The sequence below is a fragment of the Drosophila sechellia genome, chromosome 3R (genome assembly GCF_004382195.2).
Source record: "Drosophila sechellia strain sech25 chromosome 3R, ASM438219v1, whole genome shotgun sequence".
In the NCBI taxonomy this organism is placed as follows: domain Eukaryota; kingdom Metazoa; phylum Arthropoda; class Insecta; order Diptera; family Drosophilidae; genus Drosophila; species Drosophila sechellia.
The window spans coordinates 27,134,376-27,272,937 of NC_045952.1; the positions used below are offsets into that span (position 1 = coordinate 27,134,376).

The 138,562-nt window shown below is 45.0% G+C and overlaps 16 protein-coding genes across 33 annotated transcripts in view; 9 read left to right on the top strand and 7 right to left on the bottom strand.

Annotated features, from left to right (window-relative positions):
* Nucleotides 1-214: 214 nt before the first annotated feature.
* Nucleotides 215-1,592, top strand: LOC6612599. Its single transcript, XM_002037068.2, has 3 exons — nt 215-285; nt 344-739; nt 806-1,592. The coding sequence occupies exons 1-3, from the start codon at nt 234-236 to the stop codon at nt 1,429-1,431; spliced, it is 1,074 nt and encodes a 357-aa protein (XP_002037104.1). The 5' UTR covers nt 215-233; the 3' UTR covers nt 1,432-1,592.
* Nucleotides 1,593-1,620: 28 nt separating this feature from the next.
* LOC6612600 lies at nt 1,621-3,006 on the top strand. Its single transcript, XM_002037069.2, has 3 exons — nt 1,621-1,712; nt 1,780-2,178; nt 2,229-3,006. Exons 1-3 carry the CDS (start codon nt 1,667-1,669, stop codon nt 2,894-2,896), a joined length of 1,113 nt encoding a protein of 370 aa, XP_002037105.1. The 5' UTR covers nt 1,621-1,666; the 3' UTR covers nt 2,897-3,006.
* Nucleotides 3,007-6,417: 3,411 nt separating this feature from the next.
* Nucleotides 6,418-26,383, top strand: LOC6612601 (ABC transporter G family member 20). 8 transcript variants are annotated; one of them, XM_032721149.1, is made up of 11 exons: nt 12,919-13,427; nt 17,069-17,278; nt 20,871-21,077; nt 22,830-23,346; nt 23,408-23,556; nt 23,723-23,864; nt 23,927-24,214; nt 24,577-25,025; nt 25,090-25,150; nt 25,217-25,548; nt 25,609-26,383. In XM_032721149.1, exons 2-11 carry the CDS (start codon nt 17,265-17,267, stop codon nt 25,781-25,783), a joined length of 2,334 nt encoding a protein of 777 aa, XP_032577040.1. In that variant the 5' UTR covers nt 12,919-13,427; nt 17,069-17,264; the 3' UTR covers nt 25,784-26,383. The 8 variants fall into 8 exon arrangements, with proteins under 8 accessions (XP_002037106.1, XP_032577036.1, XP_032577038.1 ...); XM_032721150.1 differs by having other exon boundaries at nt 23,927-24,208; XM_032721152.1 differs by having other exon boundaries at nt 23,759-23,864; nt 23,927-24,208.
* Nucleotides 26,384-26,853: 470 nt separating this feature from the next.
* Nucleotides 26,854-64,747, top strand: LOC6612602. Of its 2 annotated transcripts, XM_032720277.1 has the most exons (29): nt 26,942-27,015; nt 27,281-27,538; nt 27,602-27,818; nt 27,880-28,009; nt 30,916-31,578; nt 31,990-32,580; nt 36,039-36,362; nt 36,419-37,341; nt 38,983-39,750; nt 40,717-41,304; nt 41,394-41,577; nt 44,392-44,669; nt 45,117-45,665; nt 46,052-46,209; nt 46,304-46,925; nt 48,856-49,533; nt 50,139-50,306; nt 50,395-50,684; nt 51,051-51,132; nt 51,259-52,143; nt 52,224-52,414; nt 54,216-54,464; nt 55,389-55,758; nt 55,999-56,136; nt 56,302-56,564; nt 57,882-58,056; nt 59,184-59,430; nt 62,610-62,878; nt 63,589-64,747. In XM_032720277.1, the coding sequence occupies exons 1-29, from the start codon at nt 26,942-26,944 to the stop codon at nt 64,000-64,002; spliced, it is 10,746 nt and encodes a 3,581-aa protein (XP_032576168.1). In that variant the 3' UTR covers nt 64,003-64,747. The 2 variants fall into 2 exon arrangements, with proteins under 2 accessions (XP_032576169.1, XP_032576168.1); XM_032720278.1 differs by lacking the exon at nt 54,216-54,464 and having other exon boundaries at nt 26,854-27,015.
* A 2,741-nt stretch (nt 64,748-67,488) lies between these two features.
* On the bottom strand, nt 67,489-75,187 carry LOC6612603 (allatostatin-A receptor). Of its 3 annotated transcripts, XM_032722095.1 has the most exons (5): nt 73,886-75,187; nt 71,144-71,422; nt 70,910-71,068; nt 68,991-69,073; nt 67,942-68,029 (listed from the first exon to the last, which is right to left on the bottom strand). In XM_032722095.1, the coding sequence occupies exons 1-4, from the start codon at nt 74,423-74,425 to the stop codon at nt 68,999-69,001; spliced, it is 1,053 nt and encodes a 350-aa protein (XP_032577986.1). In that variant the 5' UTR covers nt 74,426-75,187; the 3' UTR covers nt 67,942-68,029; nt 68,991-68,998. The 3 variants fall into 3 exon arrangements, with proteins under 3 accessions (XP_002037108.1, XP_032577986.1, XP_032577985.1); XM_002037072.2 differs by lacking the exon at nt 68,991-69,073 and having other exon boundaries at nt 67,489-68,029; nt 73,886-75,185; XM_032722094.1 differs by lacking the exons at nt 67,942-68,029; nt 68,991-69,073 and having other exon boundaries at nt 70,703-71,068.
* A 3,857-nt stretch (nt 75,188-79,044) lies between these two features.
* On the bottom strand, nt 79,045-82,333 carry LOC6612604 (putative polypeptide N-acetylgalactosaminyltransferase 13). 2 transcript variants are annotated; one of them, XM_002037073.2, is made up of 7 exons: nt 82,084-82,333; nt 81,872-82,029; nt 81,632-81,810; nt 81,113-81,576; nt 80,818-80,987; nt 80,499-80,678; nt 79,045-80,268 (listed from the first exon to the last, which is right to left on the bottom strand). In XM_002037073.2, exons 1-7 carry the CDS (start codon nt 82,327-82,329, stop codon nt 79,872-79,874), a joined length of 1,794 nt encoding a protein of 597 aa, XP_002037109.2. In that variant the 5' UTR covers nt 82,330-82,333; the 3' UTR covers nt 79,045-79,871. The 2 variants fall into 2 exon arrangements, with proteins under 2 accessions (XP_002037109.2, XP_032578558.1); XM_032722667.1 differs by lacking the exon at nt 79,045-80,268 and having other exon boundaries at nt 80,641-80,747.
* Nucleotides 82,334-86,668: 4,335 nt separating this feature from the next.
* On the bottom strand, nt 86,669-87,703 carry LOC6612605 (seminase). The gene has a single exon (XM_002037074.2). The coding sequence runs from the start codon at nt 87,690-87,692 to the stop codon at nt 86,700-86,702; it is 993 nt and encodes a 330-aa protein (XP_002037110.1). The 5' UTR covers nt 87,693-87,703; the 3' UTR covers nt 86,669-86,699.
* Nucleotides 87,704-87,750: 47 nt separating this feature from the next.
* LOC6612606 lies at nt 87,751-88,949 on the bottom strand. The gene has a single exon (XM_002037075.2). It carries the CDS (start codon nt 88,944-88,946, stop codon nt 87,846-87,848), a length of 1,101 nt encoding a protein of 366 aa, XP_002037111.1. The 5' UTR covers nt 88,947-88,949; the 3' UTR covers nt 87,751-87,845.
* An 18,041-nt stretch (nt 88,950-106,990) lies between these two features.
* LOC116801717 lies at nt 106,991-107,818 on the top strand. Its single transcript, XM_032722865.1, has one exon. The coding sequence runs from the start codon at nt 106,991-106,993 to the stop codon at nt 107,816-107,818; it is 828 nt and encodes a 275-aa protein (XP_032578756.1).
* Nucleotides 107,819-107,895: 77 nt separating this feature from the next.
* LOC6612607 (seminase) lies at nt 107,896-108,793 on the top strand. The gene has a single exon (XM_002037076.2). It carries the CDS (start codon nt 107,896-107,898, stop codon nt 108,790-108,792), a length of 897 nt encoding a protein of 298 aa, XP_002037112.1. The 3' UTR covers nt 108,793.
* A 10,149-nt stretch (nt 108,794-118,942) lies between these two features.
* Nucleotides 118,943-119,685, top strand: LOC6612608. The gene is given in 5 exon segments (XM_032722335.1): nt 118,943-119,188; nt 119,245-119,322; nt 119,324-119,416; nt 119,469-119,536; nt 119,538-119,685. Coding segments are annotated over 5 exon segments (582 nt in total). The 3' UTR covers nt 119,635-119,685.
* A 580-nt stretch (nt 119,686-120,265) lies between these two features.
* On the bottom strand, nt 120,266-123,622 carry LOC6612609 (serendipity locus protein H-1). The gene is made up of 3 exons (XM_002037078.2): nt 122,357-123,622; nt 121,092-122,296; nt 120,266-120,981 (listed from the first exon to the last, which is right to left on the bottom strand). Exons 1-3 carry the CDS (start codon nt 123,370-123,372, stop codon nt 120,593-120,595), a joined length of 2,610 nt encoding a protein of 869 aa, XP_002037114.1. The 5' UTR covers nt 123,373-123,622; the 3' UTR covers nt 120,266-120,592.
* Nucleotides 123,623-124,315: 693 nt separating this feature from the next.
* Nucleotides 124,316-129,630, top strand: LOC6612610 (pre-mRNA-processing factor 39). 3 transcript variants are annotated; one of them, XM_032723546.1, is made up of 8 exons: nt 124,316-124,422; nt 124,664-124,755; nt 124,974-125,820; nt 125,887-126,083; nt 126,150-126,275; nt 127,416-127,690; nt 127,750-128,367; nt 128,427-128,568. In XM_032723546.1, the coding sequence occupies exons 1-8, from the start codon at nt 124,383-124,385 to the stop codon at nt 128,467-128,469; spliced, it is 2,238 nt and encodes a 745-aa protein (XP_032579437.1). In that variant the 5' UTR covers nt 124,316-124,382; the 3' UTR covers nt 128,470-128,568. The 3 variants fall into 3 exon arrangements, with proteins under 3 accessions (XP_032579437.1, XP_032579438.1, XP_032579436.1); XM_032723547.1 differs by lacking the exon at nt 128,427-128,568 and having other exon boundaries at nt 127,750-128,000; nt 128,074-128,240; XM_032723545.1 differs by adding an exon at nt 129,131-129,630 and having other exon boundaries at nt 124,317-124,422; nt 127,750-129,072.
* On the bottom strand, nt 129,611-131,925 carry LOC6612612 (DDB1- and CUL4-associated factor 10 homolog). Its single transcript, XM_002037080.2, has 3 exons — nt 131,496-131,925; nt 131,075-131,444; nt 129,611-130,946 (listed from the first exon to the last, which is right to left on the bottom strand). The coding sequence occupies exons 1-3, from the start codon at nt 131,786-131,788 to the stop codon at nt 129,744-129,746; spliced, it is 1,866 nt and encodes a 621-aa protein (XP_002037116.1). The 5' UTR covers nt 131,789-131,925; the 3' UTR covers nt 129,611-129,743.
* Nucleotides 131,926-132,501: 576 nt separating this feature from the next.
* LOC6612613 lies at nt 132,502-136,888 on the top strand. Its single transcript, XM_032720865.1, has 4 exons — nt 132,502-132,791; nt 132,846-132,992; nt 133,062-133,270; nt 133,333-136,888. Exons 1-4 carry the CDS (start codon nt 132,612-132,614, stop codon nt 136,475-136,477), a joined length of 3,681 nt encoding a protein of 1,226 aa, XP_032576756.1. The 5' UTR covers nt 132,502-132,611; the 3' UTR covers nt 136,478-136,888.
* LOC6612614 (neural Wiskott-Aldrich syndrome protein) overlaps nt 136,775-138,562 on the bottom strand; it is a 7,456-nt gene continuing 5,668 nt past the window's right edge. For all 5 annotated transcript variants that reach the window (XM_032720866.1, XM_032720867.1, XM_032720868.1 and 2 more), the window contains 4 exons: nt 138,516-138,562; nt 138,284-138,448; nt 138,039-138,227; nt 136,775-137,975 (listed from right to left, as the gene is read on the bottom strand). The exon at nt 138,516-138,562 is cut by the window's right edge and continues 586 nt beyond it. In XM_032720866.1, coding sequence (XP_032576757.1) covers nt 137,724-137,975; nt 138,039-138,227; nt 138,284-138,448; nt 138,516-138,562 — 653 coding nt within the window. In that variant the 3' untranslated portion in view covers nt 136,775-137,723. The remainder of the gene's footprint in view (nt 137,976-138,038; nt 138,228-138,283; nt 138,449-138,515) is intronic.

Genomic DNA, 138,562 nt, shown 5'->3' on the forward strand with positions numbered 1-138,562 from the left:
TAAGATGGCAATTCTTGGAAACTTGGTGTGGCATTGAGCTGATAAGCTCTTGATATATATACATTTAATTAAATACTTAGCTGTAAAATGTACACTCTAAAGATAAGATACAAACACATTCAATTGCGTTGTTTGTGCATCCGATTGTAATATAGCTACTTATCTTATCATTCAGAATTTTCTATTTAAGCTTATTTTTTCAATATCTTCAGTTCTACTTTCAAGCTCGTACCATGAAGATGCACGAGCTACGATATCTAATTATTACTTTGAGCTTGTTCCTAAGTGAGCTTAAGGACAATAAGACTCTTTGGCCAACTAATGTGACAATCATTTCTTGCAGCTGTGGGAAATGCCAAGTCCTTTTGCCAGATCACACAGGCTGAAACATGGACCGATCGCCTTTTTGTCCACATTGTTAACAATCGCTATGAGCTCTTGCTCACGGATCAATTGCAACCAAATCAGCAAATAAGTTTGCTGTGCGATGAAAATGCGCAGGTGTTCACCTCCACCTGCGGGAATAATGGTCACTTCTCTCCACCGTTGCCCAGGACAAACTGCTCAAAGGCCATTCCGCCTTCTGTGGTTCCAACTGCGAGTAATATCTGCCCACACACCATGTATTTGGTTGGTTTCAGGTATGGAAATACGTTCATGGAGCTCTATCGCAGCTGCTACGACGCGAGAACCATGAAGGCGTATTTTTCCATCAACACGGTCTACCCCAACAATTTAAGTTAGTTCTTATAATACCCTAAGCTTATTTACTCACTAATTGCCACTTATTTATTACAAAATCCAGGGTCAGATCGACCGCCAACGGTGTTCGATAAGGATGGGATCATAACTCCTGCAGATGAGGCTACCTTTCAGCTGAATAGTATCTACAATCGGTTTGAGCATCTTTTTGGATCTGGACAAACATATGTGCCTTCTTCCAGAAGTCTTTCCTTCGATCGAGGTCACCTTACACCGGTTGCCGACTACAGCTTTCCAAAAATTCTGAGACAAACGAACAAGTACTTGAATGTCGTTCCCCAGTACTACAGTATTAATCGCAGCAATTGGAAGATAGTTGAGAATTGGGTTCGAGGACAAAACGATGTGCTAAATGTCTGCACAGGGGCATTGGGTGTTCTTCAGTTGTTGAACAGAAACCAACAATCAGTTTCGATTTACCTAGCACCGAACAAGAATCCCGTTCCCAGATGGACATACAAAATCATTAGCAGCCTAACCACCGGCATCAAGTACGTGATATTGACCTCCAATAATGGGTGGGAAACCCAACAACCAAACCCATCATCAGTCTGTAAAGCTACTGCCTGCCCCAGAACTTTGAATCCAACTGGGAGTGGATACACCTTCTGCTGTGATCCGAATGACTTTATTAGAAGAAACGTTCCTAATTTGACAGGTGTTTGCTAGGATGATACCGAAAGTTTCTAGAGGTTATTAATTAATAGGTTATTAATCAGTGATGGCTTATCATGGGACCAGTGTTATCGCTTATAGCTGGGCCGCGTTGAGAAATCTTGGGGTTTTCTGAATTACAGAGATAATAATAAAGACGAATACGATGCTGATAAGAAATACTTTTGGTTTGGCCGCGCTCTCAACGTTTCAGAATTCTTAGTTCGTAATTCAACCTTAAGCTGTGAAGATGCCGGACTTGAAGTATCTGTTGTCTAGTCTAAGCCTGTATTTCTGTGAGTATATATAGAAGAAGCTTTACTATTATCAGATCAATCAACCGAACTATCAACCGATCTTAAGTTGTAGAAAGTGTTCAAGCGAATTGCTTAATCGATTTGGCTCATTTGAACGCCAATTATGTGTACTTAAGCAAAAATAACGGAGTCTATAATATTCAGCGCAGTGATATTGTGCAAGTCCACCAGACGTTGTATCTGCTGTGCAATGGAGGACTTCATCACACCACATTCCTGTGTCGATATGACAATGCTTTCAGTCCAGCGCTAAGCTCAGCAGCATGTGCACCACCCGATCCTGTCGTGGTAAAGGTACCAGATACTTCTTGTTCCATTCCGAGTGCTACGTTTGCCGTAGGATTTTTCTACAATGAACGCTTCATGGAACTGTATCGCAATTGTTTTGATGGCTACAGCTTGGCGTTCCAACATTCCATCTATAAGGCTTATCGCTACATAAACAGTAAGTGGAAAATATTGGTGCAAACACAGTACTTAACCTGTTACTATTAGCCGTTCCCCGTCCCAATCCCACTTGGCAGTCGGATCAATTAAGTGGCGGATTTGACAATGCCTACGAAGGAAGAGCAACACAAGCTTGTTTGCTCACTAACCTGGGTGCAGTACAGCCGCAGTGTAAATTTGATCGTGGCCACATGACACCGGCTTCTGCATTCATATCCACAGAGCTCAAGAAGTCAACGTTCAGGTATCTAAATGCTATCCCCCAATATCGAGGAGTCAATCGCGGCAAATGGAAGGCCGTTGAGACCTGGGTAAACAATATGGTTAGGGGACTGTATGATAATCCAGTTATCAATAACGTACAAATACCGCGTACTTACGATGTCCTCAAGGTTTGCATTGGGGTATTGGGAGTCCATAGACTAAGACATAATACCAATAACAACATGATACCAATTTACCTGTTGGATAATAACAAAATTCCCGTGCCAGAGTGGATGTACAAGATAGTTAGCCATCTCTCCGGAGATAAATGGGTGATGCTGACCTACAACGACGTAAGTCTTCCCAATCAGCAGGCATTAGGCCAGATCTGCCATGTGATACCCTGCCATCCTGGTCTTAACATAAATACAAGAGACGTTGGACACACTGTCTGCTGCGATCCGTACCGTTTTATTACAATAAACGCTCCACACTTAACTGGTGTTTGCTAAAGTCATCTAGCTACTTTCATAATTTTCTAAATAACCTTAGTACTTGAAAATGTGCATATTAAAATAAATATTAAATGGCGTCTTATCAGTAACATGCACCAAACCGCAAAGATAATTGGAATTCTCAGAATTGGTGAGATAAGAAAACTGTATGCAATTAATTTAATTTAGCAGAGCAATGACCATAATGCTTGGAATGTAGAAGGAACAGAGGGGCTTATAAAGAACCTACCCCAACCCGGAAAGATAGCTCTGCCACAGTAATTTATACCTTTTATACCTTATTATAACTTTTTATGGTGCTTAACTTAATGCTTTATTTAATGCATTCAAAGGCAGAATTCACCACCCTTTGTTACGCTATAATATCTTCGGTACACGTTGTAGTTTTGTTATTTTCCGTTTAGATGTCGCACGCGTGCGGTTTCGAATTCTCAATAGTGGGCGCCAGACATCATCGACTGGCGCCATCTATTATCAAAAGTACTTATAGAAAGAGAAAGGAATAGTGCGAATGAATACGCAGCAAACGGAAAGTGAGACAAATATATGCGTCAAGTGCGCAAAATTCAAACCGGGGAATTTATTTTTAATTTAAAAATATAAGTTATTTTCGTTGACTTAGACTAGAAAATTTGTATGATTACAAAAATATTTTTAGGTATTTAGAACAAAGATGATCAAAGAAGATCTATAATTCTAAACTATATTTATAAACGAAATTCCAGAAACTAAAGAAAATAAATGTAATTGTTAATCGTAAGTATTTTCCAATTTAACTATTGTTTCCTAGCACTTCATTTACACCTTAAGCCATTTGTGGTTGCTCACAAATAAGAGCATTAAATACACTTTTAAGTGACCATAAACTATGGTGTCGTTTGGACGGAATTCCACTTCCGATGCATACAACCAACTACCACAGATAATTGCTGCTTTTGGCCAATTTACTTATTGGCTTACTCTACATACTTCGCTGGTGGACGTTGGCCATGTTTGAAATTTATACGCACTTTACCCGTCTGTGGCAACATTTTTCATCTAATTTCATGCACTTGGAAAACCGATTTTACTCCTGGAACTGTGTTTTTCCCGACTTCCGTCAAGGCGACTCTGCCAAGCCGGTCGGCCGCCCAGTCGTCGAGTTGGGGCTTATGTAATGTTTGCAAATTGCAGTTTTACTTCTTCGGCGGTTGCGGTATTTGTTCGCTATGGCCACAGCCAACTCGTTGCTCATACGCCGTGTGTACGGCGGTAGTCTGGTGTCGGCGCTTTGGGCATTGTGCAACTTGTGACACAAATTCTTTGGCGCAGTCGGTGGTAGAGTGGTTTTGTAATTTTGGTTATTTACCCGGCATCGACGGGAACGGCTAGCCGATGGAGCTAGTGGTCGCCGCCTTTATTGAATCACCCGAGCCCGAGGTACTCGCGTAATTATCAAATGCAGTTTTACCCATTCACAGACACGGCGGCACACAAACAAAATTCGAATTCAAAACCGCCAACGAAACGATATCAAAGAGCAGGCGGCAAACAAAGTGTGCTTTAAACTTTCTTTTCATGCGCCACTTTTAGCATTCATTTCTTTGGGCAAACATTCGTAGATGTCTCGATTCGTTTCTTCGTTTGTTAGCCGCTTCATTGATTTTCATTTACACCGACAACTCGCCGCCATCGTAATTTTTGCAATTTAACGACGCCCGCCGATGAGGTAACCCATCCGACCATCCTCCGATTTTTGCGGCGAGTGAAAGAGCACTTTTGGTGGCCAAGAGAGCAGCCAATTTGCATTTTGGGAAATGCGACGACATACTGTCGCCCGCCATTTGCATACCAATTCGGTCTATTGAAAACGACAAAGATATTTAGATAAGGTTTTATTTTAAGTCCCGGCTATTTAGTTTCTGCTGCAATTTGCGCAACACTTACCACCGCTTTCACTGACCCCTTCGATTGAGCCGGAAACTCGAAAACTTGAAAACTGACCTCTGATCGGGAAAATGGCTTTGTTTTGACTTTGTTGTGATGCATTTGATTGGTTGTAATGCCTGAATAATGCAGCGTGAAATTCCCTCTGTATTTTAAATTAAGATGTCGAAAAATATGCGGTTTTCTAATTTGATCTCTGTCACGTTGACGTGAAATGTGTGAATTATGCAAGTCGTATGCAGAGAAGTTTTCACCGAATGGCTTTAGCTTCGCTTTTTATTAGCTCTACTAATTAAGTTTCGTTTATGTAGTACATATCTTTCTATTTTACTGCCATAAAGAAACCATTCCGTTGATGGGTAAACGACCACCGCCTGATAATCGTCTTAAAAGTTTATCACTCTGCTGTGTAGTTCATAATTTATAGTGGCGCGTAACGCGACAGTAAGAGGTTGGTATTTAGGACCCATAAGATGCTTTGGGGGACTCTTAACGGTATCGTGTAATGTCTTAATTAAGGCGCAACAAATGCCGTGAAAAATGGTTAAATGAAGCCCAATGGGCGTAGCCGAAGCTAGTCGAAAATATAATTTTCAAACGGTCATAATTAAGCTCATTTTCTAAGATTTGTTGATTAATGTGCTGTAAGTGCTTCAAGGAGGAAGTGGGATAGGTAATAGAAATAGCATTGATACTCTGGAAATAATAATTATATTATTTATATTATTTACACTCCTACTGAACCAAAAAAATATAAAATGTTAAAAGTATATTACTGTTTATACTGTACACCTGTTATTTAATTACCTTTGCTATAATTTAACAAATTTACATTCCCTCAACAAGTTCGTTGGCTCGTATGTTCGATTTTTGATATTTCACTGCTCCATGTGCATGACTAAAGCCATGCATGTTTATCTATGTGAAAAAACTATATCAACATCGAATAAAATACAATCTCTCTCTTCCTTTCTCTCTCCCTCTCTGGCCCACGATCGCAGGTCTCTTTTTTTAACAAAAACTCTCGGCAACTCTCTCGTTTTTCAGCTTTTGCCGCATTTCGGCAGGTCTTGCGCCTGATGCGCGCGTCTTGGGGTTTCAGTTTCGTTCACGACTCCGGCGCGTTTGGCAGCAGCAGTACAAATCGGCAGCAAAGCTATAGCTACAGCCATAAAGCCAAAGAAAACGATATCACTTTGTGCTCTTTTATTACGTGTACCCTATAAGAAAGAAGCATTAGTTATAAATCAAATTACGTGTTTTACCTGCGCTCTATTTTTAAAGCACGCTGTTGTCGCCGCGCCCTCGCGATTGTCGTTCGAGTCCACGTTTTGAGTTTGAAAACCAGAAAACAGCTGTTACAAGACAAAGCAAACCGCTAAAGGCAAAAAACGCTCGCTCACTCGCGCCTAATATGAAGTCTTAGTTCGCTGCCTAAGTCTTTTGTTTTGTGCGGAGGCGCACGCGAATTTCAGTGTGAGAAACAGATCGGTGTGTGTGCAGAAACGAATCGAAATAAACAAGACTATTTACTGGCAGCTGCGTCAGGCAAACCAGTTGCGCAACTGCTATTCGCATCATCCATTGAACCACATTGCCCAGTGCCCAGTGCATCCCTTTCGGAAACGGCAAAATGGCGCCGAAGAAAGAGGCAACCTTGAGCCAGCAGCAGACGCAGCAGCCCATCATGGACCTGGAAAGGATAAAGCGTCACTTCAGCTGGTCGGACCCCAGTGCCATGTGAGTCACAGCCATTACAGATGTCTTAACAGGTCCCTTAATGGTCCATAAACTAGTCGTTAAGTCGAGAGACGTCGTCGAAACGGAACTGAACCATCTACCGATCTTCATCTGAAGTTCGTTGCCGAAGTCATTCGATTTTACCACAAGCGATAACAAGAAATAGTGGTTTGCTTCGAGGTCGCCGCTGAAGAACTTCGTGTCTTCTTTACGTTTCGATCGAATAGATTTGTGTTTTATTGCAAAAGCTAAAGTTTAAACGTACACATTGAATAACAGCCGGGCACGTGTTTTAAGTCATTTATTTTTGTAACGCCGAATTGAATGAATATTCAAATGAGCTGAGTGAAAGAAATCGCATATGATCACATTCATTACTGGGCGAGCTGTGAAGTATTTATTTCGGATCCAAACGTGAATGACACCTCGATAGCCACCCTCGACACCTGGAGTTCGATGCATTGCACAAGGCTTACATGACGGTGGTTTGGTGAAATGGAAATTTAGACAACTCACTGGTAGCTGATCATTATCGGAGTCGGAGTCAGGAATCAGTGAGCCCAGCTTGTCGCCGCCGCGCGAATTCCCAATTTTGCAATTCGTAATAGTCTGCGCAAATTCCACGTCATGCCTATTAAGCGTTGGGCTTTAATTGCATTTATTCACATGCTAAGCAACTTTAGCCACTTCAGCCACTTTACAGAGTGACGAGTGAAATTCGCAATTATATAAATACGTAGTAAGGTAACAAATTCGTAGCAAGTTATGGCACACTCTGCGATGAGCCACTGAACGCTAAACTGAAGGCTTAAAAATAGAACCCAGGGTCGCTAAAGCTATAGGGCGATGGTTTCTATTGAAGAGACTGCTTAGCCTCGCTCGGCAACGGCTGGCTGGCTTTCAGCACTTAGCATTTAATTTAACTAATTGCTAATTCCAATAATTTCCCTAACAAATCCGCACAATTAATGGCAAACAAATGAGTTTTCGTACAAATTAACGTCCATCATCGCCGCAATCGGCGTCAGCCTGGTGATTTTTGCATCTGAGCGGATTGTGGCACATCCGGCAATCGGTCGATTTCGCACAATGTGTGAAAAATTATTTGGCCATAATTTCGCACAACTTCAGGTACAGGGGAGTCGTGTTTCGCTGCGAAAGTATCGGCTTTATGCAAATAAAATTGGTCATTCATGTATGCTGGGTTTCTTCTTTCGCCTTTTGAATGACATAATATTGGCAGCACATGCGATCGCATACAAGGGCGTAGCAACTGAAATACAGCAATTAGGGGTGCAACATTCTGATATAAACTAATATGTGCCCTACTAAGAACTTTGTTTTGATAATAACTTTATATAATTGTGGACTTTATATACTAGCCCCCCTTTTTCGTGCCAACGCCCATGTATGTACCATGTGCCACATTATATGTCAAACATAATCATATCATTAGCATCCGAATGCGGCTTTAGGTCGGGTCTATAACCGCCGTATCGATGGTTGAAATGAGATTGTTTGTTGCCTTTAGCGGTGTTTCTCTTGTGCTGGCCTTCATTATACAACATCCACCTTACAATCAGCTACGTCACTTCCGCATGAACTAGTTCAGTTGTGAGTGGCATCGAAGTATTGGGAAATTACTCCGATTTCTGTCTGCCTTTTTTGTCAGTCAACATGTTTTACTTATACCTGTCGCTCCTGGCGTGCCGTTAATTGTTGTTATGGACGATTATGGGTGATGATTTGCAACCCAAGCACGCCCTTGTACAGACGAAGCCGTTCAAAACAGTTTTAGCACGCGCTAAAATTAAAATTTAATGGCTGAAATGTGCAATTGGAATTCTGAAAACCATAAGCAATAAATGAGAGCTACCTGCTTATCTGCGCAGAAATTTTATGGTTCAATTAAAACTTATTTTTATCGCCTACTTAAGTTATTCGTTACACCAAATTTAGAATACTCTATGAAGAATGTAAAATCTATATTAAGTACTCTATACATTTGTAAAAATCTACGCGGAACATTTTATGACAGTTTTTTATACGCAAAGGCCGAAATGTGTTACACAGTGTAAAAAGCTTTAATGTGAGCTTTGATGAATCTTATAGCTACCGCATTTTTTCGTCTTACTTTGAAATTGGCTTAGCTCCCAAAAGCTTATACTCCCACTTATACATAAGCTTTTTATTGAATTCACTGTCGTAGCAAAATGATATAAAACTCAAGCTCAAACCAAAAGCTTAAAAGTAATTTAACATTGTCAGCGTTGTCTCATTTATTAGATTAGCCGAGACAAAAAACCTAAGCTCAATAACCATTTGATTGCTCAGCCAGACGATTATAAATACTGAATCTGAGAATGTACAGGCTCGTTGATCTCCAGTAATAGGCCTCAAAGGTCGTTGAGCAAATATATTTTAAACTATCTTTTGTAGAACATTAGTAACTATTTTCTAACATAGTAACTATGTTCTGTACGTACATTTTCAGAGAAAACGTTGACAATGTATGTTGAACTTTGTTTTGTAGCCATTAAGGTATATTATGCTTAATTTCTATCCCACTCAGTGTGGAGACAGTCGTTTGGCCTGTAAGGCCACAGATCTTAAAGGAAATCACCAAGTAATCTTAATAAAAAAATAAAAAGAGATCTGAAAAAGCACACGCCTGTCATTAGAACTTTAGCAATTGAAGATTTATTTCCGCGATGTGCAAGTGTCACTGGCTTTAGCTTTTCTGACTAACCTACCACCTTTTGATAAGCTAAAGAACACAGTTCGGAGTTATACGGTGTGAGCAAAATTTTAATGAATATCAGACATATCACGTAGGCCCGATATAATTGTCCTGAATAAAGACTGTCACATAAATTTCCGCCAGTTCTTAGGGCTTTTGTGCGGCGGTCTTTTCCACGCAACAAAGACGTTGTTGTGGTCGTGTTTTTTAGGAAATTTTGTCAATATATTTTGAAGGTACTTTCACTGCAAGAAGCCAAATGCATTGTCTTAGACCAACTATTTCAGCGTATTTGCTTATGGTATTAACAACAATTTGGCCAGCCTGCTAATTGCCACAAAATGTGGTCAAATAGACAAAAAAGTTGCACAACGCGGCCAATCAACTTGGCAAAAATCTGACTCAAATGCCGTGCATTGTGTGCCAAAAAGTTTTCCCCGATAATTATGGATATATATCCGAAAAATAGAGCTCGGTCCCAAATCGCTCGACCAGCTTTCGGTTTCCATTTGATTTGATTTTATGAGCCTTGTTTCTTTTGCTCATTTGCTAGTTTACAAAAGACCTTGACACATTTGGGGCGTGTATTATTTTTTCTTTTTTGGTAGCTTTGATAGCTTTGGCCAAAATCTTCACAAATTATTCCAGCCATAAACGAGTCGAGCCAGATTCACTCTGCTATTCAGCTTCTTCTCTGTGAACCAAGTAATTACAGCAAAACCAATGGGCCGTTTGCGTTTGCCATTTCGTAGATCTTTGTTTATGGACCGGCTACAGCCCCTAATTGTAATTAATTTATTTGTTACATTAGCAGCTCCTTTGCATGTGGCCACTCGAAAATAAGCCAAACTAGTCGAGTCTCAGCTCCGAGCTGTTGAAATTGCATAATATTTGGCAAGCCGCGAATGAAACTACTTTGAGTGCTGAAAAGCTTGGCAGCAGCTGGAGCTTTCCACTCCATTGCTCTGAGTTGCAGTGAGCAAAATTGAAGAAATATCTTGAATATCTTGAAATGATTTGAACACAACAACCTTATAAAGGTTAACGAAACTTAATTGATCTGATGGCTTATACGGTTGCAATTTACTTGAGGTCAATTGTTATGTGAAACAGAAACAGGAAGATACAGATTAATTACTCAGCTCGGTCAAAGAGGTTCTTTAAGTTAAGTGGCAAAGCCTTCTTTTCAGAGGTCTTTATTAATTCCTCTTTCTTGTATTAAGTCTCCTGTGACTCACAGCAGATTAGGACACAGTCTGAACGAGCGAACAAAAACGAGTTTCGAGCGAAAGGGAAATTTTATCGTTCAGTGCAATCCGTTTTATGGACTTTAGTTTACCGACACAGTCGTCTCGTGGCTGGATGCAATTAATTTAAAGCCAGGCTGGAGCTTCTGCAGTCCGTCTGGAATTTGGTCCCTTTGCGCCGCCAGCTTCCCAGCAAACTTCCTCCTCTTAAAACCGACGACCTTGTGCCCATTTTCAGAGCAGCATAAAAACACAGAGATAAACCGAAAAACGGAGGGAAAGAAGAAACTAAACCGAAATGAATGGGGACTAAGACTGGGAATGGAGGGCTATAAATGTGGATTTCAAATGTGCACATCGCAAGACAAAAGGCCGAAATTGTAAGTGAAGCTGTCGAGTGTAGTATTGATGCAATGGCAAAACCCAAAAACGTTTGTCAACCAATTTCTTTAATAACTTTATTGCTATTTTCGCAGTTACCATTTGTTGTTGTTCTCATTTTTCCAAGCCGAAGTCAACAAACTTGTTCAAGGTGTTGTTGTTGCTTGCACAGCATGACTGGCCAAAAAAAGAAACTTCCATAAGACAAAGAAAGACAAAAAGCCAAGTTAGAAAATTGCAAGCTTAGTTTTGGATTTCGTCTTGATGGCAAACCGTGTTGTCTGAATTATATTTGTGTGGGGGCGTTACCCATTAGTTGAAACTAAAACAACAGTTACGAAATTTGCGACTTGTAAGAGCGAAAATATTGAAGGCTTCACATGACTTCCACTGCACAAATAGGTATACCATGACCTGGCTTTTTACTTATTGTAAATTACCTGGAAATGGAAACTAGATTTGGATGAGCAGACTGAATCATAACGACTATAAGACTATTTCGAAATATCCCAATTTAATGATGAATGAGGAGCTGAGGAACACAGTTTTCAGGGCTCATTAGCACGTTGCTCATCGTATATTCCAAAAACCATGTCAAGTGCGACAGCGACTCACTTCGTTTATTTATTTCTTGATATCGCCTGAAACAAGTCTGAATTGCTTGTTTTTTACACTACAGTAATATCCATTGCAGCCACTACGAGGATGTTTACAGGCCCATCAGTCAGCCGCGAAATCGGTTTTATGCGATTCATTAAATCCAACTGCCCGTTCCACATGGCGTATGAGTAATCTGTAAGGAAAAAATATCACACCGCCTATTAAATACCGATTTGTTAGCTAGATAAGTCAATGTTTTAGATCCCGGGAATGCATGACGGGCAGATATTATAGTGTATAGCAGGAGACCTTGCCAGTTAATTGCCGTTTAATAGCAAATGAAAAAAATGTAAAGCTCCCAAATATTGAAACCCGACTTGCTGTCCATTGCTATTGTATTGCTGTCCATTGACCATTGACCACCTGCTTAAGATGTTCGAACGCGATTTGTTACAACACTCGATTCGATGGCACTCTTTTGGCCAGAAACACCCACATCGCCAAGTTGGCTGTGCATTTTCAATGTCAGCATTGCGCAAAACTGGACAGTTTAGTCTGTTTGGATATTTTCTTGTTTCTTTCTTGTGCCTTCGTTTTTCCCTAACACACATCAAACGCCCTTAGTCACGCCCTTAACGCCGGCTTGTTAATTTTTTCTTTTTTTTTTTTTTCTTGGATGACATTGAAATTGTGCAATAGACAAACAACAAAATTTTAATATAGACATGTTTATTGATTTTGCGGCTTGGGTGCCTGTCTGTCCATCACTCAGCCAGCAAAAGCATTCTTTGGCATAGCAATTATAGTAATTAAGGCATTTAATAATAAGGCCTTGGGCAGCTGCAAAAATGTATATCTCTCCCTGGCCCATTTGATCTATTAGTGGTGAACTTTGCTCCAGTTGGATTGCTAGTTACTTGTGCAAAGAAAAGCCATATCAGCCCTAATTAAAAAAGACTTGGGAATTTTAATGAGATTGCGATTGCAATTACGGCCAAATGAAGCCATTAAATGATCTAAAAAAAAAGAGAGCTGCAGTGAATGGGTGAGCGGCCCATTGGGCTTTTGCAATTCTGGCCGAAGAAGAAGATAGCCAAGGTCGTTCGTGGATTGCATAAGTGGCATGTACATGTAACGTCACTACAACGACGTAAAAAACCCAAAAACCGGGGCCCTTTTTCAGAGAAGGTGAACCGCCGCCAGGAGCGAAGCCAACAAACTTGCCACTCGTTCACTTGTTTTGCTGGACGCGACGAGCTCATTCGCCGCCAAGTTGCCACCAAACCGCTCAAAAGTGAGTGACTTTTCGAGTGCTTTTGAGGCGCAGGTGTTTTGCGGTCTGCTTTGACTTAAGCTTAAGCTTTGCAGTCGAGTTCCAGGCACTCAGACAGTCAGTCACTCGCAGGTCCAACAACTAGAAGCGTTTATAGTCGCGCTTGAAACGCACGTGCAAAAGTGCAATCGCCGTCCGCTCGCTCGTCACCTCTCTGTCGCACTCGCTCTTGCGCTGCCTCCGTCTCTGTCGCTTCCATTGACAAAGTGTAAAGTGCAAAGCTAGCAGCGCCAACGTCGACGCAGCGCCAGCGTCTCAGCATCAGCTTAAGTCAACTCAGCTCGGCTCAGTCCGCCTTTTGGCCATCGACTCAAAGTCAGTCTTGGCCGAACCTTTCAGCGCAACGCAAGTGCTCCGGTTATACGCTCCCTCGGTCCGCTCGTCGTTTTTTGTGTGAACCCCCGTGGAACGTCGACAGATCCCATCCATCGAGATTACCAGCGATCGCGTTCGTGTCCTAAGTCTTTCGTTTGCCGAGAAGTGGATTATAAAACGAAATCAGCGAAACGACTGAAATTGTGTGCAAACATATTTGCTCCCAGGCCAACTAGAACGCGCATTGTAAGTGTAAATTTGCTCATCAAACAAAATGGGACTTTTTGGAATTTGCCGAGCTTGAATGGCCAACAGTGCCGACATCGCCACACGTTTCAGGAAATCGCCCAAAAGGCATTCAGTTTGATATTTAAGCGAACAACAGCTTATTCTTTACAAAAACAAATGGAAGCTCTGCTGCTTTGTCGTCAATTACTTTGTTTGCGAACTTCCACCATCATCATAATCATCATCATCGAGATCCACATCATCAATAACAAAGTGGATGTCTCCGCCCGCGTTACCTTCCCCCCTCAAAATGTTCCAACGCGTGTGCTCCGCGTTTGGCATACAAATAATGGGCGGAGTGGTCGTCATCGTCTCCCTCCCCGAAACGTTGTTAGAATATGACCACTCTGATATTACCAATCCGTCGACGGCAACTCCATCGCGATATTGCTACACATTTTGCCTGTGATGTATGTGAATTGCATAAAAAAATGTGAAAAATTTGGTCATAATTTCGGTCATTAACTGCATTTCACATCGCTCCGATGTGTCATTCATGCAGCCATTGTACATGGATATTATCGCCATGGCACTTTGCGTAATTTTGTTTTTATTGATCAGCCTTATGGCAGAGTGCAGAAGCCTGGCTTTTTGTCGCAGTGGAATTTTTCTGATTCTAGTCCCGGACCTCCAGCACTTTCCTCGGGCAGTAAAAAACACGTTTCTGACCTACGACTGCCATAAGTATTTTGCTAATAGCCCTTTGATTCTCAGTATTTGCCTGAGATCAGCGCATTCCAACTGATCCGCCCCGTGGGGCCAAATAAAAAAATTAGCAGCTTTAGGTGACGCCCACCACCAAAATGGGAAGAGGTCATCTACAAACAGAGAGCAGTTAGCCACTTTTTTCACTGGACATTGCAAATTGCAATTCGAGCAAAGTTCAGCGCAATTAAGTTCTGTGACTTTTTGCATTTTCATTGCACACTTTGCAAAGCGTCATAATAATAACAATTATATCTTACAATAAACTGCATTCATCGTCGTATTTTGTGCACCCAGAGACCTTCGTCAAAGGCCCTGAAATTAGTTGTCAAGGTTTAGCCCCTCTCTCTCCACATGTGCATTTCCGAGCTGTGCAGCATTTTAAGTTTAAACTTGAACTGGTATTTTCGACTTGGGGTTTTTTTTATTTTCCAGTATCTGTCTTTCTTTCTTTCGGTCGGTGAGCATTTTGGGGGCCTCTTATTCTCTGTTTATCACGTCGCGGCTATGCCTCGAGCAGAGTTCAAGGTGCCTTCGATCCATTCCACTCGGCAACAGAGTGAAGTTGACTGAGGCTGTGTCTAGATATCCAGAGGTATAGGCATCATTATTAAGCCGTAAAACGCTGCAACACTTAATTAATACCAAGGCAGCGGCGCCGAGCTATTAAATATATAAATATTAATTATATAAATAGCCGGCAGAACTCGAGAAAATTCGCTTAGCAATCGGATCCGTTCCGATATGATTATGGGGATTGTTAGACTAATTGCAAACAATTTGCATTGCTCTAACCGATTTTAAGCGAACGGCTAATACTTCCCCCTGAATGATTACCCTGAGCTGCATAACAATTCAGAATCAAATTGGTCTTAAACTGGACTTAATGCTGTGCTGTGTCCCTTGACGTCGGTCACTTAATAACCGATCAACAGGCCCTAATTGGTCAATAAAGTCAAGTAAGATATTAAACGAGCTGCTTGAGATTAAATCGGGACGACAGTTCGTCATATTGATTTCTCAATTGGCCTTACAGCTGTAGACCTTTGGGGTACATCTGTAATTCATACTTGTGGACATTATAAATTCAGAAGGGGTGAAAATTATTCCATGACAAGCCCAACATTTGTTGGGGTTCACGTGACCCCTGCTGAACTCCAGGTTGCCTGGATGTGATTGTGCAACTGTGAGACATACACAACAATTGAGAAAATTAAATATTAATTGAGGCAATCGGACATTCTCTTTCGAGTTTTCGCAGGAATCGGACTTCAGACTGGTTTAAGTAGAGCAACAACTGCCGATCGATACACGCCACGAATTGATTAGGTTCGACTCAAGTTGGCTTTACAGACTACCATCTGGATTATCTAACACCTTGGTTTTAGTCAGTGGGTGAGTGAGGGTGACTGCTCGGCTATTTATTTTTGGGCACGGGCCGCCGAAAAGTCTAAAGACCTGTTGCAGAACCAGTTGCTAACTGGTTTGGCTCGCCATTTGCAGAAATGGCCAAAAGCCCGCCCGTTGAAGAAGTTGCAGTCACGAAAGTGTGTCGCATACAGTTGTACTTCTGCTGAAAAGCCAACTCACAGACATACGTGCCTGAAATTATGTCATCGGAAAAGCCAGTCGAAGAAAATGAAAACTGGCCACTAGAAATCGAAAGTGTTGGGTGTTGAGTGCTCATTCGGGAGATCATTTTTCGTTTGATATTCTTAAAATTTTTTTTCGAGGCCGAATTAACGTCTTTTTGTAGCCCACACACGTAGGCCCATTAAGCCTTAAGTTTTAATTATGGTTTTTCCTGTCTGCAGCTGCTGAAAAGTCGTTCAACGCTTGCATTAAGATTGCCCCATTGAAATTTAAATTGTGTTGAATGAATTCATCCAAGCATTGTCTGCAGCTGGTTAAACGGCTAAATTGTTAAATGGCTGAATGCTTTTATGCTCAACTGGCCACCTGATTGAGCAACTTTTAAATGCATTGCGAGTCCATGGGTTTTTCAGATGACTAACTCGTAACTGATGCTTGCCCCCTACTTTTTTGGGTTCTCACTTAGCACATTCGATGACGCACTTGTTAGCGCTTAGATAAAACTTTCCGCTGCACCGGAAACTCACGGAGCTTCACCATTGCATGCCAGCTACTTTTGACCTTGGCAATAGAAAAACGGCAACGCACTCGGCATGCAAACTAGGCATCAGCGAATAGCAGATGATTGCTAAGAACTCGCCTGTTGTTTTCAAAGCTGAAAGCTGAAACTTCGGTGCTTAACACATCTCCAAGTGGCTCCGAAAACAACAGAGCCCAATGTCAAATGCGTACATTGCTATCGGGCTCTCAATTATTATTGTTATAACTACTTAAATTGTTATTGTTGCGCTGAACTAAGCGGCTTTTGGTCCGTTCGCATATCGAATTGCCGCTTTTAGTCCAAGAAACAATCACAGTTGTATGAATGTTGACCGTATAACGCTGCAGTCATCAGAAATGACTCAGCAATTTGGCATTATACTATTATCGCAACTACAGAAGTAAACACCGCAAGGTGTTGATTGTATAATGTTTGAAACGGGGAATTTGATCAACCGGTTATTGTTACTTTTGGAGTGATCCAGAAGCAGGCTTCTCCCCCAAATTCTAAGCTACTTATGGCGTGAAATCATTGATGGTTTCTCATTCATCACCAGCAATGACTTGGCCAAAAGCCTGCCAGATCATATACAACGTGACGCATGCGCAATATTGAAAGCCCAGGTGAAAGACACAAAAGCCGGCAAAGAAAAGTAGATAGATACACATACATACAAGCTCTGCAAACTCCAGGTCTCCAGCCAGTGCATAAATCAAACTACAATTTACGCTCAAACATGACTATTATTTATACATTTCAGCAATGTGTGCCTGAAACACATAAAAAGCACAGCCTCACAGCCACTTGGGCATTGCAAAAGATTGGCCCGGCAGCCAAGTAAAAGTAAACGCTTAACAAAGTAACTAGCATTTAGACAAAGGCAAATAAAAACAAGCAATAGGCGAAGCAAAGCCAACAAAACAACACCCACCATCGCCGAAAAAGAAACAAATAAAATGCTGATATCAACGTAAGTAAATTCGTAGATTCGTGGGTAAACGTGTAGAGATTACGACTATAAATTGCAATCAAGGCGCGAAACAAACGCAATCATTTCGGTTTATTTTCGTTTTTTCTTTCTCCATTTTGACCCACTGATGTTGACCCACTTGGTGGCAAGTCAATCGGCCATCAGTCATTGGTTTGGGATTTGGGGAATCGGCATTATCTACACTTGTCGAGCCATCAGCATTGCATAATCCAGCGATTTGACTTTTCCAGCGCTTCACCCTTTTGCCAGTCTTTTTCCCACTTGTGAACACATATATGTTTTTTTGTGTCTTTTGCTGATTTTTTAATCGCTTTTGCATATTTGCCAGCTAGGCCGAAAAATGCGACCGCATTTCTCAGCGGGGCGAACGAGTTTGTAATTATGTCAAATACCAAAAGGCTCATTGCATAATGCCCCGCCATTGCGAATTTGTCTTCTTTTGGTTTTAAATTCACTTCAGCGGAATCATACCATTCATGTGAAGATGAAACACTGGCCGGGTATCGCCCAGCCTTCATTTTCAGTCTGTAAATCATGGGAGTTTGCTGATTTATTTGGCAAATGACATGTCTGTCAGTTCAATGGCTTCCTCGTTGGCCCAAGAATAGAAGCTCTTAATCATATGCGCGCGCAAAAAGAGTACAACAAAAGGCAATTACACGACATTTGCATCTTCCGCGTGTGGCAGAGACTTGTATGGAAATGGCTAAGAGGTGTTTTGCCTACCAATAATAAGTACCCGGTCTGGCCTGGAATTCCCCTGAGGTCTGGAGACCCAAGATCCCGCCGGGGATCGGCGTGCTTAGCATTCAGCATTCGTTTGCTGGCATCGATGCGTGACAGACTCCAGCTCATCGGAGCCAGGAACAATTTGAGCCCCCGATAATACCTCTCCCTTCAATGATTATAGACGATTAGGAGGCTCGATCATCAATGAAATCGCAGCACGAAGTGCAGCCTCTCAGGCTATTATGTAAAAAAGCACTTAAAAGATCGAAGTCAATTTAGATAAATTGATTACAATCAACTTTAAACTCGTACTGTACAATCAATGTGTGTACACCAGATTTGACTTTGCCATTTTTCTCGCTGTGTACTTCCTAGTCTATATCTTTATATGACCTCACTGTCGTCTCGGTGGGAGTCACTCTGCACTTTGCCTCTCGCCGCACGCGTTTATTTCAAACTATTCGCCACGACAACTACATATTCTAAAGTTCGCATTTAGCACGGTGAGCAAAGGGCGGAAAGGAAAATGTGTCAGTTATGGCAGAGCAGTGCAGTTAATATTATTGATGGTTTCTGGTTAAGGGAAATGACGAGTCCCATAACTCAGTATGTTGACAAACCTTAACCAATTCTCACGCTTCACCATTCAGCTGGGTGCGTCTCTGAAGAAATCCACGAGATAAGCGCCCCAAAAAATGGTGGGCCCGTGCTGAGCACATAGCTGCATGCATAAATAGCGCTCTAATAGTTAATTAAATTATCAATAAGCATTCACAAACACAAACAAACACCACCATCGGCGAGCCGAAATCTTCAAGCCATAAATGTCAAGCACAAAAGTGAGGAAAAGAGGAAAAAATGTCGGTTTGTTGTCATTATAAAAAACTACGTGGCCTGACCTTGTCCATTGTTGACTGGCGCACACAGAGACGAACCGATTTACGCAACCCGCGAGTGTTGGCTGTTGTCTCTTGGCTTTTGGGCTGTGACTAACTCCGCGCCGACCACTGTACGCAAATCGAAAGACTCAGGCAACGAACTTGAAACACATTTCGTCAAGCGGTCGAATGAAATTGCAGCATGGCAGCATTTCTGAGTGCGTTTGATATTCAGAATTCGTGCGGCCCAGCCCCAAATGTTGTCAGCGCATTATGCTAATATTTGATAGGCCGCATAATATAGCCACTTAATTTTCCCTGCAAACGCAGCTATTTGAGGATGTTTGCTCGCCACTCGACCGTTGGGCAACCCAATCCCAATTCCAATCCCAACCCATCTCGTGCCATATAATAAATGCAAATATTTGCCGCCGATCGAATATTTATCTTAACGAGAAGTAACGCAATCGATTAGCAAAAACTCGAGACGGCCAAATCGTTTCGTTTTCGAAAGCGACATCGGTGGGAACAGAAAAAAGGCAAAATATCGTCAATCGAATGCGCTCAATTAGTGACCTTGAACTAGTTTCCCCCTACAGCGTATTATTTATATTTGGGTCTGTTTGTCTCGCTTCTCGTTTTCTGGTATGACTTGCTCGTTTGCCAGCGCTAATGATATGAAAAGCCGAAAAAAATAATTTATAGCTGGCAGTCAAAATATGTTCAAGAGGTGCGAATGTGATTAATTGCAGGCAATTATGAACTTTCTTTCCCGACTAATAGTGCAGCTAACCTTGACCCAAAATTGACGAATCTTTTGGCTGTTTACACGTTTGCGCCGCGTGCAAAAGCTGCATGGGAATTGCATAATTTTCTGCCAATGCAAATGCAAATGATAACTGCAAACTGCAAAGTGCGCTTGCATATTTGCTCGACGGCGGACCAACTTGGTAGTGGATGGATGGCTGTTGAGCAATCAACAACCATTGCTGGTCCAAAACCAGACTTGGCCAACGACTTTACCTTACCTCGTGCATTCAATCCGACTTTAGCTTAACTTTAACTTTAACTTCGGACGGACTCCAGCTTTTCGGCCGACCAAGTGGCCAAAAAGCGCGTTGCTCAAGAGACGAGTGCCCAACTATAAATATTGAAATGAAAAGTGTTGCCAAGCTTGTCCATTGTATTTTTTGCCGTTTCGCTCTGTTTTATGATTTTTTGCAATGTGTGCCGCTGACATAGTCTCGGCGCCGAGATGCCGAGCTATTGAAGCGTACCCCACAAAGCCCATAACACACATTCGAAGCGGGTTCAAATGCAAATCGTTATGCAAATGTATATATCTGATATGCGACAGCAGGAAGCTGCCAATTATAACACTATTAAGTATTCTAGCTAGCGAATGAAACCCGGTTTGTATGGCTAAAACTCTCTACAATGTGTGTTTAACACTCATGATTCCCATTAATGTCCGCACTTAAAAGGATTAGCTAAGAAAGGTCTTACAAAACCGGAGCAACTAAAAGATATGTAAGGCATTTGAAAAAGTGATGACAATGGTTAACGACTTTAATTGAAATGGAAACTGAGCTATTACTTTGTATACTTTTAATTTGTTCATACGATAGATCCCTAAAGTTAAATAAACCTACTCTTAGTAATCTCCATTTTTTTGTTTTTAGTTCAATAGAAGCATTTAAAATGCAAATACTCATACGATTCATGCATTGAAATTGCTACTTCATTGTTTACTTTCAGATACCCTACCCTTTTGTTGTTTTATTTATTTGAATTATATTTAACTCTATTTTCTTTTATATCAAAAAAAGATATCAAGTGTCTTCTGTTTGGATATGGATAAAGTACAATTAAAATTGAATTACTCTTGGTACTTTAATAATAATACTTTTTAAACGCTTAATCTGAAACCTCGAACTAATTAATTTTTCCCGATATCTTTGCAGTATTTCCACAGACTCCGCGATGGCGGCCACAAACAACGATGGTGGCACACAGCCGAATGCCGTGGCGGCATGGGGTGCTCCGGCCAATGGACCACGGAACACACAAGCCGCCGTATCCGTGCGGCATGCCTTCAAGGCGTACGGAAAGAAGAAGAACGCCAACCAGGTGCTGAACAACCTGAACATGACCGTGCCCAAGGGAACAATGTGAGTGAGAGTGATCTTAGCGATTCCGGGGCGGGAGATCCATCAATAAAAGTGAAATGCTGACAGCTCAATTTAGCGAGTTTGTAAAATAGAAACGGCGAAAGTAATTAGCACCTAATGCTGGCTGAACTCGAATTCGAAATTAGCAGCAATGCTAAGCGATTTCCTTGTGTCTGAGATTTGATTGCACTTGCACCGATCACCGATCACCGATCTCCGATCCGATTTCGTCTACAACAGAGGTCACTTGGTTACGCTTGCGCCTAATTGCGGCTTTTATATGCGGCTAACCGGTTTAGTCGTTCGACTATCTTGCAATTGAAACGGGATTTTTGCATGATAATTCTAGCGGCTAAGCGAGGTTAGTTAGGAAAGTTCGCCTGATCTCGCATCGCAGAGATGCCCCTGGTGGAGTGATCCCAATTAAGCCGCTTCCCAACTGACGTCAATGACGCGGCTAAGTCCACACGTCTTGGCAATTAATCCCGAAATCTATTTGTATGCCAGACACTGGGCTTATTTGCGTTATTCTCGAAACAAAACCAATATGCCCGGCTATATTGATCGATTGTCGTCTGAAAAGATTGAAAATGGCTGCAAAACAATAATGATGATGAATCGTAGATTCATTTTTTTTTCTACTGCCTTTGGCATTGGTTGGTTACGGCCCGAGCTGTATTATTAAATTTTGTTTATGTCTTGTTTTCGGCATTCTGAGTGATTAATTCAGCGACCTAATGCTGTGTCGTAACGGATTTTTTATTTTATTCTCCGCCGTCTGTGCAGCAGTCTTGACCCAGTTAACAGCCTGGTTCGTTCAGCTTTTTGACCTAGGTCAGGTCGCCGAGTTAGTCATATATTTTTCGGCTTTGAACGAGTCAACGAACTGCTTTTCGGCTGTCAAAGTCAGTGCATTAGCATTTGAAGCCGATTAAAAGCTGGCCAACTACCAGACAGACAGACACTCCTATCCTAGATTTTGTCTGGTTTAATTCGCTAAATGGCTTAGCACGCTAATTATAATAATAGATTCAATAAGAGGCCAAAACGTGCGACCTACGAGCTGCAATATTTTTTTTGTCAAAGGCCGAAGACCAAACGAAAACAGACGCCAAACTAACAATGCGATAATCACAATACTCGCAGCCACCAAGTTCATCATGATGATGATGGCGATAATAATAATGGGGGACTAACCCCTCCCCAAAAACACAAAAACGGGGCGGAGTCGCATTTTGTGATAGCTGCGAGCATTTCTTACATTTCAAGGTGAACATTTCGAAATAATTCAACTTGAACTGCTGGAATTAGCATTGACATCGCCGCCGACATGCCACGATCGTATACATATATATCTATCCAGTTACATATATAGTCTTGTTTACGGTGGCGACAGTTTTCGTGCTGAGTTGGCTAAATGTTTTTCCCTCTTTCTGCTTGCTTTTCATTTAATCTCTTTACCTCTCTGTCACGGTTGGCTTCTTGACCCTTTGTGACCCCGTTAAATGGTCAAAAAACTTATTAAAAAGTGACATTCAAGAAAAACTAAAAATGCTAATAGGTAATGTCTGCTTTCCAAAATAAAAACTTTAAACAAGATTTTATGAGAATATAATTATATACACAACAAACAACAAGTGTTTGAAAATAATAAATAAAGGTTTGGGTTTAGTATATGCTAGAATTTTATTACTCCATCGTTTCGCTCTCAACAAACACTTTTTAATTAAAATAACTTTTCTTTTCTCCCAGCTATGGTCTTCTGGGAGCATCCGGATGTGGCAAGACCACCCTGCTCTCCTGCATCGTTGGACGTCGTTATATGGACGCCGGTGAGATCTTTGTGCTGGGCGGCAAGCCCGGCACTAGGGGATCAGGTGTTCCCGGAAAGCGTGTGGGCTATATGCCCCAGGAGATCGCACTGTACGGAGAGTTCTCCATCCAGGAGACCATGATGTACTTCGGCTGGATCTTTGGCATGGAGACCAAGGAGATCCTGGAACGTCTGCAGTTCCTGCTCAACTTCCTTGATCTGCCGTCGGAGAAACGACTGGTGAAGAATCTCAGTGGTGGTCAGCAGCGTCGTGTGAGTTTCGCTGTGGCCTTAATGCACGATCCAGAACTGCTGATCCTGGACGAACCCACCGTGGGTGTAGATCCACTTCTGCGTCAGAGCATCTGGAATCACCTGGTGCACATCACCAAGGCGGGCCAAAAGACGGTCATAATTACAACACATTATATTGAAGAGGCACGACAGGCGCATACGGTAAGGGATTCAGAGATAAGGTAGCTAAATTTAAATAAATTAATAAACCTATAATCTTCAGATCGGTCTGATGCGGTCGGGTCACCTGCTGGCCGAGGAGTCACCCAGCGTCCTACTCTCTATCTACAAGTGCATCAGCCTGGAGGAGGTGTTCCTCAAGCTGTCCCGCATCCAAAGCCAAAAGGGCGATGTGACCCACGTAAACTTCAGGTAAGGCTCTAGACTGGCATGCACCACGTGGCTAACCCGACGACAACCACTCTAATCCCCCCTCTGAACTCTCCACTATGACTCTCTTCCATCCGACACTCGCATGCTCGCAATCTGTGTTCCACCTCCATCTCTTTGTGGTTTTGAACTGGTTTTTCGGGAGTAGTAACAACATCTCGTTGCACGCCATGGCCTTTGGCAGCAAGATGGACAAGCCGAGTTCCAGCCAGGAGGGCGGCGTGGTGGGCCTCAACTTCCACCAAAGCAAGGAGGTGCTCATCAACGACAGCAATGGCTCCATCTACACGGTTCGTTTTGGAATATCTTTGCGATTGCTAGGGTTAATCTTTACATCTATCGTTTGCAACAGCTCAACCAGGAGCCCTACAGTCCGCCGCCGTCCAGGCGCAACAATAATCCCAATGACGAGGAGAGCTGTCAGGACTGCTATTCCAACCTGTGCAAGATCACCTCCAAGGGCAAGATCCGCGCCTTGCTCACCAAGAACATGCTGCGCATGTGGCGCAACGTGGGCGTCATGCTCTTCATCTTCGCCCTGCCCGTCATGCAGGTGATCCTCTTCTGCCTGGCCATCGGACGAGATCCCCAGGGCCTCAACCTGGCCATAGTCAACGGAGAGATGAACGACACGGTAAGGGTAAGACACACATTATAGACACACTATATATGCACATTCCAAGTCTTAGCTCAGTATTCAAGGTAAAACTCAAACTATTAAAAGTTTATTAGTTTGAATACCAACTAAAATTTATAGACTTTGAAATATTTTGATTATACCACTTTTAAGTTTGTTAAAAACTACACAACCATAAAAACGTAACAAAGTTTTAGATGGATTTTATTAGAATTTGATGCCATATAATATACCATTTAAATAGCACTTAAATATAAGCTTAATTATTATACAACTATAATTAAAGACCAGCTTAACCATTTTAATGATCAAATCACTTGCACTTTAACCAATAAAATTATAATATAATATAATAATATTTTCAGGAAAACTGCTATTGGGAGGACGGATGCCACTTCAAGAACCTGGGATGTCGCTATCTGAGTCATTTGAATACGAGTGTGGTTAAAACATATTATGAGGACCTGGACGATGCCAAAGAGGCCGTGAGAAAGGGCACAGCTTGGGGGGCGGTCTACATCAGCGAGAACTTCACGGACGCCTTTATTGCCCGAGCTAATCTGGGACGTGACTCCGACGAGGAAACGATCGACTCCTCCGAGGTCAAGGTCTGGCTGGACATGTCCAACCAGCAGATCGGCGTCATGCTCAATCGGGACATCCAGCTGGCCTTCAGGGACTTTGCCATGGGCCTTCTCGGCCAGTGCGGCAGCAATCCAAAATTGGGCGACGTGCCCATTCAGTTCAGGGACCCCATCTACGGCACCATGAATCCATCGTTCACCGATTTCGTGGCACCTGGCGTGATCTTGACGTGGGTTTCATAGATATACATTTAATGGGAGAGTCATTAATGTTTTTTTTCACATATTTAATAGCATTGTATTCTTCTTGGCTGTCGCTTTGACGTCATCGGCTCTGATTATTGAGCGCACTGAGGTAAGTCGATAAAATCTATCCTCTTTAGGGAGCAATTATAATAAAATTTGCTTACTTCCTTTCCAGGGCTTGTTGGATCGCTCCTGGGTGGCTGGCGTCTCGCCCTTCGAGATCCTCTTCTCGCACGTGATCACCCAGTTCGTGGTGATGTGCGGACAGACCACTCTGGTGCTGATCTTCATGCTGGTGGTGTTCGGGGTGACCAACAACGGCGACCTATTCTGGGTCATCGTGCTGACCCTGTTGCAGGGCATGTGTGGAATGTGCTTCGGCTTCCTCATCTCCTCGGTGTGCGAGCTGGAGAGGAACGCCATCCAGCTTGCGCTGGGCTCCTTCTATCCCACCCTGCTTCTGTCTGGAGTGATCTGGCCGATTGAGGGCATGCCCGTTGTGCTGAGGTGAGTTCTTGTGAGGATCACTGTGTTGTGAATGGAAGTTTAAGTATTCTTATCCCCCAGATACATATCACTGTGCCTGCCACTAACGCTGGCCACCTCTTCGCTGCGCTCCATCCTCACACGTGGCTGGGCGATACTGGAGTCGGATGTCTACATCGGCTATGTGAGCACGCTGTCCTGGATCGTGGGCTTCCTGGTGCTGACGCTTCTCGTGCTGCGAGCCAAACGCGGCTAGGATCTTCAGATATTACGCTACTTTTAGATGCCTAACTTTAGAACACGATAAGTCGTCCTAGTTAGTTTACCCCCACTTCGGGTCTTCTTCTTACTTCCGCTTCCGAGTTTCACTTCTCCTCGTATCTGCCCAAATGTCATAAATTATTTAAGCACATTCGCAGCTTTCCTTAGCTTCCCACTCGGCACTCGTTTTTCCTTAGACTAAGTTCCGCACTTTCGTAGTTTAAAGCGTAAGGTTTAGGTACTCCTAAATGAAATGTTGTAAATATTTTGTGTCACGAATTCAGTAATCCGTTGCTCTAGATGTCCATTATTTGCAACCCTCTGTACTAGACCTTTTCTCGACGCCAACACGGGCAGTTTATCACATACAAACGCAACTAATTTTATATATTTTCAATGGACTGTGATTGTTTTTTCTACATAATTCACGCGAATACACGTAGGGCAAGCCTAAACAAAAAGAAAACACAATGAAAAACGAACAAAAACAATGGTGGGTTTTGTTATTAACATTAAGTAGCTTAAAGCATTTTTGTATGGGTTTAAGTTTTTAAGGTAAAACATAATTAAATACAATAATGTACACTACCCTAAAGAGTTTCTAAAAATATATTTCAGGAAATATTATGCACAGATCATAATGAACAATGAACAACGAACAAGTGAAAAACTTTCTTATTTAAGTAAATATTAATGTGAACGCAGTTATGTATAAATAATAATAAAGCGTAAATAAATAAATAAAATTAAATTCAATTGTTGGTTTACTTACATTTTGAAATAAATGTTATCATGTTAACATTGGCGCCAATGTACTGTTACTCGTTTCTAGCATGTTGATAACAGTCTTTTAAATGCAGGAAATAACAACTCACTGTAATCAATTGGCTGCAATTGAATAAATATGCATTTTTATGTTATCACTTTTAATTTTGCATGAAAAAACGATAAATTAAGCGGTTAATTCAAAGTTTAAATATTTAGCGATTGCCAAATTGAATACCAGGGCTGGTTGCTAGTGTTCTAATTAAAAGCAGTGGTGCGATATGGTAACACTGGTTTTACAGCTGATAGAAATCATAACAAAAGAGCAATGTTTTCCTGTGTTGTTTATATTTAAATAGCGATTTTAAGCGCTATTTCGGACGCGAAAATGGACAAATCCAGGTCCACTGCGTACGACAAGTTCGTTGGCTTCGTTGAACAACTGCGGAATACGGAATGCAGGTGGGACTCAACGAAAATTTGATTGTTTTCGGTTGCATTAAATGTTTTGGGGAGGGGACCGGCAACAGTTTGTTGCTCATTACGGAACAATATTGATTAAATAGTCATGCCCAGGTGATTTCCGGTGGTTTTATTGTCCCTAAAATGAACCTGTCAACTGGTTTGCCCACCCAAAACATTCATTCAACATTGAGCAATAAGTGCATCGGCTATGACGTCATGCCACATACCTGTACTAAAACTAATTTATTTCGAATCTCCACAGCCAAAAGCAGAAGATCACCTGCTTTCAGCAGATTGCCGAGTGCATCATGTCGCCCTCGCTGGCGGGCCACATCAACTATGCCGCCCACTGCGGCACGGCCACGAATGTTCTGCTGCTGTTCTGCGAGGATGTGGATTCCGTGGTTCGGATGAGCGCCGAGGAAAACCTCAATAAAATACTGAGGTCACTCGAGAAAACCCGGGTCAGTCGCATCCTTATGGATCTGTATGGTGAAATTAAGCGTAATGGTAACCAGAGGTAAGGTGGCAAATATATTAAAGCTAAAAGAACAATCTAATGAAAGAACAACTTTCTGAACAGATCCCTGAGGATTTGCCTGAATCTTTTCTCCTACTATGCTCCACAAATAAAGGAGAAACACATCAAGTGGTATGCCGTGAGATTGCTCCAATGTATGACCACCATTTCCCAGCGCAAGGAGACGTTGCTCCAGGAGACTCTTTGCGACTTCGTCAAACACTTTTGCCGCCATATACAACAGGGTCTCAGCGATAGCGAATCCTGCAAACTGTTCGAGGTAGAACAATATCCCAAAGGGTCTTTTATTTATATATTCTAGCGTTTGTTGACTTTTGCAGACTTTTCTGGACCATATTAGCTCCGATTGTGCCGTCAAGCGTCGTTGCTCGGCCCAAAACTGCATGAGTCTGATTGAGAATGCACGCAATAGGAGCCTCATGGCCAAACATGGGGTCAACAAAGTGATGGGTAAGACAGCTTAAATAGGAAATGAATTGCTAAGAGAAATGCGAAAAATCCATATAGAAACTGAATCATTACTAACAACTATATAGTTCGTGATGTTGTGCTGTTATTTACTATGAGAAATGGTATTTACATTCAGCAGAATGATGCACTTGTTTCAAAACACTGAGCCTCTATTGTTATTTCGCAAAGAGTAACACCATTAAATTTAACAATATTGCTGCCTTCATAACAGCCTCTATTGTTTGTACACTTTTGGATACACACTATTCGCTGTTAGTTATTTAACGCACTTTCGCTACGACACTTTCTGCTCAACAGGACGCTCTTTATATTCACATCAATAATGAAAGAGGTGTTTAAAAAGCGTGTAACGGCCGAATACTAAGCCTCGGATAGATGGTCATATATATACATATATTGTTAGGTTCGTGCTGGCTCTGCAGCTAAACAATATTTTTAATATTCTAAAAAGCCGCAAATCCATGAAAAATACCTTACCAAAATGTAAAGCCATCGAACTGCAAACTACGCGAGCGCGGGGATAAATGGTTTTTGGTTTTATTCAAACTCGCATTGTGAATGCAATCACAGCCATGGGTTTGTTTGTCTGTGGCCTGTGGGCGCTGAGGGGGCGTGGCACAATAAAAGTAACTAGACATTTGATATAAATTATATTTCTACAGTGCTGTTGGTTACCACGCGCAATCGATGGACGAATGTACGTATATACCCACAGATTTTTTTTCCAGATTTGTTTTGATTTTTAGGCAACGATAGCGGGCAGTTTTTATTTTAACATTTGCTGACTGGCGGACTGCAGCAATAACTGCAGCGGCAAAAACAAAAGTCATAGAAACGTGAGCCATGCGAAAATTCTTAAAAATTGCAAACACAAATCATTTTTTATTGAATTTTCATGAAAATATTATTGGCAAACGTCGACGAAGAGGTAAATGCACCATAGTTACGTTACATTTGCCATCGTCTTTTTATGAGCTGCATTGTCCAACAAAAAATTAAGTTTAAACCCCAGAGGAGCTCGGTGTTTGGCATTTGCAAACAATTGAAGTGATATACCGGACTGGGAAAACTAATTCATTTGCTAGGACTACCTTTATGGAAGTCAAAATTCTGACCGCGCCCAAGTTCATATAAATTAAGCTTCGGCTTGACTCTTCCATTGCTCTTTTCTTGTCCAAATGTTTACCTTCAAATCAACTCCTTTAGCTCCTGTTCCGGTTCCTAGCTCTGCTCCTTTCCCTGCCGCCTACCGGTCTTCTAGTCCTGTGTCAACTTTATGCCACTTCTCGGCAAAGGCACAATGCCAGGCAACTCTTCAGCGCATCCTTATACAGTCTGGCGCCTCTTTTTATGAGCACCCATCATAGTACTTGGGCTGCCTGTGTTCTGGCATGCTCCTGGCATGCCCCAACAAACAGACACAAAGTACGGTGCTCAGACCTCAGAACTCAGAGCTCAGAGCTCCGGGATCCTAGATCCCAAACCCCAGAACTCAGACCTCAGAGCCGCCCTCGCCCACGCCATCTCCGTTTGTTTGTCTCCCCGCCCGTAGACGAAATGAAATTTATGCACTTGGACACTTCCATGCAATAATTCATGCGAAATTGAATCAGATATTCATTCCTGTGCAGCTTTAAAGCGGATAATCAACGTTGTAAACAAATGCCAGCCGAACGAGGCCAGCAAAGCAAAGCCGGCAGCTGCAAAAGGGAGCTGGCAAAATTTATGTTGCCCACTGACTGATGCCAAAGCTAAACAAAAAGTGCAAATTATTTTCCATGTCAACTGTGTGGCAGCATAAATGGCACAATGACCAATTCATAATCTGAAACCGCTGCTGATCTCTTTGAAAACGTACTCCATGGAACCCAGACTGTCCACCTGGTCGAAAATGTCAAAGTAATTATTTTTATTTTGACTTCATTTTGTGCTTCTACGGTGTACGACAGCTGCAAAATGAATTAATATTCAGCTGCAACTGTATATTCGTTTGTGTATGACAAAAAATATCGAAACGATTCTTATTTAAATTGTTTGATTTGTAATTAAATAATTTATAACATTTTTCCCTCAAAACTTCTTACTGTGCACTTTGCAGTCAGTAGGCCTCAAACTAAACACCTCTATTCGGGTGGCTATTAATTGCAGTCCTCGAACGTGCCCAGCATGAAGTCCCCCGATTCCCTGCTCTTTCCGTTTTGGGCTCGCCAATTTTGCAGAAAGTTCTTGCGGCTTCTGCCGCAATTAATTGATACACATGGAAACAGGCCGCAAGTTGTGCTCGGCAAAGTCACTTGGCTGCCATGAGGGCCATGTAAAAAGTTTCTCCGGCGAGAAGTGTTTTCAATTTTGCGCCCCAAAGGAAGAAAATGAAAACTAATTGAGTAACAAACTTCCAACATGGCGTTTTGTGATTGGTGGCGTATACGTAATGAAACGACAAATAAGCGGAGACAACAAGAGCAAGAACTGCGGGAGGTCGAGGACTCAGTCCCAGTGGCTGGGTGGTGGGTGGTGGGTGGGTCTGTGCATGTGTGCAGAGTCTATAAATATCAGATGGAAAGTTTTCAACGAGATAAATTTAATTGGAGGCAATTTGTTGCAAAACATATGAGGGAAAAGTTGCCAAGAACACGAAAGAAGTATGAACTGCAATTGGCCGGCCAAACGCCACAGAAAGTGGCTAAAGGTATCTGGTACTGGTATTGGTATTGGAATTGCTATCTGTAAATGTATCTGTATCAGAAGCTCGCTTATTGCTTATTGAGCAAATTGGAATTGCCAGCACACGCTGCGCAAAAAGTTTGAAGAGCGTTTTTAATTTGTATCAACAGCAGCCGTAAGTTTCCCTCCATTAACTAACTTATCCCTATTATATTTTGCAGAGCTCCTGCTGACGGATCAGCAAGCGAGCAGCGTGCTGGGAGCCTTGGGGCTGCTGCGCCTCCTGTTGCCACAACTCATACGCGGCTACCCCGGCGATAGCCACGAGGATTCCGAGTCCTTGGCCGGCAAGAAGCAGCAACAGCAGCAGACAACGACCTCCGACTGTCGGCAAATTATTGAAATTTATGATTATTGTTTGCACCTGCTGAGCACGCAGCACACCGCGAATCACGCCATCATAAATGCCACCCTGGAGGTCATCAACGGCATACTCCAGGCTGTGGACGCCGCATACGATGGCCAATGTAGCCAGAGTCTGGGCCAAAGTTTGCGCCAACTGTTGTGCAATCAACAACTGCAGCACAATGAGTATTTGCGGCGAAGGAAATCATTAAAGAATCAAATATTCCAATTGAAAAATTACGAAGTGGCGGCAAGTCAACACCAGCTAGAGGATGAGGATGAGAACGAGGATGTAGATGAGCTGGTGGTTGGGTCCACTGCAATGCAAATGAAAAAGAATTCAAATGCAAAACTGCAGCAGGCGAAGTGTCGCGAGCAGCAGCAGCATCAGCAGCAACTCGAGGTTGACAACAGCTCGCTGGGAATTAATGCTGGGGAAGATACCACGACCGAGGCTCCAAGTTCCGTCGCTGATGAAGGTATGGCAAATAAGGCAGAATGCAAGTCGAGATGGTTTGTGGGTTTGCGTTTGGGAGTGTGTGCGCGCAGTCATGTGGAAATGTGACATGCTGACAGAGGATCAGAGGAACTAGAGGACAGGCGGGGCAGGACAGTGAGGACCGTGAGGACAGAGGGGCAGGCGGACGGAACCAACAGACAGACCATGCCGAAATCAAGAAAATTGAGCAATTGCACAGGCTGATGGAGACGCCCACACACAATGCACATATGAAAATTATTAGTGCATGCTTTTAGGCGGCGGCACATGCAGGAACGAGGTCAGGCCAAATTTGCATTTGCCGCCAGCGGAATCCTGCACAAATATTTACACAAATTGTAGGGCTAACCCATACCCGCACTCATGCCCACACCATTTTTGCATTTTCCAGGGGGAGAGCCGGAGTCAACGAAGCAGCGCTGCCACATTAGGAATGCCGCACGCAGCATCAGCGAATGCGTTGCCTCGGATGAGGACAAGCAGGGGCAAGGACACCGACAGCAGCGGGACGAGGATGAAGTCGTTGTGGCGGAGGATGATGATGATGACGACGACATGGAGCTGCTGAGTGCCGAGTGTGATGACTTTACAACCCTGTCGCAACTAAATGAACAACAACAGGCGCTGTCAACGGTATTGAAATTGCCCGCAACAACAGCAGCAGCAGCACGCGGAGCAGCAACATCGCAGGACGATAAACTGATTGATGTTGATGCCGATGTCGGGGGGCTGACTAAACCGCAGCATCAGTCATCTCTGCAGAATCTGCTCGCCGGCAGCGATGACAAATCCCAGCATTTGAGTGACATCGACAATGAATCTTTCAACAGCATCGATTTCGATGCCGAAATCACAATTGCCGGCAGCAAAGAGCAACAGCAGCAGCAGCAGCAACATCCACCCGCGGATGATTCGGTGGAATCCGGCGATGCAACAGCAATTGGCACATTCTTCAACAATCTGCTGTCGCATTCCAATGCAGGTGAGCCAGCCATAACTGTGATACGATATTCCATTCCGTGCAAATATTTCATTAGCAAAGTTCAAAGTTAGCGGAGCAAGTTCAAAACTATTTCCATTTGATGTTATTGCATTTCACGGTCTACCGCAGACGCCACCAAATCCCATTTTGCCCACATTTTTGATTTTTGCTTTTGTTTCTTTTTTCTTTGCGCCAAACAATTGCGCATCTATTTGCAATATTCGAGTGGCATTCGATGGCATTATTTGCATAATTGCGACCGCGCTGCAGACGTGACTCGCAGCCAAGCCAATTGCACTTGTGAATTAATGAAGCGTAATTGTTGCCGGGTTGTCGACTGAAATTAGGCAATTCGTGCACAAGGATCTCGCCTCCTGAAGAGGAAGGATGTAGCGTGTAACTCTAAAAGTGCAAGTCCGCGAAGTTATTGATTTTACTGAATTTCTCACCCAGACTAATTGTGCTTCTCGTTCTCAGTAGCTCACTTTATACTTAGTTTTTACTTAATACGATTTAGTTACACTTTATTATGATACTTATTTCTCTCCGTGCACTTAAGATGCATCTTGTTGTTAGCTTCGTTGTCCTCAGTCGAAATGGGCAAACAAAGCTCTGCATCCTTGATTCTAATGCTGTTTGCTGACTTTTCGATCCCGATTGATACGACAATCAATCGGTGATATAATTTATTTTAATATTTAAATCGCTCGACTGCCTGACTGTGTGGCATCGACTCGGAATAACGAGCACCATAAGTATGCCACACTTTTCCCCTGACCTATAAATGGAATTGAAGGAGAGCGACGACTGGCAGACATGATGCCAGACCCATGTCCTGTCGTTAGTTAGTGCGCGGGGTGGAGGCTAGTAATAAACAAAGGAAATGTACTGCACTGAGCCGGAAGTACTAATTAAGCGAATGAGTTGTGGGCGGGGCACCGAGAGTCCTGGACGGGAGGGGAATAAAGACAACTGGATGGGCGAAGGACGAGATGGGGTGCGTATAAAAACCCACATCCACTTGACGTAAATGTTGGGCTTAAATCCGGCATTTCTTGTGTGTGTAAGTCTCTGCGAGGGATGCGGATTAAGCTTGAAACATGGCAATGCATTTGCGCTGTGCGATGGCCCCAAAACTCCCTCTGCCCTCCGCTCCACCTACCTCCCGCACGCCAACCTCATTGCTGGTTTTCTTGTGCCGCCACTGCCACTTGGCCAAAGCATCACACTGCAAGTTGGCAACAAAGTGGTTAAGACAAATGGGTTACGTGATAAAATGCGGTTACTCAAATTGCATGTATGCAAGCTTACATGTTGTGTCACAGTATACTCGTACGTACACGTATACACATAGACACATACGTGTGTGTTTTCGGCGCGGGTGTGCTTGGTGTGTATGGTGTCTATGGTGTGTGTGTGTGTGTACGGGTTTATTTAGCATTGCCCGGAACAGTCAGCCAAAACGAGAGGAGCCAGCCATCAGCTGCTGCACTTTGCCTGCTCTGCGCTTGGCTCCTTTTTATTTTCGTCCTGCCCACCGCCTGTTGTTACTGCCGTTCCTGTTATTGTTGTTGTTGTTGTTGTTATCCTTTCTGGGCCGCATTAGTTGTTTTTGCTGTTGTGTACTTATGCGCTATCAGCCTTTTTGCGCTGCTTTCCCTCGTCCGTCCGCGGTAGTTATTGCCGCTTGTTTGTTTTTGTTTCTATAAATATGTACACATATATCTAGGGCTATATGTGTGCTCAGATATGTGAAGCCGCAGCCAGATCCGCCCGACTTTATCTGCATTACAGCCCCGACGATTAGTATACTCTTGGAAGTACTCCAGTGACATACCCTTGCGATCTGAGCTTTTAATAGAAACTTCCTTTTATGCCATTGGTTTTTTATTTCGTATCTCTGCTAGAAATTTATAGCAAAATGCGTATTATAATAGCAATAGAATAAATATTATTATCGCTTATTACTAGCTTTAATAAAAGATAGCGAGTCTGGGCTTTCATTTTGTTTAGGCCAGCCCACTTATCCTGTAGTCAGACAACATTTTTCGCGTCTGTTGCTGTGTCCTTCCCTATATTTTCGCCGTTTTTATACCCTTTCGCTGCATCCACATATGTAACTTGAGCAGTAAAAAACATTTGCATGTGTGCTGTTAGGCGGAGAGGTTTGCCCGTCCGTTTGGCGGGCATAAAGTAGCAGCCATGGAACCACCATCGCTCCACCGTCCTCGCCGCGGTTTTTCCGACCAGAGCCCGCGTTTCCCACGCGGTTTTCATTGTCGCCTAGTTTGGGGTTTCGTTCCTTTCCTTGCTTATACGCTTCAAAGTTGTATTTGCCATTTTTGTGTGATGCATTTTTTTGTTTGCATTTTCAGCGTGATTTTATAATAAAAGGAAAACACTCGACCGAAGTTGCGGAGCTGCTGCCGTTTTCACTTTTATGGAGGCGAAGCTATTAAAGCATAAAATGCCAGCCAACCCCAAACATAATTACCGGCGAGTGTATGTGCATGAAAGTTCCATAAAACTTCATGCAGGATCCCTGATTTCTGGGTGCTTTTATGAGCACCCAGCTTTTCCTAATTTGAGGGATAACTCAGATTGCTGGTTTTGGTAAATCAGTTTTTTTTTAGATGAGGGATTACTTGTTAAATGCCAGATGTGCTGCTTAAACTTCGATCTGAGCTCTGGTCTGTGGGGTTTTATAATATTAAGAGAATGATTTTGAACATTTGTTTGGTATTTGAATGTTTCAATTTAAGCGAAGCATAATTTTGCGTACGTTTGTAACCAATTTGTTGGGCTTACCCAATCCCACACTTAGAGGATGTGTTCCTGGAACACTGATCAGGCTTCCTCGGTAGTTTATCTGCCCCGAACAATACATGCGAGCACTCTGACCATAAAGTGCTCTGCTGCTTCCGTTGGCCGCAGTCGTGGAATCGTGGTTGCTCTAATTTTTACAGCTCTTGCATGCGGCAGGAACATCCATTAGAACAATAACAAAGAACAACAACAACAACGACAGGGATAGCCACAACAAGTGCATCTAAAAGATGCAGCCATTTTTAACCCACTTAAGTGGTCAGTGGGGGAAGCGAGTGGCTGCACTATGCTCGTACTTTCCATGAAATTGAAGTTTTCAATTAATTTTCAATACAAGATGGAGAACCGGGAAGTTTGCCCGCGGCGGCAAGCTAATAGAACAACATAAAAAGTAGCTAGGAAAATAGTTTCAGCGGTTTTGCCCTCACATACACACACACACATACATCCGTACCAGATACTTGTGCCCTCATGGCTCACAAAGTTTGCCACGATAGACGAATGTGCCGGGTAATTGGCCGTCTGGAGTGGCCGCAAATTAGCCAACGCCATTGCTGGCATTAGTGTCAAACCAAGTTATCTGCTAGACCTTCGACGGGGCGCTCTAACTCTCGTGGCTTTTGTGCTTCCAGCTTCGGAGTCGGTCAGTAAGCTCTTTCGTCAATCAAGCGGCTCTAAGTCCACGCCCTCCAAGTCCGCTTCCACTACGGCTCCCGCCGACAAATCGGATGCCATCTCGGCCGCCTCGCTCACGCTCTCGCTTACCTCCTTGGCCAGCAGTAACCTGGAGCCGCCGGAGCGGCAGCCCTCGATTGCGGAGACGCCCACGCCGGTGGAAGACTCCTGCTCGATAACCGCCACCCACACGGCCTCCACAGCCCTCATGATGGATGCTCCGGCCGTGGAAGTGGCAGCCTCTAAGCCCGAAACACCACAGCTGCGTGGCACGCCCAACGGTAAGTCGCTTGCTGTCGCACCTAGGAGACACTAATTAGAAGCTTTATCTCCGCAGCTAATCCCTTTCTAGTGGAGAACTCGCCGCTCCGGCAGACAGTTGTCGGTCGTGCCCTGATCACCGTGAAAATTGGCAGCATCCTGGAGCAGTCGTTGGTCTACTATACGGCTCGCTTGGTGGCAGCTCGGTTTCTGCTCAGTGGACAAGCGGCGGGATTGCAGCCCGATAGCATCAGCAGAGTTTCTATCAAGAGTCTCTCCTTGGGCGTGATTGCCCAATGTGTGCGTTTGTCTCCGAGGATTCTTCAACTCAGCCTGGAGATTAGCGAGCAGGAACTGCAGCTGCTGGAGGAGGCCACCTCTCAGACAGGAAGTGGTGATAGCACTCAAGTTTCAAGTCCACAGAGCAGCGACAATTCCCAGGTGGGCGGAGAGAAGCCACCGTTGGATAGTAGTCTCGTTCCGACTAGCTTGGAAGAGAACCTGCTTCTGCTGGACATTAAGGATGATCATTTCGGGCCGAGCACATGTCCAGCATACTTGCAGCCAGCGACACCCACCCTAAGCCGCAGTGCAGACGCTTCAGTTCTCCTACTTGAAGGCAGCACTACTTCATCGCCGTTTGCCAAGAAACCGGAAGAGAAGCTCTCCAAGTCCGAGATCATTGGAAGTTCGTATAGGCCCACAGTGGCAGTTGAGGATGTGCCTCCATTGAGCATGCCTCCACGTCCACCCAAGCGCACAAAGTCAACGCGTAGTCGAGTAGGAGTACTTGGAGCCTCCTCTACAACTGAGAGTTCTCCACCTCAAGACCGTCAGAAGCTTTCGGATATCCTGCTCTTCCATGACCACTGCGATCCCATCTTGCGGGGTGGCGTCCAGCAGGTTGTGGGTAACTTCCTGCAATCTAGTGGGGCTGGACTGTTTCTGAATCTGCAACGTGGTCTTGGCCTGCAACACTTGTTGGCCATTTTACTGAAGGTGAGTGCGTCGATAGTCCCACACACGATATTCGCACAAAGTGTTTCATAGCCAGAGGCACTCTGGCTAAAGTTCCTTTAATGGGTACCTCCCATTTGCCGGTGCCTGGTTAATGGTAAGCTACATTACATGTATGCTAACCCGCTTTGTATATCTGCCGCTATACATATCTTTGTCATAGCACGCCCACTTGCACTCCTTCCCTCCACCTTTCACTACTCCTTTTCCTGCCCTGCGTTTGCATAACGCATACGCCACGTTGTGCGGCTATTTGCTTTACCCTTTGTAGGGTATAGTGACTTGTTTAGAATGTTTGTTTTGGTCTTAAGCTATAAACAGTGCCTTAATTAACACAAAAAACAGAAAAAAATAGAAAAAACATTGGTTTCTCAAGAATTTTACTTATAAATTCCAAATTCCCAGAGCATTTCATCTTCGACTGTTTCGGGTTATTATGTGGCAGCAACGAAGTCCGCCCTCTATTTTCCCCTCTGTGCAAACATTCTATATCTATAAATATGTGCCCCCACCTTTTCGCTGTACTTTTTTCTATGTTAAACCATCAAGCTAACATATTTTAACACATGCAGGCAAACACACACGGACACGGACACGTGTCCATATCAATGGCTGCTGCCTTTTGAATATTTTCCAGCTACGGCCACCAACTCAAGCAGCCAAGCCAGTTGCAGTTGGAGCTTAGCCGGCGGCATTTTGTGTGGTTGGTTGTTTTTCATTTGAAAATAAGAAAGAAAATTCTTATCGCCTTCGCAATGTGCAAGTGCAAATGCCCCTAAAGGGAGCAGCGCGCATCCGTTGCCATCTTACTTTCACCCATCTTTCCGTTCCCATCACCGCACCATTCCACGATTCCACTATCCCACCATCCATTCCCATCTTACCCAACTTACCCTTCCGGTATGCAGAATGTGCGCATAAGTTGCACATTGATTTCTGTCTGGGGATTGGCCGTGGCAGTAAGTTGGGGCTCCGATGCGGGGATGGTTTCTTATTGAATTCAATAATTTAGTGGCCAGCACCGAACATTTAAATTGCTGCTGGCTGTTGGCCTCCCCAAAAGTGCAATTTGATTATGCAATGTTGTTGCAGCGAGATGCATGCGCAGATGAGGAGGAAGTGGAATGGGAATGGGACGCAGGACGTGCCAGCTGAAAATCACATTAGATGCCTGCTATATAATGGTTGCAAATCCGTCTCAATGGCACTTGCCAGCATACCAAAATTGAAGCCAAAACGAGATAGAGATTGTTGGGAAGGGGATCGAAATGGGGATGGGACGGGAAGAACCTCCCTGGAGCTGGCCATCCCAGGCCATTCCGGGACCAAAGGCAAAGCAACTTTGATAACAATAGCCCTTTGGCCGGGTCTGCAGTTAGGAAAAGCTTGTTAGGGATTCGTTAAAAATGCACACACTCTCAGATGGATGCCCGGATGGAGGGAAGGGATGCCCGAGAGCTGGCCACTGTGTGATTGTGGAAAAGTTTTTGCTTGTGCAAACAATAAAACACAAATTCGCTTAGCCAACGTCTCGTTTTGGCCGTGGCCGTCTTATGCCTGTTCTTGAGATCCTGTATAAAGAAATTTAGCCGAAAACTTTTTGCTCTTCTCCACTTATTGCAGGGCTTTGAGGACGAGATCCACACAGTGGTTATACAAGCGTTGAATGCATTCGATAAGATATTTCCGCATGTGGTGTCCAAATATTTGACAGAGCCGCCATGTCATTATCATGCTCATCAGCAGCAGCAGCAGAAGGAGCAGCAACAGCAGCAGGAGCAGGACAACCAGAAGCTGGAGCAGGACCTGCAACGACATTCAAGTGGGCAACAAAAGCGTTCGGGCCAGGCGCAAACATTTGGCCAACAAACTTTTGCAAAGGACCAGGATAATGCCTTAAGCAGTCAACGGCAGCAACAAAGGCGTCCTAACGATGCCGGGACATGTGCCAACTCCTCGGCCACTGATAATGATGAGCTACTGGCTGCTCTTTTGAATGATTTCCAATTGCAATCGACTGGCATGCGGCAGCAGCCAAAGAATAATAGCACCGGCACCGGGCAGTCGGGTAATGAGCCCGATCTCGAACCCAATCCCAATCCCGCAGTGGAGCCTTTCTGTGTGTTTGCCATCTCACCGAAATTGCTCTTGAGCAAACTCCGGCTCTGCCATCACAATAAATATTGGCTGGTCCAGAATAAATACGCCGAAGTTATTTCGAATTTAAATTACGTGCTGCTGCGGTCGTACTACGCAAATTTTCGTTGTGCCATCGACAACAAAAACAGCGGCGCCAGGAAGCAGGACTCCAAGTGGCCACCGATGGATGCCAGCAGTGTCTGCCACTCTGGACGGGATGCGGAGGGCGAGGACATTGTCTGCACTTATGAGGTAAGCAGCTAAATCGTCTTATTACAGCCGCTCCCGCTCGCCAGCTTGTTTATTGTGCAGATTATTTTACGAGTGTGTTTTCGCCCAGCTCTCTGGAGCCTTTGGAGCAAGAGCATCTGGAGCATCCGAGGCAATTCGAGTGCCGGGACGGGGCGCTCCTCTGACAACTCTTATTGAACATTTGTGCACTCAAGTGTGTGGCCGGGCTCTTTGTGCATTCTGCAGGAGACTGCGAGCGCATCCTGCCGAGTGCCGAATCCAGAATGACGGGACCACTGACAGCCTGACGGACTGGCTGACAGAGCTTGGGGGTTTTCGTTTTCGTGGCACCAGCTCGCACATATATTTGTTTATTTATTATTTTTACAAAGCTAAGCAATTTACTAAATGGCACTGAGAGGGAAAACGTACATCAACTCGAGGAGAGTCGGCAAACAATTGCGCCAAAGGACGACAGACGGATCAAACTGAATGCCGAGAAAATGTAATAGCATGAGGAGAGCTTAAATGTGTGCCTACAATCCCATCTATTGATGTGGAGCATTGAATTTCGTATTCCAAACGTAGTTGCAATTATTGTTGACTGTGTTTTCGCACAGTTCAAAACTTAATAGCCCGCAGTTTTCGATGGGCGTTCGCGTTAGAAACACTTTACTACAACAATCATTTTGCCAGGGAAAAGCTAAATTATAAATTGATTAAATATTTAAATTGACGTAGTGAGAAGTCAACAATATTATTTAATATTTAATTTAACAACAAAGGTAATTTTCAAATCGATCCCAATCAATGGTTTTCATGCCGATGGCCATTTTCTTCAGTGTTCTACCTTGCGGACAAAATCGACTATGCAAACCGCATCTGTACGGCCATTCGAAACTGCCAAACTGCATAATGAAAACTTGGCTCACTTTTTGATTTACAACGTGCCGTCAACTGACTCAAATGCACTTTGCCCCCTTGCAGGCGCAGTTTCTGGCTGAACTTTTACATCTGCTCGGCGACGATGATGCGCGGGTGCGGGAACACGCCGCCTGCTGTCTATGCCGCTTTATAATGCAAACGGCGCGCCAGGACCCAGCGCAAGGCCAAGGAGCAGGAGGCGGTGGAGACGTTATCGAAGGCAATGGCAAAGTCAACGTGGAAACTCAACAAACTAATTTCAATTTGCTGTGGGATTTTTTCGACTATCGCATATTTGGCAGCATGTCCGTGACGTTGCGTAATTTATTCCGGGCCAGTTCGACGATTGTGCCGCCTCTGGCTGAGCTGGATGCATTGGCCACCTCGAATTCAGCCCCATCCTACCCCGACACTGGCAGCACGTCCGGCTCCTCCACATCGACATCTGCCTCATACGGAGGATCCGCAGCGGCAGTCTCCGCGGCGTCGGCCTACTTCGAGGCAAGTTACGGCATCGGCATCGCCGAGGGGCATGTTTTTGCGCTGGCATCCGCGTCCCAACGTCAAATCGCGCAGGAGGAAAAAGTTTTGGCCAAAGTTTTGTATCGCTTGACAAATAAATTGATGACGCTGAATGATAAAAATGTGCAGGTAAATATTTGTGTTTGCCAATCGAACGGAGCCACCGAATCGAAGCGAATCGATCCAAACCAATCCGCCCAACCATTTCCCCTTCACAGTTTGGCATAATTTACGCGCTGCGCCTCCTGCTGAGGCACTTCAATTTCGTGGACTATCAAAAGGCCTGGCTGGAATTCAATTTCGTTGAAATTTGCATTAGCTATGCCTACTACAACAATGCAACAGCTGCGGACCTCGGCTGCCAGAACGATTTGATTGATGTGATGGGCAAATTAATGGCAGGTGAGTAGTGGTCTGGCTGCCTGCCGATCACAAAAGGGGTTACTCTGTTATTTCCTTGCTGGCACAATCCCAATCCCAATCCCAATCCCCATCTCCATAACCCCCAATTTCCCAACCATCTTAACCGACATTCACATTCAAATGCCGCATTAATTCATGGCTAACTGGTGATTTCTCTGGTGCGCCTGAATGCCTTCCCGATATTTCAGATAACTCTGATATTTTCGATATTTATTGGATTTATTCGACTGGGGCGAACAGTCGACGCTTTGTGGCTCGTTTGGCTAATTTAATTTGAATGGAATTACAAAAGCAGTAATTTTTAGTCTCAGACTGCATATTTAATTGCATTATGCTGTAATGAATGCTGTGGCAACGTTTGCATAAATCATTTTAATTAATTGTTTGTCATTAAATAGATTTGCATAAATATTTTCATGCTGCGGTGTAAGTGACTGGGCACAGTTTTTTTTTTTTAGATGCTATTATTTTTAAATTTAATCAAGAAAAACGGGAAATTAGCATAAATGGTTTTAAATTTCCGTTGCACTAAATGTTTACTTCGCTACCAAAAAATAGGCAAATAACTATGGCGAAACCCAATACAGTGTGGCAATATATGATACATTTTAGCTATAAAAATGACTATTTGAGTCATTGTCATTTTCATAGATTTACGACATGCAGACGAACTTTATTCAATCTAATATTTTTGGTTAAAAACTACCGAAATGTTGCACACTAACTAGCATTAAAAGCTGAAACTGCATTCTGCATTCATTCTCACTTTTTTTGCATGCAACTAAACGTTTTTAATTTAATAATTCCGCACGGCATTATTAACAAAGTGCATCTAAAAAATGCCAACAACTGTAGCAACATCAACAACAGTTATGCAGCTAGTGCAGTAATAAACATTTCAATTCAATTTGCGAAATGTTTATGGGTCGGAGCAAAAAAAGCAAACAGAAAACCAAACTTCAACTCAATTTCATTAGGGCATTTCACAACCACCAACCACCGAACATCGAACTCCACCTCCACACTTCATCGCATGCATTAGGATGCCATAAATTTTAGGACATTGTGGATGCAAAGGATGGGGAATGGCGACAGGCTCTTCATTATTTATCATGCCGGTCGCGTATTTGCTGCGCGCTAATGTAATCCACCATAATCAAAAAGTAATTAAATTATTAATAAACCATTAAATGTTAAACAATTTTTGTGTCAGTGAGGCCGGCTGCTACCACACCCCCATCCCTCGCCACTAAAATAAAACACTTGCCATGGTCATTTGAATTTGCATCCGCATTTGTGCCGCTTGCCTGCAATGTGCATTCAGCAATTTAATATTTAAGCCGCGTGTACTTATGTGCCCATGTATCCGCGTATCCGTGTATCCGCGTATCCGTGTGCCTCGCATATCTGGACATCGATTTGAAAACAGAATCGCCAAATGTTTTCCGACACTCTCGCGTGCGCTTCATGATAAGTTTTGACAGTTGCCAAAATGTATGCAAATAGTTTTCAATTCATGCCCGGCACCAAAACAAACAGCCTGCGAAATCCTTTAATTGTGGCCTATGTAAATTCACAGTTCACCGATGGCTTAAAGCCGTAGAAGCACCTGCAATCCCATTGGATTTCGCGGTATGTGATGGAAGTTATATAGGGCTTTGTAGTGCACCTACATCTAAAATTCCTGTTCAATTTTTCCTCTTACTAAATCCATTTTAATTTGGCTTGATAAATATTCAAAACAATCTTTATTTTGCAATATACATAGCACATTTAGCTCATAATAATAACTTCCTCTACTCTGGTATATATATGCAATGTTGCAGCTCTCTTCTCTAATTTTAATGAATTTTGAAGATGATTACGTTAGATTTTAATGAATGGGAGTTTGAGGTGTACTGGAATGTGAGCAATGCTGGAGCTTCCGATAATAATAAATGAATTTTAAGAGCCCTAGGGAATCATTTATCACAATTGTTCGTGTATAGACTTGTGATACGGTGCGGTTAAATTCATCTACTTACACATCGTGAGCGGAACTCCCTCCACCTTTCTGTGGCCTCATAATCGAACGCTGACCTGGCGCCAAACTGGGAAAAATAACTGAAATGTGCGATAAATAAATATAAATTGGTAACGGAAGAATGGCGGCGTCTCATTGCGATTGTGCGCAATTTTCAATTAATTAGTAAATGTAATGCAAACGGCGATGCGGGGCTGCAGGCTATCCACTTGCACATTGTGGCCCCCGAAGGGGTTCTTTAAATGGCTCCCTTAACACTTAATTTTTATAAATATTTATGGGCATACAATTTAATTTATTTGCAAATAATAATTTTTTGCAATGCCATTTCCTTTCGCAGCCGCCAAATACAAATATATATTGCTTATTGCCACTGAATACTGAACGTTGCATTGTTGACACATAAATTGAAATGTTGCGTGCGCCGCACACACTTACATTAATTAACGCTGATAAATCATAGCATACTTTGAAGCGTTTTCCGTTTGTTACCTATGCAATTTTTGTTTTAATTTCGCATTATTTTGCCGCCTTTGCCGATCCTACATATCCACATAAACGCGTATATTGCCATGGCAATCCCATTGAATCGTGCATTTTTCAATTGCAAATCCATTAATGCGTTTTTCATTTTGTGAGCTGCAATTACGCCGCATTTGTATAATTTTAAGAGCTCGTTTGCATTTTAACACAATTAGCCCAGGTGGGATCACTTAATTTGCCATTAATAAGCCCCGCCACCGCCACCACCCATCATTTCATCATTGCAGGTGCCATGCTGAGCTCAGGTGAGCCAAACGCCGCCCACCTGGACTTTCTGCTGCGTCACAGCGTCAGGATGCTGAACATCTACTATCACTTGGTCACCAATCAGCGCCCACACAGCACGGGATCCCAGTCGGGAAGCAGCAGCTCCAAGCCGCCCAAGAGCGAGCTCTTTGCCCGCGAACAGCCAGCGGCATCCCTTCAGGCTCTGGGTTACTTTGCCGGCGATTACGTTTACATGAAACTTTACAACATTTTAAGAGGTGCTAATGACAGCTACAAGGTAAGTCAGACCACGGACTCGCAGATTCCGAGCCGGGAACCGCCATTAAGTCGCTGCTGGCGCCGAAATGGCAAAAGTTGCGCGGCACGCGCACTGAGATTTCCCAGCATCCAGCATCACAGGATTCGGTTCGAGATGGAGCTCCTGATGGAGATGGAGCTGCAGCTGGATGCACGTACAGCGCAATGCGCCGTTTTATATGCAACACTATCCAACGCTGCCGCAGCAATGGCAATGAGTTGTAAAAATTCAGACCGCGACGAAATGCAGCCAACGTAGCATCCACACTTGACTTTTGCCACTCGCAGCTCAAACAGAAAACTTCTCCACTCGCAGTGACTTAATGTGCGGGTTGCATTAGGTCGGCAGCACATTGCATTCGCCGCTAACTCCTCGTTCTCCTTTTACTGGATAAGTAACTCGATTTTTTCTATTTCTCCTCCCCAGATAACCATAAATCAGGAGGCCGGCAGCTTATTAATTTGTCTCCTGAAAACCTGCCTCCACGCAGTGAGCCTCTGCCTGGAGGGCATGGCGAGTGCTTCGCCCCCGGAGCTGAAATTAATCGAAGAAATACTCCACTATTTGACCAGGCTCATAAATTATGCGCCCGCCGAGTGCGTTGCATGTCTGCGGCAACTGTTGAAATATTTATTCGCCCAAAATTATGCCAGCCAAGTGCGGCTGCAGCCATCGGCCATCGGTGGAAATGGCAGTGGAATTGGCCACCATGCCGCCTTCATGCGTCCCTACTTCGCGGCCAAGGGCAGGGGTCACGGCGCCAGCTCCACATTGTTGCCAACAATAAATTCAAAACCAGCGGTGGCGGGATCCCAGCGAGGGGCTCCAACCGACGCTCGCCAGCCAATTGATGCCGGCCCACTCCACGACATGGGCATGCTCTTTGTGCACGGCCTGCAGCCACCCTCTCCGCCGGCGGGCGACTCTGTCCGGCTTATAAAGCTATTCGAGCCGCTGGTCATATACTGTCTGACGGTAAGTACACTGCGAGAAACTTATCTTTCATTTAGGCTACATTTTAAATGTATGTATGAGTAGGTAAACTGGTTTCCAAAGTTCCATTTTTAATTTATTTAAATGTCCAAAAAAATATATTACACTTTTTTCCCACTGTATGAACGCAACGTTGGCCAGCGATGGCTAATTAATTTTAGTTGTAGCCAATTTGTTTGATTAAAAATGCACAGACACGAATACCGACCATCCTGGGGAGCAGTCCTTAATCTCTTACGTGTGTGAGTGTGAGTGTGTGCGCGGATGGGTCAGAGTGCAACCATTGATATTTTATTAATGGCAAAAATTTGCCGAGCACTAGTATTCCTGCATGTAACATGTACCCTTCCCTTCCGTGCCCTTTCCAGCTCTTCATGAAATCCAATGCGCTGGTACAGGCGCCCATTTTGCGATTACTTTCCCAACTGCTGGACTTGAATGTGACCTACAGCATACTGGACTCCAAGAACGTAATATTCGATCAGGTACTGAGCAATATGGATCTGATTGAAGAGGGAATAGATAGGTGATTACAAGATTGAATATAAATTGAATAAAAGAGTTCAAAGAAACCGATTAATTTTTTAACTTGATATAACTTTTAAAACTTGTAACTATAGAAACGCCTTCATCATGGTGCCGCCCATGCTGAGATTCCTGGTGCAGCTGACGCACAAGAGCGACCGGCAGCTGATCACGATACCCAAGATCATCAGCATCACCAACAATCTGCTGGCCAACGGATCGGTGCGCGAGGTGGCTCTGCTGGCCCTGAAGACCCTCAGCTACGAGCTGTTTTTTATGCACAGCCAGCTGGAGGAGGCGCTGAACACCGAGGGCCATAACTCAGGGCGAGCCGCGTGCCAGAGTCCTTTGAGTGCAGCCCCCACGCCGGAAACCAGAGAGGCCTTGCTGGCGCAACGACGCGAACTGGACACCCAACGGGAAGTGGTGCTGGGCATGCTGGAGAAGTTCATGGAAGCACGGCCGAGTCAACAGGTCCTCGCCCTACTCCTGCTGTTCGAACGGAGTGTGCAGCAACTGGACACGCCACCGTATCGCAGTGCCCAGGATGCGGACGCCGTGTACGGGACGCTTTGTCGAGGGCTGTGCTCCCGCCAATGGCGTCTCCACAACGCCGGTGATCTGCGGCTCCTGGAGAGCTGTTTCCGCAATAACGGCAACCATGTGCTGGCCGACAGCAAGGGATTCCTGCAGCTGCTGCAGCTTTTCATCGAGCAGGTGGGTTAAATATGCAGTGGCCTAAGCTTGACAAGGCACTCAGCCAATTCACAGCTGCCCATCAAGCCCTCAATTACGGCGTGCATTAAGACTCCGGCAGTCCTCTGCCATGCACTGCTTCCGCCCATCTGTCCGTCCGCCTTCGATTGAACTCATAAATATGCGAGAAGCCTGCTTAAATATACATGCCCACACACACTTGGAGGCGTCAAGCAATTTGTAATATTTATGAATGCAGACAGAAACTTAAAATCCAGCCCGACATGCAAATGAACGTAAAGCTGTCTATCAGCCGCCGGTTTGGCAGGCTGCCAATGCAAATGACATATGAATGTCCTGAGTAGGTGTCATCGGGCGTGCCTGGCATCCACTTAATAATATAATTGAAGTAATGCCACAAATTACAACACTCTCAGTTTGGCAACGATGGCCGTGCGACTTAACTGGTACTTAGGGCCAACGCCTGCAATTGCATAAATTGAACTCGATGACATTAAACTGCCGACTGGCAGATGTTCGAGTCCTAAGATGACGGCCCATTGTGGCCATGTCTCATCACTTTCCATTCACTTCTCGGGTATCCATCGAAGATTCAATGCTCACAGGGCTTTGTCTGCAGAGTTTAAAAGCTTTTTCCACCCAATATATACAAAGGCGGTAGCCAAACACCTGTAGGCCCTCCTCGACCCTTGATACCCGAAGCTCATCAACGATTTGTCATTGCCGCCTTCCCGTCCGTCCATCTCTCCGTCCGTCCGTCCGTTCAACCCTTCGCATTTACATACACACGAATGCACTTAGTTGCAGTTACGGGGCAATTTTTTATTTTGCCCTGCTGTTGCTGGTGCTGCTGGTGTTGTTGCTGTTGCCACTGCTGTTGCTGATCCATGTGGCGCTGTAGTTAATGTGCCACATGTCGTATACGTGACATTTTTAATACCTACGCTTCAACGCCGCACATTTTCAACTATTAATGCGCATTTAAGCTACACATGCATTAACTGTCGGTCTGTCTTCCATGCCCGTGCAGCCCGTGCCGTTAGGGCCAGCCATGCCCCCACCGCCCATTCCGACCCCCCCATAGACCAGTCAAGCGTTATGCTACAGTTAAAACCAACTTAATTACAGAGTCTCACTAGCACAGCTGGGCGTGTGTTGGTTCAGCGGGTTCGGGGAATCCAAGTGGAGTACTTGTCGTAGGCAGAGTCAATTGCATGTGAGAACTACTCCACTCCACGCGAGTCCGCTGCATCCACGTGTCTAACGGCTTTGGCCGTTGGTCACCCAACCCCCATCCCAAATCGCCCGTATTAATGGCAAACTGACACTTTACTGCCGACGGCAATTCAACTTCATTTAGCTTGTAAGTTATGCGCCGAGCTTAAAAACTTTAACTAATTATCGTTTATTTAATTTGGACATGCATAAAAAAGATGAGACGACGGTTGGGCAAATTAACAGGGTTTACGCAGTCTTTGCCGCTCAGGTGCCATGAGTAATTAAGTCTGGCCTCCCACTCGTTTTCGCCCGGGTGTTTATGTGGGATGCAGGTGAATAGTTTATGGCAGCAACATTTTAATTGAAATTGAAATTGCACCGCAACTTAAATAACATTCTGCGTGTAAACATTGACTCGAGAAGGCACGCGAGCTGTTCAGCAAAAAATATTCTGTTTAAAATGGGTAGCACAGGCAATGGGAACTGCATTCGCCACATGTGCGGAATGGGCAGGATGGGAATGATGGGCAGGATGGGTCTGTGTCCTAATTACTGCCGGAAAATATGTTGATGTTGGCACTGGCAACTTTGTCACACAAATTTATGCAAACTTTCACACTTTACTGCACTGGCGGTCAACAACGAAAGGAGTCATCAGCCAGCGTACTTACGTCTCTTCTCAAACCAGTCTCTTTTTACATTTTCGTTGCAGGGCGTTGGGAACTTTGGTGATTTAGCTCTGGCCATGGTTATGCTGTCCAACGTAATCCTTAAAACGGAGGAGATTTATCTAGTGAATCACATTAAACTTTATTTGAAAAATAATCCAACAGCCGAGCGTCGTCTACAGGCCCTGATGCCCAGCTCCCCATCGACAGCTCCTCATTGGCAGGACGAGGCACCATCGACGTCTTCGGCGGCGGCAGCTGCCAGAGCGGCCGCCGCATCCTTTTCCGCCGGCCGCTCCTCCATCAGTGAAATTAACTATTTCGCCAAAGTTCTCAGCGAGAAGCTGCTCGCCTGTTTGGAGGTCCTCCTGGGCTTGGAACCGAGCTCATCCAGCCACGCCTACTGCCAGCTGGCCGGGCGCTTCGTGGATGCCCTGCTCAACGTCTGCTGTCGCTCACGGCACAAGGATGCACTTCAATCAGTTTTCCGTTTGGTTTTGGCCGAGTCTGAATTTCTCTGCAAATACTATAGCCTGCTGTTGATGAGTGCCGCAGTCCAGGGCGGATCCCACTCACTGGATGCCGTGTTGCTGGCCTGCCTGAGGTTGCTGCTCGCCATGCGGCTGGAGGAGCCGGTGGCCCTTTTGGAACAGGCCGCCCAGCTGCCGCTGAAGAAAAACTTGCAGCGGGCGTTGCTACGCGAAGTTTGTCGTGCAAGTGCGGTAAGTGAATTAAGACAAAAATCGATGGTAGAATTATAAATTAACTAATAAGTTATGGTTAAACACAGAATAGTTACGCCTGGTGTTATTAATACACATAGATACGGCTTAAAATATTTTATGAAACTTGAGGCTGTGTCTCTCATCTTTTTTGCGAACCCATTTCTCCCAGTGTAGCTAAGTAAAGAGACGGCAGTGGAGTAATGGCGAATCAGACACATTAGTTTAATTTGAATTTGGCAGACGACAGCGTAGCCGGGCCGCCAAAAACCCAATCCCCACCGCCCGTCCCCCGGGTGCTTCAACCATATACGACAATGCGAATTTTTCCAGCTGACAGTTGTCGCACTCGCAATTTTGCGGTTCACCGCATCGGGTTTTTGGTTTCTGCTTTCGGTTCACCGTCCCGCCGGCGACAGTGAGCCTTTAAACGGTTGGCTTACTTTAAACACAGTTCATTGGCGGGCATAATTTTAAATGATTGCCACTCGAGCATGCCCCACTTGTTGGATAATGGCACAATCCCAATTCCCATCTCCATCCCCAGGACAATCCCCATTATTTGCCTGTGACCCGAACAAATCACGATTGTCCACTAATTGCAGGGCTGCGATTGGAGTGCGCAACAAGTGCGCCGGCTGTTCGAAGGCAGGTATCTGAATTTCCTAATTGCTGACCACTTGGAATTCATTTGCGAGCTATGCCAAGAGCGTCCCGAGTGCGGCTCATTACTGCAGGTGGCCTTGTTCCGGAATGCCCATCGATTGAACAGGGTAAGTTGCCAGAGACTTTTGCATAACAAAGCCCAGTTGCCTGCTTTTGTGTTCGTCCTTTCATCTGGTGTCCCCCATTCCCCGCCAGCAATCCGTTCGCATCGTCCTTCGGCTATTGGGACGTCTTTGTGAGCCCGCTGAACGGGAAGCCTCCGGAGACGTTGGCAGCGATGCGGATCCCACCCTGCAGGCTCTGCAACTCCTGAGTCGCCTGCACCAGCTTTACGAGGGAGAACGCTCGCTGCAGTTGCCCATCGAGCGGATGGCCCGGCGGCTGAGCGCCCAGAGTGGCCAGCCCGCCAGGAACGTCATCTACGAGCGTCTGGTGGAGGGAGACCTGGCCGGCGGAGAGGACCAGGACGCCCTGCGAACCTTGCTGTAAGTAATTCCCCTTCAATTATTCATCCCGGGCAATGGCAATTTATATTCAGTTCATTACATTGCTGCACGTTAGGGTGGGTCAGTAAAGTAAGCACAAGAACACTTATAAAATTCATGTGGCTTGTTACATTTTGCGAAACCTTTTTATAAACATAGATCAGATGAAGAATTATCTGAAGACCTATACTGACATTATCATTAAATTTTTGAATATACAACTCGATCCACCGTCGTCAAAGTGGTTTCCCTTTCTTAACCAACGAGTATCCACTGAAAGCGAACCGAAGAGTACTCCAAGTTCGGATCAGAAGACTCTCATTATCCTCCATGCTTTTATTTATGTTTCATTGCTTCGCTTCGCAGACTGAAGGACTTGGAGTGCCGCCAGGACAATGAGACTGCAACGCCGTCGCGCATAATTGATGAGAGCTGGCTCTTTGCGCAGGTAAATGGGACAAGCACTTGGCCATTATGGCACTGCCACAGCTAATTTGTTGTTATTTTTCCCCTTCCCTCTGCCGCTCCATTACTCATCATTTGACAACATTTTTCCTCCGTCATCCGCCGACAGCTAATCAAATTCGCCACCCAGCATGCCGATGCCCCGCAGCAGCAGAAGCAACTAATGCTGCTGCTCCTGGAGATCCAGTCGGAGCCGAAGCTGCAACGCCTGCTCAGAAGTCTGGGCACCGAGCAGGAGGCGAAACTACTGCGCCACGCCATCGCCGGTTCCCTGGCTGCCATGATGTCCGCCTTCCGGCAGAAGTGCATCCAGCATGCACCGCACATCAACTACATGCAACCACCGCCACTGGCGCGCGTATCCTGCGCCCTGCTCATGTCAAAGGTGGCTTCCACAGAGGCCAGAAAATGCCGAAACCCACCCACCTGGGAGCAACTGGATGTGGCGCGGGCGGTGTGCGCCCTGATGGCCTGCATTCGGAATGCGGAGCAAACAGCACTCATCTACATCGATGCCCGGCTGATGGAGAAGTTCGTGGTCGAGCACCTGCTGCGCCGCGAGCATTTGCCGCAGTTGCTGGCCTATCTCGGCTGGCTGGCCGGAGCGGCAAAACAGATTTTGGCCATGCCAACACGACAGGAGTCGGAACAAGACGCTCTGGGCGTGCTGCTGGCCACCGTGAATGCACTTTTGCAGCAGCCCCGCGTCTGGCGGGAACTTAATGCCAGTTTGGATCACTCACTGCGATGCGAACTGCTCGACCTGCTGGACTCAGTGGCTCGGTGCATTCTGCAGGACACCATTTTCTATCGAAGGCACCGCCGGGATAGAAACAAGGCCAAGGGACCGGCACCGCAAGCGATTTTCCTGGCCAAATTGATTGAAACCCAAATTGAAATCGAGTCCCTGGACAGTGGCAGGGTCTTGGCAGGCGTCGAGGACGCCCGACTGCAGTTCGCAGGTCAGGAGCTGGCCCGATTCCAAGTGGCATTGGTAAGTGACAATCGGCTAGTCATTTGTCAGTACGACCCAGGAGCACTTTCCATTTTCTCGATTCTCCTCCCTTCCCCCAGTCGCTGGTCGCCTCTATCGGCATCTCGCTGCTGCGAACGCACCAGTTTTATGCCTACGCGGTCACACCCCACGAGCTCATCCAGCCAGAAGTCCAGCAGCAGCAGCAGGAGCATCAGGCAGATGGCAAGCTGCCCTCCATTCCTGTGGACAGCCTGAGCGATGTCGATGTCCTGCGTCAATTTGTCAAGAGGTGAGTGTGAGTCTGGATGAAATATGAATGGCTTGTTTAAGTTAAAACGGCTTTTTTTCACAACAAGTTAAGTTCAGTTCGACACTTTAAGTTGTATTGCAAAAAAGTTTACAAAAATAATTAGAAGAGCATTATATCCATTCATCAGCTTATGGTGACCACTACTATATTTGGACAATATGGTACTGGGCCGACTGCTAATTAAATCCGCTTATCTTTTTGTGCTCACCTTAAACCAGTCAAGTTGACACCTTGCCGGTGGGTTCCATTGTCCGCTTCCCTTATCAATCGAGCAGGCTCTGTTGCATTGTCCTGGCTGCTGCCGTTGCTGTTGGTGTCGCTTCTGCCGTTGTCACTGTGTCCGGCAACAGCAACCGGAGAGCGGGAGCAACAACCAAGTTGCTGACAATGCTCTGACAGCGGTGACGAGCGCATGGCAGCTACATGGAGCGATGATGAGGACGATGGCAGCGGCTAAACCGCAACTGGAAACATCAACATCCTGTTGTTCTATTACAAGCACAAGCACAAATCCAAACATCCACACATATGCGAGAGTGCGGGCCGTAAGACTTCATTGTCATCGTCATTGTCCTTGGCTTGTTTGCCTCGTCCTTGTCACTTGACAGGCTCCCCAAGCCGTTATAGCTATTGCTCCATTGTTTCGATGGCAGTCGTCATCATTACGCTGTCAGCCGAATGGCGAAAGCTGAATCGTCATCAGCTAGGAATTGGGCGGAATAATTGTGCACGGCTAGATGTCTGTGGCAGTGGTTGTTGGTTGGCTGGTTGTTTGGTTGTTTGCCTGTCCGGAGCCTAAAACTTGACTTCCCCCCAGAAGTATGCATACTTGCACTCCGCTCACACTTTGTCGCCCTAACCGGGCTGCAAAGCCAATCCAGTTCTGGCTTTGCCCAACCGACAAGCGCACAAACATCATAACCACATCAGCACGTGAACTGGGGAACCGGGCAACCAGCGGAGCTGCTCCAGCGGCAGCGAGGAAAGCTGCGAGGATGATAACGACAAAATCCCCAAAGGGCTGACGGAGCGGAACATCAACAACTCTATTAGACGAAACTCCGCGCAGGATCAGCATCAGCTTCGCCGGCATAGACATGCATTTTGGCCAGGAGGAGCAATGGGTATGACGCTGAGGGGATGTGGGGCTTCAGAGAGGATGCAGAAATGTGGAAATAAAAGCTGTCTAAACGACACAGCGCTGCAGGAAGAGCCGCCGACGAGGCAGCGAGCGATATAAACAAATTATGAGCAGCAAAGTGAGATAAATGCATGTGTGCGTGTTGCAGATGGCTGCCAACAAAAGGCACGTCATGCCAGGATGCGGATGCGGATGCGGACGGCTGCCTCTGCTCCAGAAACATTGTTGCTAATTGCACAGAAACCACCACGATGCACAGCAGCACCCCATCACCCCGGGCTCCACTGCAAGTGATGGGTGTGATGCCTGATGGCTGATGGATGGTGGATGGAGCGTCTGCTTCACCGACTGCCCAAAGTAATCGAAGACTAATTGAGATTTTAGGCCTGCTGACATTTTACTACACATGGCATATTCATATATGCACATACATATGTGTAGAGGCATATGGTGGCATGTATATTGCATATTTTAAATATTTGAAGAGGCAAGGACTAATTGAATTAAAATTTCAAGCATTGGCTGAAAACATTTTATGCAGAAATTGCAATTTTCAATTAATTACTTACACACACGCACAGCAGCCGACTATCGGTAATTAAATTGACACTCATAGCCACTTTGAATTCCGGATTCCAGACTCTCCATCTTCGGATTCACCACCCGGCAGCAGTTCGAGGAGTACTTCATGACCTGCCTGCTGCTGATCAACAAGCTGTACGACGAACACATGGTCGATCAGCAGGAGCAGTTCCAGATCAAGCAGGTCTGCCTCCAGGCCATCCTCGAACTTTTAATAACGTACAAAACTTTTCCCATTGTGGGCCTGGCCAACGGACAGTTCCATCACACCACTCGCTGGCAGCGCATCACTTGTGACAGCATTAGGTGAGTCCCAGCTCCACTTCCAGTAGCTTCAGTTCCAGCTTGGGTATGGGTGCTGGTTCGGGTTCGGGGTGGAAATTTATGAAAATTAAAATTCACAGAGCAGTGGATAAAGTTTTTAATGTGTAAATGGCAAAAAGTACAAATTAAATGCCAGCAAAGTTGAGTCTGCGAATGAGCGTGTATATCCTGTGATTTTCCTGTGGCACATATTATATCGTCCCCCATTACGAAAAAATCCTTCAACTTTAAATGCACAACTAATTTGTTAACATGGGAGCGGTGCGGCCAAAAACAATTTGGTAAACAAGTTTTCGGATGCTTTTACAATGTCTGCGTTTTTAATTAAAAGCGACAAAAAGTCTGTCGATGGGACCACGGATATTGCATATATGTAGTAAAGTATAGTATGGTATACCATAGTTATAACGTGGCGTGACGTGAGCACATGAATTATGAAAATAATTTTAAAAGTTAACAAGTGCCAAACTCTTTTTTCATGTCTCCTGCTCGTCGACGCGATTCAATTGCCTGGAACGGCAAAAACATGAGAGCCAAAGCTGAAATATCAAAAACTCTGTTGACAACCCCTAGGAAATTTGCGAAATACATATTTTCCGTATTAGCTGGCCAGCAATGGCTTTTAAATGTGTGCTGTTGGCTCTTCTGGGTCTGGGTAACACGAAACTCTGACAAATCCTTGTCGCCCGGTGTTGACTTTATAAATTAGTTTTTAATTACAAGCAAATAGTTTTTACTTGCCATTTCGTCTGCTCTGTCAACAGGGCGTATGCGCCATTTAGTTGATAGCATTTGGCAGAAATAAACGTACATTCACATACGCACCTTATCGCCACCGACAACCCGAACTTTTCCCACACATCCATCACTATCGAATTTATATATGTATATTTATATATATTTCAGCCTGAAGAAACTGCACAAGGTGCAGTTGCTGGTGGATGCGTGCAATGTCTTCTATCAGCCCAATCTGGAGCGGCAGCTGGCCTACGACAATGTGATTGGCACACGCACCTTTGCGGCAAATCAGTACGATCTCAATTTCAGCTGGGCCCAAATGGAGGACCAGGCGGCGGCGGGAGTGGGTGTGGGAATGGGTGTGGGAGTGGGCCTATCTGGCGGGGAGCAGGCAAACACGGCGGACATTAAGCAGTCCTGCGATGCGGATGTGCCCGACATGGCAATGCGCAACTATCGCCATTTTACGCAGCTGTCGGGAATTGACTTTCGCAGCAGCACGCAGCTGGTCTTTGACGTACTGCAGCAGATGATCGAGGTAAGTCCTGTCAAACTTTTACGGGCAGTCACGTCCTGTGCATTGCCAGCATTCGCACATCGCATGCTAGCCGGGCCATTCGATGGGTTTTAATTTGATTATGCAAGCCGCTTCGCGGACATTACGATGCAGCCGGGGACTCTGTTTTTGGGCGATCCTTGGGGCTTTGAGTTGCCAGTGATTTCATTTGCAGATGAAACTTGCCATAACTCTTTTGCAATTCCCTCCATCCTTTGACAGCTGAATCACATCCTGGTGCTGCCCAATTTGGTAAAGTTTTGCGAGATCTGCGAGAGTCGCGACCACATCAAATGGATTAAGGAACGCTGCCTTAAACTGCAGGAGCAGGTGGCCATGGACGACACCATTTCGCATCAGGTAAGTTTCCATACAAAAAAGTCTAGCTGAAAGAATTTCTGAAATATATATAATATATTTAATTTATTTATTAAGCATTATTTCAGGTTTTAACTTTGTTTCTGTTTCCTGGCACCACTCCGCCAGTCTATTGTTTTTCATGCTAATTTACTCTGCACTTTGCAGCACATAATCTACTTACTGTGCCGCAGCCAGGCTCTCCTGATCCCCAGCCTGGTCGAACTGCAGGTCCTGTGCTCCTTGATTGGCAACGTCTACTTGAAGAGCACGCACAGCTTCATACGCATCGCCACGTTGCAGGGGCTGCTCTGCCTGCTGGAGTGCTGCAGCAAGACCAACACGACAATGGGACGGCTCAGTGAGGAGCTGGCATTGTTGCGAGCCCTAATTGTGGGCTACATCAATCGTCATGGCATCATTGATGAGAGGTGAGTCCCGACCCTCCATGCAGGTTGAAGGAAGTGAGAGGTGGTAGGTGGGAAATAGGAAGCCGGAATACGAAATACCGAATCCGGAATCCAGAATCCAAAATCCGGATTCTGCTGTCCATAATTTGCCTCTCTGCGCAATTAACAGCCCCTCATCCAGCTGGTCCGTCAGTATTATAAGGCTGTTTGCAGTACACCCGGATTGAATTAGAAGTGTGTCTTACTCGAACGCCGAAAGTTGGAAGCCATACCTGGTACCATCTTCAATTGAAACTCATCAACTCGACTTGACTGGGCTCCCCGGGTCTCAAACTCCTGCGACTGCTGGCATGTCTATATCTGTTCCACAGATCCACTCACTAATGGCAAAAGTTCTCATTTCGCATTAGTTACCTCGGCTCATCGGCATCTGGTCTCTGTGGTCTGATGTTCTGCTGCTGGATCCACCTGGCCGCCACCCCTTTTGTTTAGGGTGTTATCAAAAAGTTTTCAAGGACTGCGCCGGAAGCAGCCGAACACCCGTTCCCCTCCCTTGGTAAGGGATATGCTGGCAAAGGAAGTTGCCATAACTCGACAACGTGCAGAACATCGATGAACCATAGCCATTGAAACTTTGCCGCTGCTTTCGATAGATTTTCCAAAGTCAAAACCAGCCTCCGATCAATGGAGCCGTGGTGTTGTTGTGTTTGCGTTGCATTTGCTTGTTTATGCTCGCCAGTAAATTCTAATTATAGGCTGAGCAGCTGCCTCCTCGTTCGCGGCTTTTGGGGAAGAATTTCTTGAGCTGCACCTCCGCCGCACTTGAGTGTGTTTTTGTCGTCTGATTAGGTTTGGGAAAATGCGTCAAAATTTGAGCTTAAACTTGGGCGAAGGAAGGAATAAGAGTATAGAAGGGCATAGCGGGTATGCCTCGATTTGGCTCTGAAGGGCAAACAACTTTTATTGCGCATACGCAGCGTATGCCAAACCAATATGCCAAAACCTCAGCGAAAATTGCAGCTCCTGAAGCGGCAGAGGAACTGGTCATAAAATCAATGGATGGCCCTGCGTTTGGGAGGCACGACCATGGCAACTAATCAGCGAGCTGGCGGAGCTCGCCCGAACTAATTATTTTGTAATTTTACGCGCGAAAACCAATAAGGGAGTGCAATAGGGGGAGGTGGCCATTTTGGGCATTGCCCACGGCATCGGCGGATGCAATTCTGCGGTCGTCAGACTTCTAATTAATTTAGATGGAAACATGCCCAGCACAGCAGCTGCAGCAGGAGCAGCTCGTTCTGTGTACAATGAGTAAACATTTCTGGGTTATCTTTGCAGCCCCCTGCCGTTCAGCGTGGAGCACACGAAGCTGGTCTGGACGCTCAATTACAGTCTGATCGAGTGGACATCGAAATTCGTGCCGCAGTGTCATCTGTTGTCAAATACAATAATTGCGGCCAACAATTTCCTGAAGACGACCGCCGACGAGGAGCTCTATCTGTGCGTTCTGCATGTGAGTACAAAATGGAATGGAGATGGGAGGATAGGATAGGATAGCCGCGTGGAAAGGACTTAGCATGCCACTTAAATGGTTGTCAGCCTTGTCTAGCCGCCATCAGGCCACTTACTAACTGTCAGCCGACTAGCGGGCCAGCAAATCTGACTGCCATTGACCGGGGCAAACGTTCCCTGGTCTGGGATGAAAACCTCGATCCCTTGACTTGTGTGGCTTAGTCCTGGGCAGCCCACGTTGCGCTTAATTGGTTTTTTGATTGACAATTTTCAAACGGCAACGGAACTGTCAGGCGGACGGGGGAAAAGCCACGCGAAAGGACCGCAGCCAGTGCTGTCATAACTGACGCAGGAGCAGGAACAGGAGCAGGAGTAGCAGCCAATGCATTGGATGCATGCCATTGCAATGGCAGTAGCCAAATGTTTATTGGCCTTGGTGGAACACTCACACATGGCCCGTTGGTCAATGGGAGTCCGTTTGCAAATTGAGCGTAATGAAAAAGAGTAAAGCATTTTGCATTTTGTTTAAGCGTTGAATACATACGTCTGCTACATAAAGAAATTCCTCAGTTGGCGAACGTAATTTGCCATCATTTAATATAGAGTTGAGATTTTAATTGCAGTTTACGAGTACATGGCGAGCGACAAGTAATTAAAAACTGTTCTTGCACTGCATATTTCCGGGCGTCGTTCGGTCGAAAATTAAATTCGACTTTTTAAGCAATTTATGAAATTTGCACGCAATTCAATTGTCCCATTTTGTTGCCTTTGCTGGCCATGATGTCCTTGTTGTTGCCGCTGCCTTTTGCTTTGATGGCCGCCACTCGGAATCCGAATCGGCATTGGAATCAGCATCATCATCATCACCATAGCGAAGAGAAAGCGGGAGAAAGCGCAATGGGGCGCAGCGACAACAGCGGCCATAACAATAACAATTTGCCACTCAATTAGCGTGGCCATTACTGAAAAACCCACTTAAGTATGCAATGATAAAAATTCAAAAGCGAGTCGAGAGCCGCCGCATTGCTATTTCTATGAGCTGTCCTTGTTCATTGCCTTTATTTTGCTACTTTTTATATACGTGTATATGTTGCTTATTGTATTTATTTATCTCTTTGTCATTGACAGGGCCTGGAGCGCATGGTGGTCAATAGTGGAGTGCCGCCTCCTGGCATTCAGCCTACTGGAAAGGATGCCGCCGCTGGAGAACCGGGTGCCGGAGCCGGAGCAGCAGGATCCGAGGCGGGAGTTGGCGTCGTGGTCACACCGCAGATGCGACATAAAATTGAAAAACTTGCACTCGAATTGCTGAAAATGGAAAATGAGAAATTTTCGATTCCGGCATTGAAATTGCTTTTGTCCTGCATGTATGTGGGTGAGTATGCGGGGGCTGGCCGCAAAGAAAATAACAAAAGTAATACCAAGATCAAATGGGGTAGCAAAGCGATGGGAAAACGAAAGAGCAAGGGGGGGTACGGAAATATTTCGTAATTTCATTTAATACCGCATGGGCCGCGAACGGGTTTCCACTGTTGTTATAAGAAAATTGAGCAAAGGGCGAGTGCGTTGGGGGATGGAAATTCCCAATTTCGGAATGGAAGCGTGAGAAGCAAACAATTTTAAAGGGAAGCATCCCGACAGAGGGCGGCATTAGGCGGCAGGGCACTCTGGCCAAGTGAACTTCACTCCCCTTACGCGCCCAATGTCCTTTATTTGGATGCTGCCATGTTCCATTTTAAATGCGCTCGCTGGGATGGCGCACTTTGTGTGTTTGCGGGTCAACAGTTTGGCGCTGATCATTATGGCCATGAATGCATTGCGAGTGCGAATGCGAGTGTGTGTCCTTGCCAGAGAAAGGCTAATTGCTGTCGCCGGCGAACATCAGGACATTCCGCCGACTGTTGCGTATCTCTGCCGTCTCTGCTGGCCGACAATTATCCCTGTTGCTGTTATTAGCGCAATTCCAGGACAATTATTATCGTTTCAACTGTCGTGCGCTCACTTCGCCTGTGCTAAAACGTTAGTTCAGTGGTTTTTCGGGGGCACAAGTTCAGTTTTTGGCATTCAATGCTCATAAATAGGTATTCGTTTAAGCACAAACTGTGAGGGTCATTTGCATAAAGTTTATCTTGGAGCGTCCTTGAAAGCTTTAACCAATAATGTTGACACTAGACAATTTTACATACAGAATATCTATGGTTTACTGGAATCTGTGATTTATCCTATAGAGCTCCAAGAGCCCAGAAAAACTGCAGATTAGAGTGGAGAAATTCGCCAGCTTACTCAGCATGGGCTTTCATTCTTGTTCAGTTCATTAGCAGATTCCCTAGCTTTAAGGTACATGCCGCTTGCCTATGGAAATCGCCTCGATGCGGGTCAATCGTAATCCGCTCAGTCTCGTTTCATTAACCAACCCTAGCCCATCGATTTCTTTACTCCACCATGTTATCTTTTCCATTCTCTAACGAGAAAAAATAACAGCCGTCAACCATTTTAAGCATAGCAAAAGGAATAAAAGATAGACAACTACCTTCATTTTTTCCTACACTGGCTTTGGGATATGCCCGGCCAACATGCTGTGCGTGGTAACTTAGCACAACTTTCGACTGGGCCACTCCTGGCCAGAAATTATGCAACTCGCTCCACAAATATGTCGAAGAATGCCCGCAGCGGAATGGGGTGCATGTGTGTGGATGTGGGTGAAATTGGAAGTGGAGCGTTGCGTATTTGCCTTGCACTTTGTCAGTGCACGGGATTGCCGACTGCCGACTGCTGAGTCCCTTTTGCCATGGCCACAGCACGCAAATCCTTTGAGAAACGTCAATGTTTGTGAAGCAGGCCATTCGCGATGCTTACTTCTGCCACTAAATGGCAGCAACTGCCTCGATTTTGGGCCCTACACACCGCACACACCCCGCACACTCCGCACACTCCACATATACGCCACTCACAAATCTCGAATATGGCCAACCGGGCAGGATCCTGGCTTGGGACCCAGAGAACGACCGTACCGAAACGCATCCTGGCGGAAGTTGGCTATTCCTGGGCACGCTTTTTTGCTCTTTTTCCGCCTGCTTGCCTTTTTAAAGCGTTGTGGGCTCCACGCGAAAATAAACAAAAGACCGCGTCGCCGAAGACAATACAGGTTGCCCAGCTACCACAAAAAGCATGGAAAAAATTGGAGAGTGAAGGCTTAAACAAAAAAGGAGCGAAACGCCAAAACAGGGAAAGTCGAGAAAAAAGGTATATACATTTGGCCTCAAAGTTGCAAAACGCAATAATAAATATTTGCGGCAATATTGGTCACCCAGTTGGTAGAAAATGCTTGTGAGGCGAAGGACAGCGAACCCTTCCCACAAAAGGACACTCTTTAAATAATGGGATTAGGAGAGCTTGTTTCTGTTTCGTTTCGTTGGCTTATTTTGAAATTAAACAAAAGCTTTAAATATTTATTTTAGGATATTTAAGCCGTTAACAAGTGCGACAAAATTACGCTAAGGTCATTTTCTTTTTGCTACGAATTCAGATCAGAATGTATGAAGCATATATTCACCTGGGTAGAATCTATAATGCAGACCACCGGTCTTTTTTCGCTGTTTTTCGCCGTGCTTAAACTAATTTTAGAGTTTGTTAGGTTTTTCTTATTTTTCCGTGCATTGCCTGCGGCATTCGTGGCGCGCGTAATTGTGGCCAGGCGCCGGGAAGCACCCCCAACCACCCCACGCCTACAAAGCGCCCGCCCGGTCACTTGGCCATACTTCATGCCCGTTCAAAGCCTGCAACAACAATGCCAAAATTGGCAACAGCCAGCCAAACAAGCTGCCCGCAGGCCAACAGCCCCGACCAACAATGTTAAGCTGCAAAACAAAGGCCAAAGCCAAAGTTGGCGCGGCCAGAAGGCGGCTGAGTTGGGTTACGGGTGGTTACTGGTGGCTTTGGGTTAGGCGTTAGGGGGTGGCCAAGCTGGCCAGGTGGATCAGCTACCGCTCCACTTGCATTGTAAATAATTCGATGCCGCTAAGCCACACTAAGCAGCACACGGGCTGTGGCTTTCAGCGGTCTCTGGTTCCTGGTCTCTGGCCGCCATCATTTTTCACCTGGCCAAAGGAACGCACATTTATTGTTGGTGACCTTCTCAACCAGTTGCGGACTTAATCGAACAACTCTAATCTATGCCCTGTGTGTGGGCAATGCTGCTCAGCTTCAACTTTTGGTTCCGCTATTTTTGTTTAGTTTTCAATTTGATGCTTTGGTCATGGGAGAAAGTTTGGGCTAAAAGCATCGGTGCTGGGAAAAATCCATAAAATTTAAATGCAAATTTATGTACGTGTGTGTCCTGGGGAATCAGTGGGCGAGTGTGTGGAAGTGTAGTGGGGGGAAATGGAAAAAGGGAGGGCAGTGACAGCACTGGCGTGTGAAGGACCCCGAGCATGTGAATAATGGCCATCGGCATTTGGCTTGAAGGCTGCCTTGTTAATTAGAAAGTTTCACTTTCTTCCCTTTTTCTGCATTCTGCGAGTGACTTACATATTTTCCATTTCATTCCATTCTCAGGCTCGGCCGCCCAGCTGGAGAACACGGAGCTGTCCAACGGAATTGTCCAGGATGACCCTGAGATAATCGCCCAGCAAAACGATAAAGTCGATATACTTTTGCATTGTATTAAATCATCGACTCGAGATGCCGCCTGGATTTATGGACAAGTGCTGTGCCAAATTATTCGTGATTTAGTGCCACCGAATGAAATATTGACGAAGGTCATAAAGGAGTTTCTGGCCATAAATCACCCGCACTGCGATGTTATTGCCATGATTGTATATCAGGTGAGTGCTGTTGGCCAAAGATCTAGCAAAGGTAAAGACGTTGGCCATTCGTGCGTGGTTGCTTCGAACACACACTCGGATTCCCATGCTGGGTGGCATTTTACGAGTCCCGGATCCAGGACCTCGTCCTTGTCTGGAGACCGGAACGGAATGGGGCCAATGCAGCGCTAATGTTTGCCCTGGCCACAAGTCGAAAGGGTAAAACACTTGCCAACTCCCTCCCCACTGCCCACATGAGTGTGCGTGTGCGACTGTGGAATTTTGGCAGCTTGAAAATTAATGGAATTCATGGCTACAGCTGGCCTCCGTCCAGGTGCGTGGGTCAATGCGAGGAGCCGAAGCCTTCGCCTACTGGCGTCCACTGTGGGACCATAAAAATGTTTCATTAGGTTCAAGGTTAGCCAGTGCGTTGAGTGCGTGCATGGAAATTAATAAAAACAAGCTCGGAAGCCAACGAGGCATCCCGGCATCCCATAGCGGCACAATTCGCACTGTCATTCGCAGGGCCGGATTCCCAGGCTGCGATATTTTTTTAGCCAACTTTCTGCCACAAAGTATGCTGCTGACTGCAGTCGACTTTTGCGGCCCGCCGACGAGGCACCTTTTGAGCAGCACAATAAAATTTAATTTCCGTATTGTCGGCTTGGCTTTTATTTAAGCATTTCGTTGGCAGCTCTAACCCCAATCTGCTCTGCTCCTTTACTCCGCAGGTCTTTCGCTCCGCCATCGACTCGTCGTACCTGCAGATGCTCCAGGACTGGCTGATCTGCACCCTGCCAACGTTCCTGGACCAGCCGGAGCAGCAGGGTGTCTGGGGCCTCAGCGTCATCTTTTTATCCGCCTCCATAAATCTGCATTTGATTAAACTATTTCCGCTGGTGCTCGGCATCGGGGCATCCAACTCTGCGGCAGCAGCAACAACGGCGACAACGGCAACAACTGAGGCAGAGGCAGCAGCTCCGGCGATGGCCCGAAAATTGGGTCAACACGAAATTGCATTGTTCGTGACAGCTGCACAAGATTTCCATGCGAAATTGAGTGGCGAGCAGCGGCAGCGTTTCCGCAAGGCATTCGGCAGCTTCGAGCAGAGTCAAGTCTACGGCCGGATGTTGCAGCGCCTGTGATATGATACGCAGATACCATACCATTCGATACGATGCGATGATAGTCTTGGATAGGTTTTTGGTTCCCAGCCGTAGAGAAACCCAACTATTTATCTTGCGTTTAATTCCCAATCGCAGCTAAAAATAAAAGGAAAGGAGCCGAGTTTGGCAGGCGGCTAAACTTGCTGCAAAGACAAGCGCAAGCGTGAATAACTAATTGCCCCAAGCTGCGGAGAAAGTTTGAGCGGATGTCCCTCTTCCTTGCGCTTGTACTACTTCATCAACTCGGAGGACCCTTGCAGACCCCAGCGAATGGAAAGTTTTTTAATAGTTGGCGAATACAAAATTAATTTATGCTTTACATTATGTGTAACTAATATTTAAATTATTGCAAACGAATGTCCGCCACCACGGCCCGCACTTCCTAATCTGGTCGAATGTTTAACGAGGCCAGCAACGAGCGACCCGCAATTAATTCCTGCGGCTTTCGACAAGGACCCAGGACACGGAAATTATGGTCTTGTCAGCTTTCGGCCAAAGTTGATCATTTATTTATTATGACGCTGCTTGCTGGGCAAGAAATAGAATCCCGGCCAAGGGACGCTAGTGGGCATTAGTATGCGCCTTAGCCAATTGCCGGCTAATTCCTAATCAAAATTACTTAAAAATTCCATTATGCAAACGCAAGCCACACGCTTTGTACTCCTACTGTAATCAAAATAATAACCATGTTGTTTAATGAAATAAAAATTGCTATTAAAACGAGTGCGGAACTGTGTCGTCAGCTACTTGGGGCGTATGGAAATGGAATGTTTGATTTTTGAAATGCATAAAAGCTGAGCCAAGTACTTTGCCAACTAACCGAGAAATTCGTTTTTTGGATTACCGAGCTGTATGCAAATCGGTTCGAACTTTTGCGCTCTTACCTGCTATCCTGGCGCATGTAACGTGGATCCGGCTCCTGAGCGTTTTCTACGTTCTACCGTCTTACCAACAAAGCGCATTAAAGTTGACAAAATGTTTCGTCCTCAAACTATCACCGAAGTGCTGGACTGGAAAAAAAATTAACTATCCGGATTTTGCGTGAATATCTGATGCCCTGGGAAGTAGGCAAGCTTATAGTTTGTCATTTGTTTTTATCTTATAAAGTTTGCTTTTATTATACCATAATATTGGTCGTTCTTACTAACTAGCATTTTGTTATCCTGCCTAAAATCACAATAAAAATGCAGAGATTTATGGAAATAGTAATTAATACAAATTTACTGAGGGAAGATTTATAACAATGAGTCAAGGATAAAAATTATTTCCAGGGTATTATAGCTGGGCTGTAGAGTATGCAAATCCTCTCAGTGCGTAACGGTTTTGCCGCCTGCGTGTCATTGTGTTTGTGTACCGAAATTGACAGATAAACTTTAGCTCCCACTGTGTGTGTGCGTGTGTGCGCGCGACAAGGACGGAAGATGGCTTTTGTGTGCATGCAAAGCTTGCCGGAAATTTGCCAGTTCAACGCGAAACGACAAAAAGCCGGTAGAGAAAAAATGGAGAAGGGAAGTTGCAGCACACACCGAAATGAACTGCAAAGCTGTTCAAAGTTGTTTTTCTGTTTTGCCGCGACCGCATTATGCAATCGAGCGAAGGTGGGCGTGTGTGTATGTCTGTATGGGTATGTGACAGACGCCCACGCGCTGGTGCTCTCTCGCTCTGGCGCACTGATTCGGTGTCAAGACAATGTGCCTATTGTCGCCATTATGCCGCACGCCAAGAGGCAATTTGGCCAATGCCTTGGCCATAAACTGCAACATTTGGGCTATCAGCATTTGGTTACGCTTCATTTGGCCAGAGAACCGTAGTGCCACTCCCCCCTTTTGCGCCGCCTCGTGCGATTAGCAGTGTGAGAGCATGTGACTGACCGGAAAGCAGGGGCAGATTAAGTAGCCGACCCGTATGCCGCCATGACCTACGCTCAGAAGGCGAGTGGCTCGAATGAATGAAAGTAGACTGCGTGGGTGGTGTGCCACTTCCACTCGTTCCGCTTGCTCTCTGTCGCTGTTAACTGTGAACTCACCACTTTTCGGAGTACTTCTCTTCGCCAGTGCTCTCTTAAATAAGGATGGCCCATGTGGAAACGGGACTGTTACCGCGTAGACTAGGTCAGTGGAGTAACAGTCCCGATTCCAGTTCGTTCCACGCACACGTAACCGTGAGTCCTTGCCATGCAGGATGTGCTGCGACAGCACAGGATATGGAGCAATTTCTTAATACTCCGATGGCTTTAAGCGGGAAAGCACGACGAGCGGGGCGACAACTGTTACACTCACAGTTATGATTATTGTTATTATGATAATGTCAGCAGCATGAGCAGTCCTCGTTGTTGTTATTCTACTCGGCTTTGGCGTTATTGTTTGGCTATTTGCTCGGTGGGGAAACGACTTATCTGTGGTGGGGCATGCGGGTGCCCCCAAGAAATCACTGTAAAAAAGTATCAAATAGGGTGGCTATCAAAAAGCGCTTAAAATCAGTTTTGAATTACTACGTTTTTTCCAGAATCTAAATACTGAAAGATATTTTTATAAAGTTTTTTCCTTTACTAAGTTAAAACGGAACTTAGTTTTTTCTGAGTGTACGCCAGGGCAGCAAAACTTTGGCCAGCGAAGCGTGCGCGTTTATGGCGCCAATAGTTGCCCAGCTTTATTTTGCCGACTTCCTGGTGCTCGCCTCGAATCGATCCATTGGTTTTCCCGCCTCATTTGCAATGACACTTGGAGCCCGGTCGCCACCTGGGCCCGCGCTCCTTGATGCTCATTTGAAATTTTGATTACGCTGGCAACGCGCCGAAGAGGAACCTGTCAGCGACTGATACGCATTAATTACGTTACCTGGTGTAAAAGGCAACGCCTCGACTCTAGACAGGGCCGCTTATTAAAATTGAATAAATTATGCAAAAGTGCGAGTGGCCAGGCAGCGCGGAAAACGGGAGCCCGCACTCGAACGCCGCCACACACATACATACATACACTATACGCCTCGGCCCGATCCGCAAGATGGACAACGCATAATTAATTCCGGTCAGTCGCCAGCGTCAAGCGAAATGCAATCAGCATCTTAAGCTGCCAAAGTCAGGACTCCACCGACAACGCAGGAGTACTACTCACGTCATTCATGTGATGACAGCCACTGGCTCTCGTTGGAAAGAGATCTCATCAGGAGGAGATATCTTGGGTGGCCCAGTTGAGGCCCAAGAATAAATGAATGCATGATTGAGTGAATGCGATTTCGATTGATTGCACAAATGCAGCAGTCAATCGAGGGCGATTTCAATGCGGCATCGCGAATATTCGACAAGTATATCAATTGCATGTTTCACGCGCCACTAAATACCCATTTAAAAGCCGGCAGCTAAATTTGCATAGTTTTATGCGTATGGCATTAGTTGGTGCAAATGCCCCATGAGCTGCAGGCAAACATCTGTCGGTTTTGTTAGCTCCATTCAGTGAAAATCATGAATTGCGTGGTTGTTATATTCTTTAATTCCTTAACGGCTTACGCAAATAACAAACTGCGGTAACATGGCTAACAATATGGCTTACACCAAGGGAGCTTGTAACACATTGCATTCCGATTAGCATTATAGCATTATATGTAACATTAAAAATAATTTAGGCAAATTTACTGTCTATAATTATAATGTTTAGTAAACAGTGCAGCCTATATACACTTCCGATTTCAAATGGTATTATTGTAATATAATATCTACTAAGAGATGAATAAGCATAGTAGCTTAGTAAAAGATACAGACAAGCATTTCATTTAATCTAATTCAATATTTACAAAGTCCTTATATCTTAACTTTAGTCATTCGAAGAGCAAAAATCCAATGATGGATTGGTCCCGTGTTTTTGTCCACTTGTGCCCTCAAAGACGCGCTCGTAGTGACTGCAATTGGTGATCCTTAGAGTCCAGTGGTGGAGGTCCTGGCACAGGACGTCTTGCGCGGCGGCGGCAAGTCAGATGTGTAGTTCTGGTAGCGAGAGGAGCAGTTAACGGCCTGCAGGAACAGAAGGAGAGGAACTGAGAAAACTAAGAAAATTTTGGAAAATCGACAGGACTTAATGCGAAAATATACATAAAGTACCGAAGGCCCGTGAATTCACAGTTCGGCCACAATATTTGATTAATGACGTGTTTTGATGCAGAGTCACTTTGGTGGCGCTTCGTTCGGGGAAAGTGGGGCAGTGGCAAATGGGAAATGGGGCATGGGGCGAAAGCTATTCCCATGTCAAGGCCCCTGGCTGCGATTGTTGCCGTCGCTTTGCATTTGAATGATTAGATTTGATTCAATATTCAATTATTAAAGTGGTTTGAGGTGTTGAAATGCCGGCAGACAAGCATCGAATGGCCCAGTTGCCTGGCAACTGGGAAGCTGGGATACGCTATTCGGGATCTGTGGCATCCTGGCATCCCAGCCGATTGAGGAGTGAGAGTTTTGCATATAAATGATTTATGAATTTCCGCTTTGATTGAACTGCCTAAAATTGTTGATTAGTGCCTCGTCACAGAGCCAGCACAAACAACAACAACACAGCACAGGGCTCCGGGAAAATGAATTACGGCTTTTGAACCGCCGCCAGTTGCGGTCCTTGGCTTCCCATTATTCGATTACGGCAAATGGACAACAGCGGAAAGCTTTTAAAGCTGGTATTTCACAGCGAATGTGCACCATATTCACTCACAACAAACAATCAAATATGTACCTTGTTATTTATAAAAACAATGTAGCAATTGTTCAACATACTCATACAAATATGGTTAAGTTTAAGAGGCAAAATAAGCACATGCTAGCAGCATACAAAATAAAGGTTTTAGACTACGTAGATTCAAAGAAAATAGTAAATAGTAATAGTAATATCATTGCATTAATGTAGAGAAAACCAATTTTATAAATATTCGAACGCGTGCCAAACATGTATTTGTAAAGAAATATTTAAAACAAATTTACTCCGCCTTACAGTTATGTTTAATAGGTAGTTTTCTCAGAACTCACATCCTGATGCGTCGTTGTCCACATACCAAGTTTGTTGGATTGCAAGCCCTATTTGGATGATTTGGTTAAGGCGTGAAAAGGATGAAAGACCAATAGAGAAAGCCGACAAATTCGGCACATGAATAAATTACTAATCGAAGGCCAGTCACATGGCCAATTAATCAGATTGACATATTCCCAATCACGTGGTGGCCGAAAATTGCGAAAAAGGCATTCCAAACACGCTCGTGGCGCAAACAGAAACATTAGCGAAAAAAATAAAACAATACAAACAGCGGCTCGCAATTTAATTAACGTAATTAATCTAATTTAATGACTTGACAAACACATCAATTAGTGAAAGGCAAACCAAGACAGCATCAGCAGTCCAGGAACACAATTTATATGCAAAGTGGCAAAAGCTGTGCCGAAAACGCGGAAAACGCGGAAAACACGCGAAACCCACGCACCGCAGCGGGAAAACAAATTAAAATATTAAAATTAAGCCACAAAATGATTGAAAGGAAATGTTGTGGGGTAAAAGTAAAATTCTCAGATCGATGAGTACAATGTCCTGTGCACTTCCCTCGGCAGCTCCTGCTGTTTTCCTTCAGCCGCTTGTGTCTGTTTGTCCCTAAAGTAATTAAAAGTAAGTAAAGCAAAGTCACCCCCTCGCCGGTGGGCGTGGCTGTCCAGTCCACGTTGCCACCCGCAACGTTTCTTTTTTTCAGTACTTTCTTTTTTTTTTGCGTTTATGCAAATGGCCGCTGACCAAAAGAATTAATGCGTCCCGAAAGTGAGTTGAATTGGAATGAGCCGCGATTTTCGGAGTCCAAAAACTGCGGGCAGCCTGTCAGCCGTCTGTTTTCACTTTTTTTCACTTCTTTTGCGGGCGGTACGGAACATCAACGAATGTCAATGAATTTACAGGGGAATGCTATAAAAAGCCCGTCCAAACAAAAAATGTAAAGCCCGTAATTCCCCATTGTCTCAGTGCGTTGCTAATTTGGGCATATCTTTAAATAGCCAGCCGAACGGAAAGGAATCATTTGTAATTTAAAGCCCATTTATTGTGCCATTTGAGGGAAAACTGTGGCATGCCAGGGAATGGAATGCCTCGTAAGCCACATCGCTGCACTTCATTAAATTGACGAAACAAAAGATCTATACGCATACAATAATGGAAAATATTTGTTCCACATCAAAAGGGGTTGAAGAGGCACTTGGTCTTAATGCCCAACAGCTGCAAATCGTCTGTGGCGGCCTTAAAAATAGAGAAATGAAGATGGACGGTCCGATGATGATCCGCTTGGCTGAAATTATTCTGTAAATTCTACCTATTTATATCGTAAATATAGATTTTGATGCTGATGCCGATGCTGCGCGAGTAAAACCAAATTCGGCCCACGCGGCGTATGCGCGTTTTTCACACTTAACTCATTAAAACGTTTGCCGCTGGCCCATCGAAATTTAATGGGAAAACGCGCTGTTTTTTTTTCTGGAAATTGCCTGATTATAATCTTTTTTTTTTGCTTTTGCTCTCCATTATGCTCGTAAATTATTTAATTGCATTCTAGATTTTTGATTTGAAATCAAAACTTTCGCTCATTTAAAAACTCATTAGGAATAGCAATGGAAACGCGGTTGAGCGGAAATCAATGTATATATTGTAGATAAAAAACGAAAACAAATATCATATATATGAAAAAGGTTTTGATATTTGTCAGTCAATAAATCAATATAATGGCCCACTTAAAATTACGACACATAAAAGTTTCCATCAAACGATATGCAAACGAATACAATGCTCTGAAAATATTTCATCGATATATTGACCGAGAACTCAGATGTCGCCACTTGGAGTACCCTTCTCGTCCAGTCCCCGAGTGCACCCACCCGACTCACCTTGAAGAAGGCCTTCCGGAAATTCTCGGAGAGGAAGGCGTAGAGCAGCGGATTGATGCACGAGCTGCTGTAGGCCAGAGTCTGGGCGGTGACCTGGATGACGAGCTTGGTGAGGGTGTTCGTCTCGATGACATCCAGTGACTTGAGCAGCAGGATGAGCTGTTCAATCAAACGAAGGAATATGTTTGATTATTTAAAATATATGTGGGTGTCATATGTATTATTTCATCTCACCTGGACTGGCAGCCAGAGCGAGGCGAAGGCGATGACCACCACGACGACGAGGCGGGTGACCCGCTTGCGACCACGCTGCGACTCCTTGGACATGCGGACGCCGGTTCCCTGGCGCCAGAGCCGCATGATCATGCGCATGTAGAGCCCGCTGATGATCATCAGGGGCAGCAGGTAGGAGCTGATGAAGAAGGTGACCTGGTAGGTGCGCGGACTGAGGAAGTCGTTCGTCGTGAAGGTGCACATGCCGTAGGTGATGTTCTTCTTTGCATCGTAGTCCACCTGCGGAAATCGATGAGAATTTGGGGGTGGGAACTATGAGCAAACGCGTGCGGTGTGGGAATCGAATATTGCGCATACGTCATGTTGGCGGTGACAGTTGCATGGCAGCCAAGCAACGTCAGACGGCCAACAGCCAGACATCGTAAATAAAACTAAACTGTCATACGTATAGTTCGGACGTCGACAACTAACTCGCAATCTCACTTTGTTTCTCTGTCGCTGACATTTGGCTGACAAATTGTTCAGCCGTAGTTTTGGATTTGGATAAAAGCGCAATGGGTATGGGCAATCGGGCTCTTGGCTCTTGTTGTTTGGGGGATCTATTGGTCTGTTGGCTAGACGAGACTGGTTTGCTGACGCTTAGGAGGGTCGTAAACTGCCTGGTGAATCGTAAAAATATTCGCAGCCTTTTGTTTACATTTTTGTTTACAATCTCCGCCCCTTCACCGCGCTTTCAATCGATGAATGCGTGTGGAAAATCGCATTTAAAAAATCTTCCCATTAATGCCGGCATGAATTGCTTACAAAAATGTTTGTTTATGGCCCGCCCTTGTTTTCGTTACACTGAGCGAGCGATGTTGGCCCACAAATTGAGTTCGAACTCTGAATCTGCGCAGCGTCAAGTGGCCAAGGCCACAGAAGTAGACAAATCATGGCCAGACCCTCCGCTGATTTATGGGTTCATTTCGCTGGCATGTTCTCCGCAAAACCCAACGACTTAATAGACTTGACAAGCCATTAATGCCCTTTCCTCGTTCGCGAGAAATCAGCCAACAGCTGTCAATCAATGCCATGACCTGGAGATCGCATATCTAGTTACGCAGTCGGACATATGTGCCTTTATGATTATTATTTGATATCGATTTCTAATAAAAAGATAATGGCACACGCTCTCGCAGGCTCATTACATATATACCATGCATGTAGCTGGGCAATGTAATATGGAAATAATTAATAGCAAACTGTTAATTAACATGTTGATCAAACATGACTGAATTATGCCTTTTTATCGCCTGTTTCTTTGTATTTGCACACGCACACAACCGATAACAAAGCAAAGCACACATATGAGCATTCAATGTGGCCTCTATTTTTCCAGCTTAATCCTTAGACAAAGCAAAGCAAACACATAAACAAACAATAATGCCGCCCATTGGAACACTCCCCCAACGCGAACAAAAACCGAACGAGACAAAAATAACAATATAACGAAGCGTGAAATGCCATTTAATAAAATATTAGGTTACAATAACAACACCGGGAGCAACAGTGGGCCATTGCCATCTCACAGATAAAATAGCTCATCATCCGTGTGACGATGAGATTCGTTTAATTAATTAACCGCGACTTTCGCTTCTGGCCAAGGAAAAGGGGAAACTCAACGGCACAAACAAAAAGTTGGTCGTGTGTGATGTGGGATTCGCTTTATTGGCACTGGGAAATCAGTGGAAAAAGCCCGCAGGCCATTTATTAGTATCAGCAGAAATTGGAACCAATGTCCGACCATAATTACTTGTAGTTGATACTCGCAATGAAAAAATATGGTAGATATTAAATAGCATTCAACAAATGTTTGAACTGTCCTCAAAAATTGAATATAACTTAATAAGCCAAGTGCGAATAAAAACCTAAGGTTAAAGTCTGCAAATACATTTTACTTGTACATCCCCGGTAAATTCCCCTTTTCATTTCTGATATCACCCGCTGATCTCGAGCAAAACAATTTCGATCTTGGTCGATTATTCCGCAATTAAATTGTTTCTCGCACTTTTCGCATCGATCATAAAAGCTTAATGTCCAAGATGAGCATTTCAAGGTCGCCACCCGCGAAGACATTTATCATACGCAGTGTGCGCCGAAAGTTCGCAAGTGGAAAGTTTCAATAATGGCCGCTTGTTACGACTTAAGACTGCCCATGATTTACGCGCTTTTGGATCAACAGTTGAATTTTCAATTTTGCAAGCCTCACGGATGGGAGGTGGGCAGATACCGCCAGTTGGCAAGTGTTTCTCGCTGGCTATCTGGTCTATAATTAAAAATTTATGAATTCAAAACAGCAAATTAGTATCAAAAACAAATCGGGCGCCGCGCATCTCGAAATTTTCAATATAAACAAAAAAGTGAAAACAAGATAAAAAGGGGAAACTTTAATAGGGGCATATAGTAAAAACAAATGAGTTGTATCAGGATCAGTCGATTGGACGATCGCTGGTTTGTGCGGGGTCTTCGCCTTCTGGATTACGATTCTCTGCTCGCAGAAGGCAGACCATCTATCTAGGTATCTATAGCTATATCAGAACCAGGCAGTCGGCACCATTGACGTGCAGCGAGAGGAATCTAACGAGGTGACGATGATGGAAAGCAATAAATTGGCCTGGCCCGTGTTCTTCACAGGAGATTCAAGCACAGCAGGCCCACTTCTGCCATTTCACCCACTCCTCCCACTCTTCCACTCCCACTTACCACCACGTCGTGGGTGAAGGCCACTGGCACCGAAACGACCAGCACCACGATCCACAGAGTCACGATGGCAATCAGGGTGATGTTCTCCGTCCTCATCATCCGCGAGCGAATGGGATGGACCACCGCCAGGAACCGATCGATGGACATCAGCACCAGCGTGTAGATGGAGGCGAAGGCGGTCACCACAATCAGATACTGGACACTGCGGCACCAGAACCTTCCATATGGCCAGTAGTACACCATGTAATCGGTGGCCGTGAAGGGAATGCAGAGGATTACGAACATCAGATCAGCGGCAGCCAGATTGACAATCATCAGGTTGGTGGTGGAGCGCATGTTGTTGTTGAAGACCACCACCAGGATGACCAGCAGGTTGCCGAAGAATCCCGTGATGGCGATGACGCCGAAGAAGAATCCCACTATCCACGGCAATGTGCCATTGATGGCCAGCCACTCCTCGTCGGTGAAGAATGAGGTGATGTTCTCCTCATTTCTGGTTGCGTTTAGGCTAATATTAGCCAGCATTGTGGTGTTCTCCATGTTTTCTCAGCTTTAGTTCACAACTTTCCGGCTCACTTTGTACTGGCTATTGGCGATTTCGCTTGATTGTCACGGGACATTTTCAATTTTGGGATCTTTTCCGCTCACAGTTCACCGAACGCAAATAACAAATTTCCAATTAGTAGAGTTTCACAAAGCAGCCGCCACAAAAATTCAATTATCATGCCGAATACTATGACCGTTGAGCTCCGGAGACCTCAAAAACGTTCCGCATACGCCGTGTGGTATCGAACCCGACCGGAATTGTTCGCAACGTGGCGGGTGGCAAAAGCAATTTGGTCCTGACCCGATAACGGTAATTGTAGGTGGGTAGCACAGGTAAGACAACAATAAAGGACAGCACACAAGGATCACGGTGAGGCGAGAAGCAAGAGAGTGAGTTCAAAGGTGAGGGCACGTACAAATCGGCACCAACACAACCAAACTGTGCCGAGTCACACCCTGACGACAAGGACACCGGGGTGTCCTTAGGTTCGAGGACCACGTTGCTGCACCTACACCATAAATTCAATATGATGTCTTCCTTTCGCTGCGTTTCTGTTTACATTTCTCGTTTGCTTTTTTATTGACAAACCAACGGCATAAATTTTGGGGCTATATGGCTATGGCCAAAAAACAACGTTCCTATTGTTGCTACCGACTGCTGCGCCGCGGTACGCTATATATTTTCGATTTTATACTGCTGTTTTTGGCCAATTTGAAAGTCCACACTGCTCGCGTCCGTATCCAGCGCCCAACTGATTTCTGGCTGAGCTTGTTGAGGAATACTTCGATGCCTCGCCGGCGGCAAAACGCCGGCAGCGACGCCAGCCATCCCAGCAAGAATAATGGCAACAATAGCAACAACCAGCGCCGCTGGCTTCTGTGCGTGAGAACGTGTGATGGTTTTGGGTGGCCGCCGGAGCCCCCTCTTCCTCCTCATCCTCCGCGTCCAATCCCAATCCCCATCAGCTGGGCTGGAATGTTTGCTCTTGTTGCTCCCACCGCTAAACTGCTGAACTGCTCGCCCAGTTGAATGGGCAACGCGCCACAGCAATTGTCGGGGCAATCACTACTTGTCCTGGGTCTGCGCCCGCTGTCTTCCATTGTCCTGCACAGCTGGATGTCCTGGCTGATGTCGTCAGCCTCGTCGGCTGCACAGCTGGCGTCGTCGCAGCTCTGCCGCGCATAGTACATTGCTTAATTTCTCTGATTAACTGCTGGCAGAGGTGGAAAAAAAAAAACAAAAAAAAAGTTGGCACGCGTTCATGTCCACGCCCCCAATTGTGCACCGAAAAAAAAGGGATATGATTATGTCATGTCTTCTACTTATTACAATTCAGTCTTTGTTGAATTCTATTGACTAGTTATATATATCAACATGGTTATTAAAGATAAATATTTTAAATATATTAAAGTAAGCTTTTCATATATTCAAGATTCCAGACCAGATGCGAACTTAAGCTATCTGCTTTTTCTCCGTGCCAGTCAGATGGGATCCACTGGTTTAAGACTTTTGGTCGCCGGGGATGGCTTGTCACAACATTATATAACCGCAGCCGGCAGATATCCGAGCTCGGTCTTGGCCTAGGTTAAGTCCTAGCCTCATTTACATGCTTTTTATTGCCGCTGCCAACGCAATGCTCACCTGTCACCTGCAGACGTCGACGTCGGCGGCGCAGTCGGCTGCTGCGTCAGCGGCAGCTGTGGCCCCCATCAAACCTGCGGCGGGCCGTCCCGTCGCCTGGCATTTCTGGCTGATGTGAGTGTAGGTGGGTGGGGTTGGGAGGAGGGGTGGGGGGCTATGGCTCAGTGCATCCCTGACGAGGACGTCGCCAGCCTGATGAGATTAAATGCGAATTAAGCACCACGAACAACAAACAGCGGCTAAAAAAAAAAATAAACCAAGAAATCGCCCGGCGACAATGGCCGAGCAAGCAGCAAAAGGCGGCATTATGTTTATTTAATGTGCAGCACTGCGGACTTAATGAAGTCTTTAATTCTTAATGCAGCTTCATTGCCTATTTAAATGGCCAACAGTGGCGATGAATTGGTTGAATTTTCAAGTTCAAGACCGATCCACACTGGTTCCCCCCATAGGCCAAAAATAAAAAAACAAAGTCCAAATTTTGACTTTAAATTTTGACTGTACTGATCCCGAACTGGTCCCGTACTGTTCCCGTACTAACACTTAATTTTAAACAGATCCTTCATATGACACCTATATGATATAGTGGTACCTTAACTGGATGTATTTTTGGCAGCTTTCCCCATACAATAGGAACCACAGTGTACTGTGCGATACCGCCATCTTGCTCACTTTCTAAATTTCATTGCATACTTTGCGGCTGCCAAACAAAATTGACCGGAAATGGATTAAGAATACCGTCTCACAGTCTCGAACATGACATGACTGTGATTTCCTTTAATAAATTCACGTAATATCATATTTTAATTAAAAATCAACTAAAACTTTGACAAAAACTCAGCAATTACAACAGCATATTGTAACTAAAGGCATTGCTTAAGAAATGTGCTGTAAAGGATATGTGTATTTACTTATAATAAATTTTAGCAAGGAAAAGTTTACATAAATCAGGTTCACCAACCATTTCCCATCACCTTGAAGCACAACTTCGCAGCGTTTTAACTAAAATGGAAAGCATTATTCCAGGCGCACACTTAAATTAGCATCTAAATAAACGACTACCAGACACGAGAGTTGGGGACCACATCACACCCATCCACATCCGCATTCACATCCGCACACACTCGAAATTTCCACTCAGCTTTTTCCCGTTTTCACGGGAGGAGCAACAATTTTTGTGATGTCAGAAAACTTTCGACGTGATTGAAATGCTTTTTAATTTTTCATCAAAATCATTTCATTGCGTCAAAATTGTTTGGGTGCTCCTGAGCGGCATGATAATCCGTATGGCGCACACACCCACTCACCGGATTGAAGGACCCATCTTGCAGGGACATTGAGCTTAACCTTTTTCGTGTGCTGCGATGGATTGGTTCATTTTTGGCATAATCATGCGATAGGGATTACAAGTCTCTGCCAGGGACACGAACTTTTGGTGTCGTCAAAGGAGAAACAGTGGGAGAAGTGCTATTTGGACTTAATGGATTCAAACTATGGCATTTTCTGTGTTTTAATCAATGTACTTAATAGATACAGTTCAAGAGAAGTGTATTGTAAAATCTGTCATGTGATAGGAACCCTGGATGGTAACCACGATTGGGTACCACTGTTCGCTTTGCCGAAGTCAACATGGGACAAAAATGATGGATTATCGCTTTTTGCGCTAACGTTCACATGTTTTTATTTACTTGTATATAGCCCGCCCCGAAACCTGACCCTTTTTTTGGCATCTGCCAGGGGAATTAATAAATGTAAATCCGCCTGGGAGAATGGCCAAAAAAGAAGGCATTGGGGATGCTTAAGCCACACAAAAGACCACACTAATCGCTTTTTTCTCTCGTTTTGGTTCGGTGGGCGCAACTCTACGGATTGGAAATGCCTGGGTTTTTGGGGTCGATGGCAAAAGGCGGTACGGCGACACAACTTTTACACAGCTTTTCCTATTTAATCATTCAAATTGACTTATTTGCCAGCCTGATGGACGTTAATTTTGAAATCCCTTTTTAAACGCTGCCCACCAGCGGTTATTCCGCAACTTCTACGCTCCACGCTTGCGGCTTATAAGTTTTTAGCCCTCGCTCATTTCGTTTTCATTTTTTCGTACTTTCCGCGAATTTTCTATCCTTTTTGTTTTTCCACTGGCGCACTTAGAATGCGCTGAGTTTGCATTTGGCTTTCATTTTGCCATTTCACCGACCGACCGCCATTCTTCTAGCTAGCCGACTTCCCTTTTTAGTTTTTTAATCAAGATGTTTTAAATGCGGCCACGCCAGTGAATGATGATTCCATTTTGTCTTTTTTCACTCTCGGCCCCCAACAAAGTAAACAGAAAGTTGGTTGCCGGGTTCGGCAAAGATTTATGCAGATAATAAAATGAGTCTTCAAATGAATAATCAAGTTTTGCATGCCTGGCTGAGGGTTCCACCGCTCATAATTAAGGTCCGTCCTTGAGCCCAGTTTACCCGGTGCCCAGTGCCCAGTTACCAGTTTGTAGTTCCCAGTTGGGTTCATGCGATGATGGATCAGCTTTTCGAAAGCATCCAGCTTTCAAAAGGTAATACAAATTTGGCGAATTCAAGTCAAGGACTGCCCACTGCGAGGCATTCTTAAAGTGGAACGGCAATTTAGCGGGGACTTTACCTGGACAAACTTTATAGAAAATTAAATTTTCTAGTGCTTCGCCGTTTTATTACCGCCGCCGCTTTATTGTACTTGCATTTCAGGTGCAGGACAATAAAATGTCGCGATGTCGGGCGGTCATAACTTTCAGGAAACCAGGAAGAGAAGGCCCAAACACGATGCCAAAGCAACTGCAACTTGTTAGACTTCCGCCTTCCGTTTCCCTGGTCACCCAAGGCTTTTTTGTTTTTATTAACTTCCGTGAGAAATGCGATTTTTACGCGCAGCTGGCGCTATTGTGAGGGAAATATTGCAGAAGCTGCAGGATGTCCAGGACACACTTGTTGCCATTGTTGAGATACAAAATTAACTTTTACGCTTTATTACCGCAAGAATGGTAAAACAAAACAAATCTTAAGTTGCAACTGCACTTTGGAAATTCTCCAACGGCAGCCACACCATGAACTTCTGTTTTCTGCTGGCATTTTCTGCTACTGTTGCTCTAACTGCCACTGTCCCTGTTTTATTTGGACTTGTTTCCGGAGTCGCCGCTTTTTGTCGCCGGCATCCGGAGGCCATCAAAATTGCCGGAAGCGCGAGCCGGGCAGTCAGTGGCATTGTCATCAACTCTATTACATTTGCGACTGACTCCTTGCAGCCGAAGGATGCCTCGCTTTTGTTCGCTGACTGATGACAGGACCGCCTAAACAAGCCGCACAATACGCGCGGCGTCGTTGGCTTTTATCTGGCCACGCCCCCACATCTGCCCCCACCTCCCGCCCCGCCCCACGAAACCATTGTGTCCTGTCTCGTGTGACGGATGCGACAGGAAGCGCTGCGAGTCTTGATAGTCCGACTCCGGCAACAAAGGCTGCGGAGCGGGAAAAAAAGAGCGACTGGAGTTGGGTGCAGAAGCACCTTTTCGTATATCCATGGCGCCATAATTTACTGCTTCCCCTCAACCGGAGCCTCCGTAATCTATGGGTATGCCGCTCCGGCAGCGGAAATGTTTCACAGAGATTAGCACAACATGTCAGCGTTTTGATTTACCTGCATGCCCAGAGATTCGGCCCACAAACTCAGCCACCTGAACCCCGGGAACTAAGAGGCTCAGGTTCATCGAATCAGTATCAGTATCGTTGCCGTTATCGGATTCAGTTTCAGGATCATTAGCCAAGTTTATGTCTGCCCCTCCATTTCCAATGCAAATTGAAACGACTGCGATACGGCATGCGAACGGCAGGTGCTCATCTCCAATCGGTCCTTGAGCGGATTATCCATGCACAGGTGCGTCTCGGCGTGCAGGAGATGGGTGCCCAGGCGCACCCATCGCTGCGACCTCCTCGCGCTCTCATTCCGCCCGCACGGCTCCAGTGCTATTCGCATTCCGAACCCCACAGCCAGACAGAACTCCCGATGGGTGCTCAGCTGTCCACTCTGGCGCAGCATGCTCCACTGGGTGATGTCGCTGAGGTAGCAGCTCGCCAGGATCGGCTGGGAGTCCTTTTGTCTGGCGTGCACACACCGATCCTCATTCCGCAACGTTCCCGTGGCCGACAGCTCATCGAAGTGCTTCCTGCGAATTGATTGAGGGTTAGTTATTTTTCAATGAGCAATAACTCAGAAAGCTGACCACACAGCTCATAAAGATATATTGTAGAGCTACATGAAAATGTGTTAGATATATAATAAGAAATGCCATCATTACTGAATATTAGATATATCTATAGCGTAGTCATGCCTTTTACGTGCAATTTGAAATGTATACATTTCTTATGCACCCAACGTTTTTTCCAGTGCACTAACCTTAGTTCGGGGCTGACATGCCGCAGATACCATTCGAAGGGATGACACCGCCGTTCCGTCCGTATCCGCTGCAGCTCATCATAGGTGTGATCCAGTGGAATTCGCCTGGCCGCCGGCCTCAGTGCGTAGAACATATTTTTATACTCGTCCAGCCAGGACTCGGCTATGATTTTTGAGTTGCTGGTGGCGGGGAGGGAAGAGAGTTCAATCAGCATGTGATTGGAATGTTTATATTAAACGGAAGCCGGTCTGCAATGAAATTGAAAAATACCAGAGGCGGTGCGGCCATTTCACACCTAATCCCCGACCTCGGACTCACTGCAGATAGGTTTCCTGGGCCGGGCTCAACTGACGGTCAGATTGCGGTGGAAAGTCGAAGGCGTGGCGGCGGCGAAAGATGTGTCCGATTCGACTGCAGGGCACGATCTCAATTTGTCCACCGCAAAGCCACATTTTAATGGCCAGCTCGATGGACTCGCCGCCCCAGATCTGCAAAGGGATGAATGTGGACAACAGAGTGTATTTGCTAGGAAATGTGGAAGAGGAGAGCGGCATTCTTGGCGTTCGACATTAGCAATTAGAGCTCTTGACACCGGCTAATTGGGTTTTCTCACCTTCAGATACGGGTTGAAGCTGCCCAGCTTAAGGAACCATTCGCGTGACATCATCAGTACGCCGCCAGCGAAGACAGGACTCTGGTAGGGCATCTCCAGGCTCTCCTGGTTGGCCAGCTTGCGTTTCAGCCAGTGGAAGTGTAGGGACCAGTCAAATCCGCCCTTCAGCATCTCGCTGCCCTTTCGGTAGCTTAGGGTGGTCGGGTCAATGGGGTCAAGTAGTGGACTAACCGCCAGATTGGTATTGCGTGCAAGCCGCTCCAGCAGTGGCTCCAGCCAGCCCTCGTTCACCTCGCAGTGGCTGTCCAGGAAGAGCACATAACGACCACTGGCCAGGGAGGCGCCCCTGTTGCGCGACCAAATCAGGCCCATGCGCTCCTGGTTCCTGAGGAAGATGAGCCTCAGGCGATACCTCGACCTGAACACACGGCCCATCCATCGCTTCAGGTCATCCAGCAGGGTCACTGTTAATTGAGCGATAAGTGCGACCCTTTTGCGTAAGTGGGTTCAATGGCCTACCATCCCGCTGACTGCCATCGTCCACAAGGATTAGCTCATGCAGATAGTCCTCCGGCGTGCGACTCAGCAGGGAAACAATGGTGCGCAAGAGCATAGAACGCGCTTCATTGTGAAAACTGATCACCACACTCACATTGGCCTCCAAAGGGGATGGAAGTATAGGATTTCGTGTGGTGCAACTAAAAATATATTAAATATTATTTCATAAATTGAATAAAAGTTCGTTTTTCTTTTCCATACCTAGAATGCCTTGTTACGGGCAACTTACGTATAAGACCTACAGCATTACTCAAACGAATATTGTATTGGTAAAAATTCTCCGATGTTTCTGGTGTATGGGATATGAATACGCGCCAATCCAGGTAGTTATCCACACTCTCATTTTGGTAAGCTAACAGCTAAGAAAACACTTAAATGATTTATCACATAACAGGCGGGATTAATCAACTCACTTCACCGGCGATTATATCATCATTGCTATCATTCCGTATAAATATCACTAAGAAAACCAACTGGCAGATAAGGAATGCAATGATATAGAAACTGCAATGCCGAGGAGCGCAATATTTTCCACCTGCGTACATGACTATATCTCGTACATGAATATATCTCGAGCAACTGAAGCTATTCCGACTTGGAATCCACATGAGCCGAAAAGCAAAACTAAATCGCTGAGATTCCGCCTTCACGCTCTGCATTATATCTTCTGTTCGGCCGCCTTTCATATTATCACCTTCGAGGAAAAAGCTTGTTTTTATACTTAATTTCGCCCAGCTTTTTTACTTATCTGGCTCTGGTTGTGTCGTCACATGCAGAATGCTCCAATCGTAGCTCCCCCATCGCCATATCATCGGTATATGTCACACTTGTCATTGATAAATGCTCGATAAGCCCGGCAAATATTTGTGTGCAGCTCGCAAGGTGTTAATTGCAGCCAAACGAAACTATCTATTACCCATGAGCTGTCAGTTTTTCGGGAGATTTGGGAGGTATGGGTGCTATGGAGGCAATGGGGCTATGGGGAATGGACAGGTGAGCAAGAGCATGTTATCGATGATATTTCATTCATGGCCCTTGGCGCAATTCGCTATCAAACATTTACAAGTTTTTATCCAGCGGATTGTGATTGAATGTTATTGATATACGAGCAATGTGTAGTTGAAAAGCAAAAACATCATTTATTAGATAATTGTAATTCGAGTTTCGCCACGGGTAATGGAATGCACTCTCATTTGTTTAAATTATGTTTGCACTATAATTGCATTATTTACTGTGTGTGCGCACTGGGGCGAAAATATTTTGCAATTCATATTTTCGCCAGCGCAATTAATTGAGTGTAATGATTTGCACAATTTTCCACCCACTCATTATATGCTGATTTGTTTTATTTTTCCGAACGGCAAACATAATTGCCGCTGATTTGCGCTCGGTAACATAATAATATGATGGACTTGCAAATATAGACTGCTTCCTATGTCAATCAGTTCATGGCAAATACATCTGCCCCGAAGTGAATTCAATTGGCTACCAAATGGCCAGCGGACTCACTCGCATATTGGCATTCCTTTTTTATGGCCTTTTGTAGCTGCCATAAATATTTCAAAGGCTAGCGTCGCGTCGGTTACGATTCACATCCACATCTCTCTGAGCGTGGGGGAAAAAAATGGGGAAACTGGAGATACACACACTCGCCAGACGCCATTGTCCATATTGGTTAGTGTCCGAGTTTGCTGCCGGAATAGACCGGAAGCCCCGCCTCCACCATCAGTGATGTGATTTTATTTAAAATTGTTAGGCAAAGCGGAAGTAACTCATTCAGTTAGCAACAAAATCAGGCGCCATGCTTGGGCCAAATTGGAGTGTGACTTCCGCATTGCATTAGGGTTATACTTAGTTGTTAGGTCGGACCTGGGTCCTTCGTCCTCCGCCCGTTGTCCTTAGCCCTGTGGCGGTGGCTGCTGCCCAGTTGCTGATTGACTTACGTGCCTCTCGTTTTCCTCTTCGCTCTCGGTTTGCCGTGCTTTTTTCTGGCTCTTCCCCGGATTTTACGTGCAGCGGAGATGCATTTTTCCAGTCACGTTTCCACCGACCAGACAAGTGTGCAGACAGAGCTGGAGCCGTAGCTGAAGCTCCAATTGCAGATGGTGCCAGGTAAGACATACGCCCCCACTGACTTGCAGCGACGTCCGAGGATTCTTTTGTTTTCGGTTGCCGTTGGCGTGGGAATTTATTAAGCCGGGCGTGATCTATGCGCTCAAGCTCGAGAGAATTAAAGTGCTTTGTAATGAATGCACAGGGTGGCCAGGTGGCCCCCAGGATAAAGCAGGATGCCCCAGCAGCAGCCAGGACACCTAATTGTATGCCAGGTCGCGTGTGCAGCTTAGCAATTAAGTGGCGCGGCCAATTCAAGGGCGTCCAAGGAGACCAAATTCGATATTCAATATGTTTTCAATTTGCCGCTTTTTTCTCGCACATCGCAGCTCCTATCAAAGGCAATCGCAAAAGCCGTAAAACAAATAAAAATAAAACGAAATTATGCCAATAAATGAATTATAAGTCGCACGCACAACGCGGCGTATACGCAACGCTAGTCACAAGCAATGGGCGACAATGCCTAAGTGGCATGTAAATGTCTGTCAGTGTGGGTGAGTGGATGAGGATGTGGATGTGTGAGTGTGGGCCATGATTATTATAAGGACACTCTCACACTCTCACACACACGCACACATGCGCTGGGCTGTGTGTTTGTTATGATAATGTTAATAGCCCAGCACAGGCTTCTAAAATTTTATTAGCAAGCGGCTTATGGAACTTTGAAAATAATAACAAAAAACCTGCAAGCAGTGACCCTGCCTCCCGTCCCACTCACTCCTTGCTGTCTCCCTCTCGCTCCCTCGCAGGCTCCTGTTCGCCATAAAGAATATTGAGGAAATTGCTTTCTTTGCACTCGAAATGCTCAGCAGACCAGACCGCTTAGCAGGGTGCACTCATTTCGAAATTGTTGCGTATTATCGTAAAATTTTACGCACACTCACACACACCCGCACAGTTGACGGCCAAGGACGTGCGCACACATACAAATGCGTTTCGATGCAGAGAGAAAAAGTTAAGGGATTCTTGAAGTAACATAACATACATGAAAAATACTTAAAATTTATTTAGCATAAGATTCTTAGTACAGATTCCATTTTGTTTAATTGAATAATATATTTTGGCTAAACATATCATTTTTGAAATTGAAATCTTTCCAATAACCAACATTTTTTTTGCAGTGTATGGTTTCATTTTTTCGCTTGGCATTGTTTGTAGCAGACGACCACATTTTTCTTGTCAAACATTTCCATATCCAGCTGCAGCCACATATTCGCTTAGAAGTGCGTGTGTGTCAGCTGGAAATATTTGCAAAAACAAAAGATTTCGGAGGCGCAAATTTTGTGCTTTGTTTGTTGCGGGCCATTGTATGAACTGCGGCCGCGCCCTTGAATTATTTAGTTTAATTTACCAAAGTGCTTTCTCCATAAAGTGATATGCGGCTAATTTGCCAGGACTCCGCTGCTCGGAAGGGGGACAAATCGCAGCGGGAAGATCAAAAGGGAACATCTAAAATGTAAACAGAACACATGGACGGAAATATAATTTCAATGATTTTCCATTTCGATTTCGATATGGCGAGGGAGGGAGGCCCTTTGAGAAAAACCATTTTAATGATGTTTACACAGTTTGTATGTGCCTGTCAACATGGTCGAATGTATCTCATTCCCAGTCCCAGTCTCCCTGTCACATTATGTGCTTTATGGCGATTGACTAGAACTTTTCACTATGCCCGACGGAGTACTTTAGTTGATGACATTATCGCTGCAGTACAAAAGGCTTTTTTGCCACTGCCACTTCATCTCAGTGTTTGTACAGTTTCTTCTTGCCATTCATTCGGCCGGATTTTTCGTCAATGACTCTGAGCCAAAGGACATTCTCGGCAAATATTGCTAAGCGTCTGCGCGCTTCATGGTTCTTGTGGGGCAAGGTTTGATTTGGCAGCGGAGGCGGCCGAGGCAGAAATTTTTCATTAATTTGATTGAATTTCAGTCAGCCGAACGGAAATGAGGCAGAACAATTTAATGTCATATTTGCGGCGCACGAAAAATTGTTTTTCATTTGATCTCCGCAGGTCTGACCTCAGTCGCAGGACAGTTCAATTTAAAAGAAACAAATTGGACAATAAATAAGGCGATTTCGATATTATCATGCTGGAAATAAACTCACCGCATGGTTCTTTCAATTTTTCAGTTGTAAACTATTGATGTTATTCTGGGAACGGTTATTTATTTGTATTTCATATTTCTTTTTGCTGATTAATCGAAAAAAAGTTGTATTTCAAATATATATTTAAATTGCTCTTACTTTGAGGCTACACAAATACATCTGTTCACTGAAAATTTGTCAATTGTATCTTCAATTGTAATTTTGGCCCCAACCAGTTTTTCGAACCTTTTTATGTTTGTCAGATTAATAAGGATTCATCATATCCGTGATAAAGCAATGCTCTTTTAACGGTTCAGACACAAAAAATTCAGAAAATTGAAAGATTTATATCGGCTATTATTAATGAAATAACAATTGAATTGAATTAAGGAAAGGCTGAATCCAGAGTTCATCCGTGCGAACTTCCGTAGTGGCTTGGCTTGTATCCGAAGTGTGGACGCCAATCATCCTTCATGTACCTCATCTTGTGATGTTTTACTCCGGAAGTGGGCAACTCTCCGCTGTGGCAAAACTGGAGCAGGGTCAAAAGCAAAAGTACTGCCGCTTTCAACATGGCGATATATGGTTAGAAACTGACTACTCCCCTGATTGCCTTAGCTTTTTAAGCGCCATTTAATTCACCTCCCGATTGATAATTCCGATTTAACAGCCAATTAGGCATGGACCTTATATGTAGTAGTAACTATACTTACCAAGTAAGCTGGATAAATATACTTTTGTGTAACTAAACCCATTTTAAACATAATCAAATATTTTTAAATACAAATATTATTTGAATAAAATTGTTTAATATTTGTTATATTGTTATTTACAAAATGGTATCTTCTATGCGGGAGTTTTTAATGATCTCCATGCCCATTATCGAGAAGGCGAGAGCATCGTATACCCTGATGTACAGATTCGCGCCCGTGAAGGCGGGACAGTTGTGACCAGCCACATTGATGCCGCAGATTCGTTCGTCGTGGACGAGTGGATTCCCCATGGCCAACTGGCACTGGGCCGTATACTTCATGTTCTTCACGCAGATCATGGTGTCGGTGGCGACCATCGCTTCGGGATCCCTCATGCGGAGTCGGCACGCCTGAATCGGTATGATGTACGTTGTCTGCGAGTGAATACTGTGGCGACTCCTGATCCACAATGGCAGCTCGATGGGCTCGTATATTTCCAGCTCCGAGTCGCACAGCTTCACGGTGTCGCCAGTCACTTTGGAATTCTTTGGGGACTTGGATAGTTGAATAGCAACCAGCATGGGATCCGCTCCTTTCAGGTAGGTCTGGTTGAGAGCGACCTTTTTCCCTTCGAGGACTTCGTCATCGTACATCTTCATCGTGACCACATCATCGCTGGCCAAATTAAAACAAGTGGTAGTGGTAATCACTAGCATCTCGGATATCACTGTGCCCATGCAGATATATTTGTTTTGCTGATAGAGTCTCACCATCAGCTCGTGCAGTGGCACCTTCTTGTCCGAATTGGTCAGGGTAACTACAGGCTCCTTGGAATGTCCATACTGTACTGTGTCATTACTGGGATTATTTGGATTATTGAGATTATCAGGATTATCGGGATTATCGGGATTATTTGAATTATTGGGATTATTTGGATTATTGGGATCGGAACCCATTTCGTGGTCGCTCCTTACAGTACGACGTCGTTTGTAGTTCATTTGGGTTTTTCGATTGTGCTGCGGCTTATAGGTGTCCAGCATATAGCGATGGACATGAGTGTTCGAGGACTCCGACTCGTTCGCCAGGAAAGCGAGCAGAAGGATCTGAATAATGCAGAGTGGTAGCAGCATCGTTACTCAATAAGTCTCTGGTACTAAGCATATCTTATTTTTGACTTGACCATAGTGCTTACAAAATCAATTTGTGACGCCTTATAATTTGACATTTACACTAATTGCAACCATAAAATAATATTGTTTACACTGATTAAAATGTGAATAAAACTAATAATAATCGAGAACGCTTTCAACATGATTCTCAATGGAATTCTTGACTTCCCGATCTGGTCCTCCATTAAGAGGATCATCGAAAGCTAATTTCTCTGGGGGGCCACCAACATAAACATTGGGCGACTTCTTCACTATAGTCTCAAGAAGGGGTGACAATGTAGATGGATTCGATTCATTGTATGGACCCGATCCGGTGAAGGCCCTCAGGGCATCCGTGGCCGTCTGGATGAAGGGTATGACCGGCCTAATGGGTAGGTATATGTCCATGTTGGTGGAGTCGTCGTCTTCGTCGCAGTGCTCTCCATATATATTGATGGCCGCCAGTTTGTTGTCAATCAGTAAGGGATCCCCAGGTCGAGTGCTGCATGTGGTCTTCTTCGAGTGCCGCTTGTTTCGCACGCAGATGAATTCCGGCTCGAAGGTGGATACATGGAATACCTCCTTTAGGCCGTAGTGGATTTTGCAGCGATTTATGTCCATAACCCGCGTGTTGTACAGTCTGATCTGGAACTTGGGTGGCCCAAAGTAGGCCATCTTTACGTCATCCCCCGCCTGTGGCCTCTTACGATGCAGAGGAATATATCGGTATTTGTCTCTGTCGAGCTTGTTAGAGAGGGCGAGCAGAGCCACGTGGTTGGTAAAGCGTTCCTTCTTATTAACCGGCATGAAAAATCCGATCACCGGATGTGGTTCGGGATTGTCGTCCAATTCCATGCCAGTCAATATGGACAGATGTTTGGCCGTATACTCGTATATCAGATCGAATCTCCGCGGCTGGAAGCAGTGCGTTGAGGTCACGACCATCCTGCGGGAGATCAGTGCCCCCGCACAGATGACAGATCCCTCGTTCAGCACGTTCACGTAGTATGTCAAGTCCCGCGTCGCATCGAAGGGAAGTCGTTTTTTGACCTCCTCCGGCTTCGGTTTGTCCCGTTCCTCAAGAGCTTCGCGATTGTAATTTACGTGGTCTTTGGTTCTGTGGGCTCGATTGTAGTAAGTGGGTCGGTGGTAGTTCTCCGAGTACCTTTTAATCCACAGGGAGGCACTGTAGTCCAGACCAAGGATGAACAAAATGCATGTGATTAGGAGTCGCATGTCGAAAAGAAACTGGCACTTTAATCAGATTCCAGCACGCCAAAGAGAGTTTCAGTTAGCTAACTTAATTAGTTTCACTTTGAGCAAAAGAATATTAAGTCACTCAGAAAAAATGTTTAATTAAATCCAAATATGTTTAAAATACAACGAATAATGCAAACTTCAAATAAATGGCAAATTTGTATTAATCTTTATGCCTAATTAACTTTTTCTTTAAATATAAGATAAACAGATTTTTTCTCAATGTAGAAATATTAATTAAAAATTTAGATGAAAGCCAATCGGCAGGCTCATCTCTCACTTCTCTCTCACATTCTCTGTGTAATTCCTGCATGTCCTTTATTTGCCGTGTCTGTCATTGTTTTGGCATTGCCATTTTTTGTAGTCTACTTTTGTGCGCGACGAAAGTGAATGAACGAATAAGGGATATTGCTGGAGTTCGTGGGAGTATATGTGCTGGCCTGCGGCTGCACATTGAATTATAAGCCAGCCATCGATGCCCGGCATTTAACTCTTGCCTTTTGCCGCCATCGAGATCCGAGCAGACAGCTGAGTGGACCGTCCTGCCAACGGCAGACGACATTGTGCCGGACATGAAAGGCTTGAAAGGTATATAAGCAAGATTGCTGAAAAAGTGCGGCGCACAACGAAGGACATAGATAATTAATTTGCTTTGATTACAGTTGTCTGGTGCGGGAAAGTACCCCCTTTTCTAGAGGAAAACTGAAAAAACTGATTCAGAATCAGTCTTCGACTGGGCCTCTGAAGTGCACTGACTGGCAGACGGAAATTGAAGTGTTTGTAATGTATGCACCGCCTGCGGCAAGAAAACGGATGAGCCAAAGGCATTTCCAGCTGGAAACTCCCTGCTCCTCTGCCGTCGACAGCAAAAAGTGACAGCCATGTCGGCAGGCTCGACGGCGACGACCGCTCTAATTGATGGGCAGCCGAAGGCTTTTTCATGCAAATATATTGTACGGGTCAGGATCTGGATATCCGCAGGCAAGGCGGAAAGGCACGAAGGCAGCCAGGAACAGGAGCAGGAACAGCTGCCGGGTCGGGTTCGCTCATCAATTATTTAAAATATGTTACACTTGGCACATTACCCGACTGACAAACATGTGTTTGCCGTTCGCCGTTTGCCGTACCCGTAAGCCGATCCGACCGGCATAATAGCTGGTCATTATGTTTATGTGTCGACGCCAGGGGACGTATGGGGAGACCCCACCTGGCATGGGCAGAAAAAAAGGATATTCAACGACCTTGTCGAAATTTATGCGTACGTGCCCGGTTGAAAAACGTGGACGACGACAAGAAACCTCGGGTCATTTATTATTAGCTGTAAAACGCGTGCTGGATCCGGCTTGCTTCCGGATTCAGAGGGATTTTAGTGCTCCTATGAGCTGACTTTCAGCCAATAAACAAACTCCATTTGCATGTTGGATGGGCGCCAAATCTGATAAATTAGACGAGTCGCGAATTGATTAAGGATACCCTTTTATTAACTATACGGAGGCTTTGTATAAAAGGGTGTTCCAATGTTCGAGTGGCACTATGAACCCTTTCCCATAAAACTGAAGCTCAATTATGAACACTGCTTAAAGGATGATTTGCGCCAGGGTGGTAGTTGAGTTTTATCCGAACGCTGTCGACGGCAAATTAAATGTCACTCACACGCCATGTAAGCCCGGCAAAGATTTTGCAGCTCATTATGCAGCATGACGCAATGAAAAACACAGGAGGGGGCCAGCTAGATGATGGGGGTTGAGCTTATTTGAATTTACAAGCGACCAGCGACTAATGGCAAATTCAATTTCGAGAAGGAAGCACTTTAAAAGCAATCAAAGGCGCTGCTGCCGCCTAGAAGGATCTGCTCCACAGATGGATCTCTGGCCGGGATTTGGCTGCAGGGTCAGCTGTGCGAGTACATTTGTCTTGTGCAGTTTTCGGAAATGGACACGGCAAAAGGAAGCCATGGATGCAATGGACACGAACCGCCGCTGGCCAAGTGAAAAGTGGAGCAGCACCAAAATGGAGCAAAAGGAGCTGAAGGAGCGATCTCGGCGGTGGCGGCTTTGCCTTTGATTGCACTGGTTCTCTGCCTGTCTTCTACTCAAGCACAGTTCGTTGCACACTTGAACATACCCTCAACAAATAAATGCAAATTTCGCCATGGCAAACACACACACATACGCACACACACAGGCACACGGACATTGACAAGGACTACTGCTCCTTTTGTTGCCGCCGTTGCACATTTCCCGAACGCCAAAGCGCTGCTCTATTTTGCCCTGCTCTTTCAACATATTTGTATAAATTTTCGATTTTCTGCTTCAATAGTCCGCCGGAGTTGCTGCTCCTCTTCACTTTGTTTATGTCTCAAGAATTCAATATTTTTTCAAACTATTCCTGCTGCTTTCCCCGCACTTGCTTTGTTGTTCAACTCTGGTTGGTTCTGGTTGGGTATGTATGGCGTTACTACCAAAGGATTGGTAATCCCGGGACACCTTTAAGCTCTACCCACATATCTGTTCGATTTGAGCTACAGAATTTACTTTTCACTCTCACATTTTATATGCTCATTAAATTTTATTGCTCCCTTATAGTTGCTAGTCCTTCAAAGCACGCAGAACTCGTTCTGTTTTGGAATGTACGTGCTTAAACGCTGCCTGCTGCCGTTTGCTACTTAATGGCTAATTAGTGGTATAATTTACACCTTAATGACTCTACAACAATGCCCAGGCAGCAGCCCAAGCTGCAGGAGGATGGGGGATGAAGGAGCAAAGCTGCTCCAGCCAAGAAGCCACAACCATGAGGCGAGGGAGCTGCAGAGCTGCTGAGCAGCTATCTAGTTTAATCCCAGCACCTTGTAGGCCACAAGTTCCCTGCTCCGAGATCCCTGCTCCACACGCCCATGGCCACATTTTATCGCTCGGCTCATATGTGTGTGCGCTGCTTTATGTGCAAATCAGCGTCCATTAATAAAGACAGCTAGCGAAACGTTACGCATACGCCGCGTTGCATTAATCACAGCAAACGATACGATGTCCTGGGCCGCAGCGTGTTAATTTCATCGCAAATGCCTTTTCCAGTATGAGAATTTATGTATGCCATTTTAGACAGTTTGATTTATGACCTCGGCTCGGAAGTGAATCGAGCTTTGGTGAATTTATTTTACTGCTTTAATCGCGAGGAGGAAATGCGTGAAAATCACACGCCTGCCAAATCAATTTATTAGTGGCTTTTCCGATTTCAGCAAACTTTAAGCGCAGAACATTGAATGTGTGTCGGAAAAGCGTAGAGTAAAATTACTTTTCAATATTTCTCGCCAACCAAATTGATTGACTTGCATGCGAGGCGAGGCAAAAAATGTTGTCACGCACTCTGAAATTATTCAAAATGACACAGCTCGCACATCACACAATGTGTGTGCACCTGACAAAGTCATACCAATGCCAAATCCAAAGGCGAACTCAGCGGGTGGCAATGCAATTTGCAAATTGCCATAAAGCTGCAATTGTGTCAAATATTTTAATGTAATAAGGGTCGCAGCACGATAGCTGCATGCATTCCCATTCGCATTGGCATTCAGTAGCCGGTTCAAAGGACACCCACTAGTGGCGGTGCCACGCTGCGTATACGCAATGCGTCAGCAATGACATCAGCAGTCGCCATTGTGAGATATGCTCGTACTTAAGGCGAGTTGCTAACGAATGGCTTATCGCCAGGGCAATTTCGCCGAGCTGATCAATTACGAACGGGCATAAATCCGTTTAGGACCTCAAAATCTAAGCGGCACCCCTTAATAAAATTGGCAATCGGCGAAAAAAACTAAGGCAACCGCTCGAGCTATTCAATTTTTATTCTCTATTTTTATTTATGGGTCTGGCCGCGGTCCTTAAAACAAAACTCAAAATATATTTTGCCAGAGGAAGACTCAACGGCAATGCGGGACGACAAGGACAATCGGCAGCGAGTTAAAAAAACAAGCTAAAAAAATGTTGTAATAATTTTAATAGCGAAAATGAAGATTTATTGCCCACGACGACAACACCGACGGATGACGACGCCAAAATGCCAGAAAAAAAATAATCGGGAGTTCAACTAAAAAGCGCGTTTAAAAAAGTGAAACAAAAAGCCACTGACCAGCAAAATCGGAAGCAGTAAATGCTGGAAATCATTCAAGTAATCGAATGGAATAGGCTATAGATATACGACTAAAATATAGCCAGAGTTTTAAATGTAGTTCTAAAATCAACATGCACTAGGGCTCGATAAGTTGCCTATTGTCTAGAAAAGGATTATAATGGTTAAAGTTAATTGCTGAACTTATCTACCCGTCACATTTTAAAATGCCCTGGGTATCGGAATGTGAAAAAAGTGCAAAGTGTAAAAATCGCTGCCGCGTCACGTCACGTCAGCCGCATGATAGACCAGTCAGAACCGCCCCTCCTTGCCACCCCAGGGGGCGTGTCCACTCGGGAGTCGCGACTCCCCCCTACGAGCTCCCTACGCCCGTTCACCGATTCCTGACTGCCATATACCGATTCCCTTATCGCAGCCATAGTTGCCGCCATTGTGTTGCTGCTGCGTGTTGCTGCTGTCTGAGCCTAGCGCACGTCGCAGTTTGTTAGCTGCATGCCACAGCGACCCGTCCCGTCCCGTACCGTACCGACCCAGGAGCGTCCCAGAAGCGTCGCCATTGTTTGCTCGCCCACTGTGCACACACAACTGGGCGTGTCCAATCAAAATATGCAAATGTTTTATCCGTAAAACGTCGCTTTGATGGAATTTCGGCACATTTCGCCGCTCAGTTGCTCCAGCTGCTGTTTTTGTTTGCTTTGGTTTGGCTTGGCCGCGTTTGCCTTGTTTTGGTTGTTTCGGATTTTTCCTTCTATTTTTTTGAAGTCCTCCTTTGAGGGGGGGAGGGGTGTGCTGGCAGTTCGCAGGACCCACCGACAAATTAGCAGTAGTTTGCCGGGCCTGACGAACGACGGGCACACGTCAATCAACGAACAACGCGCCACGTTGCCTGATTTATATGCATAAATTTTCGCGTGCGGTTTGAGCCAGTTTGCTGGCGCTTTAATTTAATGTTGCCAACATTTGCGCGTCATTTTTGGTCAACCGGTTTTCAATAGTCATTCCCGCTAATGGAGGCGTGGCAACTGGCAGGGGGCGGCTGGCTGGCTAGCTGGCGATGATGAGCTCCATTGCCCCCCACTGCTGAAATGTGAAAGCTCATTACTGCGGCGGGGGCGTGTGGTTATCTGGGGGCGTGGCCATGTGCCTTGTGGGTAATGAATTTATGATATTACTGGTCATGCCAATAGTTGGGCAATAACACAGGGCCTACTTTTAAGGGCCCGGGCAAGAATTTCCAGTACTTGCCCACTGAATTGGTAGTTAAATTGCGGTTTTCGTGTGGACTGGCAGGCATTTGAGCTTATTATGCCGCTGAATGCACCTAACAGTGCTGACGGATAAATATTTAAAAAAAAACTAATGGAATAAGAAGAGTCTACTCAAGTTTATACCAAATATTAGTTACTAAAAAGCAGCATAAGCTAGAGTTGAGCAAGTATAACTTTAGTTACAATCTGGCATGAAGGATGATTTTAGTTTCCTGTAAATTCCTAATGGCGAATCCACTTTAAGCTTCAATTTTACCACATAAAAGCAAACTGGCAGCTCTGCTCTTCAATCTCCAGTTGCAAATCCCGCAGAGAAGCCCCAGGTCAGGACCAAAAACTATAACAATATCAGTGTGCCATGGCAATGACTATTGTAATTATGAAGTAACTCAATAAACAGTTGTCATGTTACTGTTTGGAGAAACTGCATGCAAATTGCAATTAGTTTCTGTTTTGCATTTGCCATTATTATTGAATTTGGTCTAATGTGCAAATAGCATTGGCCATGGCAGTCCTCATCGGCAACCTGTAACTCAATCAATGGTCAATGCGGTTAAATTGTGGCGCACAAAGGGGACTTTAAGGGCTCGATTCGACTCCACTCATTATTGATTCACAATGCACACACACTCTTTTTGTTTTGCCAATTAGGATGGGAGTGGAATCGCAACCGCTCCCACCGCTGCAACCTCCGATATCACCTCATTATTGCTGCTAAATCCATGCGCAGACACAGCGACTTCCGTTCTGGCCAAAATGAAATTTATAATGACAGCTACACAAACAACAAACAAACAAACAAACAAATCATGCCCTCAGATGCAGTTCCCCCCGAACAATTATGGGTAAAAGTTGAACGATACAACTAAAATGTAATCAGCCAGGACCTCCACAACGTGCATACATGTATATGGAGAAGTAGCGAGCCATGTCCTTCTCACCATCATGTGTCCGTGTGTTTGTTTTAATTAAAATTACAGAGCCATGTTTGTGCCTTTGTTCCCGCCTTTGTTGGCCACTCTCTCTCTCTTAATGCTTTTTTAGTAAATAATTTATATTCAATTTTCAAATAAATTGCCAACAAAAATAGTTAGCAAACAAACGGAGGCCACCATGGGATGCATTAGACTGGAGTTTGTAATGCAGGAATAATGAACAAAAGTAAAACAGATTTGCCATATATAATTCTATTAATCCGAGATATTAAACAATGAAAAAGGACAACGAGACGGATTTTCTGATTACTTTCAAATCGTTTAATTCGACGTTTGATTTTCAATCAGCCCATTGTGCTGGTCCAAAACCGTGTGTGTTTTCCATGGACATTGTCTGCGTTTAGTGGCATTATAATTGTGTAAGCTATTTAAGCATGATAAACACACGGTGTCACACTCATTTGCATGCCTGTGTGTGTGTGTGTATGTCTAATGGTGGGGGTTGGAAAAACACACCCACACCTGCAGCGAAAGCAGTTTCCGTCCGTGTGCGTGTGAATGTGACGTGTGGTTGGCTTTGATATGGCATTTTCGTGTATGCGGCTTGGCCAAAAAACCGATACGAATCTCCACCAAAACTTTCAGCTTTCAACTTTCGAATTCAAGTGTCAAATTAGCTGAGCAAGCCCGACTGAACTCAAGCCCTTAAATATTAACTCTTACTTAAAAATGTACACAGCTCGCCTGGTTACCAATTAAACTGGAGTGTTGCGCTTAGCTTTCGCCCACCGTCTATGCGGCATCCTTAACCATCTAGAATCCTCGCTCGGCCGCAGCATGCACACAAACTCCAAACTGCAGCTAGATAAACTGTCCGCCCTCACAGGCGCAAATATTGATAGTCTAACACAAAAGTTTTATGCACTAAAAGAACGCCTAGCGGCGGGTGGTGGGGGCGGTTGCAGTGCGTCCTCCTGGCTGCCAGGATCCCGGGATCCCTGCAAAGTCAATTTTCACCCAAGTCGACGTTAGTTGAAAAGTTAGCAACACAAAGTGGTAGCGGGCTGGCTCACCGAAAGCAAAAAAAAAATACAAAAAAAAGGGAAAAAAGTAACACAAAAAGAAAATGAAAGCCGAAACGTAAATTTTTATCTCTGCGCGGTGCAGTGCAAAAAGGTTTCGAGTGCAAAATAAAGTTACTTTGGCAATGCGATGCATCAAACCGCAAAACAAGATAATTTCAACGGTAAATAAATCACAGCCACGAGTGCTGGTGCACTGGGTGGTGCCGAGTGGGTGGTGCCAAGTGGGTGGTGATGAGGGGTCTACCTGCACGGTTCACTGCCTTGCCTCTTTTGAGTGAAATTCAGCTCCCCAAAGTGAAACAACTGAAAAGTTGCAGGTACACACACAAAAAGAAAAGGCCTAAAACAATCAGAGCTTTTCATAACCAATTTACTGATGAAACTCTTAAGCTTAGTTTTAAAACAAACTATATTTACTTTTCTGTTCAATATTCACAGTTCTTAACACTTTTATTTAGAGCATCGCTTCACTCTTGATGCTCTCCTCGAAATATTCATTTTTCTGTAGTGTATTGTGGCAGGCAAATCCAGAGCCAAATCACTCCATTACCACCTCGGGAACATTCGCGCGTGTTGCACAAAAAGCTGATTAGTTGCCATTGTGGCGCACACCGAGCCGAGCACACAGGTGCACTCCCAGCCGGGTGGCAGAGTGCTAGGTGTTGCAAATGCTTTACCGCCGCCACCCCGAGGATTAGCCCAATTCATGCGATTCCCAGCTCACTCACATTTCACTCACTTCCATGGCGAAAATATAGAATCGCTTCATTATTAGCATGTGAGGATCTAATTGGTTTGAATGCACTCGATAAACTTGCAATCCGATTACTCAAACCGAGCCAAGCACCAAGCATTGTCATTTATTATTAAGCCAGGCTAGGCGAAAGGATTATTATCTAAGGACTTCGCAACTAAGTGGGGCAGCGTCGGCAATAAAAACCTCCTGATTCAGGACTAAGCACTGGAGTGGAAACGAAAGACCCAGGGAAACTGGGTAGGGTAATAAATAAAGTGGCCTTGTTACACCGGGCATGGAAAAATGTGTCACACCCCCACGTGGAACAGCCTGCAGCCTGCAGCGAGTGCTTAAGCCACAGTTGAACTTTAAGTAGTTGCCACCTCAAGTCGACGCCATCTGCACGCCAAAAAGCGAACCGAACTGTGGCATATTGCTCTATATGGACGAACTTCCTTCCCCATTCCCGTAAAAACTTTTCCATTATTTTTATCTGCTTCACATTTTGAAGTAGCAAAAACTTTGATGCTGTATGCAAAAATAAAAACAGCATCCGAAAACAGGGAAAACAAAACCAAAAATTAAACACCATTTTTTTTTTTGTTTTCTGACACTCACAAAGCCAAAGCAGATTTTCATATACAGTACGTACATATATTTATATGGAATAAGACCTTCCCCAAACAGTTATTGTGGCTGGCCCGGCCAATTCAAGGCCCCTCGGGCTGGTGTCTTTGACATTTTATTTAGTTTGTTATTTGTTCATACTTAAGTGTGTCGCCAGCGTCTTGTATTGGTTTTATTCGAAAAACTTGTCGTATGTCGTCCTCGAGTCGAAGAGGCGAACGAAGAAGCCAGTCAGAGATGCCCAAGACAATAACCCACGACCCAATCCAAATCCCACACCCATCCCACACCCGCAAACACTGATTTCAGATCCTTGTTGTATAAGCAAAGTAAGTTGTTGAGTAGATTACGGTTTTTGTTACGTCCGCCTGCCATTGTCTTTAAGTTTTTGCCTTCCTTTATGGGCAACGAGGTTCCGAAGGTTCCGTAGGTCCCCAGTGACCCTGTAAACTTCAAATTGCTACAAGTGACACATCCCGTCCCATGCCATCGCCCCCCATCCCATCCGTTCGATCTTGTGGGTATCCTTGCCAGGACAATGGTCAGGCGGGCAGGTGAGCATGAGGGCGATTGCGATTGTGCTTGTCTCGGTGCCAAAGCGCCTTCAATGACACAAAGCTGGCGAAAAAATCCTGAGATAAACAAATTCGAACAATGTCGTGTGTAATTTAAACACTTGTCTCCGGATCTTGATTCCTTTTTCTTGGCACTGTTACAGACATCTTGTCTGTGTCCTTTTTCGAATTTAAAAGAGTGAGCATAGATTTTACATTTTAAGTTCTTTTGTCTTTGGTATAGCCAAACTAGGCTATCGTCGTGGGGCCTAATAAACTTCAATACCCTACACTTTTCTATATAATACTTCTCATCTATTACTACTAATTTCCTCGTTTTCTGGGCATAGCCCACTTTTATGTGGGTTTTCCGGTCTGCTGCAATCATTCCAAATAAACGTAAAGATGTGTATTTTGCCCGAAATTCCGGCGACTCGGAGGCAATTCAATATGGGTGAGATTCGGCGTGTGGGGAGCACGGAAAGATGTAAATCCCTTGGGCCATACACATGACATGCCATGCCTAAACCATATTTTGTGCCACAGTCATGTAAGTACATAATTCAACAAAATGTTAATTTAATTAAATTATGAATATGAAATTTTCGCTGGCTGCCTTGCCTTGTGTGTCAGGTGCAGAATGAGAGCGGGCAAATGGGGGCGGGGCAATACGGAATACTGAATGGCAGCATAAACTCGACGCGCTTCGACTGAACAAATTCATTTATATTTCGCACACGGGGGCGACACACTCTGTGCCCCAGCATTTTGTGTGGCAGCTCCGAGCGCGCAAACACTGGGCAACTGAACGCTGAAAACAGAAAGCTGAATACTGAAAACTGAAAACTGAAAACTGAAAAACTGGAAACCAGCTCAATAACGATACAGAATGTGGCCCAAAGCCGCATATAGCATTTAGCATACAGCATATATCATGTAGCGTATGGGCCAGAAAGGCAGCGTGGCCGACCAACAGCAGCAGCCATTGCCACATGTTGATTTTGCAAAACTGAGCCGAAATTATATAATGCAATGCCGGGTAAACAAGCCGCGGCACACAGATGACTGCATAAATAAACCGAAATTCGAAGAAAACAACATCATTAAAGTGCTCTCCGGGCACGGAGCTCCGCGGCGGCAACATGGGGCAAATGTGTTCCAAGCATAGCCCCCAAACAGGACCACCACTCCAAAAACATTCACATATTCGGATGAAAATATAGAAATGCACGTGGGGACCGCCACAACCCGGCTAATATCAGGCAAATCCAGAATTACTTAAAACCAAATGGCCAGCCGCATTATAAACATGCAGCCAGGCAGTTACTAAAAATAATGAGCCCGCTGACTGAGTGTTTGGTCAGCGGTACCGAAAGAGCCATTTCTGAATGGAGCCGCTGCACTGGAAGAAATACATGATACGAATATGAAATCTGGCAAGACCCATGTGTCGTAAAAATACGTTAACAAGTCATAACACAAGAATTTAAGCTTAAATGTTGCAGATCATTCTATATAATTAGATTCGGATTTTTTACCTAAGCAATAATGAAGCACATTCTTATCTTAAGCCAAAAATGCACAAGTTTAAGTGCAAGTAGAGCGCTCAAATTAATGAAGTTTTAGATTGAAAAGTGCAAAATGCATTTGAAATTCGCAATTCGCCAGCTCGGTCAGTTGATTTGCGTTAGGGAGCCGAAATGAAATCCGTTGAAAGCTGGCGGAGAAGCAGCATTGGTGGCAGCATTACGACGGAATTGAGTTGCTGAGCTAGGCCAAAAGCTATCGGTGCAAAATCTGCGTGGCCAGCAGAATGCGAAAACACCCAAAGACCCTATCATAAATTCAATTTTTTCTGTTGCAGCTAAGACAAAATGCCAAGAGTTGACATTAAGCAGCCGGATGACGGGCGGGACAACTCGCAGGACGACTTTTAGGGTTCCCAGGACACCCAGGACTTCTCCTTCTCGGCTGCACTGACAGCGATGACGACAAGTGGGAGAGGACATCAAGTGAAATGCAACCGAGGCTCCAGCTCCATCTCCAGCTACGGCTTCAGATTCAGATTCAATGCGCGTGACAGAAACCACAGGGCTGTCAGCAGAGCAACCGCCTTGGATGGCCATTACCCCAAGTCGCAGCATCCTTCGCTTGACATGGAACCCTGTCCAGGATGGGATGGTATGGGATTGTCAGTTTGGTGGCTTGTAGATGCAACTGTAACTATATATGCCAGCGCTTTTATTGTGGGCCCACTGCCGCTGTGCATTTGTAACAGAGCTTTTCGTAAATTGATCCAATTTATGCTTATTTTATGGCAAATTACGGGCGAAAGACGCAAGTCTGCCGGAGACCTCTGCCACTGACACCACAGGGAGCTGGAGAGCTCCTTGTCCGAGGACCTGATTAAAGGGGCTTTAAATATCCATATCGTCAGCTAAATGATATAAATGCGCAGCCAGGAAAGGTTTAAAATTAAATACTTGCCATAACCAGTTTTTTAATTATGTCAAACCGTTTGACATTTCAATCTAACTTTTGCCCAAAAAAGTTTCGATTTTTCCACCGCTTTTGCTGAATAAATGCAAAGTTCAATAGCTGTCAAAATTGAAAGCGCATATCGTGTTTTATTTAAATAATAGTGAATTTATAAATCTCCCCGAGCTGTGCAGTTTAATCTTGTGATTCCGGGAAGCCCAGCATGTGTGTTAAGCTTATATACATATATATAAATTCGATCCTGAATATCCACTTGAGTCGTTGGGCGCCAACTGCTGATTGTTCGCCACTTTTACCCACACAATTTGACTGCTAACTTGCCTTTATTAGCTTCTAAATGCAGCTCTAAATCCTTTGAGCAAATTGCCATATTGCTGCCAGCTGCCTCTCGTGCGGAATGTCCTTGCTTGTTGCATTGTTTTCGTATAATAAAATTAAACTTATGCACTCGCTCTCCGGGTTTCTGGGGCGACTTCCCGCCCGGGGCGCTTGGGTGAGCATTTGTTAAGTGGCAAAAGATTGAAATGAAGGCAAACACACAATTGCACACAAGCCGGGACTGACGTGCAGATTATTGGCATGTAAGCGTAAGTGTGCGTGGGTGCACTGAAAAAAAATCTCAGGAGATTCAAGCAGCATATGGATAATCAAGCAATACAGATTTTAAGACTTACTTGAGCTTCCAGCTGCGATTACCATAATTTCTCATAACTTTGAAACAATTCTAATAATGGTTTGATACAATTTCCAACTAAGTTTTTTCTCAGTGCTCGCATGAGGGTGTGTAAATGAAATGAAATGGAACGAATCGGTTGCAACAAAGGGGGGTTCTGCAAGGGGCTTACCGACTGCCAGATAAAGTTAAAAGGGGCGCCAACGCAATTTGCTCGGGGTCAGTTCTCCAGCAATTTCGTTGATAACTTATGTCATTCAATAAATGAAGTTGACATGCCGAACCCTTGCTGAACCCTCTCCCTTGAGGTTGCATTTAGTATGCGAATTCAACTTTGCTAGCCCTGTCAAATGGGCCACTTTCACATTACGCACCTGGACGAATGTAGAACCTTAAACATGCCGGAGTCACCGCCTCTCAATTACCTAATTGAAATCCAAGCCAACGAGATGGGCACAAAGTCAAAGCCAGATTCTGATTCTCGATTCGGCATCCGAATCTCTCAAGGCTGTGCGCTGCATATGATTATAAGTTGCAGACTTGTGCCATTTCAATTTGCTCTTTGACATTGCCGCTCTGTGTCGAATGCAAATTGAAAAATCATCATCGAATGGCCCAGGCCAACAACATTTTGGCTGCCGGAAGCGTTTTGCTGCCGCCCCAAACTAATATTGAGGCAAGGGAGCTGCAAACTGTTTCCGTTCCACGGCCGGCGGAAAGGAAAACTGGATGGAAATGGAAAGCTGGAGCTGAAGCCCATGCCATGTGACTCTGGCTTGGCTCTTTTTTGGCACGCAAGTGGGTACACGGTTTTGGCACAGCTACTGATCCTGCTGCTCCTGCCACCCCGGTGGCTGTTGTTGTTGCTGCTGCTGCCAAAAGTCGCTTGTTAAACAGCGGAAACGGAAACGCCAACAGTCGCACAAAGCACAAAGGGAGCACAAGCACACAGGCGACTTTTGGCAAATAGATGCCCACCGGCATCGTCATCGCCAACGGCATTCCCATCCATCCATCCAACGTTTTGGAAAAGTGTAAATCAAACTAATTGAATGTTTTTCGCCGAGCGAACAGCCGGTGCCAAAGATATATAACTGCGACACGCCCCGTTTAACAGGCAAAGATACAGACTCTTTTAACAAAAAATATCGAAATCTCCTGCGATGATAAGAAATTTAATTTCGTTGGATGCACACGCTTCTGGTTGAGTGGTGCACGCTCCTTTGACAATTCGATTTGGCGAATATCGCACATACGCAGTGTTGCACTGGCCCAACTAATCAACGGCCCATTGAGCCAAAGCTGGTAGTCACCATTCATTAGCTCCTTGCTGTTGCGAAAGCAGGCCAAATCGCATTGAAATCAAAATGAAAAAGGAAACTAATCAAAAAACCATTGAATAGGACAAGGTTCATTAGGGCTCAAGAATATCCTTTTACTAAACCGCAAAGTAACTTTACAAATTGTACACTTCAATAAGCCCAAGCGATAAAATACAATTATCACACCGCCTGAATAAACATCTTAGCCATTTTCCCACCAAAAGCAACCATGTATCCAGTGTCGTACATACGCCCCGTACATACGCAGACAGGGTCAACTAATGAAAGCCAACCATTAAAGCGAAGTGCCTGGGATCAGTGCTCATTCCGCTAATAGTCCCTATTTATTAACCGGCAAACCCTCGAATCAATTTGCACTGAACCCTTTAAGTGAGCTGCATGTATGCGTGCCCCAGTTTGGCCCACCTCAAACTCACCTGCATTTGTCTGCGGCTGCAAATTGCCGTTAACTTAATGAGCATTTTGGCCATAAAATCACTTGGCGCGGCTCTATTGCAACGACGCTGGCAGCCGGCACAATTTATTTGACTGTTAATTAGAAATTTAAATTATGCGCTTAGCCTTTGCCCGCGAAGAGGCACTGCCTCCTCCTCCAGCTCCTTCTTCCCTCGATATCCGCGCAACCAGAGACGCCAGCGATTACTCTCCGTTCGCCATTCAATTGGCGCTGCACAAAATTAATTGCAGGCAACGGCAGCGGCGGCAAACCAGCGCCTTGGAGCATCGTTTTCGCCCTGGCAAATTCGAAATAATTTATAATTTGGCACAATTACGTTCAGCATCAGGCCGACTGCGTCCTTCGTCCTTCGACGGCTGCCGCAGGACGAGGGCCATGAACTGGCCTAATCCGCTCCCGGGCTTCTACTTTGGTTTGGGTTGGGTTTTTTGGGTTGGGGCTCGGATTTGAGGGCCCGGGCCTGGGGCTATATGGGTCATTTGCCATGCAATTGCATTCTATTGATTTTCATGGTTTCTCTGGCTGCCCGGCTGGCCAACTGGCTGCTGGTGGAGATGTAATAAACTTTCACTTGTTTTGTCGCCGTCGCCTCGAAGCGGGAAAGCGGAAATCAGCGGGCACTGCGGGGAAGTTGTGGATAGTGGTAAACACATTGCTCATAGCCAAAACATTTGGCACACTGCCCCCGGCCAGACAGCCAGGATGCACAGTCAGCGAAAATGGGCTATACGAACCAAAACGATGAGTGTCATCGAATTGGAATTCATTCTAGACAATTAAACTTTAATATTACAAAAATGAATGTTAAATGCAATAGAGACTTTTGCTAAAATAGACTTTAGCTAAAAATAAAGTACCTCATATATTTTACTTCAAGGTCTCGTGAAACTGAAATTATTTCAACCATATTTCCTATACAGTTTCTCCCTTAAAAACTCTAATATTTGGACTTTACTCAGCTGAGGCTTAAATGACCATCAACTTTCGGATTGCCGGATTAAAGCAAGATAAATCTTCCATTTTTTTCTCTGTGCAGCACCAGCAGATCTAGCCAGGATTGTCAAGTGGTTTTTGGCTTGGTCCCGAGATTTGGCTACGCTTTTGTGATTTCTTTTCTGCTGGTCCATTGTTTGCCCAGAAATTGGGTCAATGGCCTTTTGGGGGAGGTGGTGTCCTGCCCGCAGCAACTGATGCTGCCGCTTTTGCTTTTCCTGCTGATGATGATGATAATGATGGGGGGGATGATGAGGACGACGGGGATGCTGATGATGATGGCGCTGGCGATGGCTAGCTCGGTGATGAGCAGCGAGCCTGGGCTGGGCCAGACTTGCATCCATTGTTTCAACTTCTGTGCATGTAATTTCCTCTTGCAGCATGTGGTGCATGCAGCAAGTGTGTTGTTGGCTTTTCACTTTTGTTGCTGCCACACTGATTACTGCTGCTTGTTAGTGCGTTTGACTGTGCGGTTTTTATGCTCGTTTACATGCATGTATTTGTATACCAAAGTCCTTGCCAAGCACTAAGCACCCAACGCCCAGAAGCCCAGAACCACCACCCACCACCCACCAAACCCCCTGCACTTTTGCCAAAATACACATTTTAGCTTAATTTGCAACTTGTTAGCTGGCAGCAAAACAATCTCCCGTCGGTCTCGCCAAAAACTCATGTGTAAACAAATCAAACTTGAAACTAAAGCTTAGCCCCGAACATTTCGCAATAATGAGCAATGCTCGGGGGCCAAAAGAAAACTTGTTCCGAGTCCCGAGCAGCGGGGCAACAAGTGCGACAGAAGATAGAGCCAACTTTGTTAAATCAGCTTTAAGCTGCTGCAGTTGATGTTTGCCAAGTTCCTTCTTATTTCGGAGAAACAAAGGTCCATTTCGTGCCACCGCAACCCATCCGCAGGAACCACTTGACTCGATTCCGGATTTAGCCGAAGAGTGTTGTTTAAAATGCGTAACCATATCCCGGCCATGAATTTATGCAGTCAACTGTGTAAAAGGCGTAAAATGTCCAAAGACCATCAGTGACATCGAGGGTGGTGCCTTGGCTTGGCGGGGCATTTTGTTTTGGTTGGAGGAAACCGCCGAAGGACTACTTCTCGAGTCGCATCCAACCGGCGGCCTCTCATTTATTTCATGCTCCATTGCATTGCGATATGTGTCAGGAACCGTGCAATCAGGCACTGGAAAAAATAAATTATAAAAAGTTTAAGCAAATATAATATATATAATATTCAATGAGGATTTAAGTTTTTATGGTTATCTCAAGCACGCTGACTGCCGAAAAAACCTCATCGTGCTCGGACCAGTAGTGTCATAAAAAATCCCAAAAAATAATACATTTTTTCCTGTGCACTAGGAATAACAAGAGCCTGGGATCTACGTAAGCCGGTGTCTTAAAGACAGCGTTTTTCCGGATCCATCTGGGACTTGTTTGGCCAGCTCACTACTCGCACTCGTTGTTTTTATTCAATTACCAATTCGAATTCGAATGCTGTCATAGCCTCACTCCAGTTCATCGCAAGCAGCTGCAGCCGTTTGTCTTGCCAATTGGCCGAAGCCATCAACAAACCGAACCCAAGCGGAGCATTATTGTAATTCAGGCAGCTACCAACCAACCACTCGCTCTCGATTTTAAATTGTTTGGAAGCAATAAAAAGTTTATCAAGTGTAAAGCGAAAAACAGCGCACGAAGCCCTTGACTTTCGGCACTCGGTGTTAATTGTTTGAGCTTTAAGTTGGGAAACGGTGCCACATTTCAAGGACCCGGCAAAGTAAAGCTCCCAGGGCTTTACTCAAGGCGAAAGTAATACAAAACAATGGGCTCGAAAACCACCAGCACAATCACTAGCACAAAAGCGGAGAAAGAAAGACGCACAACAAATAAATCAATTGGCTTTGCCTAAAACGTTTGAAATTGATTTCAAGTTCTTTGCCCCATTGTTTTTATATGCAACAAAGGGACAATTTTTCATTTCCAACGACAACAATAAAAGCAACACAAGGTCCTTTTCATGGTGGAACACACTGTGATAGGCGCACACACACACTGGAATAGACACACACATGCGGTCGATCCCTGGGCATGTAAATGGGCCGCATTGTTTATGAGCTCTGCTATCCTGCGTGTCCTCCAGCCTCGTCCTTCGAGGGACTATTGATTGTCAATTCAGTTTAAGCGCCGCCCATAAATTCAGTAAATGAGCAGAGGTCCAGCCGAAGCTGCTGCCATTTTTCTTAATTTGCTGAAATGCACAAAAACAATTTTCGATTTCCACGAAAGACGCCCACATCGCGAATTCGAATTCTATGGTTGATAGTTTGCTATTAGCTTTGATTTCTTTCTTCTTTTTTATTTACCTAACACAATTTAAAATATCCTTAAAATAGTCTATAAAATATAGTCACTTGATTTGTTTTGAAAACTATTACTATTCGTTCTTAAACCCCCATTTGTAGAGCCAAAAGGCTATCGAGTTGCACTTCAAATGTTTGTGTGCCCTACCTTTGTTTGGTCATTAGACCTGACACATTGTCAACACGCAACAACTGCCAACAACTGACAGCCGTCAACTGTTTATGTTTGCCATTTAGCAGGCAAAACATTTTGATTACGCATACGCCATGTGGATCGAAGCGACGTTTGTTGCTTTGACAGGCGCCTCGAATTCCATTCGCCCATAAATAAAAGTCATCTGCTGGTCATCAGTCCATTGGAGATGCATTCGCTGCTTGTTTGTATTTCAGCGCTTTGGTTTTGTCAGCTTTGCGAAGCGGCTATTGGAGCTCAACTCTGCCAGGATTGTCGTGTGACTGTGATATATCCTGGTGGCGAAAGAGGAAACCAGCAGTTGTCAGAAAACCGTCAAATAGTTCGAATAATCAACAAATACAAGCCAATCAGAAGGCAGGAACTGGAATATCAAGATGAGATCGGGATGCGCCACTTGCAATTCAGCTTTATTGCGAAGATAAAGGTGGGAAATTCGGTACGATGCAGTGCAGCCTTGGTGGCTCCCAGTTTGGCGATCACCTCCAGTAATTGCTTTTCAAACGACTTCTTTAAACCGCTGGAAATTATCTTCACCGGCGGAAGCACTATCGCCGTGGATAATGTAGTCAAAGCGGATTTCTGTCCTGAGCTTAGCATTCTTCATTTGAAGAAACCCTCTGAAATCAATCCAATTGCTCTATGCCAATTTGACCTACCATTGGGCACAAGAGTATCAATGATGATGGCCACTTCGGATCTCAGATATTACGGCCGTCGGAGAACTGAAATAATCTCAAATCGCGCCTGCAAGACAACATTCCTAGAAGAGGATTCCGTTTTTATAACTTCCAGTATGATGTGTGCAAAAAACTCAATGAATCCGGAAATGTGTGCCACTTCTCCGGGTGATGTCTTACTTATAGACCATCAATTATGTGGCTTAAACGTCTATGGATTTCGCTGTTTTCAAAATGCACTCAATGGTGATCTGTTCATAAGCCTAGGCAAACTGCAGCCCATGATCGGCGATTTGATCCGGAAACTTAGCGGTTAAAGTGAAGAATTTAAATCAGTTACGGAGAAAGGAAGCTAATTGTTGCGATGTGGGACTATATCGGTTGAAATGTTATAATGCAGCTAAGTCAGCTGGTCATACTACTAGCGGTCTTCCGAGGATCAGTTTATGGATCTTCTGAGACGGCGCCGCAGATTAATGTGGGTGAAATACCCCGCAATGGACAGCCCTATCAGATAGTTCGCGTTATTGAGTATATAGTACCGTATCCCTACCAGAGATCACCGAAAGTTTCCGCTAGAACCTCAAGCGGATTCAACAAGGAACCCAACAGCCTAGAGATAATTCCCGCTGAAATCGAGACTCTCCTTACTGATGGACAGGCCACAACAGAGGCACCAAAGGCGGTTAAGCATTACCTTATGCGAATCCTTTATGAAAACAAAGTCATTTGCAGTGGCGCTCTAATCTCCCCTCGTCTGGTTTTAACCTCCGCCCACTGTTTTCCCAGGACTCTGCGTCAACTTCCACCTCGCTCGTACAAACTGCAGGCTAGTCGCAGTCGGATATATTCGGTGGCCAATCTAATTATCGGCGCTATTGAGAACATGGCGCTATTACTGCTTCAGGCTCCACTGGAGGATCCCTTCGTCCATCCGATTGATCTCTGCGACTCACCTCTCCAAAGAAATGACAATGTAACCATGTACATGTCACAGCAACATCTGCGCTTCCTGCGCACCAAACTCATTCCCAATAGCAATTGCAAAAGGAGCTATGCCCAGGACGAGAACGCCTTCATCACCCAGAACATGTTGTGCGCCCTGAATTCAAACCGATTGGTGGACTGCCAGACGGCCAAGGGGGATGTCCTGCTCCACCAGGATCGGTTGTGCGGAGTGGACATTTACGGACAACACTGCTCCGAAGGGGGTGTCAATGGAGAGCTGTATGCCGACGTCTTTAAGGCCCGGACTCAACTGATGCACTTAATTGAGCGCTATTCGAACTAAATGATTTAACTGGGAAATTACTGAAAAAAAAATACATTAACTTTTGAATAAAAATTTTTAAATCACATCTGAAAGTTACAGATTGCACATAGATTTACTGTCGATGTTCAATGTTCGTGTGCTGCCCAAATCGAATCAATCTCACTAAACAAACACTGAAAACAAAAGGGCGAAAGTGGGGTGGACCAAAAAAATCGCAAATAAAATCAGGGGATGCCGCCTTCTGTTGGTCGCGCGCAAAATTGAAAGTCGCCACCAACAAAATCAGGGAAACACAAAGAGCACAAGCGATGTTTTTTTAACATTTTATTTTCTTTCAATTTGCGGCTTAAAAAAGTTAACTGTTTCCATCAAAATGCCCTGAACTGCAATGACTATGATGTATGTAAATTTGAGCGAAAAAACAAATGGCAAAAAACGTAAATTGTGAAAAAAACACACAATAAGAGACACAAGCGCCACCCAAACCCTCTAAAATCATCATGACAGGAAAAAGGTGTTACACTTGGCTTGAAATTTACACCGTCGGTGGGCGGGGCAACAAGGGGGCTTCTGCGGCAAAAAGGGGAAGAGATGGAGTCCTGCGAAAAAAACCCGAAGCTTCACCGGCGGCCATGGATACGTCACTGGCTTTTGGCTTTGGCTTTGCGCTAAAATATGCAATTTTGTCATGAAATATGCACATGTCCACCGCGCGGCAAGGACGAACCGTCGTGCCACCCAACGCCACCCACCTACAGCAGCACTATCAGCGGCGGCAACAAAATAAATTTAAAAGGCAACATACATAAATAAATTAAGCATTTAAAAACCCAGCGGGAATAATGAAAGCTATAAAAGGCTTAGGCAGTGCGAGTCTGGGAGTGCCCTTTACAAGGATTAAGCTAATTATAAAAAACTTAATGGGAGGTAGGTATGTTGCGCTGCCAAGGAAAATCTTTGCCATCTAAAATTACAATAGCTCTTCAATTGAGGTAAAGACAGGAATGATATTTAAGATATAATCCAATCAAAAAGGCACCAAATCAGGTAAATCTGTAGCGCATCCAGAGTATCTATGTGGTCTAGAGAAAAGTTTCCATAACTTGCCCACCAGCCACGCCCACCATTTGACATTTAAATGCAACGAAGCCTGTCGAAAATGTTGCCGCCAACATCATCGCGAACAACTAAATTTATGTACATAGAAATTAATATTAAAGAAAAAACGAACAGCGTGTATTTGTATGAAATAAAGGATGCCATAGTGGATGATGGTATTAGTGCGACACGGGATAATATTGCAATTGAAAACAACAAATGGCATGAAAAAACTCCAACACTAGTGTGATAATAAAAACAATAAAACAAATATATGTTCCATTTGACTAAAAATTGCTGCCCCGTGGGAATTCGCGGGGCTAAAGCGACACCCCCAAGTCACTTGAACCACTTTAGCCACTTCGTCGCCGCTTTTCAGTGACCCGCTGACCTACGGCAAATATTTATTGTTTGACAATTTTTATTGCCTACTTTCAGGCGATTGTCGCTAGCGCAAAAGCGGAAGTGAGCTGAACGAGGGTGAAACTTTTCTGAAAAAATTCAAAAGGCGTTAAAATGATTTCGAGAAACTTTTGCCTTACGTGACTTTGGCCCCAGCATCGGTCCAGCCTACATATTGTTCAATTTCCGACCGGGCCGCACTGACTGAATCAAAATAGGTGGCATAAACAGCAGCCGCGGCAGCGCCAACCAAAGTGTTCGGAGACCCTGCGCTGGGTATAAAATAAAAGTTTTCCACTTAAGGTTTATGAAAAGTTTAAGCCCGGCCGCCGTCCGAAGGTCCGCCACCCAGCAAACACATTCACACTTACCTCAGGCCGGCAAATGCGGAAACGGAAACTACGGTCGAAAAGTGATGAATACCCGGCGAGAAGGACTCGGTCCCCGTCGATCCCCGGCCAATACAACAGAAAAACACACTCCAGAGGGATGCTGGCAATGACTATAATATCCTTGGACCCGCTCGAAGATTTTTCGCAATAAGGAAGCGGTGCCCACTGGCTGTCCACCTTTTATTTCTTCCCGACCATAACCACTTAGGAGCCTCCGAGTTTTCCCCGAGAAAACTCCCCAAATGCAAATAATAATGTAATTGCCGGCAATCTTCCTCAAGTCTGTTTACCTTTCGCGTCGGCGTTGTTAAACTTTTATGAGATTTGAACAGAATTTTAAAGCATTTACACCTGGCCCACGCAATGACAAATGAGCAAATGAATTGAACCCGATTCCGCGGGTCTGAGAGCCAATTTAAAACCCCACCGGCTAATTGCAGGTCGGACCCACTAATTGAGTGCAAGTCAAGCAAATCGCCTAATTAGCGGAGGCCATCTAAGCGGACTACGATTGCCAGCAGAGTGAAAGGAAAGGGAGCGGGGAGATCGAGAGAGGGAGGTAGGAATAGAGTCCTACCGGTGAAAAGGATATGCAATTTGCACGGACAGGACACTTGATCTCAGTCGAAGCGCGGAATTGACAGGTTGGCCGCAGTATTCCGGTTTAATGCGTTATTAATTGGATGGCAAGCCGGATGCGGTGGAATGGGATTTCCCTCAATTTCCCCTCTGGCCTAGGTAAATGAATGTACACTGTAAACATGTATTATTAAATATACATATAAAAATTACTGACCCCAACAATTTGAACTTATTTAGTCTATTAATGGATTTTGAATATGTAATTATTAGTATCATGACAATACTTTAACTATTTTTACAGAAGTTTGAATTAAAATGTCAGCCACTGAAAAAAAAAAACCCTCAAAAATAATTCCAAGTGCACTTTCCGACTTGTCGTATATGTAAATGGCCGTGCATATTTTTCCGACTCCACTTACGGTCTAAGTGCTAGGCCGGAGTACATTTCGAGAATGTTTTCGGATGTCGCCGGCAAGACCACGTGCCGAGGGGGAACCACGTGCCACCGGCTCCAACCACGTCGCCAGTTGACTTTTCATAGATTTAGGACTACATTTTTCTCGGAGCCACAGCGCCACTTTACCGCTGAGCCGAACGCACCGCCAGGTTTCCAGGTTTTTCCGGTGGGCGGATACGTGCCTCATCCACGTGGCTCCGCGACATCCACTTCCACTTCCACTGTCGCTGTCTTTCGTATGCCACATGTGTCGGGGGCATACACATTTACTTGAGCTGCGCATAATGAGCATTATTTATATTTAAGCTGCGGAGCAGACACAAATCGTAAATAAAACGTTTTAATTTATTAGGCAAGTGATAATTTCCGAACTGGTAGGCATATGAAATGCCATAAAACCGTCGCGATATTTGCAAAAATGGATATCCATACCTGGAGAAACGGAATCCGAAGAGGTTTAACCCCAGGACTATCAATCAAATTAACCCAATGCCCAAGGCCAAGTGGCATAATGACGAAAATTGATTTCTTGGCCCTTGGGCGTGGTCAGCCTTTGACGTGGTCAGCCTTTGACGTGGCCAGGTGTCCAAATTGAATCACTTAGTGTGGGCGATGAAATATAATTCAGCTTAGTGAAAAACTAATTGGGCGTGATCAACTTTGGTAGGTGTCACCTAAGGCCGTGGATTTTGTCTGATTAAATCATAGAAATTAATATACATGAATGCAATTGGCCAAATATTAGTGTCTGCAATCAAAAATTATTATAATAAAACTTCAAAAATTTCATAAAATATAATAGCTTGAGATGTTAATAAATATTTCTTATGATAGATGGCCAGATCAATTTTCAGCACCTGTGGCCCGTAGAAGCAATTGAACTTGCCTTAGCTATTGAACTTATTACTGCATCTCCATTAGTTCTATTATGACTTGGCCAGAGCTTCGCCTTTCGCCCCAAAGCTTATTATGATAATTGGAAATTATATGTAAAAATGATGACTTAGCGGCCAAGGGCCTCGGGACAATCATCCGAGCCAAACTAGCAGTAATGCCACATTAATCTGATTATTAATGGCGCATAAAAGAATGATACAGCGATGGCGGGAGACGGCGAGCAGAACGTAATTGAATACTAATGCAATCAATTAAAGTTAAACTCCGGGCACACGTGGAGGACGGCCAGGAGTCGGCAGGATAAGTCCTGGAGAGCCTTCGGGAAATGGCGGAAATGGAGATGCGACCGACCGAAGTGGAAGTGCAGTGGCGACTGGTCCGATGATGAAGGTCCCCAGCTCTGATGAGTTCAATCAAGTTGTAAACATGATTCCACATTATATTAATGCGCCGCCAGTCTCAGTAACTCAATACACAATCAACGGCGTTTTAGAGTTCATTTGCGTGGTATGAAAAGGGAAATCAAATCATAAAAAAATAATATGTCGCTTTGTGAATTGGGGGGGGGGCAACAGGATGTGTGTCTGTGTCTGTGAGAGTCCTTCGAGGAAAAGGAATCAACATCGAAAAGTCCTTACCTTTGGCATGCCTGCGTAGACGGAGGAATCCTCCAGCTCCTCTGTTCAACTTCAAATTGATGCAATTTATGAAAACTTTTGTGCGCTCAATTGCAAATACAAGTGTACAAGTGTACAATCTCTGTCATTTTTATGCACTTCCCCTAGTTATGCCAAAGCAATTTCTCTCTTTTGGCAAGTTTGCTTTCGTTTTCGCCCGAGTTCCCATCTTGATTTCCCAGCGTTTTTTCTTTTATACATTTCTGTACTCTTGTGCACTTGGCCCCGTCGTTTTGTCCCCCTTTTCTGATTTTTTCTGCCATTCGTGCATTGTGCGGCAAATTAAGCCCATTGCAAGTGATTTGATTTGCTTTCATATAGAAAATACTTCAAATTTCCTCTGCCATAGCGGCAATCACTTTAAAGTTGCCAGCCAGGCAGCGACTGCGAACGAAAAGTAATTTCCGACTAATGACTGTCATTTGTATCTGGATGTGAAATGAAATGTGCGCCACTTCTGACGGCGTTTATTTATTTTTATGGCAAGGGCACAGCGCGTGTCTGTAATTACCGCCAAACATTCAAAAGTTCCGCCAACGAATTATGGCATTTAATAATTTTGAGTGAGTGCAGCAATGCCGCCGATCCCGTTGCTCAAACAATCCCAGGCGGAAGTAGCCAGGCAGAACTGGACCAGGAGTTGGAAATCCAATCCCATAAAGTGCCATTAAAAATTATATTGTTTCTTTTAAGAACCAATATACAAGTTTCGAGTTTATGTAGCATTAAAAATACTGTAGTTTTCTAATTTATATTAATTTTTGTATAAATTTCCAGTTTGTTGACCCTTACAGTATTTAAAACAAAGTCCATTTCACCCTTCATTGTTAAACGGCCTTGAAACATTCCATCAATGAAATAAACACTCCATTTATTGGCAACAGGACTCTTAACAGCAGAAAGGCAATCAAAAGTCTGTAAATTCCTAACAACAGCAGCTATTAACATTTCATGGTAACCAGGACTCGCTGTTATGAGAACACAAGCGTAACATTTCAGTAACAGAAAGCCACCCCTGCACGTACCCCTCCTATTTCGAAAACTTCCCCGTTAAAAGGGGTGTTTTTAGACTACAGAATGTTAACTATGCTCTGTAATGTAAAGTAGCAGGATATTTGAAAAGGAAACCTGTGGCATCAGAAAAAGAACTGCTGGCCTATGTGTGAGTCTGTTTTTTTGAGATACACTCAAACTAATACAATTAATAAAGACAAATAGACAATTTCTTTTGATTAGTAATCGCATTGAATACAAGCTTTTATAATAACTACAAATAAAAGTATAGATAGAAGAGGTAAAAGTCCTTTTAATTATTACCCACCAGATTTCTTTCAGTGCGCGATGGTAAGTTCATTTGGCAAATGGAAGCTTCTCATTTAGCTGCTGGATGATGAGGTGGAGATGTGGGTCTGAACCAGGCCAATGGCTTTTAGCCCCTTTTAAAATAGTTTTAATTGAATTTATTGATATTTTAGAGGAGAGCAGAGAATGCCTCTTGCTCTTGCCCTCTCACAAGTCAAATTCAAACCCAACAAAGTATAGTGAGATGGAAATTGCTCGGGGCTCGGGGCTCCGAGCCCTGCGATCTGGGAATTGGAGTGTGGAACTACGACTCTGCCAAATGTGGCCCAGAAAAACCAAAGTTTAGTTAACTTTTCATCAGGCTAATAAAGCGTATGTCTTTTTGGCAACAAAATGGCGGCGTTGGAGACAACGACACCAAATCAATGCTCAAATAGAGCGCGGGCTCTCAAGCTCTGTGCATGTGTGTGTGTGTGTGATTATAGATGCGACTAATGAATAGAAATGTCGTTCTTCAAAACTTTTCGGTTGCCAGGACAAGGAAAATCTGCCAACTTCCCTCTCACTCTTTTCGTGTGGGTTAATGAAAATCCGATTTGTGTTCCACATCACACACACACAGACACTTTATACTTTCAAGTTGACTTTGAGTTTTTGGCATTTTGAGAGCTCAAGGAAGCGTGGCAAAAGATTTGCGGCTCACTTGGAATGCAAAACTTAAATGCGTGCCATATGAATCGTTAATTGTGTGGGTGTGCCAGCGGGCGGAAACGGAAGCGGGCTGAAAGAAGAAGAGAGCGCGTTGGGAAGCCGCATAGAAATCAAGAGAAAGGGTGAATAATAAATAAGCCCTCGAACTTGAGTTTCATAAATTTGAGATTGCGATTTGAATATTGGATGAACTCTATTTTTGACAGCTATCAGCGTGGCAATATTTCTTGAAGGTAATTTAAGAGTTAAATGATGCGTATGTTGACTTTTCATTGCTCCAACTTACTGAGCTTAAGGTAGTTCAAGAGTGACAATAATTATTCTCAATTTAAATTTCTGATCCGCTCTAGTTTCCGAGTCATTAATGCGGCCCCATCCTTTGGTAAACGCTTTAATATGAAATTAAGCAGCCTTCGCAAATATTTTCATGCTCATTCATAAAATTTGACATTAGCATATTGCATTTCCATTGCGTTAATGTGACAAAATGACAAATGAAGTTGGTTTCGCTCCTCCAGTCGCGTTGCATTGCCAGTCGAGAGCCGTCTGTCTGTCTGACTGTCTCGTTTCATTTCCTCCGCCTGCCTTCCGGTTCCTCGAATGGTATTTTATGCGTTTCGCGGCAAACTGCACTTGAATTCGCATTTGCATTTTTCCGAGCGTGGCAAAAAGCAAAACACTCTGACAAGCGTTTACAAACTCGCCAGTGCGACAACGCCAGCAACAAGCCAAGTAGCGCGGCAACTTTGAAATTGATAAATTGATATTTATGCAAGCAAAACAACAAAAACGAAAGACAGAAAGAATCTCCAGAGGAGGCAAAACTTATATTTATATATAGAAACACCAGCTTTCTATATCAGCCGCACTCTTGAGTCTGTTGAATAGAATAACGATGGGGGGCGAATCAAAAATTTGTAGCATACCCACAGACTGACGTGCCAGCCGCAGGACATTCAAAAGATATAGTCATTGAACCTGAGGCTCAGACAGAGTTTAGGCTTACAACCTCTGACTGCTACACACAAAATCAATTAATAAACAATATGAAACAAAATTGCAATTGTTCGTTATGTCCGCTGCAGACTTCCCCCCATCCGAATGCTTTTGTGGCTATTTTTGTAAGAGCTTCCTTCTTCTTTTTCCAGGCACCAGTGCCGCTTAAAGTCGCTCCCAGACCCATTGTGCCGGGATTTGGCGTCATTATTGTTGCTGTGGTTCCTGCTGATTGACCCACGCCCCTCACGTACCAATAGCAGCTCCATCGCAATGCCAACCATATTCCCGTATCAGTTTCCATTTTTTGCGAAAACACTTTCTGCTGTTCGGGGTGCTCACATATCAGTCTATTTATACACCTGAGGTCAGAATGGAAGTGTTTTCTCTCCAGATCCTATTATGTTATAACAATTTAATACTGTTTAACTACAGATTTATATTTCTCTCCTTTCAATGAGGTATCGAACTTAATAGTTATATATAAATTAGTTTACCTAACGTATATATGCTTCTGTAATTAAGAAACACTGGCAAAAAAGAGCCAATTTTAGAAAACCATTATATTAAGTAGACAAATACCAGTGCTATTGCCGTAGGCTCATGTGTGTGTACACATATCCTTTTGCATGTGCACTGCGACATTTAAACCGAGCAGACAAACAATTCTATATGGTAAACAAGTCACGTGCCACGTGTGTTATTGCTTTTCGTTGCCTTTGATTTTCTGCACTGATGGGTGGGGGGATGGTGGGAGTGTTGTGGCATGATGCTGGCTTAATGGGCGGCACCACTCCCACTTGCCAAAGCAGCTGGCATTATAAACTTAATTAAAATATCGGCAAACAGTAATAAATGACAGCCCCCAAAAGCAGGCAATGTTTTCTTTTAGAAAGGCAAGCGGCAAATATTTAAACACTCACACATATTGCAAGGACTTTGGCGAAGATTCGCGGGCGTGTGTGTATTTATAGACACACATCCCCGTGAGTACACACATGCACAGGCACACACAATGGGGCTACAATCACAATCACAGGTAACTGCTACATGTGTAAATATTTACAAAACGCGCCAAGCGTCGACAAACCGACGCCAGGCATCTTCACTTTTGCCGCCAACGAGCGGTCGTCCTTCATTGTTGTTGCAACGCGTAACTCTTTCGCTTCGACCAGGAGCGTTACTTGGGCGCCAAAGGGCAACGGGGCGCCAGAAAACAACAATTTCACCCAAAAAGCTACTAAACTATGGTCCTCTATGCCGGATAGCTCTGGAGTTAAACAAACTTTATACCTGACCTGATTAGGCGCCACATGCTCCTGTATTTTCACTCGCCCACGGATCCGAGCGCACAGGTTTATTTATGCCTTTCGATATTTATCGCTGTTGCTCTATTTGTTTTTGTTGCTGCCACTGCCGCTTTTCGAGAATCCTCCCCATTGCAAAGTGGGTATATGTGTGTTTTATACCCTTTTATTATTATTATGCTGTCATTCCCGTTGTCGCGACATTGTCAGCAATCGTGGTACTGTGTGGTACCCTTTTGCGGGTACGTGGGATATGGATATTATGTAATAGGGAGCAGGCATACCGCCGGCATGTCCATGCTCAGTCCTTTATGTCGACATTGAAAGGGTTCTTAGTTGCCCTTAGTTTGAAGAAACCGTTTTGTGTGTCATCATGTTGAGATTGAAATCAAAACGCTTTACTACTCCCATAACTGGTCATAACTCGAATGTGTGAACTTCACTTCGAATATCCAAATCAATTTCGAAATTTGCTCCATTTGGCATTCCGTTCAATATGCCTCATAATGTCAACGATGCCCATACATCAAATGGTAATCGACGATGTCTTGGCAGGTTCGAGAGTGCCATAAATTTGGAGTCCACAAGATCTTGAAAGCACAGAGTTAGCAGTTCAATGTTTTTGGGTGAAACAGGATTTAAAATATAAGTTATTCCGTTATGCATGTGTAGTATGCCTCAGCAGATTGGCATTAAAAAACGTATTAAATACCCAAGGAAAACCAAGTAACCCATAAAACAAAAACGAAGGCTTACCTCTTTTTAGATACAGCAGTGGAATGAAATACAAACCCACCCCTAAAATGAAGCCTAAAAGGCAAATCGTTTAAACTCCCTGTTTCTCTGATGACTTTGATATTTGAGTGTCGCTCAAAGTAATAGGAAAAAAAGGATTTGGAGTATGTGGAACAACCCCAAGGGCAATGCAAAATGTATTTTATTCGGTCTGACATTTTTTGCTCTTGCAATTCCTTAAGGATAGTAGCAGAATCAATGTAGGAAATAGCTTTAACTAAAATAAAGCATTTGGTATTCTGAGAAAGACCCAGTTCCATTACTCATCATAATAATCCTATACTTATTATAATAATCGCTAAAAATTAATTCGAATTATAACTTGGTTACCCTAAAAATAATATTAGATTGTTGAAATATTTTTAAAAATATGTTTTTAAGTACACAATTAAAACTAAGCACTATGCGAGATTAGAAGTGTACACACGATAACTGTGTCAGCTGGAGGGTAATTATTATTATTGAAATTCCCATGGCGTGCTTTTAAAAAATATATATTGGACAAAACAGCAGCGACCTTTTTAAAAAGTTTTAGTTGTGCTCGGATATATAATGGGTGTCAAAATAATTATACTTGTGCTCGTCTCCCTATTTAACAAGGCAAATGGCTCCATTTACGAACTCTCTGTGGCCGATGAAGAAATATTTAGCAGCTGCTCCAATCCTGAGCCAGGCACCCTCGACATCCATGGACTCTTTGATTTATCAGAGTTCTCCACTTCCATGGATGCGGATGCACTGACTGTAAGCGGAAATCAGACCTTGATGTGGGACATCCAACGCGGGGATCGCGTACAGGTGACTTCGTCCACGAATCCGTCCATAAAATCTAAAACACCCCAATTATTCCACAGCTGTCCATTAAGCTCTTCTACTTCGATCGGGGCACGTGGACGTCAACTGCTTTCTCTATATATTCCAATGATTTCTGCAAAAACAATGTATGATAAAAGTAATATACTTTATGAGCCCTGGACAGGACATGTCATAAACGATGTGAAGGATCTTTGTATAAATGTTCCAGGGGTAGGTTTGAACTATCGCCATATACAGAAGATCTCAAACCATTTCATTTCAGACGAAGCTCGTTCTGGAGACTTATTTCCTCAGTTTGTCCGCCTCAGTTATCGCCCCACTCCGTGAAGGCCACCATTATATTTCGAGCCTTCGACTGCACGGGAACTCAGAGACCCACCCACATTTGCTGCGAAGTAGTAGGAGATGTTTTTAAGATTAGAAACTAACGTAAAATCCTTTCAACAACTGATTGTAGTAAAGTTAATAATCAAACATACGATGTCCTATGTTAAAAGAAAAATTAAATAAAACAAAGTACAACAAAGTGGCTTCAAGTATTATAACTTTTGGGGTTGACCTGGTAGGATTAATCTTATTTTGATCTATTAAATGAATTAATCCCTTTCGTACTTGGTTAAATAATTATATTAAAGTCGGACATCAATTTTTTAGATTAGAACTACGATCTGATTAAATACGTGTATTAGACACGTGGAGGTTAAAACATACAGTCCACGGTACGGAAAGGATACATTCGTTTTAACAGCAATGACCACAAACACTGGATTCGTGGATTCAATGGATCTATCTGGAATCCAGGCTTTGCTCACCATTTCGAAACAACCCAACGAAGACTAGTACCAATTGTTGCGATACCAGTGGTTGCGATTGAGGAGATATTCAGCCCATAGCCACAGCCAATATAATGTTCAGAGCCTACGATTCTTCCGGAGCCGAGAGGACGACTCGCTTTTGTTTCGAAGTACAGCGCAACTTATTTAAATTATGACCAATAAAATCCTTTGCCAAAAGGGAACGGTTCCAATTTGGGTGTGACTTGCAAAAAATGATGGTATGTTTACTAAAATATGTACGAAATTTATTATTGGTGTGAAGCGTACAAATTAAAGATCTATCTTATGTACCTATATATAATCGTTTATATGTACACTCAATTACACTTACAGGCTATGCAGAAATCAGCTTACGTCAATTACTTAAACAAATGTAGCGTCATACTCTTAACTACCTACGGGACACAATTCCGTATTCTTTTAATCGATTGCCATCGGTCCGCGACCGCCCTATTGCGCTGGTGCAACATGGTCGACACTGCTAACTTAACTAAGACACAGGAGATCGTTGAGGCGTTGATGTTGGCAGGCAGCAGATTCCGCCGCCCGATCATGTCAGATGCGGCGTGGCTGCAGTCGCCGATTTCCCCGCAAAGAATCGACTTCCGCCTGTCTGGTTGGTGAAGAGTAGCGTGTCAACTGAGGGCAGCATCTGGTTGGATCGCACCAGCAGAGGCACATTCACCATGGACACAGAGGGTGTCTGGGCCATGCTTGTGGTCACAGACTGAACACCATTGCCCGTACTACTAAGCTTTCCGTGTGCATTCAGCGTAAAGGCGGGTAAGTAGTAGTTCCCAGATCGCACTGGTAGAGCATTCGTCGATATGGCGACACTGGATGCGCATGAGACAGCGGTCAGCTCCATGGAAGCGGGCGACGAAAACGGCGAAGACTCCAGTGAGGGGCAAGCTAGTCGGTCGCTGGGCTTACAAGGCACTGTAAGTATAAAAGTTTAAATTAATATAAAGTTTTTAAAGGAAATACAGTTTTTTACATCTAACTGGGTAATCAATTTATAAAACAGGGCATTTTCATTAGAAACTTACAGAAGTCATCGTCTGGCAACAGCTCGTCCGGTAATTCATTCTTTATCTGGAAGTGCAGGGCAGCGGCCGAATCTGAAATGGCGTTGTCCGACGTCCCCATTTCAGTGTTTGCATTAGGCGCATCGTACAGACCGCACTCCTCCATCTCCAGGGCCTGCTCCATGATCAGCTCTTCGGCTGAAGTCAGACTAAGGCCGTGTAAGTCGAGGAACGGACCCTGAGTCTGCACTGGTTCCTTCTTGATTTGCGGAACAGCAGGAATAGGCTCTATGTTCGACTGCTGGGGTTGGCCCTGCTGCAGCAGCTGCGGTTTTTGCTGAAGTTGCTTCGGTGCTAGCTGCTTTCGTTCTCGCTTGGCTTTGGTCTGCTTAGGGGCCGGCGGGGCCAGCGGCACCAGCACAGTGGTAAGTTCCTGCTGATGCTGTTGCGCCTGCGGCACAGGATGCACTTGCTGCAGAGCAGTACCGGCAGGTAGAGTTATTCCCAATGCAGCAAGAGTGGCCTGCTGCGGCTGCTTCTTTTTCCGCGCTTGTTTTGCAGGAGCCGGTGCAGCAGCTGACGTAAGATTAGCCTTGGCTTTAGGTTCACCAGAAGCGGAAAGTTCGTTGGGATTCACAGCTGAAGATGCTGCCGCCGCTGCTGCTGCTGCCGCGGCTGCCTTTTGGGCCTTGTTTGTAGTGGACTTTTTAGAGCAATAGGAGGGAATGTTCTCGAGGTGTTCGCCCGTTTTATGGTCCACCTTGTGCCGGCGTCTCGTGTGCTTCAGCCAATTGGGGAAGTTGGTGAAGTCTCGCGGACAATAATTGCATTTGAACGGGCGCATCCCTGTATGTATGTTGGAGTGCTGCTTCAGCTTCGAATTGCTGATGAAGCTCTTGTCGCAAACTGTGCACGCAAATGGTCGCTGCTCAAGATGCACCAAGTTGTGGACCTTAAGACAGCGCTCCGTTTTGTACATCTTGCCGCACTTTTCGCAACGATAGGAACGCGTTTGCGCATGGTACTTCTGGTGACGCTGTAGATGTGAGCGCTCCTGGAATCGCTTCTGACACTCGGGACACTCGTACGGCTTCTCCGATGAGTGAATCCGTGCGTGGTGCGTGAGGTTTATTTTTTGCACAAACTTTTGGCCGCAGATGTCGCACTGGTACTTCTTGTTATCGCTGTGAATCTTCCGATGCATCCACATGCTTCCCAATTTGAGGCTAAGGTGACAGGAAAATGGTCAATAGGAATAACTATTTTGAGTTTGCAGTAACACTTACCACTTGCCGCAGTCAGGACACTTCTTCCAGGTGTCCTTGCGGCCCTCGGTGCGGTGCGTCTTTAGGTGCTTCTTCAAACCCGCCAACACCTCAAATTCCCGCTGGCACTCGCTGCAACGGTAGGTGAGCCTCAGTCTGTGAGCGGCCGCCTCATGCTTGGCCACCTCGTCGGGCGTCTCCAGCAGCAGTCCGTTGCAGTCGAGGCACTTGTGCAGCGGTGCCGGGTCCACCTCCAACGGTTTCGTTTCCGAAGCAGCCGGAGGGGGCATGCTAGCCGCATCTGCCACCGATTCAGCCGTTTTGGCCTGCTGGAATATGGTAAACGATGGCGGCAGTAGCTCGGACTCGCACACCTCTACCTTGGTGACCACTTGCTCCGGCGGATGCTTCTCCTCGGGCGGCTCCTCCTTAAAGACCTTCAGACGCACCGCCGTCGCCGCCGGCAGCTTTGGCTTGCGTTGCAGCAGCTGAGACTGGGGCATTTGGAGCTGATGCTGCTGGTGGAGCTGTTCGGGCGATAGCTTTACGGGTGTGGAGGTGCCGCTGGAGGAAGTCTTCTTAAAAGGGGAATTAGTGAAAGCATTCGGGGGCTCGGGCCGCAGGAAAGTTACACTAAACTCCGAGCTGGAGTGGTTATCACTGGTCAGAGTGCTGGGCACGGTTGACGAGCTGGTGGCAGCCAGGTCATCGCGGCAGACGTCCGAGGAGAGATTCAGCTCGGTGTTGTTCTGGGCACTCTCGTCCAAAACGCGCCAAAAGTCGGTGGAGGAGAGACTGTTACCATTGACCAGGCTGGCGGAGCTGATGGTCACGCACGCCGACAGATCGATGTCCAGCGACTCGTCCTTGATGCTCGATATCGAATCGAAGTTGTTGATCCGCAGCAGCGAGCTGAGTATCTCGTCGTGGGCCGCCTTCGTGGGGGTGCCCGCATCGCCGCCGTAGATTTTAGGCGGCAACTTCTTGCTTGGCGCCTCCTCCTTCATTCTCTTGCCCTCGCCCTTGCCGCCCTCCATTCGCCTTGCCTTGCTTACACGTACAGGTTATGCGGTCGGCGTTTTCGCTCGCCGTATTTTGTCTTTGTTCGCCGCGCCGCTGGCGCTTTGCGTTCACTGGTCGCCGTTGCCCGGTCACTGGGTCCCCAATTCACTCATCGCGATCGCTTTCGTTGGATTAAACGCGCCGCAATTGATCGAAAAACATTTAATTATTGTGAAATGCGCCTTGGCTTTGTTGTTTTTGTCACGCTTACAATTCTCGAGTCGCCATTTTGAGAACAGTGTTAGAAGACGCGCACGAGTGGCAGTCCCGCTAAGAGTGATGCTCGCCAGGCGGGTTGTTAGCTAAATTTAAATTACGACTGGATTCACCATTCTAAATAACATTTAAAGAGATTTATTGACTCAAAAGAAAATCTTGTTAAGCAAGGAACAATTTTACTTACCAACTCCATTTATATGGTTACATTTACATTTACTTGATGATTACGTTGTAAAGAGGCTATAACGATTTTTTGAGCTTTTAAGAATATTGAAACCCTAAATAGGTAGGCCCAATGATTGCATTATTTGTTTGTTTTTTATGTTAAATTCATAACCCACTAATTTATAATATGTGCATGAAGGAATGTTTTATCTTATTTTATTAAGGTTTATCTACGGTGATATTTGAAGTCCTCTTACGACCAAATATTAAAATTATATTTCTAGCTGGAACAAAATATTAGCACAGGACATATAATATCTGCTAGAATTTGTATGTAGAGATAGGTTCTGCATGCTCACGCCAAGAAATGAACTAGTTCGCCGAAGTGGAAAAACACTGAGCACTTAAGTTACTTTCGTTATTTAATTACATTTTTGGATAGATTGTAAATATTCCATTCAATGCTAAAAAAATAATACCTATCAAACTTCGAAAAGCCTCTGAAAATTAATAAAAATATAGCTATGAGTCTGTCTTGGTCAAACAAAGAGATATCGGTATTGGCGGGACATGTATATCGATACCACGTTGCAATGTTAATATGGCGTCAGAGAGCGAAAACGTTGTTATGGAAAGTCCAGGTAAATTGTTGAAAAATGACAAATACCTACATTCCTTCGACCGGACTTAGATACCGTTGATTAAAAATTCAGTCCTGACTAGCCCATTTCGGAAGCTGACATTGCCACTTAGGTGGAGCAGCCCACTAAAGCATTTCGAAAAAAAGAGCACATCACGAGGCAGCGAACAACCGATAATACCGCGCGTACAGTTTATGTAAACCGCATGGATTAACCAAGACAGTTAATTGACGTTTTCCAGGTCGCCGCACACGTTCTGGTCGGAAGGCCGCATCCCCGGCTGCATCGCTGCCAACGAAAAGCACCCGACGCACATCCAAGCGGAACGTACAGGTCAGTTCATCCCACGTAGCTACAGCCTCATCCAGATCATCAGCCAATGATGTAAACGATTGCAATTTCCAGTGTGGGTGTGGCGTTGTTCCATCCGCACATGATTCTTCTCCCTGGAGGAGCGAGTGATTACCTGCAAGGGCCAACTGAAGGCACAGCATCCACTAATGCACTGAGAAAAGGCTGGAACCGTTATTAACGACTTTTAATCCTTTCAGCTAAGTGACCACGAAGAGGAAGCCGAAGAGCAAGTGGTCATGGTTCAGGAAGAGGAGGAGCCCTTTAGAGGAACGACCACTGAGGAGGCACCTGCTTTGGAGTCCCAATTCGAGGAGACTCAGCACCAGATAGAGGATGACGTGGAAATGCTGCCAGCCGAAGCTGCTGGGGTTGATGAAAAGAGCTCTTCCTTTCCGTTTGGCACGGTGGCGGAGCAGCATTCAGAGACTAGTGATGATATTAAGGAGACACGCGGACAGGCTGGCGTGGACACCCTGCTGGCTTCTATGGCCGGCGATAATGCCAACAGCCTGCCCTCCGTGGGTGGAAATGACGAGTGTGACAATGTCAAGAAGGCGGACTTTGAGTACAATGTAGAGTCCCTACAGCCGCAGGTAGAGAAAATGAATTCCTCTGAGGACTCCAGCTCACAACATGCCATTGCCGAGGATCTGGCCGATGCGGACACCAGCAATGCAACCATTGTCAACACAGAGATAGTCTCCGAGGATGAGCTACCTCTGCCCAGCAAGCCTGAAATAAACGATGCCGAGGAAGTTTCCGATGAAGAGCTTCCAGCCCCGCAGCGGGCTGAATTACCAGAGGATGCTGAAGTAATCTCGGAGGATGAACTGCCCTCCAGTAATAACAATAACACCGCCACTGAGCCCAAGGCTCCTTTGAAGCGCAAGGCGGAAAACGAAAGCGTTAAGAGCACTGAAGATAAGGATGCAAGCTGTCATGAATCAAGCACAAAGGATAAGTCCTCCGAGCAGTATAATCCGGGCAGTCCCACATCTGAGAGCAACGATGCACAGCCCTCAGAGAAAAAAATCAAGGTCGAAGGTAATTGCTAATCTTCCAATGACTAATAAGTTGACAGAGATTGACTCACAATATTTGAACCCACAGAATCGGAACCCAAGGAGAAAAAGAAGGATAAGGAGCGCGATAAAGATAAGGAGAAGGATACGGACAAAGATAATAATAAGGATAAGGAAAAGGAGCGAAAGAAGCTGCCGGACCTAGATAAGTACTGGAGAGCTGTCAAAGATGACTCCACAGACTTCACCGGCTGGACGTACTTGCTGCAATATGTTGACAATGAGGTGGTTATTTAGCCGAACGCCGCATATCCTTAATTTTAAATAAGCGATTTTCTACTTTCTCGACAGTCCGATGCGGAGGCGGCGCGCGAGGCCTACGACACATTCCTGTCCCACTATCCTTACTGCTACGGATATTGGCGCAAGTACGCCGACTACGAGAAGCGCAAGGGCATCAAGGCAAACTGCTACAAGGTGAGTACCCCACTTACATTTGGTCGTGCAAATAAATATCTTTCGCAATTTCTTGTACTACGCTTACAATTACGATTACAATTGATATTCATATATTTGTTGTTAAATGCAATTTATTATGACCTAATAAAAATACTACATTCAATAAATGCAACATCTACCAAAATACACCAAATTGAGAAGACAAAACCAAACTTGCCATGAGACTAGTGCAGCATCCACTTAGGATCGTGTTTTCTCATAGGGCTCGTGTCTGCTAAATACTTTTTACGGGGAATGAATCTGAAAAGGGTACGGGTTTGATTTCTTTTAGATGGGAAAGCTTTATTGGGGGCTCGTCAATTTGTTTTAAAGGCTAAACTAAGTAAATGGAAATATAAAAAATGCCTCAAAATTTGTTTACGTTTCTTTAAAGTAGTTTCTGTTTTGTAACCTTAGTTACACCAAATTCATAATTTCGAGACCGGACGTCGACCTTATTTACCACTCGTACTCCCTACACCCTAGCACTTTTTTTTTTGGCGATCTTTGCTTCTGAGATATTGTTCTTTATCCTCACGACACTAATTGGACGTTTTAAGCATAAGCCACTCCTGTGTCGCACAAATCACGCTGTAACTCAGCACAGACTAGCTCAACTCTGTTGACCCTCGAACCCCAGACCGACCTGAACCCGAAAGCGACTGGTTCGTCCACTCGAAGTACGATCCGTCTACTTTCTGATCTTCGTACGTTTGTATCACCAGTTACCTCTTCAGTTACGTTACCTCCATCCTTCTTCAACACGATATAAATAGTGAGATCGCATCTCGTACAGTCGTAAGTACAAATGGCGTTTAAATGAAATTTTTAAGTCTCTTTGTGAATTTTTCTTGTAAATCGAACACTTCAAGTGAATGCCAAAAAATAATTCAACTACAACCTGTGTGTTATGTATTCGGTGTACTTGTTAAGTCGCTAAGTTAGCTTTTAAGTCCGAACACCATTCACATCAAAACGATAGCCTCAAGTATCTGAGCACCTAACTATTGAAATATTACTATAAACCACGAATATTTTTATATTTCTCTTCTGCGATCAATCAACATTAAATGAAAAAATCAAAACTTGTACCGAACATACGAAATGACCAAATCCTAGGTGTTTGAGCGCGGACTGGAGGCAATTCCGCTGTCCGTGGATCTGTGGATCCACTACCTGATGCACGTTAAGTCCAATCATGGAGAGGATGAACAATTCGTCCGCTCCCAGTACGAAAGGGCAGTGAAGGCATGCGGCCTGGAATTTCGATCGGACAAACTCTGGGATGCCTACATTCGCTGGGAGAACGAGTCAAAGCGGTACCACCGTGTGGTCCAGATCTACGATAGACTTCTGGCCATACCCACACAGGGCTATAATGGTCATTTCGACAAGTGAGTTCCACTCAAATTGTTTTTGTAAGACATGCGAATAATGTATATCACCATTTCAGTTTCCAAGACTTGATCAATCAGCATGATGTAACTATCACACTTGCAAACGAGGAGGTGATCCGTCTGCGCAAAGACTTCCACGAACGTCAGCAGAGCAAGTCCTCCAAGTCCTCGTCGAAGCATCGACGGGACAGCAGCAGCAGCTCCAAGGACAAAGACTCAAAGGAGCAAGAACGGAAGAAGGACAAGGACAAGGACAAAGACAAGGACAAGGACAAGGAGAAGCGTGAATCTGTCGGGGGCGGTGCTGGTAAGTCGCCAAAAGATAATAGTGAAACTCAAGTCGATGAATCAGATAGTACTACCGATTTGACCACCGAAAGCGAATCATCGCATGCAGCTTCAAAGCCCGCGCTGCAGATCGATTTCAGTGATCTTAGCACGCTGAATGACGAAGAGGTGGTCAGCATAAGGGACAGGGCTATCTCGGCGCGGCGCAAAGTCCACAAGTTGACCGTTAGCGCAGTGACATCCCGCTGGTCCTTCGAGGAGGGCATCAAGCGACCCTACTTCCATGTGAAGCCACTCGAGAGGGCACAGCTCAAGAATTGGAAGGACTACTTGGACTTTGAGATCGAAAAAGGCGATCGCGAGCGAGTCCTGGTTCTGTTCGAAAGGTGCCTAATCGCCTGTGCTTTGTATGACGAGTTCTGGCTGAAGATGCTTCGTTATTTAGAGTCTTTGGAGGATCAGAGCGGAGTTGTGGACCTTGTACGTGATGTTTACCGCCGCGCCTGCCGCATCCATCATCCGGACAAACCGAGTCTGCACCTGATGTGGGCCGCCTTCGAGGAATGTCAAATGAACTTTGACGACGCCGCTGAAATTTTGCAGCGTATCGATCAGCGCTGCCCCAATCTCCTACAGCTTTCCTATCGCCGTATCAACGTGGAAAGGCGTCGAGGAGCACTGGACAAGTGTCGCGAGCTGTACAAGCACTATATAGAGAGTACAAAGAACAAGGGCATTGCAGGCAGTCTGGCCATCAAGTATGCCCGTTTCCTCAATAAAATCTGTCATGATCTCGACGCCGGCTTAGCCGCCCTGCAGCAGGCGCTAGAACGTGATCCGGCCAACACTCGTGTGGCCCTGCAAATGATCGATTTGTGCCTACAGCGCTCAAAAGTCGATGAGCAGGAGGTAGTCGAAATTATGGATAAGTTCATGGCTCGCGCGGACATCGAACCCGATCAGAAGGTTTTGTTTGCTCAGCGCAAAGTGGAGTTCCTTGAGGATTTCGGCAGCACGGCCAGGGGTCTACAAGATGCACAGCGCGCTCTGCAGCAGGCACTCACTAAAGCCAACGAAGCACAAAAGAAGAGGTAAGAAATCCATGAAGATGTATCCATACTCATTCAATAATCATGTACATTCCAACAGTGATGGCAGTCCTAGTCGCAAAAACTCATCAAGCAGCAAAGAAGGTCCTGTCCCTACAGGATCCGCGGCGACGGCTTACAACAATGGTGGCTCGGCCGCAGCAGTCGCAGGCTACAACTATGGAGCATCAAATCCATACTACGGCCAGCAGAATACCGCAGCAGCCTATCCCACACAGACGCCACAACAGGCGTCCTACGACTCTTACTACAATCAGTGGGGCTACGGTTCCGGTGGGGCCAGCGCCAACAGTGGTGGTAGCGGCTACAACTACGGCCAGTGGAGCGGCTATGGCAACTACTATTAAGTTCGCTGCCTAGATGTAACCCACTCCTCCACCTGTAGCTCTAAGACGCCACAGCTTGTTTAGTTTTGCCTTGCTGCTCTGTTAAGTTATACACATATAATTGTAATTTTTTATCAACCCCTATTTGAGCCCACAAATTAACCCCACCATTGCGAAAAATAAAATATAACAGCTTTTTATCGGTCCACCATAATCGCGTTGCTTGTATTTCGCCAATATATGCTTGAAATAAGTCGAATTATGCCTAAATAGAAAATTAAATGTACAGATTTACAGTGAGCGCTCTTCGCACGGCTCAACTGAAGTCTACAGATTGGGTCGATACCAGGTCACCTCGCCCCCGTTGCATCCGGTTACAAGGAGGGGTTCCCTGGGGCTAAACTTGGCACACAAAACGACGTCCTGGTGCTCGGTGATCTTGGCTAGCTCAACCAGCATCCGCGGTTTGCTCTTCACCTCCTCAAACGCCTGACATTTCGGATAGTCGCAGCAGTCCTCACTGTAACCAAAGAGTCTCACCCCATTGCCGTACGGCGAGCAGACAACCCGACCGTCCGCGGAGAATCCAGGTTCCTTGATGAAGCCCGGCTTGCTGTTGGTCTCGGCGGCATAGTAAAGCAGTTTCTTGGCATTCACCAGTATTGAATGACCGTTTTCCTTGAACGTTGGCGTTGCCACAGGACTATTGAAAGATCGCAGACGCAGACTGTTTCCGATTTCTAAGCGGACTGTGGTGTCGCTGTTGTTGCTGAAGCTGGAGATGCTGCTGGAACTACTGCTACTGGAGCTACTGCTGCTGCTCTGGTTGCTCTCTGTGGGCGGCGGGGTGGTCAGGGGGCGAGGACTGGTGCTGCTGCCCATCAGACTATTTGCCCCCAATTGTCGTAGCGGAAGCACTCCGCTGCTGATGGCGTACACAAAGTTATAGCCGCTGACATGGTTATTGGAGACGCGTGCACGGTTCTGTCGGATGGCCCGCTCCTGGACTGTGACCTCCGCCGCCCAGATATCTGGTATGAAGGAATCCGAGCGTGTCAAGACTGAAGGGTTGTCAGAGGCGCCACGCCCTGATCCAGAGTTATCCAGTTGGAACACTTGTACAGTGCTGACGCGCATCGGTCTCCGTGCCTGTCTGGGAGTCAGCCCAACCGTATCCTGGTCTTGGGATACATTCAACGAGCTGCGGCTGGCCAGTGTGGTGGATACTCGCTTTCTCTTGAGCTGTGGCTCCACCTTGTCCTGCTCATCCTCGCTGCGCACCGGCTCCTCGTTGATGTCGTGGATGCAGGTCCACTCGCTCTGCTCGTCGCAGCTGACGTTCCTCGTCAGCATGCAGCAACAGTGCGGGTGAATCTGCAATGCCATGATCATTTCGGCGTCGTTGTTCTCCGGAAAGTCGGTGACCAGCTCCACGCGGTTCTTTTTTTGACGCTTGGAGAACACATGGTCGTACTTTGCGGCCTGCGGGATATACTGTTCACCCAACTGCATTAGTCGGTAGATACCGGGCTGGAAAATCAAACGAGCTTATTAGTTGACCATCTATCTATATATGTAACCATTTCATTTATCTGGACGAAATTTAAACTCTTTAACCAATCTGTGAAATTCACAGTGATATTTACAAACTTTCTTACCCTGAATCCGCACAGATCTTTGTGCAGCGTGGTGAGGTCAAGGTGATGGATAATCATAATGTATCCACCGCTTGTGCAGAGAACTAGCTTATCGCCCGTGGGCGAAATCCTGCAGCGCATCAGTCCACTGGCATGAAATACGCGCTGCGAGATAAGGCCCTGTTCAGTCTGCGAATTGATATCCCAGGTGAAGATGCTGCCATCGAAGCCGGAGCTTACGAGCAGCTTGTCCTTGGAGGAGTACTCGATGTTCTTCACCCAGTTGGAGTGGCCGTGTAGGACGCGCAACTTCTGCTTCATGTTCCGCAGGTCCCACAGTGCCACCGTAAAGTCATCGGAGCCGGTGGCGAAGAGCCGCTCGTCAAAAAATCTGCAGCGAGGATTAACAACGAACCTCCTCGAAGGCAACTCCTACACTTACTTGATACAATTGACACTATCGGTGTGGGCGTCCGGTACTTTAAAGATCTCCTTCTGTGTGATGGCATCGAAGACGAGGACGCACTTCCTCTCCGTGGCGGCCACGACAACGTTTCCATTGGCATTGAATTCCAGGTTGAAGATGGCCCCGGTGCGTCCCGCATCCGTGGGCCAGCAGTTGGCGTGGTAGCTATTGAACATGTTCATCGAGCTGTAAATCCGCCGCATCAGGGAGTTGTCGTCGCTCCGGTGGATGTGGAAGCCACTTTCGCGGCGGCTCAAGTACCGCTCCATCGTGTGTTCTCTGGGATCTCTCAAGTGGATCGGAAAACCTAGAGGAGTGTATGGGCGTGTGCCTTCTCGCGATTTCACAGGCACCGCGATGCAATTTCCCCGTGGCCTTTCTTGTGTTTATTCTGAATCCAGGGCTGCAACGCCTTGCAGCTTGTAACCGATTTCTTTTTACAACTGAACAATGAAGAATCATGAAAGTCTATTAATGGTAGATTAAACTATTATTTAAAGGCAGGGTTATCATCTGAACTTAAAAAATCATTTTTTGGCACAATACTCTGTCTAATGGAATCGATTGTTTTTGCTTCGCCGTAAAATGATTAACTCGAAGTATTTTTCTTCCAAAGCACTTATTGGAATGCAATATATTTTCAAATTATGATGATACAATTTCATAGTATAGCCATAAAAACGAAGTGCTTTTACACTATTTGTAAAAACAGGAAACAAACATGTTTTTAGTAAATACGTACAATTTGTTTTAGTATTTATTCTGCACCTTTATAATATTAATTATTATAATATTTGTTGACAAATTGTTGATATTTAGTGATAAGAAATTGACAATTATATTTTATTAGCTAAATATTTTTTAAACGAGTTTCAAAAAATTATACTTAATATCAAATTTGCTAGTTTTGAGATAAGCAAAAATTCGATCCTATCGATAGCACATCAATTTCTACCAACCTTGTTAACCGCTTACCAACACTAAACCTATTGAAATAAACAAAATGCAGGTTCAACTGGAGATAAAATCTTTAATCATGCTAAATTACCGTTGATAAAAGCCTTTTGTGACAACTTTAAAGATCCGGACGAAATGGATCGGTTTGCTTTTAAGATCGACGCTGCCCTCAAGGCGAATCTCTGCAAGATCTGTCGGCTGTGCGGCATCGATAATCCGGGAAAAGTGCAAATACTTTTTGCAAATGAAGAAGACACCATCGACCTGGACGAGCCTAGGATGTCCCAGAAAATCTACGAGCTGGTGGGCTTCACTGTGGGTAGTTTTTTTAAAAATGGTCCTAGCCAAGTTAACCAACGCCCTTTGCAGGTGTCCGTGGACGACAAAATGCCGCAGACAATGTGCAGCCAGTGCGTGGATAAAATCAATGATTTTTATGAGTTTCGGGAAATGTGCTATGCGACGAATAAACAGACTCGAAATCTATTGGGATTGAAGCAAATAGAGCCCGCAAGAGTAAGAAATTCGATTAACTATACTATAATTAAGGAATATACGAACTAATGTCTTGTTTACGCCTCACAGTTAATTGATCTTAAGCACATCGTTAAGGAGGAACGGCCAATTTCTGGTGCAGTTGGAAAACGGGGAAGGAAGCGTAAGGGCGAGGAATCCTGTCCAAAAAATAACAATGCCAAGCCACAGGTCAAAAAGGAGTCCTTTGTGTGGCACAAAAAGCAAAAACTACAGACATCACAGATGGCATCATTAGTGTCCAAAAGAGAGGCGCAGATGTAACTATAATATACTTTCCTCTTGCTCTATTTGTAAATAATTCCCTTTTTTATTATCCCAGCAAAGACGAGCCCGCTGAACAGGACACAAGTCTTAAGGGATCACTGAAAAAGGCCGGTCGAAAGTCTACTTGCAGCGTTTGCGGCGAGAAGTTTCTCAGCAAGGAACTAGCCGACGAGCACAAAAGCCTGGTGCATGTGCCTTCGATACCGCGCTACATGTGTAATGCCTGCAACCAGACACACCACAACCAGAGCGACATACGCGCCCACCAGCTGTGGCATAAGCTATCCAAGACTCCCTACAAGTGTCCCCTCTGCGAGTCCAGCGTGGCCAATGCATACGCCTTTACTCGCCATTTGCGCGAACACACACCGCCCACTCCCGTCCAGCTGCTCGTCTTAGATCGGGAGTGTCCGCTGTGTAAGAAGACTTTCGTCACGAACTTCTTCTACAACACTCACCGCTGTGCCATCCGTAAACGCAAGTGCGGCGGTTGCAGTCGCACCTTGAACACCGAAGCGGCCTATATGCGTCATGCGCCAACCTGCCCAAAGATTTACCTCAACCATTCGAAGCACATCATGCCTCAGGTGGTGACCAATGAGGCGCAGATGCTAATCAAGAACGAGATCGAGGAGGAATTGATAGGTCTTCCGCCGGCCACAACAGTGCCGCCGGATTTCGTCATAGACGACGGTATGCAACCAGTAGTGGTTCTGGAGCGCCTGTCATCGCCACTTCTGCGGTCTTCGTCTGAAACCAATCAACTGGTTGATGCCAAAAGCAAAAATAGCGATAGAGTTTCTGCCAGGAATTATTTGAAACGAGTGGATCAGCTGCTGAAGAATACGATGAATACTCTGGTCAGCATTAAGCATGAGCCGGAAGTGCACATCAATGACACGGGGCCAGCTAGAGGTCAAGCCGAGAGTGATCCCGAGCCGGAACGGGATGAAGAACATCCAAGTTTTGGCGATGATTTCCAGGCAGCTAACGGTGACAGCGAGGAGGAATGTCAACCGGAAACAGGATCCGATAAAATCTCTGCTGCTGCCTGTGACGATATTCCCAGTGTATCCGTTAAACAGGAACCCGAGTATGAAGGCTATGAAAAGCAAACGGGAGTGAAGCAGGAGCCCCTGAAGCTAAAACTTAAAATAACGAAGAACCATGGAAAGCTGAACTCTTCGCTCATAGACGATCTGGATGAGACTGGACAGGCATTTGGCAGAAGCGGCAAAAAGAAAAAGAAACGAAAGCATAAGGAACGGGAGAAGGAAGCGCCGACCGAGACCGAAAACTGTCGAACAGAACCTCAGAATCAGCCTGCGATTAGAATCAAACAGGAACCCGTCGATTATGCTCCAGAGGCCACTGTCATGACCACTATTCCTATGACTCAGTTTGAAAGCAGCTTAAACGAAAGCGAACGAAGCGAGGAAGTCGATGAGACCATGATCCAGAGTCCGGAAGATGTTAAGCCAAATCGCATGGAGCTTGATCGTATGATGCAGATCTCTAATGTGACCAGTGGCGTGGATATGGCAGAAGAAGCAATGGCATTAGAGCGAGCTGAAGAAGCCTGTCCCGAGGAGCCAAATCAGTCCCTGCAAAAGGTGAAATCCGTAAAGTCCATAGCGCGCAAAAGTACGGGAGGTGCGGAACGCAAAACGTGTAGCCCACCGATGACAAACATTCTGCCGCAGATTGTTGCCGTTGTTAGCGGCGAGTCGGCGTTTAATATGATTTCCATTAAGCCGGAACCGAGAAATCTCGGATATGAAGACGAGGAACCAGAAGAACAACAAGAAACTACAGAAGAGATTAATCATAATGACAAGATGGAAGAGGAGGATGCCTACATAGGCAGTTTAGATCTAAGTAATGTATCAGTGAAACAGGAAAGAGAGTTGGACATATGCGAGATAGACCCTGTGCACAGAAACGGATCGGAGAAGAGTGATGAAGACGATGACGATGGAAATGAAGACAGTGCATCATCAGCCGATGAAGCAGAGGAAGCCATGGAGCAGGACGCGGAAGAGCGCATATATCGTGAAATCGAGTTGCCACCATTAGAACTTCAAAACGAGTCACCTGGGAAAGATGTGGAATCCGAAAGAATGAATACAGAGGTATCTACTGCATTGCCTGCCAGTGAAACTCCTCCGCAAACTCCGGACGTGCTAGGTGTGGAAAAAGCAGAAGCTTCTGCTTTTAGTTTGGTCATAACCAGCATATGCAGTCAAGCTGTACCGCAACAATCGGCAGTAGGTTCAAATGAAATAGAATGTTCAATAGGCCCAAGCTCCAGCACTAGAGATGAACCTCATTCCCACACAGTGGAAAATGTCCAGTCTTCTGCAAACGACCTCCACACTTCTACACAAGTTGCCATTGCCCCATCATCCCAGCCTGATCCTTGCATTGTCTCTCAGTCTGCAGCTTCGCCCGAATCCCAAGCAGATACTAAGGATCTCCCTCCCGCAGCTTCACAGATCCAATCCTGTAACACAGAATCTTTGCCGATTCAAGTCCGTAGCGAAACTGAGGATCATTCAATAGAAAACGGTACCTCCTATCCGGAATCACGTGCTCAGGTCGACTGTCAATCCGCCGGAACAGAAAATCCTTCTGTTGTCTTAGAGCAGAACGAATCCCTCCCAAGTGGAAGCTTTGTTCCGCCTATACCTGAAAACCCCGCCCCAGGTAATTCACCACCGCACAACGATGAATCGGAATCTCTGGACAAACCAGAAACGGCAGCAGGGAGTGTAGATTCTTTAGCAACAGTGTCCCTTGATGCTCCAAAAGATACTGAATCGCTTGCTTTGCCACCTTGCGATGCAGCGATCATAGATAGTAATTACACATGCGACGAGGAGCAGCAAAATGTGCTTAATCATGAGCTCTCGGAACAGCAAGTGGCTACCATGGAACACAGACAGCTACTCGTTCACGAGGAGCAGCCGGCTTTGCTGGAGGTAATACCACCAGGACTCTCGTCTAGGCCGATCGAGGAGAATGAGAACCGCATTAACGAGCAGCAGCAGGATCTGGAGCAGGGGGAGGAACGGCCACCTCGTTTCCAGGCTAACGACGACTCCAATATCAACGAAATCGCCGAGAACAATAACAACGCCAACATTGAGCGTGAATTGCAAGACGATGCGCTCGGGGCTCAGGAAAACGTATATCCATAGACTTCGGATAGCTGATTAGCCATACCCATATATCCAATTTATACTGGCATGCCCTCCTCATTCTGTTAGGAATTGTAAATATATTTTGAAATTACGATACGAGTAGAATCGGAGCTACCACGAGTTGAGAATAAACTTCGTTCGGATAGCATTAGTTTTAAGTTAGATATACACAACTTTATTACATAAATTAATGGCTTATATGTTAGCATATGTAATTATTATGTATTTAAATACATACATCGCACAAAACTCTTTAGACATGCGTACACACATAAATTTAAAATCTGATCCACATAAATTGCTCGCTCTGACAAGCTTATTGGGTTTATTAGTTTCAAAAATGTTACGAAAACATACATAGTACGTCTATACGTACGTTGATTTAAATACAAGCACACAGAAGAAAAATGACTACAAGTTTGCATTAAATGCGCTCGAACTAAAGGAAAATACTTATGCGTTACTAGGACATCAATCGATTGGGTGTAACTGGATGAATAGACAGCTTTAGCGGACCCATGGGTGCCCGAGGAAGCCTTGTGGTCAACATAATTTGAATACATGCCTATTGGACTTAGCCACACTTACATTACATTTGTTAATAATTATTTCAACAAGTAGTGAATTATTACTGAGCAAACTTGTAAATTTAGTTTATGGTTAATAGCGGGCAAATCTATTAGTTTAAATATTGTATTTGAATAATTCTCAGCTGTGGCTTTATTAATAGCAGTCACAGATTTCTTTTCGTTTGATCCTTCCCTTTGTTGTAGATTTATAAAATATATTCACTATAATAAATTTTTATAGCTCAGTTTACAGTTTTTCAGTTCGCTTAACGGTGAATCTCTAATTTTTCACAAACTCCTCTTATATTTTGGTGTTCTCAAGTTTTTGGCACAGTAGTCTGAACGGGGTTTGCAAAACTCACCCACATATTGAAGAAACACTCGTGTGTATTATTCATATTTAATTGAGCAGCTTTATGGATATGCAAATGTGATTTGGAACAAACGAAAACGGGCAATTGCTGATCAAATTTCTTAATTTGTGGTTATCCTTTAGTAGATTTTGCTTTTGTTTAGCGCGTACAATTAAATTAAAGAGGTATGAAAATTCACTAACAGTATTTACAGGGATTTATCTAACGATAAACCAAAATGCCAAAGCACAAATTAAATTATTGCTTATTTTTGGAATAGTGTCTGCCTGCCCCTATCGCATCGTGTCATCCGTAGTTCCCTTAGTCCCACTCCCCTTCGTTGTCCGAGGACTCGGTTTCGTCCTCGTCCGAGTGGATGGCGTTTCCACGCGCCGCCAGCGCTCGACGCAGTGCATCGGCTAAGGCGTCGGTGCCTGCTCCACTGTCGCTGTTTCGCTGACTGCCCAGCTCCCGTTCCTTGGCCGGTTTTAGAACAGTGCCCTGACGGATATCCTTCATTAAATCGCTGCGCGAGTCGCCACTTCCAGTACTGAGAGCAGCCGTGTCAACTTTCTGTTCGGATTAAGTCAAATACATGAAGAAAACCAAACAAAAATTAAACTTTCGTTCACTCACCTTCAGCTGGGTTCCCTTGCGTATGGCGTCCATTAGTGCATTGCGTGGATCTGGGGCCGCCGGAGCTGCTGGCCGGGCTGCTTGAGTCGGTGCGTGTGTGGTCGTGATGACGGGGATCTCTCCCACCGGCATGGGCGGGGGCGGTGGAGGCGGCACCGCCGCTGGTGGTGGTGGTGGTGGAGGTGGCGGCTGTAACGAAATTCAAATTATAACTTGTCCATTTTAATCGGGCACAGATGACTTACCGCCACAACGGGTGCACTGACTGGTGGCGGTGGTGGAGCGGTGCTAATGGGTGGTGGTCTGTTAGGTGGTGGAGGAGCTCGTGCGGCTCCCGGCACAGTGACGGGAACTGCGGGCGGTGGTTGTCTTGCCGGCGGCAGCGGAGGAGCAGTTCTTTGGTTGCCATTCTGAATTGAGAGAATGGATTTAGTTTAAGGAAAGATGCATGTTTAAAATGGTTAAAAGAAAACTTACAGATGGATGACGGGTTGGCACCGGTGGCGGCATGGGAGCCGCTGTTT

What these genes read in the sequence shown, in the direction of transcription:
- LOC6612599 (XM_002037068.2), top strand. Translation starts at nt 234, where the DNA reads ATGAAGATGCACGAGCTACGATATCTAATTATTACTTTGAGCTTGTTC. An exon ending in TACTTTGAGCTTGTTCCTAA is followed by an intron (nt 286 to 343) that starts GTGAGCTTAAGG and finishes CATTTCTTGCAG; the next exon opens with CTGTGGGAAATGCCAAGTCC. An exon ending in GGTCTACCCCAACAATTTAA is followed by an intron (nt 740 to 805) that starts GTTAGTTCTTAT and finishes TACAAAATCCAG; the next exon opens with GGTCAGATCGACCGCCAACG.
- LOC6612600 (XM_002037069.2), top strand. Translation starts at nt 1,667, where the DNA reads ATGCCGGACTTGAAGTATCTGTTGTCTAGTCTAAGCCTGTATTTCT. An exon ending in TAGTCTAAGCCTGTATTTCT is followed by an intron (nt 1,713 to 1,779) that starts GTGAGTATATAT and finishes ACCGATCTTAAG; the next exon opens with TTGTAGAAAGTGTTCAAGCG. An exon ending in GGCTTATCGCTACATAAACA is followed by an intron (nt 2,179 to 2,228) that starts GTAAGTGGAAAA and finishes TGTTACTATTAG; the next exon opens with CCGTTCCCCGTCCCAATCCC.
- LOC6612601 (XM_002037070.2), top strand. Translation starts at nt 6,459, where the DNA reads ATGGCGCCGAAGAAAGAGGCAACCTTGAGCCAGCAGCAGACGCAGCAG. An exon ending in GTGACCCACGTAAACTTCAG is followed by an intron (nt 23,557 to 23,722) that starts GTAAGGCTCTAG and finishes TTTCGGGAGTAG; the next exon opens with TAACAACATCTCGTTGCACG. An exon ending in GCAATGGCTCCATCTACACG is followed by an intron (nt 23,865 to 23,926) that starts GTTCGTTTTGGA and finishes CGTTTGCAACAG; the next exon opens with CTCAACCAGGAGCCCTACAG.
- LOC6612602 (XM_032720277.1), top strand. Translation starts at nt 26,942, where the DNA reads ATGGACAAATCCAGGTCCACTGCGTACGACAAGTTCGTTGGCTTCGTT. An exon ending in CTGCGGAATACGGAATGCAG is followed by an intron (nt 27,016 to 27,280) that starts GTGGGACTCAAC and finishes GAATCTCCACAG; the next exon opens with CCAAAAGCAGAAGATCACCT. An exon ending in GACGCCCTGCGAACCTTGCT is followed by an intron (nt 50,685 to 51,050) that starts GTAAGTAATTCC and finishes TTCGCTTCGCAG; the next exon opens with ACTGAAGGACTTGGAGTGCC.
- LOC6612603 (XM_032722094.1), bottom strand. Translation starts at nt 74,425, where the DNA reads ATGGAGAACACCACAATGCTGGCTAATATTAGCCTAAACGCAACCAGA. An exon ending in CCTTCACCCACGACGTGGTG is followed by an intron (nt 71,423 to 73,885) that starts GTAAGTGGGAGT and finishes CGATTTCCGCAG; the next exon opens with GTGGACTACGATGCAAAGAA. An exon ending in CGCTCTGGCTGCCAGTCCAG is followed by an intron (nt 71,069 to 71,143) that starts GTGAGATGAAAT and finishes TTGATTGAACAG; the next exon opens with CTCATCCTGCTGCTCAAGTC.
- LOC6612604 (XM_002037073.2), bottom strand. Translation starts at nt 82,329, where the DNA reads ATGCAGAGCGTGAAGGCGGAATCTCAGCGATTTAGTTTTGCTTTTCGG. An exon ending in CCCGTAACAAGGCATTCTAG is followed by an intron (nt 81,811 to 81,871) that starts GTATGGAAAAGA and finishes ATATATTTTTAG; the next exon opens with TTGCACCACACGAAATCCTA. An exon ending in CGATGGCAGTCAGCGGGATG is followed by an intron (nt 81,577 to 81,631) that starts GTAGGCCATTGA and finishes CTCAATTAACAG; the next exon opens with TGACCCTGCTGGATGACCTG.
- LOC6612605 (XM_002037074.2), bottom strand. Translation starts at nt 87,692, where the DNA reads ATGCTGCTACCACTCTGCATTATTCAGATCCTTCTGCTCGCTTTCCTG.
- LOC6612606 (XM_002037075.2), bottom strand. Translation starts at nt 88,946, where the DNA reads ATGCGACTCCTAATCACATGCATTTTGTTCATCCTTGGTCTGGACTAC.
- LOC116801717 (XM_032722865.1), top strand. Translation starts at nt 106,991, where the DNA reads ATGCATTCGCTGCTTGTTTGTATTTCAGCGCTTTGGTTTTGTCAGCTT.
- LOC6612607 (XM_002037076.2), top strand. Translation starts at nt 107,896, where the DNA reads ATGCAGCTAAGTCAGCTGGTCATACTACTAGCGGTCTTCCGAGGATCA.
- LOC6612609 (XM_002037078.2), bottom strand. Translation starts at nt 123,372, where the DNA reads ATGGAGGGCGGCAAGGGCGAGGGCAAGAGAATGAAGGAGGAGGCGCCA. An exon ending in TGTCCTGACTGCGGCAAGTG is followed by an intron (nt 122,297 to 122,356) that starts GTAAGTGTTACT and finishes CTGTCACCTTAG; the next exon opens with CCTCAAATTGGGAAGCATGT. An exon ending in GTTGCCAGACGATGACTTCT is followed by an intron (nt 120,982 to 121,091) that starts GTAAGTTTCTAA and finishes TTATACTTACAG; the next exon opens with TGCCTTGTAAGCCCAGCGAC.
- LOC6612610 (XM_032723545.1), top strand. Translation starts at nt 124,383, where the DNA reads ATGGCGTCAGAGAGCGAAAACGTTGTTATGGAAAGTCCAG. An exon ending in CGTTGTTATGGAAAGTCCAG is followed by an intron (nt 124,423 to 124,663) that starts GTAAATTGTTGA and finishes GACGTTTTCCAG; the next exon opens with GTCGCCGCACACGTTCTGGT. An exon ending in TATAATGGTCATTTCGACAA is followed by an intron (nt 127,691 to 127,749) that starts GTGAGTTCCACT and finishes TCACCATTTCAG; the next exon opens with TTTCCAAGACTTGATCAATC.
- LOC6612612 (XM_002037080.2), bottom strand. Translation starts at nt 131,788, where the DNA reads ATGGAGCGGTACTTGAGCCGCCGCGAAAGTGGCTTCCACATCCACCGG. An exon ending in GATAGTGTCAATTGTATCAA is followed by an intron (nt 131,445 to 131,495) that starts GTAAGTGTAGGA and finishes TCCTCGCTGCAG; the next exon opens with ATTTTTTGACGAGCGGCTCT. An exon ending in AAGATCTGTGCGGATTCAGG is followed by an intron (nt 130,947 to 131,074) that starts GTAAGAAAGTTT and finishes TTGATTTTCCAG; the next exon opens with CCCGGTATCTACCGACTAAT.
- LOC6612613 (XM_032720865.1), top strand. Translation starts at nt 132,612, where the DNA reads ATGGATCGGTTTGCTTTTAAGATCGACGCTGCCCTCAAGGCGAATCTC. An exon ending in ACGAGCTGGTGGGCTTCACT is followed by an intron (nt 132,792 to 132,845) that starts GTGGGTAGTTTT and finishes CGCCCTTTGCAG; the next exon opens with GTGTCCGTGGACGACAAAAT. An exon ending in TCCAAAAGAGAGGCGCAGAT is followed by an intron (nt 133,271 to 133,332) that starts GTAACTATAATA and finishes TTATTATCCCAG; the next exon opens with CAAAGACGAGCCCGCTGAAC.